The following is a 144179-nucleotide window of genomic DNA, read 5'->3' on the forward strand; positions in this document are numbered from 1 at the left end:
TAAAAATCGGAAACATTTTTATCTTTAAAATGGCCCCAAAATGACAAAAATCCAATGTAGGGGAGCAGAGATGTAAATATTTACAGATTAAAAGTAAAACTAGCGCTTAGGAGCAAATTAGTTAAGTTAAAGAAGGTCTCACTGGACAGAGGCAAAGTCCACAGTTCAGGCCAATCACAATATAACACTGTTATACTTACTTTCAGAAGTGTTTCTTGATTCAGGAAAGTGGTCCACAGCTCCAGCCAAGGGTTCAGAGGTTCTGGTTTGCCTCTTGGTGTCTGGGACTACAACTCTCACAATGCACCTCTTCAACTTATGGGGCTTTTTACAACAGTTGGTCCAAATTTCTCCAACTTCTGGATCTACTCCCAGCAGTCCTTTTTGGGTCCATGAAGTGTCCACAAACTTGACCCAAGGTTTCTGGCCTATTGCTATATGTAGGTACCGACCTGCCCTTACTAATAATCCATTTTGCAACATTTTTGGTGCGTAGTGGTGGGATCTAGTACTTGTGTTTGATATCATCATACAGTGTTTACGTGATGCAAAGAAAAAATCTGCCATATTGAGTTAGAGCAAAATTGTTTTTGATTTTTGGAATTTGGACTAATTATTTTTTAATTACTTCATTTTTGAGTTTTCTAAATTGTTCTGATTAATTTGTACCAAAGTTTTTGTTGCCCAAAACTAAGGATACCATGGAGTTTGATCGGGCTAGCCTACCCACATTCGCTGCAGCTGAGCTTAGGGTTACCTGCTGCTAACAATCTTAGGAAGGCGGAGATGGTTAGGTCCCTTGAAGCCTGGAAAATGCTGGTGGAAACAGAAAGCCGCAGAGATAGAAGGGCAGGCGGAAGTTGTCCTCTCCAACCTCAGGTAGGAGGATGATGATCACCTGTCCCTTACTTCAGAGATCAGGGCCCAGTCGCAAGCTAGTGGAAGTGGAGGGTCTGTAGCATCCACCCAAGAAGAAGCAGAACTGGTCTTCAGCGAGCGGGAACTTGAGGCCCAGTTATCCTACATAGCTTTAGAGGCAAAGAAGCTGGCCCTGGAGAAGAAGAAGTGGGCAAGAGGAGAACAGAGAATTGGTGACAGGGAAGTAGAGTTTGAGGTGTCAAGGGGTGGTCGGTTTTGCCCGAAACTACCTCAGGGAATTGTCCCTAACTACCAAGAGGAGGATGACTTTGACAAGTGACTGGCAGCCTTTGAGAGGTCTCTCAGAATGAGAAGGGTTAGGCATCAGTATTGGGGTTCACTTCTGTGGGAACTAATCCCAGTATGAGGGAGGGATTGGCTTCTGACCCTATAGGAGGATGAAACAGAGTCCTATCCCAATATGAAGAGATGTCTCATCCAGAAGTTGGGTCTCATCCCAGAGCAGTATAGGATGAGGTTTGGGGACACCCAGAAGGTAAATACCCAGTCTTGGGTTGACTTTGTAGACACCTCAGAGGGCTGGATTCAGAGTAACAAAGTAAATACTTATGAGGGGCTATACAATTTAATCATGAAGTAGCACATCTTGACTAATTCTATCTCAGAGAAGTTATGCCAGTATCTAGTGGACTCTAAGCTGTCTAGTCCCAGAGACCTGGGAGAGGCAGCTGATTAGTAGTTGAGGACCAGAGTAATTATCAAGGCCCGGAGGGGGAAGAGCGGGGGTTAGCTCCACAAAAAACTAAAGAGGGAGGTGGTAAACTCATCACAGAAACTCCCTCAGTACTCCAGAGATCTAAAAAGGGGGAGAGTAGATCCCACTCCTACTCTGACATGGAGAGGCAAAGAGACCCAGGGTTAAAAATATTCTTGGATAACAGGGCCTACTTTGACTGTCAGCAGACAAGACACTTCAGAGGTGATGCAGCCTGTCCCAAGAAGGTGGTTAGAACTAGGCTGTCCAGTGTAGTCATAGAGGAGGAGTCCTCAGATGATGAGGTCATCTTAGCATTGAGCTGGGAGGCCGGTCCAGGTGTTAAGCTGGTGAACCCTGAGGGTGGGAGTAGACACTTTCACCCCATTTAGGTTAATGGGATCCCTACCACTGCCCTGAGGGACACGTATGCTGGTGACACCATAGTGAGTGAAAGGCTAGTGACCCCAGACATGTATGTGCCATGAGAAACCAGAAGGGTAATGGTAACCCCAGGTGAGGTCACAATCAAACCTGTAGCCACATGTACCCTTGACTGGTATAGGGTGGTGGTCAGTGCTGACCTCCCCTTAGATTGTATCCTGGGCAATGACCTCCAGAGGTTAGTCTGATCCCAGATAGGGTGGTCACCCAGGGTGCCACCCTACCAAAGTTCCTGGGGAGCCAGCCCCTACGGATAGGAGACAGGGGTCCCCAAGAAAAGGGAAAATAAAGAGGAAGGGTAGGCCACTCTTAAAGAGAGGTCCAGTGTATCAAGGGCCTTCTGACACAGTAAGGAGGAAGCTTAGAGTTGGCATTGGTAAAGCTTCACCTGACCCCAACGAAGTCCTGAGTAGTCAGTTAGCTGTTCAGCTGCAGGGTGTCACCTCCACACTGACAAAAGGGAGAGTGGAGGAAGTGTCTCTGCTGCATGATGGCCTTCATGGCAACACTACACTTGGCATGGGAGGCAGATCCCGTAGCCAAAAGTAAAGTGGCCCCCCTGACCCTGTTGGACATGGTGGGGTTACTCAAGTGCTGGGTAACTTCTGTGGGTAAGCTAGGTGTTGCCCTGGCAAAGTTAGGGATAGAGGAGGTGGGTACCTCACTACCCAAACTAGTAGTGGGAGGAGAAAGACACCCCTAGATTGAGGTTTCAAGTTAGATGGAGGTGACTGTCTTGGGGTTCCCTGCACAAACTTAAGGGGCCAGAGCAGGTGTGGGAGGAGGGCTCCCGTGGCCTGGGACTCAGGGAGCCAATCAGCTAAGCCCCACCCCTGTGGGAAGGGAGGAGGGAGCTGCTGCTCTATTCAGAATCTTCTTGGATACAGACAGGCTGAATCCACACTTCCAAGCTAGCAGAGTCTACTTTCCAGGTAAGGGAGATATTGTAAAAAAACATTGAAATACTGCTTGTCGCGCACTCAGAAATTTGCCTTTTACAAGTCAAAAGAGGTGATGCAGACAATTCCTAAACACAATTTAAATCACAGAAACAGAGTAACAGTCTCCTAAACACACTCTAGTTAGCCACCGAGGTGTATGCAGCCTTTTGCCACAAACTATAAGGGAAATTTCAAACGCTCATGGCTAAAAAACAGCACTTTTAAAAGGCCAAGCTGCCCGAAACACAGAGAGTCTACAGTAAATAGGCAAGGGTAGCAGTAGAAAACACTTTTAAACAAATATTAGGATTTCCCAGAAAAGTCTGCGGCTCCTTACCTAGGTCTCCTAGAAATTCTTGATCACTGGGCTGTATTAAGGCACAGGGAAAAAGCTGGGCTCACAGAGGTGGCTGTCTTGGATTCTGTACCTTGAAACCTTATAAAAACTGCTTTATGTTGAAGATCTCTATAATTTCATTAAAGAGGGCACTATATGTCAGTGTTTTCATTTGCTTTATACTTTGTTCTTGTTTTGGATTTCTTCAAAGACTGACCTTATTTTAATCCTCTCGTAGAATATGACTATTTTGTTTTAGCTCCAAGTTTTACCGTTAAATACAAACACAAAACAGTGTGTTTCCTGTCTGCATTTATTTTTAAAAACAAAAAAATATGGAAAATTCCGCTTTTTAGTTGTGACTCTCTATGCTGTCTTTCATGATTACCAGGACAACAGCTGAGCAAAGAGAATGGGAAGTTTAAAAACAGGTTGAGAGTTCCCTAAATATAGGCATGTTAACATATGTTAGTATTATAATGCTGATATTTACCTGTGGATGTAGTGTTTTGCTATATTTTACCTCTTGTTTAGCAGCAAGGTAGGAGTGCATGTTTATCAGTTAAATGTGGAAATATACCATTTTATGACTCAATGTTCTCTCAAAACACAAAATAAATATGGATAAATACCAATATGATGGCCAAACATAAATATGTATAAATACAGATTGAAATGTTAAAAAATACCATAAAACCAGGTGCCTTTGACTATGGCCCTTTTTATGACCCTGGCGGTCTACTGACCAACTGGCCTCTGGTGAAGACTGCCACATTATTAGTGTGGCGGGTTGGCCTCTTCCAACCCGCCACATCCCTACTCATACCATCAGTGCGGTTGGACCCACCGGGCTGGAGATGACTATCTCCAACCTGGCGGTCCACAGAAGACTGCAGGCGGTATTTTGAGCTGGTTTTCCACCAGGGTTTCTGCGGAGGTAGCACTGCCACAAAACCCCTGGTGGAAAGGCTACTGGTGACAGGGAATTTCTTCCCTGTCACCGGCAGACAACTCCCCACCTTGCAAGCACAACATCCCCTAGCCCCCCTCCAGGTAAAGCTACAGCACCCTCTTACCCCTAACCCCCCACACCCTCCACACTCCCTCCCTGCATACATGCACACGTACACAGACACCCACACGCACCCCACATACATTCATTCACCAACACTGATATACACCCATTCACACACATGCATCCATACACACATTCACTTCAGCATTTATAATCGCATACACAAACGCACACACAAACACACACAAACATCCACTCATACACACATACACACACACAAACACACACAACACCCCCCTCCATCGGACGCCTGACTTACCCTGTCCGGCAAGGAGGTTTTCTGGCAGGGAACAGGCACTTCCACCACCGGCAGCGCCCCGCCATCAGGACACCACCAGGCCCTATTACAGCTCGTAATACGGCTGGTGGAGTTCTTCTGGCAGGGCGGGCCGGTGGTGGACCCACCCATGCGCCTCTGCCCACCAACTCGACTTCTGCTGGATTTCCACCCAAAATGTGGCAGAAATCCAGTAATACTTTTGATACGATGGGCGGAAGACCGCCAGCACTGGTCAAAATGAGGGATTATATGTTTTAGTAAAACCATTAAGTTTTAACAGGAAATTCTGTCTTGCACTGGTTTATGTTCCTAAGCCTTTGGATAAGTGTTATGTTTGCTCACAAGTTCTTTCCAAGAATCAGACAGTCCCTATCTTGTGCATCGCCCCTTCTAATTAGCTAATTAGAGCACCTACAAATTTATTGCAGACTTCACTTGTGTTAATTTTACCCTTAAAAATAGATATTGTGGTCCTTTTTAAATAGTATGTTAGCTGGGTTGTCTGTAGATGACATGTTAAAATCCCAGAATAATCAACTCTGCCACTTGCCCTTCTGAAATTTATAAAGTGAAAACCTTGGACTTTGGTGAGCGTGTCTGTCTTTGTGCACCAATTTTTTTTCCTTTTGCGCATTACATCAGTGCCAATTTTAATAATGTTAATGGCTGAATCACAAACATAGCATTTCTGCTCTGCATCACATATACATATCAAACAGAAGTGAAAGCACAGCTGAAAGGGCAAGACAGAGGAATATAATCACAACAAAAAATTGAACCAATGAAAGGTGATTTTTTATTTTTTGCTTTTGACCATCCAGTACTGATAAAAATAGCAAGGTGCTGTGATCAAATTATGCTAATAAGAAAGAGTTTTCATTAACAGGGAATAAACATTAACGTAATTGCATTTATTACATCAATATTCATTTAAGGTTTCGTTGAATAAGAATGAAAGGTGGTGCAAAGTGTGGTCGGGATCTGAGGGGCACCCTGCTGAATCTGAAGGGTAATCGGGAAATGGCTGTGGATCTGGATTGTCAAATGGAGTAATAAAACCTGGTACAGCAGGATGTTGTACCAGCTTAACAGGCCTTTGAACTGGAGGAGATCCAGGGATAACTATGGGGTGTGAGGGGCCAGGTTTGCTTGGAGAAGGAAAAACATCAGTGTCATTCTTCATATGGTAGTACTCCACTGACCCAACAGGTCCTCTGGGAGGTGCAGCAATCAGCTTTTGTCCTGTCTGTTCTGCCGATGAGCCTTCATCAGGTGTTTTGGCAGGGTGACTCTGAGCTTCACCAGCGGGAGATTGGTGTTCATGGTTTTCCTCATGCTTTTCCTTTGGGTATTCTTTGCTGCCTTCTGGGAGATTGACAATTTTTCCACTAGAATCATATCGGTGTCTATGAAATATTTGAACATTCCCATGATCTTTACCGTGATGCTCATGTTGTCTAAAACGTGGAAGACCAAGTTTCTGTAACAGTAAGAAACACAACAAATGGAAAAATTAGAGTTTTTTTTATATAGTGATAACTCCAGTTTTAGTATAATTATACCCATATGTCTGTCAGCATTACTTTTCACTTTGTTTCACTCTTCTATAAAATCCAAGCTCCAGGCTTATGGACAGACGCGGGGGGTTGTTGTGTTACACCACCCCATCTAAATGTATTTTCTGACAAATAGTTGAGTGAAGGGACTTTCAATCGGGTATGGTGAGCTGTCTGTTGGATTTCACCAGCAATTTTTACATACGCATAGACAAAACAATACATATCTTCTCTCGCCTTCTGTTTTGAAAGTGCTAAAAAATTGTGTTTATTTTACACACTATTTTGTTTTCTCTCATGCAGTACCCCTATCAATTCCTCACCCTTTCCACTGCCTCTCAGGCCCCAATCATGCACCCTGCTTGTTCTGTAATGTATTAAACATTATATGCCAGTATGATTGTTGAAAACTTGAAGCTCACACCCACCTCCCAGACTTACTGACCAAGCTATACCCCTACCTATGAACACTGCACAAACTAAATGAAAAATGCAAGCACTTTACCCAAATGACAAGTATGCCTGTCTTTCACTTTTAAAAGGTCAAGCGTTTTTTTTCCAGTTTAAATGTTGGTTTTAAGGGATAGATACCATTCTGTGTGTGAGATGAAAACTTTTTCAATGTGCTTTTCCGGCTTTTTGATAGAAATGAATTCTATGAATATTATTTGGTTTCATACTGAAATGCCACAACACTTGTTCTAACATGCTGCTTGGTCAAAAAGGTAATCAACCAAATAATTAAAGCCCATCAAACAATTGAATGGACTATAGCAAAAGAAGGAAGTGGTGACCTGCCCACCCTTTACTATTTCATAGAGGCAAGCCTTCATTCCTCACCTAAAATATTTTTTAAGTAGTGCATTAACTACCAAATAGCTTAATGGATTTCCATATGAATTCTGTTTTCAAAAACATTAAGTCGAACTGCTCTGAATTTTATTTATTTTCTGTGTGTCTTGCCTGTGGTTTAGACATGCCACTAGATTTTCTTTCATGCTGAAATTCATATTTTAAACGCCTTTATTAAGTAACCCAAATTTAGAACAGATACACTTAGAACAAATGTTTTTGACCTGTTGAAGAAATACTTATCCTATGACTGGAATAGTCAATGGGTAACGGAGTAAGGTAGCATTCAGAACATGGTCTTTGAAACCTGCATCTTTATTTGGTTAACCATATGTCTTTTTTCGCGGTCCATGTACACGCCATGAATTCAGTAACTAACACCCATCTAGAAGTTACAAAGGTTACATTTGCTGCAATAAGGATTAGAATCATACTTATTGACCCACTCATGTAAAGTTCTGTATGCATGTAGTGCCTAGAGTGTGCATTGATATCTCCATCTATTTGTCTGCCTTACACAAAACAGTGTTTGAACTGTAGAAGTTAGCAAAAAGGGACCATCCCTAGCCAGTTCATGAGCAATAGACAGTGGACCCACATCCCATGGGATGTGTCAGGAGTTGACCAATGTGACATGAGAGTTTCATGGCTATTCTGCCTGACCAAAACCCGACCAAGACCAACTTCATAAATAACGATCAACCAGACAGTTCCTGCCATAGAGGAACACAGAGAACCTGTGCTGACTCTGCCTTCGCTGAACTCAAACAGCTCACTCCAGTGCCACAGACAAGAATGATGAATCCGTTTGTTCAGAACTATCTTCAACAAGCTACTGTGGTCTTCCCAGTCCCAAAAAGGCAAGAAGCAGAGAGGTCCGCTGAAACAAACAGTGGCCAGGGGATGACTGCTCACACCTGTATTTGAATGTTCTGAGTGAGAGAAACATCAATGAATGAGAAACAATGACTCTTTATGGTATAAACTGATTTTGATGGGTCTTAGAAAGATAACTGCAGCCCAAACTCAAGAAATGTCTAGTCCAACATTACAGGCTGAGTTATGGGTCAGTCAACACAGGAAAGCTACTCGACTTCTCAATAGTGAGCCTGCACCTGTGGATTAATAGAAGGCTTTCTGTTGCCCTGTTAAATTAACCCATTAACCAATAAAGCTTTTAGTGTGCATCCAAGTTGTACAATTTCTTCTCTATGTATTCCATTAAATTTTGGTGTACTAAAGTACTTCTTTTTCTTCAATGAATGGCACTGACTTGACATTCACTTATTGTGCTTGTTGTTTAATTGCTGGTGTTCTGAGTCTCTAACCCATAATTTTCCAGTCCTGAGACACCTTGGATCAATTGCTCTCTCTACCCTGAGAGTCAAATGTGTAGAGGTGTACTTGGTGCTGTTATAAAACAAACATATGTGGCAAAAGGTCCAATTCTTGACATTTGAGACCCAGTAATCAGTGCTTGCCCTGTTGTACCACCCCAATTTGGTTCTGACAATGGTTCACAGGCAGACTCTATTCTAGGTAATAACATTTTCTTCATCCTAACAATTTTCTACTCTACACTGGGATGTGACAGCTCATTTATGGATGAGATGCTTATTCTTGCACACCATCTGTACGGCATCCCACAAAAATAACTATTATTATATTTTAACATATTGATGGCCACACCAATAGATTGCATTCCAGTTCTTTGTAGAATGCTCTGCTTTGAAGTAAAGCTACATATTAGGATTACAAATGTGATAATTGTTCATAAAGCAATGTTAGGACCAGACTATAATTACTTGAAAAATTGGTTGAACAGCTACAGTTCTATTTGCAGTGGTGTAAAAAAGGACCACGCAGCCCCTGAGATGCGGGGGGCCCCTGAGCTCCAGGGGACGCCCTCAACACAATACACTGTGCAAAGAGGCAGGCCCCTGACCAGGTCCAGAGGGAAGGGAGCCACCTCCAGGTAAGTTGCAGGTGGGCCCCCTCAAGTTTCTTTACACCACTGCCTATTTGGAATACACAATCTTTTGGTATATGTTGTGCAAATTTTCCTTAAGTGCAATACAGCATGTACTGATAAGAAATCTTTTTGTGTCATGAGTAAATTGTGCAGTCCTCTCAAAACATACTGCCAGACTTTTGACATATAGAAGGATTAATAGAATCTTTCCTGTTTGGATCTATCTTTGGCTGTGAAGTCATATGCTGAGCACTTTACCCTTTTGGACTGTTTTTAGCACTTTAGTCAATGTTGATAATGATGCTGAAGATGCCATCTGGTGACACATTTTCCTGATACTTCTTAGAGAATTTGCGAATGAGTTTCAACCAATTGGTGAACTGTCCTGCGCCCTAGGCAGATCACATTATACCTATTCGCTACAGTTAATTTTAAAGTCAAAGTAGCACTCAAAGTAGCACTCTTGAAAGAGAACTTCAGACATAGGTTGACTATTTAATACATCTTAGTCTTTACCATCTATCTTCTATGGTTTCTTAACCATCTGAAGGTTTATTCTTTTTGGGCAGACAACAAAATAAACATGAATGACTCCCAGATTACCTATAACTCTTCACACTTGAACTTGAACCCCACAAATAGTACTGGGTACAGGCTGAAGAACCTTTATCACGTTATAATTTTGACACCTGATGAAAATTCAGAACTGAACATAAAATTAAAACATTTAACAGCTGGTCCAGCAGAGAACTATCCATCGCTAAATAAGGTATGAAACAACATTGGCATATGGCATTTATCTTGCAATGATACTGATGGAAAACAATGTAAAATATATATGTAAGGATACTCAAGCAGAGCAAAGGGTCATAATATTCCCTTGGTTAAAGATACCACTGATGCACATAGATAATTTTCCCAACAACAAGGCTTAGGAGTGTCTTATGGTCCTAAAAGTTCTTGACCTGTTACAAAGACAAGGTAAACCCCCACTTGAAGGGACATTCTTTGGGATTGATTCTGTCTAGAGCCATGCAAAGTGTTTTTATCACTGATGTAATTTTTGATGTTGCAGATGTTATTAATGAACATGTCATGTGGGATACATTATGTGAGCTATGAGAAATGTGTGGTAAGGGCATGAGTTATATTTACTTTAGGGCACCAGGTATAGTTCTTTGAGACATTTATAAATGGTGAATTTCATTGCTGTTTAGTTTAAAATGGTAGTTTGTAACTGACATTTTCATCTAACTTTGATGTCACTTTAACCTTTGTTTTTTCAGTGAATTTCTAGAGTCTTATTTAATGAAAATTACATTCATTATATAAAAGGCAAGCATATGAGTTTTGTCAAGAAGCATTTCAATAATGTAATTAAAAAAAATAGAATATATCAGTCACTTTTCAAAACTCCTCAGACCTCAAAGTACAGCCATAAAGCCAACCAGAATGGGTCCCTGCATTCACATGTAGAATAGAAAAAGCTCCGGCTCTGGGAATTACATTTCCAGGGGTCATAATCTATAGACCCCAGGAATCATAGGGTTAATTTTTTAAGAAGTTGTGGGAAGTTGCAGAACTCTCAGCAGCCCACCCATAACAGTTAAAGACATGCTGGTGGTGCCTCTGCCCATATTAGGGACATATGTAAATTAGCCCACGAAGGGCATTATAGGGTGCTCTTGTTCAAAGCAGAGTATAACAAATGAGCGTCTCTGGCCACTCATTTATTGTTCTCCTCTTTTTTTAACATGTTTTTATTTTTTTGTTAGTGTTCTGCTCCCACCTGGGACACCCACAGCTTTATTCTTTTTTTTTGCAGGCTGGGAGGAAGAGCCCCAGGGCCCTGCACCCTGCCCACTCCCTGCTAGCGGCCCCACTCCATAGGCTTGTGCAGGAGATGGCAACACTACATTTCTTAAGTTCACCAAGGCACTCAGGTACACACCAGGGGCACCCCACAACATTTTTTAAGTTAGGGGCCACAGCGGGAGCCCCAGTGCCCCCACGGCCCCACCAGCTCCCTTCAAGAAGCCCCATTCTATGGGGCTGCACAAAAGGCATACATTATTTTTTTACAGTGGCATTCCCCCGTGCCCACCCAGGGCGACCCACAACATTTCCAATTTTGGAGGCTGTGGGGGAAGCTCATGGGCCCCCCAGCCCCACCTGCTCCCCTGCTAGCACTCATCCCTGTTGAAGGTGGAGCCAGCAATGCTCCCAACCGGCTGGGCTGCTTTTCTTTCTACTTCCACAGGTGGGAGCAATTTCCTCTGCCCGTGAGGGTTCAGGCAAGGAAAAATATTTGTGCTCCCACCCGGCGAGCACAAATGTTTTTCCTTGCCCGTGCTCTAACGGGCAAGGAAACAACGGTGTCTCAGGGAATTGGGTCCCTGTGACAGCATCAATGAGCCGGCCCCAGGGAGATGATGTTTCCAAGGCCATTCTATGGCTTGAGGAAGGGGGCCAGATGCTCTCATCCTAAATTTGATATATATCTCATGGGAATGGGGTCCTCAGGGCTTTAATGAGGCATGGGGAAGAGGCTGTGTGCCCCTCTGCTAAAATGTTTACACATCCCCAGGATTTGGGTGCATGGGGCCTCAATGAGACATGGGTGGGGGCTGCACACCACCCTTCACTTAACTTGGTTCTGGGCAGGGAGGTGTAGGCTTTGTTTTCTTTATAAATCAATTAACCCTGGAGGATGTGGTCCCCAGGGCCTAGAAAAGGTTTGGGAAGAGGAGCCACATCCACCCCAATTCAAAATATGTAGCACCCTCCCACTCCCCAGACTCTGGTCCAATAGTGTTTTTCCTGTAGATTCACAGATCCTCTGTGAATTTGTGATATTTGTTTTTAAAACATTATGGGACTGATTTATGAAAAGTTAGTGCTGCCTTTACTTCATTTTTTGAAGCAAGAACGGTGCAAACGTACAAAATGTTATATTTTGTAAGTTTGCACCATTTGTGCATCAAAAAATGAATATTATATTTTGTAAGTTTGCACCGTAGCACACATGTACCCCTAGGGCATGTGTGTGCTTAACATGTGCACAATTGTTTTGGGGGTGCATCAAAGGGGGTCTTAGGCGCTCAGCACCCTTCGTTTTGTAGGAAATCGGGAAATGCAAAACCATTGGCACCTATGGGCCTTCCCATAGGAACAAATGAAGTCGCGATCCCTATTAGTGATTCTATGGGAATCGCTATTTTGTTCCACAACATTTTGCATTCCCTAAATAGCAATTTCTTTAAATTCACTATTTATGGAATGCAAAATGTGATTTTGATACATCTGGCCCAAACTTCCTTCACCCAGCAATTCCCCATGTCGCCCAATAAAAATGCTACCTCTCTTGTTTGGGTAGGCATAGTGCCTCAAATCAACATTGATAGATCACATTTTTCCTCTCAAAGTTGACCCTTTCTGCAAAGTGGGTAAGGGTGGATTTTGGGCCCTAGCTCAGCCGATACCTAGAGAAACCTAGCAAACCTGTACACTCTCAAACACCTGGGGGTATCTAGGCTGGGTGCTCACCAGAATTCATTGCAAACCTCAAATTTTTACAAACAAAACACATGTTCTTCACATTTCTGTGATGGAAGGTTCTGGGATCTGTGGGGAGCCACAAATGTCCTTTCACCCAGCATTTCCCCAAGTCTCCTGATACAAATGGTACCTCACTTGTGTGGGTAGGCTTAGTGCCCGTGACAGGAAACAGCCCAAAAAACAACATGGGAACATCACATTTTTCCCACTCATAAGTGAACGCTTTTTTTTTGTTGCAAAGTGGGTAGCTGTGGATTTGGGGCACCAGCTCAGCTGACACCTATGGCAACTTGGTAAACCTGTACTTTTTTGTAAACTAGACACCATGTTTTCTTGTTTACCCAGAATCCATTGCAAACCGCAAACTTTGACTAACAAAAATATTTTCCTCACATCAGCACATGTGGGGTAATGCTGGGTGGAAGGATTCTTGTGGAATCCTGCAGTGTCCAGAACTTTCCATCACTGAAATGTAGAGACACTGCATGATTTCAGGCAAAGTTTCAGGTTTGCAGGGTATTGTGGATAAGAAACCTTCAGGGGATTCACACAAGGCACCCACTCTGGAATCCCCTGGTGGTCTACTTTTCAAAAATGTCTGTGGTTGGTAGGTTTCCATAGTGGGGGCCGAGCATAGCTGAAAATCCCACAGCTACCCCTATTGCAGATCTCCTCACGTAGCATTTTAAGGCCTTTTGTGTCAAGGTGTCTTGGCCCACCCACACAAGTGAGGTACCATTTGTATTGGGAGACTTGAGGAAATGTTGTGTAGTTAGACATGTGTAGCTCCCCACAGATTTCAGACGTTTTTCTCACAGAAAATATGTGGTTTTAGTCAACGTTTGAGGTTTGCAGGGCATTGTGGGCAGGAAAATTAAGTGGAACGCATGCAAAACACAGCACCCTGGACTCCTGTGGATGTCTAGTTTTCAGAAGTGTTTGGGTCTGGTAGGATGAATACCCTATCCCCCTGCCAGGAGTGATGGCAGATTTATTGGGCCCATGGTAGGGAGGAGCATGGGCCCAGGCCAAGGGAGAGCCTCTCTTCCAAAAAATATTAGGAGAATCTAGTCCCTAGTGTCTAGTGGGCTTTATGCCCTCCAGGTTCAGATTGGGGTAATTGCCCCTATCCACCCCAGTGCGCAGAAAGGCTGCCTGCATTGTTTTTGGGTTGGGGCATAGCCATAAAATGGTGGACAGACTCACCCCTATATATCTTTTTTTTTTTAATCCGTGGTATTTAGTGGGATTTCTGCCTTTCCCCCCTCCCCGCAGTGGGGCAGATCAGGGGTAATTTCCCCACTGGACCCCCACATGGAAGAAATAATGAGGCCCCATTTAGTGGGAGTGGGGGCTCGGCCATGCTTATGTTGAACAGCATCCACTTCTATTTTTACCAACAACACTTTCCCTGTGTCTAATGAGCTTTCTGCCCCTCTGGGGCAAATTAGAGGCCTTGGGTGGTGATAACACAGTCCTATGCCCAAGGCGACCCCTTAAAGCAAAATTGCAGTACCTTGTGTCTAGTTTGGATTCCTGCCCCCCAGGGGAAGCAAATTAGGGGTAATTGCCCACATCCTCCTCTGGGGGGTCAGAAAGACTGTTGAGCCTTTTTATGGAGTGCCGGGCAGTGCCATGTCTATGGTGGGTAGCCCCACCCCTGTATCTTTTTCCCTTGGTGTATAGTGGACTTTCTGTAGCCCATGGGGACAGATTGGGGGTAATAGTTCCTATCTGCCACCCAGCAATGCAGAAAGACTGTGTGTGCCATTTCTGGGGTGGGGTATGGCCACGCCCATGGTGGTCAGACTCCACCCCTATGTTTATTTTTAAAAAATATACCCCTGTGTAGGACCTGGAACAGGCTTCCATTGCCCTCAAGCTGCTTCTACCCTAGGAGAGGGCCAGCAGCCAGAAGACTGACAACCAGCAGATCCTGGTAGCTAGTCTCTGTGCCTGCCACCAGTAGACCTTCCTCAGGCTTCTTGCCACTCGCTGTTCTCCGAGCGCCCACCTTTTCCCACCACCCACTCTTCCCTTTTTCCAGCCCTGCTCTTTTCCCTCACTGCCCAGCTCCCACCTCCTTGGGTCCCCCTCCCCCATCCCTGAGGACTATTAAATGAAGGCTGCAGCACAGCTAAACCACTGGTGCACCGAAGGCAAGCCCGTCTGCTCCTGCCTGAGCCTGGACCGTGGCCAGCGCCAGGACCCCTGGGCCTCCCACCATCCACTGATACTCTGCTGATGAGCTCCTGGTCCTCAACACCGGAGGCCAAGACTCCTGCTGCTGCATTTCGCCCCCCATTCTGCAGAAGGACTATTCCCTGCCACCACTGCTGCTTCTCCTGCCTTCCAGGACCACCTACCCACAAAGGACCCAACACCACTGCTTCCCAGAACACCACCATCAACCCAGAACCGCTAAATTGCATCCTGCTCAAAGCCTGCTCCCTCAGCAAAAACGCCATGGAAATCTGGGGCACCACCCTCACCCCAGACGTCGCCTTCAACACCGAAACATGGTTCAACCCTGCCTCCAATGCAGACATCATCACCACCACCACCCCTGATGGATACAAGATGCTACACTGGGACGGTCCCAACAAGCATTACAGAGGAATCACCATAATATTCAAGGATACTATCCAATGCTCTGCCACGAATGACGACCCAACACCAGTCATGGAGCATCTTAACTTCCTACTACACATTGATGCCAAGACAACCATAAGAGGTACCCTCGCATATAGACCACCATGACCCCGGCCAGCATTCTCTGACTTCAACATCATTGTCCCCCTCGCCATCGACTCCCTCTACTGCATGCTACGCTGCAACCTCAACTTCCACATCAAGGGCCCCAATGACGCCAACTCTACATCCCTACTGGAGAACCGCAACAACATCAGACTCACCCAACTGGTCTCTAAACCCATTCACAGAGACGGACACACCCTCAACAAGATCTTCTCATCCAGCGACAGAATCAAATTCACCAACACCACAGAACTCTCCTGGAACATCCACACAATTAGCCATTTTACCATCTCCAAGACCCAGCACACCATCACCAAGCACAAAAGCGACCCACACCGCAACTTGAGAACCAATGTACGCAAGTTCTCAGCACCACACCACCCGACAAGTCAGCCAACTTCGACCATGTCATCCACAACTTCTCCCCCTGGATCAGCAAATATGCCAATAAAGTCACCCCTCTGAAACCGGCAAAAGCCAACAGAATGCCAAGACAAGCCAGCTGGTAAACCCCAGAGCTCAGAACTACCAAGTGCAACTGTCTTCTACTCGATAAGCGATGGCACATCTCCAAGGACCCCTCCGACAGAGCTGCACACAAAACAGCTCACATTGACTACCAACGTCACAAAAGAGGCTAAAACAAGGAGGCTTAAAGAGCAGCCATTATAGATCACATCAACACTGCAGCCAACCACACCAAGAAACTCTTCAAAATCATCATGGAATTCTCCAAACGACTGCCACAGAAAACACAATACACTCCTCCCAACAACTCTGCGGCTCGTTATCCGACTACTTCCACAGCATGATTGCCACAATCTACAACAACTTCATCCCTAAACCCACCTCGTTCAGCCTCGACAACCTCATGCAACCAGCAAACCCCGCCCAGCCATAAACACCTGGTCCCCACTGGATGTCCAGACCACCGCCACCATCATGTCCTCCATCCACTCCAGGGCACCCACTGGCCCCTGCCCCCACCATCTCTTCAACATCGGATCCAACATAATCAGCACTGAACTCACCAACCTCCTCAACTATTCCATTTTCACAGCATCCTTCCCAGATGGATGGAAGCATGCAGACATCAGATCCCTCTTAAAGAAGCTCTTAGCTGACCCCAGCAACCTCAAGAACTACCAGCTGATCTCCCTGCCCGCATACTCAGACAAAGTACTAGAGAAGGCCATCAACCGACAGCTCACTGACCACCTAAAACAAAACCACCTACTTGATGCATTATAATCAGGCTTCTGGGCCAACCATAGCACGGAGACTGCACTCATCGCTGCAGCAGATGAACTCAGACCCTGCCTCAACCAGCGCTTATTTCTCCTCAACCTGTCTGCAGCCTTCAACACCATTACCCAACATATCCTCATTGACAGACTCCACAATATCTGCATCCAACAACACGCCCTCAAGTGGATTGTCTCATTATTCTCAGGACGCACTTAGAGCATCCATCTACCTCCCTTTACCTCTGCTCCCAAGAACATCATATGCGGCGTGCCCCAAGGAGCATCACTCAACCCCATTCTGTTCAACATCTACATGATCTGCCTCGCGGACAGCGTCAGATCCTACAGACTCAACATCATCTCCTACGCCAACAGCACACAGCTTGTCCTCTCACTCACCAAAGACCCCTCTAACTCCAAAACCAACTTCCGTAATGCCATGACGACATAGCCAACTGGAAGAGAGACAGCTGCCTCAAGTTGGTCTCCGACAAAACCGAGGTACTGTTCTTTGGATGAATATCTCCACTTGGGACCACAGCTGACCAAACTGGAAGAACTCAGATCCACTCCCACACCGACTGACAATGCTTGCAACCCCGGCATAATCCTGGACAGCCAACTGACCATGAAACAACAAGGCAACGCAGTCGCCTCCTCTTGTTTTTACAACCTCTGCATGCTCCACAAGATATTCAGATTGATCCCTCGAAACACCAGAAAGATTGTCGCACAAGCTCTTGTCACCAGCCACCTCGACTATGGCAAAGCACTCTACACTGCTATGTCCTCCCAGCTCCTCAGAAGTCTCCAGACTGTACAGAACACGGCAGCCAGACCCATCCTGGATCTTCCCAAGCGAACCCACATCACTCCTCACCTCAGGAAACTCCACTGGCTCCCTGTCCCGAAAAGAGGCCAGTTCAAGACACTCACACACCCCTACAAAGCCATCCATAAACAAGGATTTTCCTACATCAACCACCGCTGAACTTCTATCTTCTCTCGAGACACCTGCACTCCAATTCATTCACCCTTGCACACGTCTTCCACATCCATCTCACCCGTAGCGGGGGCCGCGCATTCTCCTACATCACCGTCAAGGACTGGAATGACCTCCACTTACAAACGGCACCCTCCCTGGCAGACTTCAGAAAGCAACTCAAGACCTGGCTTTTCGACGCAGACACAGCAACCACAGTATCCAGATAACCCTAGGAGTAACTGGGTTGCCCTTTAAAAAGACTGCTTGATTGAGTGATAGGTGTCTGGGGGCAGAACGACTGTTATATGTATTTTTTAGGTGGGGTCATGTCCATATCCTGGTAGGCAGCCCGTCTCCTATATTTTTATACATATTTAAAAGTTCCCTGGTGTCTAGTGGGCTCCCTGCCCCATGGGTGGCAGATCATGTTAATTGCCCCCATGTACCCCCCAGGGGGGTAGAAAGACTTTTGCATTTTCATTGGGGAAGGGAAAAGGCCATGTCCTGGGGACAGCCCCACTCCTATATTTTTATATATACAAAAATATCCCTGGTGTCTAGTGGGCTTTCTGCTCCCCCGCTAGGGGCAGATCAGATACAATGGGCAGTAAGACTGTTATATGCAAATATGCTGGGGAGCACATACCCTTGCCTAAGGGGCTGCTTCCCTCATCCCTGGTGTTTAGTGGGTCCATCCCTGCTTGGGAATCACTCTCCTGTAGTGATCCCCAAGTAGGCGTCTACTGGGCAGAGGTATCATTGGAAAGGGGAGATTCTTCCATTTTCCAACGGTACCTCTCCCATAAGAATCAGTGCTCAGTGGTCTGAGATCTCCCCATCATCACTGAATCAGTGAAAGTGCAATAGCTCTTTCTACCAAAATGACAAAAGGCCAGCCTGTAGAACTAGAGATATGCGATTTCAAAGATTTAGATAACACAGCGCTACTCACAGTTATCTGATAGTGCTAGATGGGAGAAAGACACAAGTTCAAGCCAACTGCGATGGAGCACGGGCTGGATACAGGGACCGGGTTAGTCCCACTGAATAAGTTACCTTCTCAAAGTACGATGCGTAGGATCTAGTTGGTAGTGGAGGTGACTTTGAGGAGCAGGGACAGCATTGCTGATGATCATAACTGTTGCAGGTCTGGTACAACAGATCTGCTGTGCAGTTGCAGGGAAGCCTCTGGAGCTTTGTGTGTTCCTTTAGCCTTGGGGCCTTGGGGTGTTCCTATAGTTGAGAACAGAAGGTCAGCAGCTTGTACCCTGGAGTCACTCTGTAGGGGATGAAGATAGCAGGTCCAATCTTCCTTCTCAGAGAGTAGGGTAGGTCCCAAGCAGCAGAGAAGTCCTCTGGCAGGAGGGCAGTCCTTCTGTAGTATCCAAATGTCCAAGTGTGTACTGAAGAGCAGGTCTGAGGGACCTTTTTTTATAGCAGGTGTCCGATTTGAAGTGGAAGTTACTTCTGCAGTTTTCCCTTAACAAACAGTTCTGGAATTTCCTTCCTCCCTGCCTTGTCTTCAGGATATCTGGCATGACAAAATACGAAGCACATCTTCGCTCCTTCCATCCTAGCATGATAGCTCATCCTACCAACAGTCCTCCTTTGTGTCACTGGGAAGAATACACAAATGCCAACCGCCATACTAATCACAGTCATCTGACCCAAGACAGATGCTGCAGGCATCAAATGGTTAGGTAAAGGAAAGGCCAATTTTTTCAAAGCGTAATTTTCAGAATTGTAACTTAAAATCCGAGTTTACCATTAAAGAGGATTTTACATTTCAACTCTTCGTACACCAAACATGACATTTCGACCTGTTCCTAAAAAAAATGTATTGCCCATTAACATGCAATATTGTAACCCAATGCTATCCCAAGAAAAAGTAGGTCTCACAGTAATGAAAAACAAATGTAAACGTTTTTCACTATCAGGGCATATAAAACATAGCAGTCCAACTTTTTCAATGCAATGTACCCTACCCTATGGGCTTTTTAGGGCCTACTAGGGGTTACATCTATGTAATATAAAAGGAGTTTTAGGTTTGGCGTTCGACATGACCTTCTCTAACCCACTCCCAAACCTTTTGCCTTTATTCTTCATTTTTTTCTGAATTCATTTTTGTGGCCCTTAGGGCTCTTTTCACTTTACCACCGCTAATCAATGCTAAAGTGATTGTGCTCACTCCCTAAAACAGGTCAAATTAGCTTACACATGATTGGTATAATTAATTTACTTATATGATCCTAGTAAAGTGATATACGATATACCCAGGTCTTATAAATTAAAAGCTAACAGTGGTCCTACAGTACTGGATTTGCCACCAACTTAAGTAGCCCCTTAAAACATTTATCAGATCTGCCATTACAGCTTGAACGCAGTTTTAAACTACAAGTTAGAGTAAGCAAAATAAATAGCCTTAAACGCCCCTTTTATTACACAGGGCCCACCTCACCAAAAATAATATAAACAATTAGGCTGGTCCCCTGTGGATCTGGTCCCCGAGGCCAACATCAGCCTTAGGGAGGGGGGCCATGCAGCCCCTCTTCCCCAAAACAAAATTAATAGTTAGGCCTGGTCTCGGGGGATGGGGCCACGGGCCGAGATAAGCCCTGGGGCGGGGGGCACGCGGTCTCCCAACACCCCAAAAAAACATACTAATTAGGACAGGCCCTGAAGGATGGGGTCCCAGGGCTAAAATTGGCCCTGGGGAGGGGGGCCTCACAGCCGCCCTCTACCCTACAAAATTACTAATTAGGCCAGGCCCCAGGGGACAGGCTTTCCAGCGCCAATCTCAGCCTGGGGAGGGGCCACGCAGCCCATATCCCCAAAGAAAATGTAATAACTAGGCTGGGCCCTGGTGAGGGGGACAACACACACTCTCTTACCCAAAAAATAATAATTAGGCTGGGCCCCAGGGTATTGGGTACCCAGATCGATATGTGCCTGGGTAGGAGGGTCACGTAACCCTCTTCCCCACAAAAAAATAATTAGGCCGGGCCCTGGGGGATGGGATCCTCAGGGCCAAGGTCGACCTGGGGAGGGGGGGTAGCAGACCGGGGATAGTGGCCAACCTCTGCTGCTCATGGCCTTTGGCCATGCACAGCATGGGGTTAGGTGGTTATAGGGTTATGGGGTTAAGTGGTTATAGGGTTTGGGAGCAGGACCTGGCCACATGCTGGTGGTTTTAGAGGTTGGTCACCGGGACTGCCCTGTAGCCAGGCCCTTCAGCCAACTGCCACCGCGGATGACCAAAGGCCATGCACAGTGGAGATTGGATTAACGTATAGTAATGAAAATCACTGAAAAAACAAAGTTTACAGGGATGTTATAGTTAAGAAATAGATTTGAAAAAAAACAGAAATTCACTGAAAAAAACAAAGGTTACTGGGACACTAGAGAAATTCAGCAGCTCAGCTTACTATAACTTGCTCCCCGTATTGCACTGCTTGTGACCTCACATATAACATCACTTCCCCCGTATTGCACTGCTTATGACCTCACATATAAAATCACTCATGACATGGTCAGTGACATCACCGATAACATCAATGATGACATCTCAAATGACACCACTGAGACATCATCCAGTGCGTGTAAATGGTTGTATCGATGGGTGAGTGGGTGTGTGAGTGGGTCTATCGGTGTGTAAGTGGTTGAGTCATTTACTGTATGGGAGAGTGAGTGGATGTGTAAGTTTCTCTATGGGTGAGCAAGTGACTGTGAGTGGCTGTATTTGGTTTAGTGAGTGGCTGTATGGGTGAGTGGGTGTGTGAGTGCTTGTATGGGTGAGTGAATGGGTGTCACTGTATTGTGAGTGAATTGGTGAGTCAATGAATGTACGATAGAGTCAGTGGGTGTATCAGTGACTGTGTGTAAAAGTGAGTGGCTCTGTCGGTGACTGTATGCAAGAGTTAGTGGATGTGTGAGTGCTGTTTCAGTGAGTGAGTGAGTGTGTGAAGGGTATGCCCAGACGTGGGTCCCGTGCTTGCTATGCCACCAGAGTCAAGCTAGCCTGGCTGAAGGGGGGTGATACCCCAAAACCAGTCACAGGATGCTTGTTTCTAGTCCAGGGAGAGCCTGGCCTGACAGTTCGGGCTGGATTGTTACCATTGGGAACAGGGTCAAGACTGATTTGCATATGGCTGGGTCCAAACTGGAATGGCATGGCAAGCAAAAAAAAATGATGGATTAAACCCAGATCTGTGACGGGGTGAATGTTTATTTTGTTCTGCATTCCGTCCATTATCTGTTCTTTTTGGGTATGTGTGAGTGGCCGCATGGGTGAGTGAGTGGGTGTGTGAGTGCCTGTACAGGTAAGCGAGTGGGTGTGTGAGTGGTTGTAAGGCTATGTGAATGGTTGTGTAAGTGACTGTATTATTGAGTGAGTGTCTGTGTCTGTGACTGTACGGCTGAGTGTGCAGTGTGTGAGTGATTGTATGTGTGAGAGAGTGGGGGTGTGAGTAACTGTGGGTCTGTTAGTGGGTATGTGAGTGGTTGCATGGGTGTATGAGTGGCTGTATGGATCTGTGAGTGGCTGTGTGAGCCGATGTATGAGTTTGTGAATAGCTGAGTTAGTACTGTATAGATGGGTAAGTAGTTGTGTTAGTTCCTGTGTGAGTGAGTGAGTGGGAGCGTGCCAGTAGTTTTAAGGGTCTGTGAATGAGTGAGTAGCTGTGTGTGGATGTACAAGAGTTTGTACAGAGGTATGACTGGGTGTGTGAATGGTTCTGTGGATGATCTCATCAGTGATGTCATTTGAGATGTCATCAGTGATGCCACTGACCATGTCATGAGTAATGTAGTATGTGAGGTCATACGCAGTGCATTACAAGGGCGCAAGTCATAGTAAGCTGAAGTAACTGTAAGTGCTGAATTTCACTTGTTTTGTACATTGAAATGTGAGCCTAACTATAGTGTCCCTGTAACCTTTGTTTTTTTAATACTTCTCAATTATTTATTTTATTATTATTTTTTATATTCTTATCAATATATATATATATATATATATATATATATATAACACCAACGTTGCCAGACATCCGAGGCTGCTATTTCAGTAGCGGTCCAGGCGGTCTAGACCTAAAAGTGAGGAGATGAATGTGCATTTAGGTTAATTCAAGCTGCTGGACATGTGTATATATATATATATTTTTTGTCAGTCATTTTAATCACATTTCATTTATTTATTTTTGTGGGTTGTTTATAAAAAAAAATTCTGTTATAGATGTGACATTGTGGGTGGTGTTTTGACATGTGGCATGGAGTAAGAGGCACATATTTGTACACATGCATAGGAATTGTTGAATATCAATATAGGGCTGTCAAGGTATACTCGTATATTAAAGTGCATTTATGTGTTTAGGAATACAAGGTTATCCGATATATATCATATTTTACAGTCTTGGATTATCCTTTGATATTTATAGCATTTAAAATATTTGAATATTTAATATTTAATATGAAGGTTAGTCAAATGATTATAATTATTCAAAGGTCAATGAGAGAAACTAATGTAGATATTTTAGGAAAAGAATGTTAGCCAGTGAACATTATTTTTTTTAAAATATTGTTTAGGACCATTTTGGATATTAATAATATATAATACTTAATATTTAATATTTAATATTTATATTTAATATTGCATATTTAATTAATGCAAAAAAATGTCTTGCCCATTTGGGTTACTAATAATATTTAATATTTTATATTTTATATGCAACATGTAGGCTATTTGGAGGATTATATAGTAATTTAATTATTGTACAAAGAGATTAAATTATGTGGATAATTTTGTAATTGTAAGATCAATTTTGGTACAGCTTATGGGCCATTCTAGACATTCAAAGATGGTGCTGACATTTGCACACTATGTGGTAGCTGGGTGATCTGATAGTCCTTCTTTTATTTTTGTCCTTATGTGCATGTTGGGTGTGGTATATAGTTGGTTTGTGAGACACTCTCAATTGTTACGTGATCAAGGCTACGGCTGAAACGCGTTGTTCTGGGAGGAAGCATTGGTGAATAAAGTCTTTTGGACCTCCACTTGGTGTCCGGGAACTTTCTGCATGTAACAGGAGGATTGTTGGTAATATATATATATATATATATATATATATATATATATATATATGTAAATATTATAATATTAAAATAATTAAGAAGTATTAAAGAGTCAACACTGTGGCATCACATAGAGCAAATATTATAATAATAAAATAAATAATTAAGAAGTATTAAAGAGTCACCACTGTGGCATCACATAGAGCAAATCACCCTGATAATGTTCCACCTTGTTTATATGTAATATCTATCATATTGACTACAAACATATTGTCAATGCGAGTAAATTAATATGTCCATAAATACATTTACCTAGAAAATAAGTGGGTATTCAAAGCATGGATGAGATATATGTGAGGATTGATATAAAACACACTGAATCCGTACCTATAACTACTCTGATCAATAGACCACATAATCAAGTTCTGTAGTTTGAACCCTGGCAAAGAAATGTTTGCAACTTTAACAGTTAGCTAGGTAGGTCTTTTGAAGCGTTTCAGAAAGAAAGAGATTAGACACCTATCTTCTTGGTTTTACAACTATTAGGATTGATTTAGACAGCAAAGGAAGCCTATCTACTGTGTGTGAGAAAGTAGCCTCTTTCTAGCCTTGTTACCCCCACTTTTGGCCTGTTTGTGAGTATATGTCAGGGTGTTTTCACTGTCTCACTTGGATCCTGCTAGCTAGGGCCCAGTACTCATAGTGAAAACCCTATGTTGTCAGTATGTTTGTTATGTGTCACTGGGACCCTGCTAGCCAGGACCCCAGTGCTCATACGTTTGTGGCCTATATGTGTTCCCTGTGTGGTGCCTAACTGTCTCACTGAGGCTCTGCTAACCAGAACCTCAGTGGTTATGCTCTCTCTGCTTTCCAAATTTGTCACTATCAGGCTAGTGACTAAATTTACCAATTCACATTGGCATACTGGTACACCCATATAATTCCCTAGTATATGGTACTGAGGTACCCAGGGTATTGGGGATACAGGAGATCCCTATGGGCTGCAGCATTTCTTTTGCCACCCATAGGGAGCTCTGACAATTCTTACACAGGCCTGCCAGTGCAGCCTGAGTGAAATAACGTCCACGTTATTTCACAGCCATTTACCACTGCATTTAAGTAACTTATAAGTCACCTATATGTCTAACCTTCACCTGGTGAAGGTTGGGTGCAAAGTTAATTAGTGAGTGGGCACCCTGGCACTAGCCAAGGTGCCCCCACATCGTTCAGGGCAAATTCCCCGGACTTTGTCAAATCAAATCAAATCAAATCATTAACATTTATAAAGCGCTCTACTCACCCGTGCGGGTCTCAAGGCGCTAGGGGGGAAAGGGGGGGTTATCGCTGCTCGAACAGCCAAGTCTTTAGGAGTCTCCGGAAAGCGGAGTGGTCCTGGGTGGTCCTGAGGCTGGTGGGGAGGGAGTTCCAGGTCTTGGCCGCCAGGAAGGAGAAAGATCTCCCACCCGCCGTGGAGCGGCGGGTGCGAGGGACGGCAGCAAGTGCGAGGCCAGCGGAGCGGAGGGGGCGGGTGGGGACGTAGAAGCTGAGGCGTCTGTTGAGGTATTCCGGTCCCTTGTTGTGGAGGGCTTTGTGTGCGTGGGTGAGAAGACGGAAGGTGATCCTTTTGCTGACTGGGAGCCAATGCAGGTGTCTCAGGTGTGCGGAGATGTGGCTGTTGCGGGGTACGTCGAGGATGAGGCGGGCCGAGGCGTTTTGGATGCGTTGCAGGCGGTTTTGGAGTTTGGCTGTGGTCCCGGCGTAGAGGGTGTTGCCGTAGTCCAGGCGGCTCGTGACGAGGGCGTGGGTCACGTTTTTTCTGGTGTCGGCGGGGATCCAGCGGAAGATCTTACGGAGCATGCGGAGAGTGAGGAAGCAGGCGGAGGACACGGCGTTGACTTGCTTGGTCATGGTGAGAAGAGGGTCCAAGATGAAGCTGAGGTTGCGGGCGTGGTCTGCGGGGGTCGGTGCGGTGCCGAGGGCCGTGGGCCACCAGGAGTCGTCCCAGGCGGACGGGGTGTTGCCGAGGATGAGGACTTCTGTTTTTTCAGAGTTCAGCTTTAGGCGGCTGAGCCTCATCCAATCTGCGACGTCCTTCATACCCTCTTGTAGGTTGGTCTTGGCGCTGGCGGGGTCCTTGGTGAGGGAGAGTACAAGTTGGGTGTCGTCGGCGTAGGAGGTGATGATGATGTCGTGCTTGCGTACGATGTCGGCGAGGGGGCTCATGTAGACATTGAAGAGTGTCGGGCTGAGCGATGAGCCTTGAGGTACGCCGCAGATGATCTTGGTGGGTTCTGAGCGAAACGGAGGGAGGTAAACTCTTTGGGAGCGGTTAGCGAGGAAGGAGGCGATCCAGTCCTGTTTGTGAGTGCGGGGACACCATGACACGCGTGCACTGTACATAGGTCACTACCTATGTACAGCGTCACAATGGTAACTCCGAACATGGCCATGTAACATGTCTAAGATCATGGATTTGTCACCCCAATGCCATTCTGGCATTGGTGGGACAATTCCATGATCCCCCGGGTCTCTAGCATAGTACCCGGGTACTGCCAAACTGCCTTTCCGGGGTCTCCACTGCAGCTGCTGATGCTGCCAACCCCTCAGACAGGTTTCTGCCCTCCTGGGGTCCAGGCAGCCCTGGCCCAGGAAGGCAGAACAAAGAATTTCCCAAAAACCTCTACTGCGACCCTTGCAGCTAGCAAGGCTTGTTTGCGGTCTTTCTGCGTGGGAACACCTCTGCAAGCTTTATCGCGACGTGGGACATCCATCCGCCAAAGGAGAGGTTCCTAGTCCCCTTCTTTCTTGCAGAACTCCAAGGTTCTTCCAACTGGTGGCAGCTTCCTTGCACCCTCAGCTGGCATTTCCTGGGCTCCTGACCACTCTCAACACTGTCGCTACTATTGGACTTGGTTCTCTTGTCTTACAGGTACTCAGGTCCGGAAATCCATTGTTGTTGCATTGCTGGTGTTTGTTCCTCCTGCAGAATCCCCCTATCACGAATTCTGTGCTCTCTGGGGGTAGTAGGTGCACTTTACACCTACCTTTCAGGGTCTTGGGGTCGGCCATTTTTCTAACCCTCACTGTTTTTTACAGTCCCAGAGACCCTCTACAAGCTCGCATAGGTTTGGGGTCTATTCGTGGTTCGCATTCCACTTTTGGAGTATATGGTTTGTGTTGCCCCTATACCTATGTGCTCCTATTGCAATCTACTGTATTTTTACACTGTTTGCATTACTTTTCTTGCTATTACTTACCTAAGTTTGGTTTTTGTACATATATCTTGTGTATATATCTTATCCTCATACTGAGGGTACTCACTGAGATACTTTTGGCAGATTGTCATCAAAATAAAGTACCTTTATTTTTAGTACTTCTGTGTATTGTGTTTTCCTATGATATTGTGCATATGACACCAGTGGTATAGTAGGAGCTTTACATGTCTCCTAGTTCAGCCTAAGCTGCTTTGCCATAGCTACCTTCTATCAGCCTTAGCTGCTAGAAACACCTCTTCTACACTAATAAGGGATAACTGGACCTGGCACAAGGTGTAAGTACCACTGGTACCCACTACAAGCCAGGCCAGCCTCCAACATTGGTTGTGCAGCAGTGGGATAAGTACTTGTAACTACTTACCACTTTGTCATTGTGCTCTTTTCATAAGAGAATAATATACAAAACAAGTTCAGTGTATGTACACCTAACCAAAAAGTTTTGCTTTTCTCCTCTTACACTTTTTACTAAGTGCTGAAAAGAATTCTAAAACTTCTAAAAGTTTTTAAAAAGTTATAAAAAGTTTTTTTCTCTGTTCTTTAAAAAGTTCTGAAACTTTTTCTTCCTTCTCACTATTTATAAACCTTTTACTATCATGTCTGTAGAAGACTCTACTCTTAAAATGGTCAATACTACTTATGACAATTTAAATTACAAGAGCCTAAGGAGTCTCTGCTTAGATAGAGGTGTAGTGATAGGAAAGAACCCTACAAAAGAGTTTCTATTTAACATGCTTATTGTGAACGATGAGTCCCAACCAGGCACTTCAAATGAGAGGTTAATAGAAGGTTCCCATTCTGACTCAGGGGATCTCCTTGAGGGAAGTGGGGAGGGTTCTGAACCAGATCTGCCCCCTAGCAGGACACCTAGTAATGTTGGTAGTAATGGAGGTTCCCATCATAGTAGGGGAGTCTTTATTCCTGGAGGCCAAGTTGTTAGGGTTCAGTCAGTTAGGGAGAGACCCCCCTCTGTTGTTTCCAATGTATCTTCTGTGTCCAAGCATTCCTAACCCACCCACCCTGAAGACAACATGTTAGAAAGGGAACTCAAAAAGTTGAGAGTTCAAGAGACCAGACTGAAGCTTAAACAGCAACAGCATGCCTTAGATAGGGAATCCTTAGACCTGGAGAAGGAGAGACAGAGATTGGGGTTAGGACCCCATGGTGACAGCAACAGTATTCCTGATAGTAATCCTGTTAGAGAGCATGATTCCAGGAATCTGCACAAGATAATCCCCCTTTACAAGGAGGGGGATGACATCAACAAGTGGTTTGCTGCACTTGAGAGGGCCTGTATGGTACAGGGGGTCCCTCAAAGGCAGTGGGCTGCTATATTGTTGTTATTTTTCACTGGAAAGGGTAGGGATAGGCTCCTTACTGTTAGAGAAAGTGATAATAACAATTTTGCAGTTTTGAAGGATGCACTCTTGGATGGATTTGGCTTAACCACTGAACAATACAGGATTACGTTCAGAGACACCAGAAAAGAGTCCTCACAAGACTGGATAGACTTTGTTGACTGTTCAGTGAAGGCCTTGGAAGGGTGGTTACATGGCAGTAAAGTTTCTGACTATGAAAGCTTGTATAATCTTATTCTGAGAGAGCATATTCTGAATAACTGTGTGTCTGACTTGTTACACCAATATCTAGTGGACTAAGATCTGACCTCTAGCCAAGAATTGGGAAAGAAGGCAGACAAATGGGTCAGAACAAGAGTGAACAGAAAAGTTCATACAGGGGGTGACAAGGATGGCAAGAAGAAAGATGGTGAGAAATCTCAGGATAAACATGGGGATAATGGTAAAACCAAAGATCCTTCTTCAAATCCTAAACACTCTTCAGGGGGTGGGGATAAATCAAATTCTTCCTCTTCTTCACAACATACACACATTAAAAAGCCTTGGTGCTATGTGTGTAAAAATAAAGGCCATTGGCATGGGGATAAGTCCTGTCCAGGTAAACCCCCTGAGCCAACCACCACTAGTACATCAAACTCTAGTGCCCCTAGCAGTAGTGGTAATAGTGGTGGGACTGCTGGCAACAGTCAAAGTAAGGGTGTAGTTGGGTTCCCTTATGGGTCCATCATAGAAACTGGGGTAGTCAGTCCCAAGACAGTTTCTGTCACACCTAGTGGCATTGGCCTTGCCACACTGGCTGCTTGTCCCCTTACAATGGATAAGTACAGGCAGACAGTTTCAATAAATGGTGTTGAGGCCCAGGCCTACAGGGACACAGGTGCCAGTATCACTTTGGTGACTGAAAACATAGTACCTCCTGAACAACACATCATTGGACAACAGTACAAGATTATTGATGTCCATAACCCCACTAAGTTTCTTCCCTTAGCTATAGTTCAGCTTAGTTGGAGTGGAGTTACTGGCCCTAAGCAGGTGGGTGTGTCACCTAGCTTACCTGTAGACTGTCTCTTAGGTAATGACCTAGAGACCTCAGGTTGGGCTGAGGTAGAGTTTTATACCCATGCAGCCATGCTGGGTATCCCTGAGGAATTGCTTCCTCTCATTTCTACTGAAATGAAAAAGCAAAGGAGATGAACAGGCCTGAAAACTCAGGATCCTTCTCCAACAACAGAAAAAAGGGTTTCACAGTATCCCCTACCCACCCTGCCATTCAGGTACCATTCCTGTGGTAGGAGAAACCTCTCCTGGGGTGGCACCTGTACCAAGGGAACCATCAGCTGGCACAGCTGTACTCCCTGAGGTGGAAGTACCTCTCTGTGGGATAACTAATATTGGTGAGAAAAAGTCCACCATTGTAGTTAACATGGAGCATCCCTCCAACCCCCCCCCAGAGAACCTTTAGTGCATAAACACTGCACTTCCTCAAAACACTTAGGACAGCAGCCCTGCCCTAGTGTGGAGCTCATAGGACAGCATCCCTGCCCTGCTCCAACTCAAGAGAAACAGATATCCCTGTTCTCTCTTACAGCCACATGGACAAAGTGTTTGCCCATCTATGGCTTTACTGAGACAGCATCCCTGTCTGGCATTCTCATCACTAGAAACAGGTCCATTGGACAATTCCCATTGTTCTAAACTAAAACTTACTGATGGGAACTCTGAGAATATATCTTCACATTGTTGGCTAGCTAAAAAACTTCAAACAGGGTGGTTTACATCCCCACAGGGAAGTAACCATATAGTGGATGATAAAGGGAGTAATCAGTCTATTGCAGAGCTACTCTCCACTTATCATCACTTAGACAATAAAGACTCAACTGGCCAAGGTTAGCCTTAGTGTCCTTTGTTTGGGGGGGGGGGTTGTGTGAGAAAGTAGCCTCTTTCTAGCCTTGTTACCCCCACTTTAGGCCTGTTTGTGAGTATATGTCAGGGTGTTTTCACTGTCTCACTGGGATTCTGCTAGCCAGGGCCCAATACTCATAGTGAAAGCCCTATGTTGTCAGTATGTTTGTTATGTGTCCCTGGGACCCTGCTAACCAGGACCCCAGTGCTCATAAGTTTGTGGCCTATATGTGTTCCCTGTGTGGTGACTAACTGTCTCACTGAGGCTCTGCTAACCAGAACCTCAGTGGTTATGCTCTCTCTGCTTTCCAAATTTGTCACTAACAGGCTAGTGAAAAAATTTACCAATTCACATTGGCATACTGGTACACCCATATAATTCCCTAGTATATGGTACTGAGGTCCCCAGGGTATTGGGGTTCCAGGAGATCCCTATGGGCTGCAGCATTTCTTTTGTCACCCATAGGGAGCTCTGACAATTCTTACACAGGTCTGCCAGTGCAGCCTGAGTGAAATAATGTCCACGTTATTTCACAGCCATTTACCACTGCACTTAAGTAACTTATAAGTCACCTATATGTCTAACCTTCACCTGGTGAAGGTTGGGTGCAAAGTTACTTACTGTGTGGGCACCCTGGCACTAGCCAAGGTGCCCCCACATCGTTCAGGGCAAATTCCCCGGACTTTGTGAGTGCGGGTACACCATTACACGCGTGCACTGTACATAGGTCACTACCTATGTACAGCGTCACAATGGTAACTCCGAACATGGCCATGTAACATGTCTAAGATCATGGAATTGTCACCCCAATGCCATTCTGGCATTGGGGGGACAATTCCATGATCCCCCGGGTCTCTAGCATAGTACCCGGGTACTGCCAAACTGCCTTTCCGGGGTCTCCACTGCAGCTGCTGATGCTGCCAACCCCTCAGACAGGTTTCTGCCCTCCTGGGGTCCAGGCAGCCCTGGCCCAGGAAGGCAGAACAAAGATTTCCTCTGAGAGAGGGTGTAACACCATTTCCCTTTAGAAATAGGTGTGAAGGCTGGGGAGGAGTAGCCTCCCCCAGCCTCCGGAAATGCTTTGATGTGCACAGATGGTGCCCATCTCTGCATAAGCCAGTCTACACCGGTTCAGGGATTCCCCCAGCCCTGCTCTGGTGCGAAACTGGACAAAGGAAAGGGGAGTGACCACTCCCCTGACCTGCACCTCCCAGTGGAGGTGCCCAGAGCTCCTCCAGTGTGTCCCAGACCTCTGCCATCTTGGAAACTGAGGTGTCTGTGGCACACTGGACTGCTCTGAGTGGCCAGTGCCAACAGGTGACATCAGAGGCTCCTTCTGATAGGCTCTTACCTCTCTTGGTAAACAATCCTCCTTCATAGGTAGCCAAACCTCCTTTTCTGGCTATTTAGGGTCTCTGCTTTGGGGATCTCACCAGATAACGCATGCAAGAGCTCACCAGAGTTCCTCTGCATCTCCCATTTCACCTTCTGCCAAAGGATCGACTGCTGACTGCTCAGGACGCCTGCAAAACCGCAACAAAGTAGCAAGATGACTACTAGCAACCTTGTAACGCTTCATCCTGCCGGCTTTCTCGACTGTTTCCAGGTGGTGCATGCTCTGGGGGTAGCCTGCCTCCTCCCTGCACCAGGAGCTCTGAAGAAATCTCCCCTGGGTCGATGGAATCTTCCCCCTGCAACCGCAGGCACCAAAAGACTGCATCACTGGTCCTCTGGGTCCCCTCTCAGCACGACGAGCGTGGTCCCTGGAACTCAGCAACTCTGTCCAAGTGACTCCCACAGTCCATTGACTCTTCAGTCCAAGTTTGGTGGAGGTAAGTCCTTGCCTCCCCACGCTAGGCTGCATTGCTGGGTACCGCATGATTTGCAGCTGCTCCGGCTCCTCTGCACTCTTCCAGGATTTCCTTCGTGCACAGCCAAACCTGGGTCCCCGACACACTAACCTGCAGTGCACAACCTTCTGAGTTGTCCTCTGGTGTCGTGGGACTCCCTTTTGTGACTTCGCGTGGACTCCGGTTCACTCTTCTTCCAAGTGCCTGTTCAGGTACTTCTGTGGGTGCTGCCTGCTTCTGTGAGGGCTCCCTGACTTGCTAGGCGCCCCCTCTGTCTCCTCCTCCAAGTGACGACATCCTGGTCCCTCCTGGGCCACAGCAGCACCCAAAAACCTCTGCCGCGACCCTTGCAGCTAGCAAGGCTTTTTTTAAGTCTTTCTGCGTGGGAACACCTCTGCAAGCTTCATCGCGACGTGAGAACTCCATCCGCCAAAGGAGAAGTTCCGAGTCCCCTTCTTTCTTGCAGAACTCCAAGCTTCTTCCAACAGGTGGCAGCTTCCTTGCACCCTCAGCTGGCATTTCCTGGGCTCCTGCACACTCTCGACACTGTCGCGACTATTGGACTTGGTCCCCTTGTCTTACAGGTACTCAGGTCCAGAAATCCACTGTTGTTGCATTGCTGGTGTTTGTTCCTCCTGCTGAATCCCCATATCACGACTTCTGTGCTCTCTGGGGGTAGTAGGTGCACTTTACACCTACCTTTCAGGGTCTTGGGGTGGGCTATTTTTCTAACCCTCACTGTTTTCTTACAGTCCCAGCGACCCTCTACAAGCTTGCATAGGTTTGGGGTCCATTCGTGGTTCGCATTCCACTTTTGGAGTATATGGTTTGTGGTGCCCCTATACCTATGTGCTTCTATTGCAATCTATTGTAATTTTACACTGTTTGCATTACTTTTCTTGCTATTACTTACCTAAGTTTGGTTTGTGTACATAGATCTTGTGTATATATCTTATCCTCATACTGAGGGTACTCACTGAGATACTTTTGGCATATTGTCATAAAAATAAAGTACCTTTATTTTTAGTACTTCTGTGTATTGTGTTTTCTTATGATATTGTGCATATGACACCAGTGGTATAGTAGGAGCTTTACATGTCTTCTAGTTCAGCCTAAGCAGCTTTGCCATAGCCACCTTCTATCAGCCTTAGCTGCTAGAAACACCTCTTCTACACTAATAACGGTAACTGGACCTGGCACACGGTGTAAGTACCTCTGGTACCCACAACAAGCCAGGCCAGCCTCCTACACTGTGAAATTGAAGCTGCTTTGGGTTGAGTCATGCACCAATACTACTAGTTTAATATACAAATGGAATAACAGATAATGGTCATGATGTCCTTCCATTTTATTCCTTTCTTTGTTTTACTGATGGCTGGTGGAATAGAATCAAAGCCCTGATAAATCCAACTAGTCATATCCCTTCATTCTTCCATTCTCTAAATCCCAAATCAGAAACTCAAACCATTTTATTTTCCCTTATCTGGAAATACACTTTGGCCCAGAGGCAGAAATAAAGTGACTTTAAGATACTCCACCATTTTTTCTTAAGCATTTCTGTTACTCTTTTCACCATCCAGGCCAGGTTTAGAGACCTATAGATGACATCTTCCTTCTTGCTCACACATGAGTGATAGGACAATATGTGTTGTTCTCCAGTTTGTTTGTAATCCCTTAAAAAACATTACATCCATCCCATTTATCCTCAGTGTTGGAACTGGCCCTTTTTGCAGGGTCATCCTTAAACTTTTTGCCTCCTTTCTCCTATTTTTCCTGACCTGTTTTGTTGGCTTTTGAACTCTGAGCACTTTACCACTGCTAACCAGTGCTAATGTGCATATGCTCTATGTGTAAATTGTACTGTTAATTGGTTTATCCATGATCGACATATTGCACAAATACTTTACACATTGCCCTCTAATTTAAGCCTGACTGCTCAGTGCCTAGCGACCAGAGGGTGGGCACAGGATAATTTGGATTGTGTGTGATTTACCCTGACTAGAGTGAGGGTCCTTGCTTTAACAGGATTAACCTGACTGCCAACCGAAGACCCCATTTCTAGCACTCAGTATTGTACATTAAATTCTGTCTTGCAAAATAACATCAAGCACCTTTAGGTTTCCACATTTCAATGTAGTCCCACATCACTCGAACACTGTGGTCCTAATTACGGCCCTGGCGGTCTTAAGACCGCCAGGGTTGCAGTGGGGGTCGGACATCCGCCAATATAGGGCATTCTGGCCTCCACATTACGACCGTGGAGGATGCGCTATGGTCGGACCGCCGGCACTGCCACGTTTCCACCGGCTGATGGCCTGTTGGTGCAGGCGGTCTCAATCCACCAGGGCAGCACTGCAAGAAGCGCTGTCCTGGGGATTACGACTCTTCTCTCCACCAGCGTTTCCATGGCGTTTGAACCGCCATGTAAATGCTGGCAGATATGCAGGGGGCCCCAAGGGGGCCCCTGCACTGCTCATGCACTTGGCATGGGCAGTGCAGGGACCCCCATGACCAGCCCTGTCTCACTTTTCACTGTCTGCTTTGCAGACAGTGAAAAGCGCGTTGGGTGCTGGTGCTTCCTACGCACCGTAACATTGCCGCCGACTCAATTATGTGGCAGCGTCAATGTTGTGGGCTGTTTCCCACTGGGCGAGTGGGTGGTAACTCAGTTTCTGCCCGCTGACCCAGCGGGAAACCCTTAATGGGGCAGCGGGAAGGGGACCCACTGGCAGTAACCCGACTGCAGGAGTTTGCAGGGCTGGTGCCCTTTTCCTCCCGCCAAACTCATAACGAGGGGCTGAAAACCAAGCATGGTGTGAATAGATACCATCATTTGTTTTATATCAGTCATGCATTACCATCACTTGATATGAATATGTCTGAGACAATTTGCTATACATATATATGTATGCAGAGCAGAGAGTACCTTGGGTTCATAGATGTCACAGGAAACAGATACGCCATCCTCCCCAAGTCTGCTTATTTGTCTTCCTTTGCAGTATCCAACGTGCTGTTCAGGCAAGAAAACACATTATTGTTCTTAGTTGTTAATATAGCCAATCGATGTAATTTTGAAAAATTAATATTTTCTTTCTACAGTGATTTTCATAATTGTAGATCTCTGGATGAGCCATTTATGCCAACAGGGTTCAAGTTTCTGATTTCATTTTCAGAACAAACCATTGCAATCAGTGTTCCCATTCTAAGGCAGGTGACCTTGCATAGGCATCGACATCTGGAGTAGAATTAGGTTTTCCAAAATCTTTAAAAAATCTCTAAGTTTCCTTTAGAATTTGAGGCAGTCAAAGTGTCTCTGAAAGTAATTATATGCATAAATGTACATGTGTACATTACATATATTTACACTTTGTAAACGTGCATTCGTGCATGCTATGTTTTTTGGGATGTTCACGCTCCCTACTTAAAGAGTTATTCTTGCCCTTGACAGGAGCAAATCTCTATTTGTACCCTGGGTGAAAATGTGCCACCATGCAAACGTTTCTAAATAGCAACACATGAACAGGGTTGTGGGTGTTCTCACGTTGGAGCATCAGTTCCCTGAGCTGGTAGCACATCCCCATACCATTTTATATGGTGGTACTAGCACAATCTGCCTCAGTAAATCAATGTATGAGTGCACATTCACATTGTATGAATTGTAAGCATGAATTTAAAGCATGCTATTTTTGCACATAAGTTGAACTTAGTTCAGAACTGGTCTTGTCAGACTTAACATGTGAGTGAAAATGTATAAAATATATTGTCCTGTAATAAAATGCTGTCAGATGAGATCAAGGGGCCTGGTGCATCAAATAGCTTTACCCATTCTGTATCATAGTCCTTTATGGCCTAAGGGTCTTGTATTATTTGTAATCTCTTCTGAAAAGTAATCCTTAAGCAGCTGAAAAAGCTATGACTTGGCATCTTTCATTTAGTAACCCACTTTACTGTGTTTAACAGTTTTTATTGAAATATCTCAGATAGCATTTAGACTAATGCAGGGTTGTAAGTATCCAACCACGATATTGGTGAGAAGGAGCATTTTCCTCTAATGACTCCTCACATCCTAAACATTGATGTCTGTGTGACTTCAAACATCACAGACTGCTTCTGTCAACCAGTACCTAGCCCAGGGGTCTTCAATCTTTTTTGTTCAGAGAGCTACGTCTGGCCACAGAAAAACACACTGAGCTACCACCTAATATATGGCTGTTAGCCAAGGGTACCCAGAGACCAAGCAAGATAAAAACCGTCCCTACTGTGTCACATTCCTGCTCAAGTGAGCACACAGCATTAATGCTACTTGAACTATATAGCAAATGTTAATTTGAAAGACCCTCAAGGAACATTTTTGTCCTTTATTTATTAATTGCATTGAGAGGTGAGAGTTAATTTAGTGCTGTGTTTTCATAGTCATGCCGTGCATAAGAGGACACTGCTCTCACGTTGTAAGTTAGGGCACGAAGAGCCACTAGCAAAATTGCATTTTTGCGAGGCCTAAACAGACTTTATATCTGTGGCTGGGACACTATACAACAGCCAGACAAGAATGACACACAAATTAATGTATGAAAAGATTGCTTTAGGAGGCGAGTCACTCTTTAAACCCAGGAAGAAAGAAAAGGGGAAAGAGAAATATAACAATAAAGAATGCAAGAAAAGGGGGAGAGGAATAAATGATAAGGAAGAATAGGTAAAAATAAAAGGAAATGGTAGGGAAAAAGAAGGAGAGGAAAAGAAGCAAGAGAGAAGAAATGGAGGAAAGTGTAAAGAAAGGAAGAGGAAGAGTAATCCAGGAAGAGCCAGAAAGACGAAGAAACATACAAAAGATAAGAACCAAGAGGGTAAGAGAAGCATACAAAAAGAGAAAATGAGAGAAAAAAGACACAAGAGAAGGTAGAATAAAACGAAAGAGTGAGAATAGAAAAGAAAAAGAAGGCAAACTAAACCAAGGAGAAAAGGAAATGAAGAAGATAAGGATGTAAAGAATGAAACACAGGAAGAAGTGAAAGGAGAGAGAGTAAAACGAGGTTGAAAAAGAAGACTGAAACAAGGAAAAACATGTCAGGAAGAAAATCAAGCAAAGGAAACAGAAAATGAGAGCATGTAGAGTACAAGACGAGAAGCAAATACAGGTAGAAAACAGTAGACCGAAAAAAAAGTGAAAAAGACAAACAGGAATGGAGAGTAAGGTGTGAAAGAAAGGTATGAGAGAAGTAAAAAAAGGAAAGTAACAAAGAAAGGAAAGAGAGAAAAGGGAGAGGAGTAAAAGAAAGAAACAAAGTTGCGAAGAAAGAAAATGAAAGAAACGAGACAGAAATGATACAAGTAACGAATGTTTCAGACGTGTGTAGGCTACATGGTCTTATATTTTCAGCCCCCTGGGCCCCACAGAAAGTGATGCACTGGGTTTTTAAAGAGCTGCCTTGGCATTTCGATAGCTGCAAATTGTCAAACCATCGGACAGGTACTTATCATGCACAAGCTACGCAGAAGTACACTGAGAGCTACTGGTAGCTTGCAATCAACCTATTCGAGACCCCTGACCTAGTAACTTTAATATTCCTGGTTATTCAAACCTTGAAAGCCCCAGTCCTTCAAACTGCAGAGGGGCAAAAGATCTGTAGGCTGATCACTCCACACTGTCTCCTACCAGCACATATTGAGGTTGATTCACAAAGGTAAACTTACACTTTAGTTTTTGATTTTTTTTTGCTATTCACCAATATATTTGATGAGTAGTATCTTTATGACTGCACTGGTGGTGGAGACTCCACCCATAAAAAGATATGACAATCTTATCTTTTGTGCAGAGATTTCAGAGAGTCATAAAGACACTACTCGTAAAATTCCTTTGGGAATACTAAGAAATTGTACACTTACAAAAAGGTGTGAATTTACTTTTGTGAAACATGTCAACTGTTAGCAATAGACTGGAGAACGAGGAAATATGAAGGCAATGCAATAAATGTTACTATACATTAAGCTAGAGGGACTTGATTTTGCTTGCATAGCTATGCTGCTACAATCCATCTCTCTACATACCCACAAAAGAATTATGCTTTATTATTCCTGCTAATCAACGTAATAATTTACTGTGGGATAGGGCACCATTTCATCACCACAAGTACAATAGTATTCAATAGTATATGAACTGTAACAAAATACAGGATAAATATTACAAGCAGTGACAGAGAACTATAATGGGTAATAAACCTGATTACAAATGGTCAACACATTACATAGGTACTTAGAGACAGGTAAGAATTAACATGAAGAAAAAGCAGTTTGGGAGAAAAGAAAATCGGAAACAGTGAGAACATAAAAGACAGAACAAAATGAAAGAAACTGAACATCGGATAGCATGATCTGAATAATATTTTACAATTGATGGAAATAAGTGATACATCAAAATTAAAAAAGAAATCTATATAATGTTGGATTCTTCAAGAAAAAAAGAAAGGTAATAGAAATGTACATACAGATATATATATATATATATATATATATAAATATATATATTTCATTGAAAAAACTAAGGTTACGGATCTTTGCATTCAAACCAAAATTAAACTACACAAAAACTAGAAATTGGAAAGTTATAGTTATAAAAATAAATGTCTAACTTATTCACCACCACAGAGTGGCTACTACTGCTCTGTATTATATATTCACTGAAAACAAAGGTTTAAGTAATGTGAATTTGTCAGTGACAACATTGTTTTGAACCAAAAAACACAGAAATTCGCCAATAATAGCTAACTATAACTTGCGCCCGCCATGCACTGCTCATGACGTCACATATCACATCACTCAATGCATGTTCTATTAAATCATTTATGACATCACTGATGACATCCCAAATGACATCACAACTTTTTGAAACTGGTGAATTTCTGTCTTTTTAAAGTTCAAAACATTAATGTTTTCACTAACAAATTCACCTATCAAGCTTCTTTAACCTTATTTTTTCAGTGAGTTTCTAAGGCTTTCTTTTTTTCTAAAAACAAAAAATAGATCTTTTTATCACACCTAACTATAACTTTACTTTCCCCTTTGTTTTTTTCTGTGAATTTCTAGGGTTTTTCGAGGTACATTAATACTAAATTGCCATAGGTAAATGCAACACCCGCTGCGCTTGGCCTTTGGCCAGGCCCTGGAGCCAACATCCTCCTTGAGCCTTTTTAGGCCCACACCCCAGAGCCAATTCTAAGAAACAAAATAGGGACCAAACAGACCCCCTCCCCAAGCCGTTATCAGCCCTGGAGATCCTATTCCCTGTGTCAATTATTTAAATAAAGATGAGGGAGGCCACATACTCCTCACCTCCTAGGCCCAATTCTAAAATTTAAGGGAAGGGGGGGGCGCACAGCCTCCCGAGCTGCTATCGGTGCCATGGAACCCATTTTCTGTGGCCACTTTTTCATCCAGCGGGAGTTGGCATTGTTCCTGCTGGCAGGGAGCAGCTCCTAATGCTGTGCCCTCTGGGTGGGAACAGTCTATTGATGTCTCCCTGCCAAATTTATTGCAGGCAGGGAAACAAATCAGAAGTCCGCTTTTAGTGGGCGGGAGCATTTGTGAAGCTCCTGCCAGCTGAGAGCGATCTTGGTGTTTGCTCCAGCTTGCGGGAATTTTGAAAATGCTCTGCAAAGAAAGAGCAAAGACAGGTTTCAATGCCCGTGCTGCTGCAGGCAGAGAAACTGATATATCCCCGGAATGGATTATATAACATGGAGCCGGCCCTGCGGGTTGGGGTCCCTGGGGCCATTAACAGCTTGAGGAGGGGGCTCCTTTCCTCCCTTCAAGAAATTGGCCCACAGGAGCTGGCTCCCTTGGGCTTTCAAACTCAGGGAGGAGGATATGCTACCTCCTCCTCAGTTTCTAAAATTTTGACCCTATCCCCCCGACCCAGCACAATTTGCAGGGAGGCTGCTATTTGGCCCTGGGGACCCCACTCCCCAGGTCCTGCACTGTGAAAAGTGGGTTCCCTGGTGACCACACAAGTCGCCCGCCATACTCTTGTTGGAGGGCTGCATGGATGGTCATAAGAGCTCCATAGGGAGCCATCATTGTTCCCACCTGCAGGAAGCAGCTCCTAATGCTGCTCCCTCTAAATGGGAGCAATCTTTTGATCTGTTTCCCTGCTCACTTCTGTGCATAGTTTGTGATCCGGCCCGAGGGATAGGGTCCCAGAGGTCATCAATGGCTCGAGGAGGGAGCCTTCCCCTCCCCATTTTCTTAAATTTAGGCCACCAGGGTGGACAGGGAACTAAGTCCCTGAGTTTTGTAATGGCTGATAGCAACATTTTTCTCATGTTGCTGGCAGCCAATTATAGTGCTTTCTGTCACAGGAGTCTGACTACCACAGAAGTGAGTTGGCCGAAGGGAAATAAAGCTTCCTGGGCCAATCAGAATGCTCTGTTTCTAAATTGCCGCACCAAGGAGAGTCTCTCGGGACTCGTGCAAGCCCTCCTGTCTAGATGTCCACATATACAATTACTTTTGGCTCTTAATTTCTCAAAGTCTACTGAAAAGATTTAGACTAAATCACATAAAACACAATTTGCTGACCAATATCTAGTTTCCTGTCGAATTTGGTATAATTCTGTTCAGCTGTTTTTGCTGTAGCCTTGTGTAAAGGAGTCTCTGGAAAATTCACAGGGATTTAGCGTTTTGGGACTCCCCTTTTTTTTCAGCCCCTGCATGATGCATCACCCCAATCTTTCCAGTAGCTGAGGCGGTAGACCTTTCTTTGTGGAAAGTTTTGTGAAGATTTGTCAGACGAGGACAAAGTTATTAGCAAAGTAAAAACAAAATGCTCCTTCTTTTGAAAAGCAGACCTAATATATCTGCTTAGTATCGACTGCCACCAGTTTTACATATATATATATATATATATATATATAGATATAGATATAGATATAGATATATATGGTCAATGAAAAAAACAAAGGTTACAGGGACATTTTACTTAGGTTCTGATTTTAGCCATGCAAAACCTTAGAAATTCAGCAGTTATAGTTATTTCAAGTAACTATAACTCGCGCCCTGAGGTCACTATAACTCGCACCCTGGCATGTAGAATTTATTCTTCATTAATTTGACTGCCAAAGCTTTGTTTATATTTATATAACGTTATCGAAGTTGTCATGAGTGCTGTTATATCTGGAGCAGGGCATGGCGAGGGCGCAAGTTATAGTTACCTTAGGGAAATTACTCTAACTCTTACTGCTGAATTTCTAAGGATTTGTACGAGTACATTCAGAACCTAACTATAACGTCCCTATAACTTTAGTTTTTTTAGGTGAATTTCTGTGTTTTGTTTTAAAGTATTTCCTAGCTATAACGTCCCTGTCATTTTTGTTTTTTTCAGTGAATTTCTATTTTTTTAAACGTAAAGTGATTTTAATTACTGTATGTTAATCCAAACACCACCACATATGGAAACGTGGCCGGTCAAACTCCTATAAGTACCCAATCCCGTGTAGCACACTGCCTTTGGCCGGGCCCTGAGGCCAGCCCCCATAACCCCCTAACCACGTTCAGTGCACTGCCTTTGGCCTTGCACATCGGGGTTGGCTGCAGGGCCTGTCTCTCTGGGTGTGAGAATAGGTGCGAAAGGGTGTCTCTGGGTGTAAGAGTGAGTGTGAGAGGGTCTATGTGGGTGTGAGAGTGTCTGTCTGGGTGTGAGAGTAGGTGTGAGATGGAGTTTCTGGGTGTGAGAGTGGGTGTGAGGGTGTCCCTGTGAGTGGGTGCGTGAATGTCTGAGTGGGTTTGTGAGTGGGTGCATGAGTGTCTAAATGGGTCAGTGAGTGAGTGTGTGAATCTCTAAGTATATGTGCAAGTGAGTGTCTGAATGAGTGTCTGAGTGCATCTGTGAGTGGCTGCGTGAGTGACTGTGTGGGTCTGTAAGTAATTGTGGCAGTGCCTTGGTCACAAAGGAACCTCACCTTCCATTTTATATATAGTTTTGCATAAAATATCTACCCAAGTGGAGTTCTTTCTGATTCCTTGGGTGAATGTCCAAAGTGCTTTCTACAGTACAGGTGCATTGTGGACCATGAGGGAAGAACTTCAGTGGCGTTGTGTGTATTTGGCAATGTGATTGTGACCCATGCATCTTTCTCCAAATGTCTGTGATAACATGAATCCTCCTATAGAGCATCTTATGAGACTACAAAGAGGTAAATCTCCACCAAACCAGGGTCCTTCCAAATAGCTATATGACATAAGTGCTTCTTTGTTTTCTGGGATTTCCTAATATAGTTTTTGTGTTTTGGGAGGGATGACCCCCTTCCCCAGTCGATTTTGGCCTTGGGACCCGGCCTTAAAGCATATTTTAAATTATTGGGGTGGAGGGCTCCACGGCCTCCTCCCCTGGCTGTTTTCAACCCCAAGGACTTCATCCCCTGGGGCCCGGCCTAAAAATATATTATTTGTGGGAGGGAAGAAGGCAGCACAGGCCCTGGCCATGTCACCTTGTAGTGTGGGGGACTGCCGTGGGAGTCTGAATACCCCTGCAGTCCCAGACAGCTTCCCACCTCCTGCAGGAGCCAGCATTGCTGTCACTGACAGCAAGGTGCTATACATGCAGCTCCCTGTCTGTGAGAGCAATTGTTTCTCCTTACCTGCCCGCATTAGTGCAAGGAGTAAAAGAGATGAAACCTCTGCTTCCAGTGGGCAAGAGCTCTTTGACAGCTCTCACTCGCTGGAAGCAGAGTATTTGCTCTGACTTGGCAGGAGCTGTCAAATCTCTCGCCAAGTCAGAGCAAACAGCCATATCCCAGGGTAGGCACCCAGGGACATAGCAAGAGCCAGTCCTAGGGGGTGGTAGTATATTAGCCACAGGGAGGAGGAAGCCCCCTGGGCTGCAGGGGGGCTCTGTGGCCCCCTTAATTGTAATCAATTGCCCTGAGGGAGTGGCAGTCCCAGGGGCTGCAGAGAGACCTTGCGGGCCCCCCACAAACATTTTACATTTACCCCCGGGGAGGTGCCGGTCCCTGGGGCTGTGAGGGAGGCCTTCCACATTTTAAATAAAGATTTTGCCCCAGGGAGGTGATGGTCCCCAGGGATAATAGAAGTCCTAGGAGAGAGGCCCCATGTGCCTGCCTCCTTTTTAAATCTTTCAATGCCCTTTGGACCTGGCCCACCCAAGGACCAAATGAAAGAAAAGAGTGGGAGACCGCCCTTTTTTTTAATCTCAGAAAAATGTGCAGATCTGTGGATTTTTCTGAGATTTAAATAAAACAATGCTTTTCAGTCCTGGCGGGGTCTGTGAGGGACCACTAGACCAAGGCTAGGGCCTCCTCCACATCCCTAGATATCTATAGTTTTTTAAAACCTCTAATACCTCAAAAACTGCTGAATGGATTTATACAAAATAAAAAAACACGTACTTCCTGGACCAAGAGCTAGCTTTCTGCCAAATTAGGTGTAATTCTTTTCAGCGGTTTGGGATACAGTTGTGTTCAAAATCTCTATGGGAAAATGCAAAGGGAAAATGTGTTTGGGACCTCCCTTTTTCTCTGCCCCCGCTTGATGGATCACCCCGAAACTTTCAAGACAGCAGCTGAACCCACTGAAGTATAAGTTTCTGAAGTTTTGTCAAGTGGCGTCAAAGTTATTGGCAAAACAAAAAACGCTCTTCCTATGGAAATTAGGTTCTAAAGACCACCAGTAGGCTAAATACATATGTATATCTATATATATATATATATATATATATATATATATATATATATATATATATATATAGATATGTAAATAGATATATATGTATATATGTATATATATAATAATAATAATATATAAATAGATATATACATATATATATATATACATATATATATATATATGAATAGGTACACACATACACTTATATGTATATGTGTATATATATATATATATATATATGGACCTGGTACTTTTTACAGGGTCATTCTGCAAACATTTTGCCTTTTGCTCCTCTGCTAATCAGTGCTAAAGTGCATGTGCTCTCCCTTGTAAATTTGGTATAATTGGCTTATACCTAATTGGCATATTTAATTTACCTGTAAGTCCCTTGTACAGTGGTATCTCTATACCCAGGGCCTGTAAATTAAATGCTGCTAGCGGGTCTGCAGCGCTGCTTGCACCACCCACTGAAGTAGCCTATCAAAACTGTCACAGGCCTGCTAGCGCAGGACCTGCGTGTGAAGTTTGATGCCACAGGGACGTAGCACCTAAATTTACTTGCCAGGCCCAGAAATCCCCTTTTACTACATGTAAAATACCCCTAAGGTAGGCCCTAGCTAGCTCTATGGGCAGGGTGCTATGTATGTAGAAGGCAGGACATGTGCCTAGTAGCGTGGTCTGTCCTTGTAGTGACAAACAGCCTATTTGGTTTCTCACTGCTGTGAGTGCTGCCTTCTCATAGGATTGCATTGGAAATGCCCTGCCTTATGTCTAGGGGGTATTGTCTGATTTATGAGGGGTAGCGTAGGCATGTTTGGTATGGTTGTAATGGTAGTGAGAAATGCTGTTTACTGGTGTAGGTGGATTTTTATTACTATTACAGAAATGGCACTTCTAGAAAGCGGGCATTTCTCTGTGCTAATGACTCTAGTGTTTTGCAGCTTGACTCCAATCCACATCTGGGCAGAGTGACAGTTGGGCTTTGTGCATAATTGTCAGACAGTCTGAACACATGGAGGGTGGAGGTGTCACAGATGTGTATCTGCATGCTGATTAGTCTTCCTGGGCTGAAATTTGCATGCATTTGTAAAGGCTACACCTTGGCCTCAAACAAAAGGGTCATTTACCCCCAACTGATATTTGGAGCCTGTGCTGAAGGAGAGAGGGGACACTCCTGGAACCAGTTGTAACTGGTTGAAACACCCTCTCCTCCTCATTGTAAATGCTTTGCAGAACTGAGTATAGGTAAAAGTCCCCACGATCTAGACAAGAAACATACTTGGAATGGGAAACAGAATGCTGCTGGAAGGACTCACAAGGAACCGCCTTGAACTGCTGCTGCTGTGCTGACCTGTGACCTGCTGAATAACTAAGAGGAACTGCCACTGACCGCAAACCGTTGTGCTGGCCTGTTGTTGAGACTTGCAGCCCTGTGCTCCCCCTCTTCTGTCTCCAGGGGCTGGGTGCTGTGGCCCCTGCCCCCTGCCCCCTGTATCTAGTTAATTTGCCATTAAGGAAGTGCTTTGGTCAGGTGCTTATAGAGGCACCCCGAAGAGTGCTGCATCTGAGGAGCGGGAGCCTCCCTTTTTGGCCCTAGCGCCTTGAGAAATGCTTTTATTTGCTCCCTCAGCGCTCGTAAGTGCACTCCTGCGGGCGTTCCTGACATTGGGATTCACCACCGTGACCCGGGTGCTCCAATAACGTCAAGCGTGTTGATGGCATGCTCTTGAAAGTGCCTCCGGGGCACCACAACAATGGAGATTGGAGCTGGCGTGCTCCTGTTAGTGCCCCCAGGGATCCGGTTAGCTCAGAGGTGCCCCCGGGGCACACACCAGCTCCTACTGGGGCCCAATCTCTGCTGCGACCCGGAGAGAGAGGAGCGGCCCACCCGAGGTTCCCCCAGCCCTCTCCAGGAGGAGTATGGCTGGCAGGGAGAGGTGTTGTCCTCTCCCCGTCTATCCAGCAGCCACCTCGAGGATGCAGGCGGCTGCCTGCAGGACCACAGGGCTCGGGCAGAGAGGGAGTTCCTTTCCCCCAGCCTCTGCCCTAGGGGCACGGATGCCCCAGTCTCATTAGCCTCACTTCAGGCCCCCCTCTCAGGGGGGTCAGAAGCGACCCGTGGGAGGGGCCCCCATAATTGTCAGTGCCCATTTAGGCACGGGCCCCAGGAGGGGCCCGACACTAAACATGAGGGGGTGCCTGCCACCCCCTCCCCCCAGGATCAACACACAGCCTCCATATGGCGCAGGGAGCCCCAGTGTCCACATCGCAGCACTAGAGTTGCCTTGGCAGCCAAAAAACAGGTACTCTCCCAGAACACATGACTGCCCATGTTCCTAATATGGACAAGATGGATTAATTATGTTAGCCTGTGTCGTTTTGTGCCATCTACAAACTGATGTGCCTTTTAGGGGCCGGACATGCTGTTATGTGTTGATTACTTGCCATATAGTTTTATGATATTCCTGATTTAGGCATTTATTATACTTTTATGACAAGTGCATTTCTTTCTTCATGTGATTCCTGACTACTGCTTATGCTGCAGAATCCTGAGTACTTATGTGTTCTATTACGACTACTGCTTATTCTTGCAGAGTATTAGTAACCTGTGTAACGTTCTGACAACTGCTAGGATAGCAGGATATTACTGACATGCTGAGTTTTGTCTAATAATTATGTTGTGTACAATATAGTTTGTTTTGATATAACTTGGTGTTGTGTTTCCTTTGTGGTGGGGATAGTGCATCACATGTGTTGTGTGTGTTGTGGAAACGCTTCACACATTGCCTCTGGGATAGGCCTGACTGCTCATGCCAAGCTACCAAGGGGATGAGCAGGGGTTATCTTGGACGTGTAACTCCCTTGCCCTGACTAGAGTGGGTGGGTACTTCATGGCTTAGGTGCATACACTAGCCAACCAGAAAACCCCATTTCTAACATATATATATATTTATATATATATATATATATATATATATATATATATATATATATATATATATATATACTGTCTTCTTGCCAAATAAATCTGAATAAATTATCACTGCGGAGTGCCATGGCTTCTTTGATAGCTGTAAGGAGTATACAGCAAACTTCAAAAAGCTATTCAATGCAAGTAATGAGGTATTCCAAAGAAAAAAGGTTTATTCCGCAGAACACAACAGAAGTGTTTTGCCAAAAGCCTTGATCACATGACCAGAACAATGTGCTCAATTGCTCATTCACCATAAACAGTTCATGGACATAGGAGAGGGACAACACATCTCTCCCCACAATATAAGAAAACTGACACCTTGAGACTGTGGCAGACGAACATACAAGAAATGTAACAGATGGCCAGAGTGCTGTAACAGAAGCTAAGACAGCCTTAAAAAATATTGTTACAATGTAGGAGACAGAGAATAAATCAATAATATCTGAATAACAAAGCAAAAAACAAAAGGAGGAAAATATTTAAAAACAATATTATCATTGTGACTAATAAAAGGTGAAATAACATAACGATGACAGTCAATTTGCCTGACAGAGCATAAAAGGAGATTGAATACTACAGGGGCAAAACCTGTTTAGCATGGGTACGCTACAGGCTTTATAACTGCACAAGTAAAGAGTACATTTCGTAATATCTGCACAGTGCCCCAAGAATGCCTGATGTCAAAACAGTAAAGAAGCCAGAGTGGGCTGTGCACATTAAGTTCAACCAGTGGAAACTTTCAAACAAATATAGCATGTCAATGATATAAATTGAGTAAAAAAACACATTGGCACACAAGTGGGCTGTACAGTTTCAAATATCATCATATAATGGTCATCCAGAGAAAAACATGCCTGGCATAAAATACAATAACATAAACAAATGATACCCAAATGGGCTCATGTTAGGCTGCCAAAATTCTCGAACAGATATCCAAGAACAGAAGTAAAGATGGCAAGTGGAACTCCCTCCCAAGGGGGGATAACAATCAAAAAACTACATTATCCAGATACCTCCTACTAGAGATAGTAACTGTCAGTTCCACCTCCAGTCCCTTTAGTATGTGAGACGGCACAAAGACAAACCACCTAACCTAAGTGCAAAGACCCATATAAAAACATCTCACATTTTAGATGTTCTAAAAAAAAAATGAAAAGAAGAAAAAGTACAAAATCTTGTCTGCAGAGTTTTATCTAGGGTCCACATAGGGAAGAGAAAAGTGTAGGGCGATCAAGCCCAGATGTGCACTGCTGCACCTCAACTCAATATTTTTTTCCTTTTCTCCTAAAACATGAAGAGAAAAGGAAAAAATATAAGAAACCATGGTTACAAACACTATAGTTGTCCGCTATATAAACTAGAAGTGGACATTCTGAGCAGACAGAATGTGACTGAAAACACAGCAGAAAAACAAACAGATGCGAACAAAGGGGAACTATGGCTCATGTAAGTGAATGCCAAGCTCTTCTTCAGTGTTCCACCCATTGGGGATTTTCGCCCCAAGGTCAATAATCCACCTGGATTCTTTCTGCCCTAACTTAAGTTCTCTGTTCCCTTAACAGATAGAGAAATATATTCAATGGCAAAACTATGAAAGAAGATTTCTGACCTGGAAATGTTCAGATGCAAAATGCCTCTCCATAGGATAGTGTTGATCCCCTTTATCTATAGCCCACATTTACATCAATATATGCTTCTAAGCAGGATGAATGGTGCTACCTATGTACCGCTTCTTACAGGGGAATTTCAAGGCATAGATGGTATACTGTGTATTGCTAGTTAGAAACTGCCTAATCTCTCTTACCCCTCTGCCAAACAGTTCAGTACGAGATCTTCTACTTGGGCTGTTTTGGAAAGCCCTGCAATTTTTGCAAAGACGAAAGCCACTAAGTTCCTGTTCTTTAGAGGCCAGGGTGGTAATTTCACACTTGACTTGGAAGTCCCTCAGGGTTTTCCATCTTTTAAAAGCAAAATTATGTTTTTCTTGAATCAGGGGGCCTAATGTGGGATCTGCAGTCAAACGATTTTAGTGGTAATGTCTATGTTGGAAACTTTCTTGGTGGCATTGCTATGGGTCAGATATATCAAAAAAGCCTTTTGAGAATCGGAATTTTAAGAAATCGCTATTTCTGATTCGCAAAATGCTATGTATCATATTTGCGATTCGGTAATAGCGATTACTTAAAATTTGCAAATGCTATTACTGAATCGCAAATAGCGATACAGCCCCCATTCTCACCTATGGGCCTGTAGGCCCATATTTGCAATTTTTTTGCATTTCCCACATAGTGAATTCCTAACTGGAATTCGCAAATTTGGAAATGCAAAACCCCAGGGTGCAGGGGGCCTAAAGCTCTCTCTGCTGCACCCCAAAACATTTTTTTGGACATGTAAGGCACACACATGCCAAAGGGGCATGTGTGCGTTACATGTCAATTTTAAAAATGCATTTTTAATGCATTTTTAAAATTTGCACATGTTTTCCACCAAGTTTTACTTGGTTGTAATTGCGATTCCTTAATGCCAAATTCGCATTAAGGAATTGCTTGATACATGTGGTTTAGAAATCGCAAATAAGGATTCCTTATTTGCGATTTCAATTTGCGATTCTCCAAACGGGCTCGCAAATTTAAGAAATCGCTGTTCTAGCGATTCTTTAAATTTGCGTTGTGAATGCCTTTCATAAATACTGAAAGGCATTTTCGCATTTGCAAACAGGCATTCTCACCGTTTGTGAATGCAAAAAGGCTTGATACATCTGGCCCTATATGCTGTAATCAGTCTAGGGGTGGGATTGTTTTCTTCAGTGGTTCTAGGAGGTTCTTTGGATAGAAAGATATCCCTAGTAATTGCCCTGACACTTTTTTGGCTTTATGCAGAACCCAGCCCAGCCTGGGTAGCCACCTTTCATTAAACGTCTCACATATAACTTCTTATTTTGTAAATAGGAGGAGGGATCACTGTATTTACATTTGGCTCGCATAGGTTCCCCATAGGGAATGTTCCATTTCATGGTGTGTGGGTGGCTATTTAAAGCATGCAAGATGGTGTTCCTTGCCGTGGATTTCCAGTGTGAGGAAGTATTGAAAATCTCCCTTTTAATTATTTCTACAGTGATGTCCAGGAACACAATTTTCTATTTGTATATATTCAAGGTAAAATCTAAGTTCTAGTTGCTTTTTTTCAGTTTGGAGACAAAATCCCTTGTGGATTTCTCTGTGGCTTGCAATACGATGAATATGTCATCTATATAACACAGCCACTTAATGACTGAGCCCATGTCTTTGGTGGTGTTATCTGCCATGGCCACCTGCTCATCCACCAGAGTAAATTTGTGAAGCTGGGCGTGAAACAGGTACCCATCACAGTTCCTGTCTTCTGTCTAAACAATTATCCATTGAAGAGAATCATGTTATTTTCTAAACATAGGTATGTAATTTCCAAACGCATGTTAGTGTGGGACAAGAGGTGAAAGGAACATGCCTGGAGGAAGTGTCTACAAGCTTCAATACTCTTGCCAAGATTATTACTGGTATACAAAGAACAGACATCCAGGGTTATCAGTAAATAGTCATTATCCCATTCAATGTCCTCCACTTTTCTCAGGAAATCCTTGGTGTCCTTAAGATAAGACGTCAGAGCTGTAATAAAATCCCTCACAAAATCATCCATATATTTGGACTTGTTCTCTAGTAGGCCTGGGCGGAGTTGACAGAGTTTCACTCCGCGGAATTCCGCAGAGTTGATAAAAAACTCAGTGGAATTCCACAGAGGCAGAGTTCCATGTGCCGTGGAGTGCACCCTCACCCGAATGCCCTCAATTGTGGAAGTGCTAAGCAGGGTCAGGCCATGTTAGCCAGGCTTGAACCTGCTTAGCACTTCTGAAATCTCACGCATTGAGGAGAGGGCCGTAGGTAGTGAAAGCTGTCGCTTCGGGCCTCTTGTGCGCCGGCCTGACCTGTGTGCACAAGAGGCCTAGGCAGGCCAGTGCACAAGAGGCTTGAAACAACAGCTTTCTCTCCCCACTGCCCTGGCCTAAATTCAGGCACATACAAAAAATAAAAAAAACAAGGACTCACCTGGGTCCTCGTTGCCAGTGACCTGATGCTCTGTCTCCCTCTGCTCTCTGCTCCCGGGCCCAGCCCAGGCTGCTGGTGGAGGGAGGCTTAGAGGATCTGGTATGGAGCTGGTACCAGCAGCAGCTCCATGCTGCCTTGCCAATGTCAGGCTGAGAGGGCACACTGCAGCCCAGTTATGGGCTGCGTGAGTGCAGACAGTCTGAGCTTGTGCTGTGCAGACAATAACTGGGCTGTAGCGCGCACACTGCGAGCTCCGCTCTGCTGGAGGGTATAGTGGAGTTTTTCTGCCAAAAACTCCGTTAGCTCCACCAGCGGAGTAGAGCTGGCTGACCACCCTTATTCTGTAGTAGGCTAACACTAGAGGAAACAATTGGCCTGCCTGGGGGGTTGGAGTGATTTGTATGAGTTTTAAGCAAAAGATAGAAAACTGGGAGGACAAGACAACTCAACGTCAGGTAAAAACATTCTCTCAATTCCAGAATCACCCTGTCCTTCCATGCCTCAAGTTGTCCCCAAATAGCTAAAGAGGTATCTTTACAGCATAGCCTATTTATCCCACAATAACCTGATATGTCGCCTAGCTGTCTATAGGCTTCCTTTGTGTACATTTCTATATCCATGACAACTATGTTGCCCCCCTTGACTGTGGGAGTATAACAATGCCCATGTTATTTGCTAAATCTTGTACTGCCTGCGTTTCACTGACTGATACATTCTAATTTTGAGTACTCTTTTTAGACCTGAGGGACAATAAATCTTTTGTAGCACAGGCATTAAACACATCAACGTCATCAAGGGTGAGCTGGGAGAGGAAATATGATTTGGGATGGAAACTGCTAGGGGCTGCACTGTCATAAACAATGCCCTGTTGCTCTAGGGAAAATGGAAATCAATATCATTCACCTTCAATTCCTGTAAGGTGAGCAGAATATCCACATCACCAACAGTAAGGCTGTTGAATTCAAAGGTTTACATTTAGAAATGGACCCCATCAATTTGTCAAATTTTAAGGTATGACATTGCTTCAGTTTGTGTATCAGTTGGAATCAATCAATCCGGGTTTCAACAAAATTAAACCTGGAAGTGGGATAAAATTATAGGACTTGGCTAAAAACTATCTATTCAACATTAGATAGTTCCCTCTTGAAGAAATTGATAACCGTTTGGTTCACTTTGTCATCATCCATTATTGCTCTTCTCCCTGGCCCTTTCTGCCTCTTTCCATAAGGGCTTGTGCAGTTGGAATATTTTCCAAGTCTCTGCTTCCTTTGCTTTGCTCTCTGTTTCCTTGCACGTTTCTGCCTCACCCCCTTGCTCCTCTCCCACTGCCTCTGCCTTAGTTATTCTGCTGGTTTCCCATTCTCCCCCTTCTCAGGAGGAGATATTCTTAATAAAAAGGCATCAGCATTGATGTAGGGGCTCCATATTTGCTGCTTCCTGCATATGCATCAAAAAGATCAGTGGCACGTCGATCAGAGTCCTGCAAGTGCAGGAGCGATGCACACTTGTAATGCGGAAGAACATATTTGTAAAATCTAGGGCACTACAGTGTGTTTTTTTTTCATTTTTTATCTTATTTATTGTTTTCGTAATTTATTTTTCATACTGTGGTACTCCTTTGTACATTTTTTAAACCATATCAAAATTGATAAATATTTTTCCCTGCCTATTTACACTTTAATAAAGTGGTAATAGACAGGGGAAAATATCAAACCTAATATGCAACTACAGAAAGGACAAAATGCAGAACAGAAGCATCATGTACCTAAAAAAACAACTGTTTTTAACTTTTGTAAGAACAGTCATTAGCCAATCACATAATGACTTGTTACCGCAATGTACCATGGTACTTCTGCAAAATACTGTGAAGTTTCACAAAAATACAGTGGCCAAGATATCAATACATTAAAATTCCTTGCAATTTAAAAAAATACTTACCTGTAGTAACCAAAGGAGCATCTGCATACCGTAATATCTAATCCTGCCAAGTTTCATTTAAATCCGTTTAGCCATTTTCTCACTATGAGAGATCCAGAAGCCTATGGAAAATGCATTGATGGAACCCACTTGACAAATTATAATAAAACTGTGCATTATCTGCCAATGTAGCATGATAATAAAGGCCTGCAAAGTGTCATGGAGATTCGTCAAACGGGCACAAAGTTATTAATGACAAAAAATCCTAGGAATTTCTACCTCTGGTAACCAAACTATAACTACAGTATATGGTCCTGCTAGACTAAGGTTGTCTATATTAATTACTGTATTTATTTCAAGGGCACATTTAGATAAATAACCTTTCAAAGGAAGTCACATTCTCTCTCATTTAATGAACATTCGTAAAAAATTGTTATAGCTATCTAGTCTGTGATAAAGTCAAATTGGAAGTTTTGTCTTACAAAGCAATAGCAATCACATGTCAGTAAGCTTACTCAACAAGGAGTCATAACCAGAACACCCTATAGCCAACCAATGAATCATTTATTCCTAGAAAAAGGAACTGACACACCATATATTAAAAGAATCTTATCCAAATATCTTTTCTAAATAGATTGACTTTAGAGTATTTAAAAAATATATGTAGATAGATACACCTTTATGACTCACAAGTTATTATGTTTCATTTTAAGTTGTATGATGGAACCATGCATTCCGTTGTAATGCATGCCATTACATCGCTTCCATTACAACGTGAATGCCATTACCATGTATAACCTTTACCAAGCATGTTTCTATAATGATTATGCCTTTACCATGCATGCCTTTACAATGAATTTCATTGTAAAAGCATGAATGGTAAAGGCATATGCATGGTAAAGGTTTCACCATTAAATATAAGTATTTACAGTATTTACAGGTGAGGATAAACACTATGGTGGTCATTCCGACCTAGGCGGGCGGCGGTTGCCGCCCGCCCGTCGGAATCCGCCTGAATACCGCCCCGCGGTCAATAGACCGCGAGGGGTATTCTGACTTTCCCGCTGGGCCGGCGGGCGATCTGATTCAGATCGCCCGCCGGCCCAGCGGGAAAGCGCCTTCCACAAGGAAGCCGGCTCGGAATCGAGCCGGCGGAGTGGAAGGCGTGCAACGGGTGCAGCAGCACCCGTCGCGCTTTTCAGTGTCTGCATCGCAGACACTGAAAAGCCTAGTTGGGCCCTGTTAGGGGGCCCCGCGACCCCCCCTACCGCCATCCTGTTCATGGCGGCTTTCCCGCCATGAACAGGATGGCGGTAGGGGGGGTCAGAATCCCCTCGGCGGCGCAGCGAGCTGCGCCGCCTTGGAGGATTCTAAGGGTCAGTGGAAAACCGGCGGGAGACCGCCGGTTTTCCCGTTCTGACCGCGGCCAAAGCGCCGCGGTCAGAATGACCAAGGGAGCACCGCCGGCCTGTCGGCGGTGCTCCCGCCCCCGTTGGCCCTGGCGGTAGAGAACCGCCAGGGTCAGAATGAGGGCCTATATATATATATATATATATATATATATATATATATATATCCACAGACACAAATACACAAAGGTTTTATATTTTCCTGTAAAATATTTACATTTACATTGTAAACACATACAGGGTAAAGGCATATTCTCTGTAAAAACTGTACAGGTAGGTACAAACACTATTTTTTGTATCATATATATATATATATATATATATATATATATATTTATAATAATAATAGAGCCTTTTGTTTTCCCATTATATTCAACGGCTTCTACACATACGCTCCAGGGCGTGTGAGTAATTAGTCCCCTGGGGCGAGAGTAAAGCACCACTAGCAGTTATGTGAGAATTTCATTTCATATATTTCTATATGCCCACTAGGGTGGTACAGTGATTTGATTAGATGTTTAGATTTTTCATCCATTGACAAGATGTGGCATTTTTATTGAGAGGTCTGTAGGTTATTTTCACATACAAAAACATATATAAGCTGCGGGATCACAATTTTCAATTTTTTATGAACAATCCTTTTTCCATGTCAAAAATTGTGACTGGTTAAGGTAAATTAAGATTTTCAAGTGGAATAATAATATGCAAATATAGCAAAAGTAACATATACAACTTGTAATTTTGACGTGAATAGGGTTGTTTCTACATGAAATCATTGTTTCCGATAATTGGGCTTGAGAATGTGATGAATTTACTATACTTCACAATAACCGCTACATTAGCCTCCATTTAAGCACTAGTTAAGTAATTTGTCTGTTATTTGTGTTTGTTTTTCCTACATGAATATGCAGTTTTCACTTTCCCCTTTACCGTGAACAAGGCTACGGCTGAAATGCATTGGTGTGGGAGCCTGTAATCCTGGGATTTCGCATGAAATAGCATTTTTGCAGTACCACAGAGTCCGGATTCTTCTGTACGCTAAGAAGTTAGTGTTCATATGTATGGGGTTACCGGAACGCGATCCGGACCGCCCAGTCACAGCCTCCATACTACGGACAATATGTTGGATAGATTTATATGTGTACACCAGGTTGTACTCCAAAGGAGAAAGCATGTGATGTTGCAAAATTGGAGTGTTTATTGTAGTAAATTCAGCCCCTGCGATGCGTTTCAGCACAACAGCCTTCTTCATGCACGTGAACAAGGCTGTTGTGCAGAAACGCGTCGCAAGGGCTGGATTTACTGGATTTACTGCAGTAAACACTCTAACTTTTACAACATCGAGTGCGGGTGCTTTCTCCTTTAGAGTACAAGCTGGTGTATACATTATTGGGAGCCCCTGATACCACTCGCTACTTCCGTATGATTTGCTTGGTAATGGCGGCATGCTTTGAGTGCATGTATATATATATATATATGCCTTTTTCTTTTTTATATATTTACACACATAAATACAGAAGAATGTGTGTGTGTGTGTGTGTGTGTGTGTGTATATATAAATATATATATATATATATATATATATATATATATATAGTAAATACACACACACATATATATAGATATAAATATCCTTGAAACACCACAACTCCTCAACACATACCCACCATAAACTCTAAGATTACCCTTGCCACCCTCAACGCATACCCACTGTAAACCCTCAAATGACCCTTGCCACCCAAAAAAACATACCCGCCCTAAACCATAAAATGACCCTTGACACCCAAAAACCCTTACCAACCCTAAACCCTAAGATTACCCATGCCACCCAAAAACCGAAACCCACCTTAAACCCTAAAATTAGCTTTACCACCCAAATACCCATACCCACCCTAAATCCTAAAATTACCCTTGCCACACACAAAGCAATACCCACCTTAAGCCTAAAGTTACTTTTTCCACCCATAAACCAATAACCACCCTAAACCGTAAAATTACCCTTGCCACCGGAAAACCCATACCCACCCTAAAACCTAGAATAACCCTTGCCACCTAAAATCTCAAGACCATCCTAAACTCTAAAGCAACCCTTACCACTCAAAAACCCAAACCCACCCTATAAATGCCGACCCGAAACCCTTTTAAAAAACATTTCCCTAGTACATATATATGTATATATATATATATATATATATATATATATACATATATATATATATGATATTTATATATACACACATATATAAATGATACCCATATCAAATACTATATACTCACCTAATACGTGCATTTAATTTAAAACGCATGTGCCTTTACCTTTTATGTCTTTACAACAACATTCATTGTAAAGGCATGCATGGTTAACACATATGCATTGTAAATTCCTATGTGGTAAAGGTTATGCATGGTAATAGCATCTGCATTTTAACGGGTGCAATAGAATTGCAATGCTTGGTAACAGTCTCGCTGAAATTGGTGTTTCCATTCATTTTATGAATAAACACTGCAGCATAGTATTCAGTCCATGAAAGTCTATACAGGGACGTAAATCCATCGTCTTTTTAGACACGAAGAAGAAGGGGAGCCCCAACGGGGGACGAAGACGGTGCAATAAGACCACCCTGTATATTTTCTTGCAGGTATTCCTTGAGTATTTTCTTTTCAGGTTCTGTAAGAGAGTACATTCTACCAAAGGGGACAACACACCATGTTCCTGGGGAATGGTACAGTTGTATTCTCCAAATGGAGGTAGTACTGGTTTCGTGGGTTTTTGGAGCACGTCTATATAATCCAGATAATGACTAGGTACCTCTTCGATAGAGTTTATGGAACAACCTACCTCTGGAACCGTTGATAACATTTTCTTTGGTGACCAATTAGTTCCTGAGGCATAACAATGGTCTTGACAAAATTGGGAAGAAAGAGAAATAGTTCTGGTTTCCCAATTGATATAAGGATTATGCTGTGAAAACCAGGGTATTCCTAGGATTATTGGATGATTAGGCGAGGAGATCAGATCAAAAGAAACATGTTCCTGATGTTTTCCGAAGCATAGACTTAAGGTAGGAGTAGTGTTGGTGACAGAATCGGAAGCTTATAGAGATCCATCAACCATTTGAACTTGCTATGGAACGTCCTTGGATATTCAAGTAACTGTTTGTTCCAAAGCCCATGTCTCATCCAGATAGATACCACTGACTCCACAGTCTAATAATGCCAACGCCCCTTCTTCCGGACCATCCGGTAACAGCAGTGTAATAGGTAAAAGAAACAGGGCAGTTGCATCTTCTTTGGATAAACAAATAGAAGGTATCTCAGAGAATCCCGTCCCCTCCCCTCTAATAGAGGATGGGAATTGGCGTTTTCCGGAGACTTCACAGGGCTGACTGGGCAGGTACGAAGCAAATGGCCAGTGGCTCCACAATAGAGACTATGGGGGTCATTCCAACCCTGGCGGTCGGTGTTAAAGCGGCGGCCAACCTGCCAACAGGCAGGCGGTAAAAAAAATGGGATTCTGACCCTGGCGGGAACCGCCAACACAGCCCGCCACTTTAAGACTCCGACCGCCACGGCGGAACAGACAAACAACGCGGCGGTCACCGCCAACAGGCAGGCGGCAGACAATGTACCGCCCACACTATCAAAACTCACCAATCCGCCACCTTTTCCGGGGCGGGAGCCCCGCCGATAAAAACACGGCGGAAACAGACTACGAACGGGAAAACGCTCACCTCTACACACTCCACGAGGATGGAGGACAGCATGGAACCCGAATCAAACATCCTACCAGCTATTGTCTACCTGCTCATCTACCACGAGTACGAACGCCGGCACAGACGACAACGGTGAGTACTGCACCTACGACACAGGGGAGGGGGGAGGAGGAAAGCTTACGGGCACACACATACGCCATACACCCACCCCCCCACCCCAAATACCTACACACCAATGCAGAGCAACAAGTCAGAGTGACACCCCCCAAACCCACCGGGATAATGCAAAGACACAAATAAAATGATCTTTAAAATATATGTATAATATACCTCCATCGAAGTTATGGGAAATATGCAATATGAAAGATACAAAATAAGGAATGAACATAGTAAAAAATATATACATAGGCAATAAGTCCTGCCCATTCTGTCCAAGTTCCATAGTCCGTGGGCCAATGTGCACAAACACAGGGGCAAAGCCCACACAGGAGACCAGATACCATTGGAGAGAACACTGCTGGGGCATCAGATGATAAAACTACAGGCACCTCAGGGGGAAGGGAACGGGGGGCACCTCAGCCACATGAGTCCACGACGCCAGATCCACGAGGGGCCTCCATGCCCACTGTGCCATCCAGGGGAGTGCAAAGCCACAGTCTCACAAGTCTCTACAGTGGGTGGATTGCCCACTGTGCCATCCTGGGGAGTGCAAAGCCACAGTCTCACAAGTCTCTACAGTGGGTGGATTGCCCACTGTGCCATCCTGGGGAGTGCAAAGCCACAGTCTCACAAGTCTCTACAGTGGGTGGATTGCCCACTATACCATCCTGGGAAGTGCAAAGCCACAGTCCATCAGATGGATTACCGACTCCACTGTTAATGGAGGAGGCATGGTGCCCAGAGTGCTTCGTGAAGCCCTGCTCGACAGAGAACCAGCACTGTCAATGGGCCATCGGTGCTTGAGACGGCGGTGGCCAGCGGAGCGGTGCTTGACAGGAAGGGCCCAGCGGAGCGGTGCTTGACAGGAAGGGCCCAGCGGAGCGGTGCTTGACAGGAAGGGCCCAGCGGAGCGGTGCTTGAGATGAAGGGCCCAGCGGAGCAGTGCTTGAGACGGCGGTGGCCAGCGGAGCGGTGCTTGACAGGAATGGCCCAACGGAGCAGTGCTTGAGACGGCGGTGGCCAGCGGAGCTGTGCTTGACAGGAAGGGCCCAGCAGAGCGGTGCTTGACAGGAAGGGCCCAGCGGAGCGGTGCTTGAGATGAAGGGCCCAGCGGAGCGGTGCTTGAGATGGCGGTGGCCAGCGGAGCGGTGCTTGACAGGAAGGACCCAGCGGTGCTTGAGATGAAGGGCCCAGCGGAGCGGTGCTTGACAGGAAGGGCCCAGCGGAGCGGTGCTTGAGATGAAGGGCCCAGCGGAGCGGTGCTTGACAGGAAGGGCCCAGCGGAGCGGTGCTTGAAATGAAGGGCCCAGCGGAGCGGTGCTTGACAGGAAGGGCCCAGCGGAGCGGTGCTTGAGATGAAGGGCCCAGCGGAGCGGTGCTTGAGACGGCGGTGGCCAGCAGAGCGGTGCTTGACAGGAAGGGCCCAGCGGAGCGGTGCTTGACAGGAAGGGCCCAGCGGAGCGGTGCTTGAGATGAAGGGCCCAGCGGAGCGGTGCTTGAGACGGCGGTGGCCAGAGGAGCGGTACTTGACAGGAAGGGCCCAGCGGAGCGGTGCTTGAGATGAAGGGCCCAGCGGAGTGGTGCTTGAGACGGCGGTGGCCAGCGGAGCGGTGCTTGACAGGAAGGGCCCAGCGGAGCGGTGCTTGACAGGAAGGGCCCAGCGGAGCGGTGCTTGAGATGAAGGGCCCAGCGGAGCGGTGCTTGAGACGGCGGTGGCCAGCGGAGCGGTGCTTGACAGGAAGGGCCCAGCGGAGCGGTGCTTGAGATGAAGGGCCCAGCGGAGCGGTGCTTGGGATGAAGGGCCCAGCGGAGCGGTGCTTGTCACGGCGGGCCCCTGTTCAGCGGTTCTTGTCACGGCAGGCCCCTAGCAGAGTATCATTAGCATGTTATTCAGGAAAGCAAAGATTCAGTCATTTGTCTATTTGTACCCAATATGGATGAACTCCTTAACTAACCTCTAATTAGCATCAGCATGTTGGGCTTCATGCAAAACAATTTAGCAACACAAATTTGGAAAACATCTAACTATGGCCTCTATCAAAAGAGCAGTTGGTACCTAGAAAGAAAAGGCAAACAGACAATTACAATTCATTATCATATAGTTACCATCCGTAATGGGTCAGCATACAGAGTCAGTCTTTGTCCTCAGGACATCAGTCGATTCGCCATCGGCCAGGGCAGAACAGCAAGGTAGGGCAAAAACTCTTCCCTCTCATTAAGAGGAGAAGTAAGTATTGGGCAAGATAAGAACGATGAGAATGGTTTAAAGTATCAGAACAGCAAAGTCTTAAGGCAGAATGTCAGGGTAACAGCAAGAGTGTCCCTATAATGGCCGATTTCTCCTTGTGTCACAGTGTTATATTCATCTTGTCTAACAAGCCTCTAATTTCCAATTGGGCAATATTTGGTGCATCGTTATCTCTGTCCAATGATCCATCACACACCTTACTAGAATTTTCCACCTAAAACAGTTCTCACGTAGTTTATTGGCCCCTGTGATTGACGTCCTCAACTGGTAGAATGTCAGGTAAGAAAAGTTACTTGTCGCTCCAGTCAGTAGTTCTATTGTCCTCTCCCAGTACAGGCGACCTTGCACCTGTTGCGAATTACACTGTTGCATTCGGCAAGAATGTCAGTCGTGTCTCATGAGAAAGAATTTACTACGGTTACACACATCTCTAGCTTCTGGAAAAGTACAGCTTCATGTCCTTCAGGAAGACAGTACATCGCACGTTAGAAAAACACATTTAATATGAGACCAGGCAGCTAGGCCTAGACCCTTGCTAACTAAGGCCTAGTGATTAATATAGCAAAATCTTAACATATAGCTCATAATGCTAATGCAAGTCATACATTAGTACATTTTTAATTAATTATTAGTCAATTTCATTAATCATCGTATACCTTGGTGGCCACTCCCCATGGGCACATTTCAAACGCGTACATTAGTAGCACATTAATACATTTTCTATGCAACTTCATTATGCATTATTTTGCAAGCATTTCATGTTAATATTAATTATAAAAGTCACACTCCAACAAAGGCATAGACTTCTGTGTTTTGGAGTTAAATGTGCAGCAATATTTCATCTCCATAACAATACATTTGTTTTCAAAGTACCAATCAAAATCATAAGCAACATTATCTGCCACCTCTGATAAGCAGTAAACTATGACATTGCAGGATGCCTCGCTGATGCCATTATGATAAAAACTCGCCAGAAAACAGCAGTTTGACAGAGCATGTCACTCACTGCCTCCAAATAGTTAAACTCATAAACTAGCTTTTTCTAGATAGTGAACACAATAATACAGCCGAAGTGCTGCCATACTGTTAAAAAGCAATATAAGGTGAGTTGCTTGCAAACAAGGCCCTGTCCTTCCCATGCACAATTAAAAACGTGCACTCCAAGGCAGACCTAAGAAAGAAAAGGTCATAGCATGGGTCCCAAGCGGTTCCTATATGTATGTTTATATATTTTTTCAAAAACAACGATACATTCAACATGCACACCAGGCCACGCATCAGAACAGTCTTTGTCACACACTGCAGGCAGCAAACTGACTGTCAAAGCAGACTAGAATGAACTGAAAAAATAGAAAGCACCAGAGACATACTGACTGCCATAATGATGGATACATGAAGGCGCAAGCAACAAACCAATTTGTCTTTCAACAACTATAATAAATTAATGGTGACATTTCTGCACTACTAGCAAAGAGGCACTAAAGTCAATCAACCGTGGCAATAGGTATTAATTATAGTAAATAACCTCAAAATTACCAAAGGACAAATATGACGATATGACGATAAAACACTAACCTCAATTTCTGGGCAGGATGGACAAAATCTGTAAATCTTTGAAACGCAGATCACAAAAAATTCAAATGTGACAAAAACCTTGTTTTAACTACAGGTATCACAACACTTGATGAAAAAAATAAAGATGTCCTGTACACCCCCATAAGCAAAGTTACATTTTAACTGAGAGAGGGCATTTACACTTTGGCAATCAAATGTCTGAGATGGAAAGTGAGTATGGCTGGGGAAGGGAGCTACTTCAAGCAAGAGCGCAGTGCTATGGATCCTGAAGCAGGACGTGGGCATGCCCAGCTCCATCCATAAGTCACATTCCTGTGGGGGAAGGAAGGGGCAAGGCGCCTGCTGAGCCCAGGCAGGGCCTGGAGAGATTACGCCAAGAACTTGCATGCAGCAAAACAGCCACAACCCGACCAAGACACCACCACGTCAAAATAGAAAGGTCATGGCATGGGTTAGATTTCCTAACTCAGAGGTAGGAGCTTCAAAAGCATTCTTTTTGCAGTTTTATATAGCAAGAGCTCGATCTGAAACTATAGGAGCACTTTACATGAACACCAGTCACATTACATAAGCATACATTCTATAATGTATTTGCTGTACAGAACCTTCTTCAACTGAGTTAAAGGGATCGTGAAGGGGAGATTAACAGCAATAAGGACGATGCAGCCACATGTATAACTAGTTGGAATTTTGGGTGGCAGTGAGGGTACCCTTGATGTTACTCTAAACCTACGATCCACGCAAAGATCTCATTCGAGCTACTAGGTACGGTGGAAAGAACTATGTTCAAAGGACCTTCAGTGGAACATAGAAGAACACTGGTTTCCTTACAAATAAGTGTGCACATTTGAGAGGGCAGTTTTTACATAACCCTGCCCACAATGATTAACTACGCTCTGTAGACAGAGCTCAAAGTATAGACACTATCCTGGCAGAAGATCAGGAATATGTATGCACAGCATCCCAGAAAATGATTTAAATAAGTCCACTCTTTTCAAAATATGAGCAACTCTGCATGCACTGAGAGTGAAAGGGAATGTGCAATCCCGTTGTGCTTCTGCTTGAACAAGCACTTGAAAAGATAAGACGAGTGGGGGTGAGAGAAGCATATAAAGCAGGGAAAGTAATTAAACAAAATCATAAGCACAGCGCAAACGTATAAATATCAAATAGAATGTAGGTATGAGGTGGTGGAGAGACTGCGCCGCACAGGGAGATTAACAGATAGCGACAGGCGCTGACACGAACAGGAAACAGCGATGGGCAGGTGGTAGTGGGGGGATGGTGCCGCACGAGGATATGAACTGAATTGCGACAAGTGAAACATGAACAGGAAACGCAGCAAGGGGCTGGAGGTGGAAGGGGGACAGAACTGCAAGCTGAGTCGGACCGCACTGCAGGCTGAGTCAAAAGAAACGAGCAGGAAAGAAACAATAAAATAGTCACTCCAAGAAACAGATTAAGATGCAAAGCTCAAAGATACAGAAGTTGGTCACTGCTCCCTGGGTGTAAACGAAAGTCAAAAAGGAGGGACAAAGAGGAAGGATTGCCCATTAGCAAGTATTTTTAAAGGATGCTCACATAGACAAATGACAAGCAATTGGTGGAGCTGAATCCCACAAAGCATACACAAAAGACTCAAACTAAAAAGGGAGCACATATTGTGATTTAATAAAATGTATTATATCATTTGTATGGATTAGCTATCATTTACAAGGATTGCATTTGGAATTCTGCACTTACAGCTTGTTTATCCTCCAGGAAGTGACAGTCAGTAGTATGAGTTTCTGAATTAGAGCAGTTTGTTTCCTTTATAACAAATTCCACAAAATATGATGGCTCAGCCCCTGACTGAAAGAGACGAAATACATTTGTCAATTATATCCAAATGATAGTACACATTTAATGTAATAGCTGAAATGGTCAATTTTATTAATGTACATTGCAAACAAGTTTTGAAATTGCACTTATACATTTCTCATTAGTGATGAAGCATATATCCCTTATTTTGCTGCACAATGACGATACCTATCAAACACCTGAAATGGGATTAGCCAGTAGGGCTGCAGCTATGAAAGGCAAGTTTTCATTGTGATTATAGTACCACAACTAAGTTGCCTATAACTACATCACACATCCTCTAATGTGTCTCCAAATATGCCATGCCAGAAGGATATTTCAGGGAGGTAAGAACCAACAACCTAGTGTTAGAATAAGAGTTAGTAAAACCTCCTTTCTACAATACCCAGAAATTGCAAAACGGATGTGTTAAGTGGTTAAGTAATAACCAGGCTTGATGTTGTTTTGTGCTTAGACAATCAAGCGTACCAACTTTGTAATAACCAGTTATCGTTAGACCTACATAAAAAGAAAGCCATTATAACTTTCATTCTCAATGTGGCCTTCGTAGCAGAAACAGCAATTTCAGCCTTCCCCTTCTAACAATGTATACATGTTAGTAATTGGGTTGTTGGTTTCTGTGGGGTGTTAACCCTGCTCAAGCAACAGCCACAACCCCTTTCAGGGTGACCCACTAAAGTCACTTAATTATTTTATGCTTAATCTTCTGATAGCTTGGCACAAAGCAGCCAGGCTGAACTTAGAGGCAATGTGTAAAGTAGTTATGCAACACACAAACAGCAAAAAGTGAAAAAACAAGACAAGAAAAATCCCACACCAATTTAGACAAAACAGAGTAAATTTTCATAAACTGTTTGACACCAAAACAACAAAAATCAAATCAGTAGAACTGAAGTTATGAATTTCTAAAGTTTAAGGTAAAAACTTGTGACTAAAATATCAAAGTGGTAACTGCGGACATCTAGTCGTGTGAGACTGGATCAAAGTTGAAAAATATGGCCGACTTCAGTAAAAAACAGATAAGATACAAAAGTAGATTGGGCCTGGTCCGGTTGGTGCTCACTTTCGAACTTGGAAGAGACTCCAGCAAAAAGTGTCTGAGAAGGTAGAAGTTCAGCGGGGCAACCTTTTAACTACAATACACCCTGCCCTTTGTGCTAACTAGAGCCTACCCTTTGGGTGGCTTATATATTAATAAAAAGAGAGTTTGAGGCTTTGCAAGGGGTTTATTTTGCAAAGGTGGATTAGCAGTTTAACACTACATCTAGGCTGCAATAGCAGACCCGGACAATTTTTAAGGGGCTACCTACGAGGGTGTAACAATAAGTGCTGCAGGCACACTAGTAGCATTTAATTTACAGGCAGTAGGTTTCTGGTATACCACTTTATTAGGGACTTATAGGTGAATGAACTTTGGTAATCTGTTGTAAGCCAATTAGCCCCTGCTTTAGGGAGTGAACATAAGCTCTTTGCCACTGGTTAGCAGTGATAAACTGTACAGAGTCCTAATGCCAGCAAAAGCCACTTCAGAATAATAGGAAGGTGAAACCAAAAGGTTTGGGGGAGGATCACTCCAAGCCTGACAGGTCCAACACTTGCCCCCTGCTGCTGAAAGGGGGAAACTACCCAACCTCCTGGCAGTTTTCATCACTAAGGTGGAAAAAACTGGAAAGACCTTTAGCACTGGCATGGTCTGATCCCGAACGGTGTTCCACCATGAAATCCATGCCCTATAGGGAGATGGACCACCTCAACAGTTTTGGATTCTCATTCTTCAGTGCCAAGATGACTGCAAAGGATTCCCTTTCAACAACACTCCACTTCTATTCCCTGGGAAGTAGCCTCCTAGAGATGAAAGCTATACGTTGGACTAGGCTCTCCTCATTTAACTGTGATAAAAATGCCCCTATGCCATGCCTTGAGGGATGAGTTTGCACGATGAATTCCTGCTAAAAGACAGGAGCATTGAGTAAAGGGGCTGCACACATAGCCTGTTTACGGGTGGTAAAGCCTTTCTGACTGTCCTCTGTCCAGAACACCGCTTTTGGCTGCTTCATGGAAGTCAGCTCAGTTAAGGGAGCAACAATGGTGCCATATTCCTTAACAAACCTCCAGTAGTACCCAGTGATGGCTAAGTGCCTCCTCAGTTCTGTCTTGGTTTTGGATGGCTCCGCCAAGATGGTCACTATTTTGGTCTGTAGGCCTCTCCCATGAGGCTATCCCAAGTACACCACAGAACCCTGCCCTATCTGGCACTTTGTAGCCTTGATAGACAGGTCTGCCTGTTGCAGGGCCTGAAGCACTGCTGGTGGTAAAATAGGTGGTCCTCCCAGTTGCTACTGCAGACAGCTATGCCATTCAAATATACAACATTGATGCCTCCATCCCAGCTAAGACCTGGTTAACCAACCTCTGGAAGGCGGCAGGAGTATTCTTCATGTCAAAGGACATCACTTTAAATTGACACTGGCCCTCAGAGGTAGAGAATGCTGTCCACTCTTTGCCCTCCTTAGTTACACCAATCGGCCAGTTCCCTGAAGTAAGATCAAAAGTACTCAGGAATTTGGCAGTCCCTTACTTGTCAATGAGCTCATCAGCTCTGGGGATGTGGTGAGCATCAGTCTTGGTGACTTAGTTGAGCCCCCTTTAGGCCTCACAGAACCTGAATTCTGGTGCCGTGGCCGGAGGGGAGCTTTGGGTGCTGGCACCACTGGGTTGAACCAGGGGCTACTGGAGTGCTCAATCACTCCTAATTCCAAGATCTTGGAGACTTCCTCCTTAACGATGACATTCACTTTATCCGAAAGCCTCGATATTTTCTCGTTCACAGGCAAGCTATCCCCAGTATCAATATCATTGATGCACAAGTGTGTAATTCCAGGGGTAAGGGAAAACAGTGATGCAAATTGTCCCACCAATTGGTGGTTAGGATTGGAGAGAGGTTGATACATTCCATGGACCCATCTTTCCTCTTAGATGATATGAGATCAGGAAGGAGTTCACTCCCCTATTCCTCTCCATCATCTGTCACCAGCATGGTGACCTCAGACCTCTCGTAGTGTGGGGTTTGAAGCAATTGTGATGGAGGACCCTTAAGGAGTGTCTAGCAGCCTTAAGGTCCACCATGTAAGTGGCCTTCCCACTTCCTCTCAATCACCTCATAGGGCCCCATCCAACAGTCTTGGAGGATCCTGCCCTCCACAGGCTCCATAAGCCACACCCTCTGACTGGTTTGGAACTCTACCAGAGTGAACTTGAAGATATAATAGAGTTTCATGACTTACTGGATAGCTTCCAAGTTCTCTGAAGCCTTCTTTCAGACCTTGGTCATCTTGCTTGTGAGTGGTAGCATGTAGCTAACCACATCCTGGGGTGGAGTATGCTCCCACCCACCTTCGACTGAGAGATCCCCTAATATTGTGTCCATACAGATGTTTGAATGGGATATACCCAACTCCCTTCTTTCATATCTCCCTGTAGGCAAAGAGCAGTCATGGTAAGCGGATGTCCAATTTCCTCCTCATGGGCTCAGGCCAATATTCGTGCGTTTTAGCGACTTGTTAAAATCTTTAGAGAACGTGTAGATTACTCCACACTCTTCTCACGTGGACGTCATGTAGGCAGTCATGCAGTTGGTGCCCCTGCCACACACCATTTCCTTGAGGAACCTTTCCGGCATGAAAATTGCAGTCTCCCAGTAGATGAGGTGATCTTCAGAGGTTCTCCCAGCTGCCTGGGTTTCAACTTGCCATATCACACCCTCTAGGGTTAGGCACTCCAACAGTGTCTTATAGACACCATTTCTCTGTCCCCTAGGGATACTAAGGTAACCTCAGCTCCCACCTACAATAACTGTGGGTATCTTCTCCTCAAGCACTACACTGGCAAACTCAGGGGTATGGCCACCACTGGTGGGGCTCTTGACATCACCCTTGGTAGTATGCCAACACTGGAAACACTCATAGCACTTAGGGAAAAACTTACCAGTATACTTATCTACTAATTCTTTTCTCTGGTCTGATTGGAGTTGGGTCATTGTCACCTGTCACTTAGTTTGGGGTCCTTGAGAGAATTCCTTCCTAGTTTTCTATGGGCGCACCCCTACGTTGGCCAATGTAGCACTTGGGGAGGAGATGGCCCCAGTTATTGTGGGGGTGACAGCTGAAGTTACCCTAGTAACCTCTGCTGACAGTGAGATGGTGCCCATAGTCCACCATCAATTGGAAGAGGCTGTGGCTGACGAGGGCCCCACAAGACTGGATGTCCCTTTTGCAAAGGACTGCTCAACAGTACTTGCTGCTGCGGAGAAGAAACTAGCGGGAGCTGCCCCCAAAGTCAAATTGAATGCGATTTATTTTGGACAGAAAGGCAATCAGGTTGCTCCCGGTCTCTTGTCGGTTCTCAGTGCAGTTTGTAGTTAAAAATGTTCTCAAATGTTGGATTTTGCCCAGGGTCCAGGACTGAGAAGGCACCACATGGAGGGTAGAGACTTATTCAAGGAGGGTTCCAGGTGCAGGTTTAAGATGGTTGGGGCCTTTTCAGTCCCAGATGTTTTGATCAGGAGGCCAGACAACTAGCCCTTGATGTCACTCTTGTTGTCCTTGGCTCGAGACGTGGAACAGTGATCAAGCAGCAGGGAAGGCCTTTGATGGTACAAGGCAGCTTCAGGCAGCAGAGCGGTCCTGCCAGGTGCAGCAAAACAGTCTTTTGAAGTACCCAGCAGCACACAGTCCTCTGAGAGTCGTTCTGAAGGTCCAGAAAGTGAACTCAAGAGTTGGTCTGAGGGTCCTAGTTTTATACCTAGTACCTACTACCTTCTTTGAAGTAGAAAACATTTCTAGAGCAGTAGTTCCTAACCTGAGGTCCTGGGGCAGACAACTTGGGAACCAAGAAGCCTTCTCAGGGGGCCTGCTGCTGCTTAGAAAATGAAATAACAAAACAGATAACTAGAGTGTATATAAATGAAGAAAAACTTGCAAAATTAAATTTAACATGATGTGTAAGGGTGGAGAATTTTAAAATTGGGGACTAGAAATTAATTTAGCATCCTCAGATTGATTTGTGGGAGCTCTGTAAATGCAAGCAACTCCAGTATGGATGATGAGTGGCATCAATTGAAATTAGAAAAGCTCCAACCTTCCCATTAAAACTTAGATATTTATTTGTTTGTTAATTAAAGAAAATATTTAATTTGTGTATTTGATAAATGCTTGTTTCAGTTTTTTTAGTGTTGTTTGACTGTTTCAGTCATTGAAAATGCTTAGCCTGGGTCCCTGCATTCCAATAATGACTCAGTTGGGGGTTCTTGGATTCCAATAATGATTCAGTGGGGTTCCTCAAGTTCCAGTAATGATTTTGAGGTGGTCACAGAAGTCAAAAGGGTAAGAACCACTGCCCTTGAGAATTCCCTTTGAAGTGCTTAGAGTTTCCTGCCTTTCCTACCCTGGTTCCAGACGACTGCCTGAACAATGAAGTAGTGAGAAATCCTTTGCGTGAAGGCAAGGCAAAGCCTATTGATTTGCCAGTGGGGCTGTGCCTAGCTCCTTCCCCCATTCTGCCAGTGATTACCCATTCTGGCACACCTAATCCCTCTACTGTGTGGCTGTCCGGGAGGAATAATTAAAGTCCAACTGCCAAGTACACCAGGTCATGTGACCCAAGAATTGGCCGCAGGCACAAAATAACTAGGGCAGGAAAAGGCAAACTTTCTAAAAGTAGCATTTTCAAAACTGCATCTTAAAATCTGACTTTATCATTAAAGAGGATTTTAAAATACAATTTCTTAGACACATATTATGAAATCTTCCCCTGTTCCCACTCAAATGTTAGCACTTACTAAATGTAATGAGGCACCCCAAAGGTATCCTTGGAGCGAGGTAGCTGTCACTGTAGTAAAAATTACAATTTAGGGGTTTTCTATACAAGGACATGTAAAACTTGTCTAAGGAGACACTCTTGGGTCCACTTGACCAGTGGCCAGGGAAATGGGCAATATTTTCCTGTTCCACAGAGTTTTCAATACAGGGATACTGGTAACTTGGAGTGGAGAAAAGTCAGCCCTTTATGAGTCGTACTATGAAATGAGGAATTACAAGGAAAATTGATAATTCTAAATTTGATTCCTAAGTAATTCCTCACATTGGACTACCCTTCACCTAGGGATTTTGGCCACTAAGCTCTGAACAAACATTAACCTTCCCAAACTGTCCCTACAGTTCCAATGGGGCTGGTACTGCTCTCACCAGCCCCAAAGGAATTAAGTGGTCTCCCACAATGATGGCCTACATGGTTCCAATATTACTGCCTCATGAGAGGACAACTTATACAATAATGTAATTGGGAAATTCAAAGCCTTTCCTATCAATGCTCAGTCAGCTATAAAAAAAAAACTGAATCCTTACGTACAATCTCCTTCTAGTACAGAGTACTGAATTGCTATTTATCTCCACCCAAACTACAGAAGTCAAGGATTGTTGGGCTCATGAAAACAAATTTCATATTTACATTTGGCATCTGCCATCCCCAATTACTTCCCCTATGTTTCCCAGGAAGCTGTTTCTGTGTTTATGGGCCACCTCATACATTTGCTTGAACCACATCACTCTTTTTTTTAACCACTTGATAGTCCTAGGTGATTTTAATATATGGATTGACAATCCATCTCAGGCTCATGTGTGCATATTTATGGCTAACAACAGACTTTAATTTATTACAGAATATCAAGTCCACATTGCACCATGGGGAGTCACAATATTGATACTTTAATACAACTGTATTGACTGTATTGACACCACAATATAGACTACACTATATTGTCAAGGTAAGTAGAAGTGAAGATGCAATAGCAGATTTATACTTACTTACATGTACTTGACAATATATTGTTAGCTGATATTGTGAAGTAGATATTTGTGTAGGTTGGTATTTTTGTGTTTGATGTAGTGACATTAGACACATTTCATTTTGCAGAATATACTCATAGCCTTGTTATTAGCAAAGACCCTTCGGCTTCATGTGGTTCACAACATCTTCTTACTATGTCGTATCCCATGGATTTTCCTTGTAATATTCTTGACCAGATGCTTATTGCAGTTGGGCCTCCCTGTAAGTTTGGTAGCTATTCTTTGAAGTATACACTATTAGGAAAATGTGGACCACTCTTGTGAGCCATCTTTCACCGAATTAGGAAAATGTGCAAATGAGCCATTGCACTGTCTTCTTTCTCTAAATAATTAGAATGACAAACCTGCTTCCATAATACCTGTTGAATTAAAACCATACCATACGCAGGTTTACTGCCACACTATAAAGAAGAGGCAAAATTACAATGGATGGCAGTAGGATGAAAGCACAGTATTTTACTGGATTTATCTGCAGCATTTGACACCATCCAGTGCTCCTTTAACTAAGGCAGAGGGCCTTTAGATACTGGTATAGCTCTTGGAAGAGTCCTACCTAGCTAGCACTACTTATACACAGTTGACTCCAAGTGTCAAGGCTAAGGATGTTTCCATTCTATTTGTTAGACCACCATTCTAAGTTTGGAGATTACTGTCTAGCAATTTCTGAAAAATGAGCTCCACAAAGTCCGTAATTCTGTTCAGCAAGAAAAAATCACCTCTTTGCAGGACCAATGTGTGGGAACAATGAGTGGTCAATGCCACAACTACATCGAGGACAGGTGTGAAAAACTGTGCTTTTCTGTTGATCACCGTTCCTTAACACCTTAAATGGGAGTAGTGTTGTAAAAGTGTTTAATCTAACTGAGGCAATTATAATATTTTAATACAAATTGTTCTTTCTTTTCCCCAGAATAGTGGCTGCAAAATGCAGGTGCTTCCTCAGAGATGATTTATGATTAATCAATTTAGCTGTGAATGCTTGACTAGGATATACACAGATTTAAGCACATTCAGATCAGAGATGAAATATGACAACTTTACACAAATTCTTGTGCAACCTCATTGGCCTCCTGTGGTTTAAGTCCCTCCTCTTTTTGCAACACGAGAACTGCTGGAGGTCACTTTATTCAAATATATAACTTTTTGCAACTTGAAGTCCTCCTCTCAACTCTTCACTGACATCCCTTCCTGTAATCTGGAGAGGTCTGTGGTGGCGCTTTTTGTATTTAAGCTGCCAGAGCTGGGAACAATCTACATTTGTTCTTGATAGGCGAGAAAGTGCACCCATTTGTCTGTAGGGTTTTGAAAAGTTTTTGTGACAACCATTTACTCGCCCCTCTGGAGTTGTTATGGTTCTCATGTTTGCCAGTCTCCATCCTAAAATACAGTGAGACTATCACAGGTGGCCCTGTAGGCGGCTGGCCTGGTTTGTGGTGGGTACCAAAGGTACTTAACCTTATGCCAGGTCCAGTTATCCCTAATTAGTGAAAAGTAGTCTAGAAGCCAGGCTGTCTCCAGGTAGCTGTAGGCAGAGCAGCAAAGGCTGAACTAAGAGACATGCAAAGCTCTTGCAACCACTGTAATCACACAGTACTCACACACATGAAAGACAATACTCAGTGTTACAAAAATAAAGGTACTTTATTTTAGTGACACAATGCCAAAAAATACTTTGGAGACTATACACCCTTAGGAGGTAGGTAAATTACACAATATATACACTAGTAACCAAAAAGAGGTAAGTACACAGTAGGAAAACAGTGCAAATAGTGAAAATCACCCTAGGTTGCAATGGGCGTAGGGGGGACACAAACCATATACTAAAATAGTGGAATGCGAAAGTTGGTTTCCCACCTAGGCAAGTGTAGTGTTTAGAGGGGTGTTGGGAGTGTAAGAAAACACCAAAGGTAAGTAATGTACCCCATCCCAGAGCCCAGGAAAGCAGGACTAAAACACAACAAGTTTCCTAAAACACACTAGAATTTGTGATAGAAGATAATGCAAGAACCAGAAGAGACTGCAAGACACAAACAAGTGATTCCTGGACCTGAAGACCTGTGGAAGAAGGGGACCAAGTCCAAGAGCACTGAAGAGTCCAGAGAGAACAGGAGCCCCTGCTAACCCGATAATGGTGCAAAAGAAGAACCACTGGTGAGATGACAAAGTCAGTATTGCACCAAAGAAAACAGATGCGGGTTCCTGGTTGGTGCAGATATCCCACACCAGATGGATGAATGCAGTCTGGTTTGCGTTGCTGGATTCTGCCAACAAACCTTGGCACACGCAAAGCTCGCGGGTAGTGGAAAATGGTGCTGCCTGAGACCAGGTGGGACCTGGTGGCCTCTACCCAGGAGGGGGAGACAGAAGGGGCTCTTGGCAACTCAGAGAGCCCTCAGAAGACCAGGCAGTGTGCACAGGAGTCCCACAGCACTGGGACAAAGAAGGTGCAAATGGAGTCCCACGCAGCACGACACAAAGGATTCCCACACCACCCAGGAAGCTGTGCGTCGCAGGATGGCCTGCTGGGGGCCTAAGCTGTGCTGTGCATGAAGAAGTTCTTGGAAGGTTGCACACAAGCCTTGGCAACTGCAAGTCATGCGGTACACGGGGGTAATGCCTTGCGTGGGGAGGCAAGCCCTTACCTTCACCAAAGATGGACAGCTGGACATTGGGACTGCCAGAGTCGCTCTAGTCCACCACCCGTGTTGTTGGATCCATGCGTGTCGTCTGGAGAGGGGACCCAAACCATGGTCGTCGCTGCAGAGAGGTGCCTGCTGAAGCAGGGAAGTGACTCCGTCACTCCACTGTAGATTCCTTTGGGTCTTCTGGTGCAGGCTGAAGACAGGCAGTCCTCGGAGGATGCACGACCTGGAAACTGTTGCAGTTGCTGGCAGGAGCTGAACATACAATGTTGCAGAAGTCGTCTTTGCTTCTTTGTTGCAGTTTTGTAGAGTTCCTGGAGCAGTCAGCAGTTGACCCATCGGTAGAAGATGAAGTAAAGGATGCAGAGGATTCCTGCTGGAGTCTTGCAATCTGAATCTGAAGAAACACCCAAAGGAGAGACCCTGAGATGGGGATTGTTCACCTAACCAGATAAGCATTTATCAGGAGTGGTCTCTGACGTCACCGGCTGGCACTGGCCACTCAGATGCTCCCAGAGTGCCCCACCAATTTGGAATCCAAGATGGCAAATCCAGGGACACTCTGGAGGAGCTCTGGACACCATCCCTGAGGTGGTGATGGACAGGGGAGTGGTCCAGACTGGGGGTCCCTGAACCGGTTTAGACTGGATTATGCAAGGAGGGGACCATCTGTGCACTTCAAAGCATTTCCAGAGGCCCTGGAGGACACCCCTCCCATGCCTGTAACACCTATTTCCAAAGGGGTGTAACACCCCTCTCCTAAAGGAAATGCATTGTCTGCCTTCCTTGGATTGAACTACTCAAGCCCCAGGAGGGCAGAAGCCTGTCTGTGAGGTTGCAGCAGCTGGGGCTGCAGTGAAAACCTCAAAAGGCTAGTATGGCAGTACTGGGGGTCCACTGTTGAGCCCCCAGAGTGCATTGAATTGTGCAACCAATACTGGAATCAGTATTGGGGTACACTTCCCAGTTGACAGATACCTTACATGGCCATATTCGGAGTTACCATTGTGAAGCTGGACATAGGTATGGACCTATGTCCAGTGCACACTTAAAATGGCGTCCCCGCACTTACGAAGTCCAGGAAAATGGGCCTGGACAATGTGGGGGCACCTCTGCTAGTGCAGGGGTGCCCTCACACCCAGGTATTTTGCACCCATCTTTCAGGGTCTGAAGGCCTGACATATGGGCGACTTATAGGTGATATGATGCAGTGAAAATGGCTGTGAAAAAGCGCATGCACTATTTCACACAGGCTGCAATGGCAGCGCTGTAGAAGCCTTTGTATTGGCTCCTTGTGGGTGCCAAAAGAAATGATGCAGCCCAAAGGGATCCCCTGGAACCCCAAAGCCCTGGGTACCTCGGTACCATATAATAGGGGCTTGTAATGGGGGGCCAGTATGCCAATTTGGAGTGAAATACTGGGTTACCAATATGTAAGGACAAATTTGGAACCAGAGCGAGCATAAGCACTGGGGTACTGGTTAGCAGGATCCCAGTGACACAGTAAAGCATACTGACGAAAACAGTGAAACATACTGACAAGTAGGCCACAATTCTTAAGCCCTGGGGTCCTGACTAGCAGGGTCCCAGTGACACAGTCAAAACACACTGACAAACAGGCCAAAAATGGCGGTACCCATGCTAGAAAGAGGCTACTTTCATATTGCCCTTATGAAAACTACATAATAATATAAATTAAGACATACTATTAATATATCATGTAACATAAAACAGGATAACAGTTCTGAAGCATTTATCAGTTTTTGAGGTCTAGTGAGAAAACATTTTGTAGTTACCTCCATGTTTGAACCTTCTGCCATATAAACCTTGTAGTATTGGGTGTTATTACTTTCTTTGTTGTATTTTGCAACCATGGTATCAGCTAGTGGTTCGTAGAAAGAAGGATCTTTGCACAAAGTGCATTGGTCTCCATGCGTTGAGGAATTTAAAGGTCGAGGAACTGTGAACGAGAAAAAAACGATTATTTTTTTCTGAGCCGCAGTTCACATGCTACATTATGCCAGCTTGTATAGTTGGATTTACGCTACATGCATTTCTCATGTATGGATCATGGAATAGTGACAAAAATATAAAGATATAGCTGTCACCTGAGTTAGATTTCAGTTCACATGTTAAATTCCTAAACATTATCGCCTATATTTATACTTTTTTGAGCCACAATTGCGTAATTTTTGTGATGCAAAAGAGGTGCAAACTTACAAAATAAATTTTTTATTTTTTAAGCATGTGCCGATTTTGCTTCAAAAAACGATGCAAATGCGGCGTAAAAAAAAAGGTATAAATATAGGTCTATATTTACTGTGTACTGATATGTCAGGCCTTTTTTTAAGCTACTCGAAATGGTATTCTTGGTCTATCACATACATATAGAGGACATCTTAAAATGGAAACAACACTGTACCTGCGTTAAGGAAGCAGTTATAACTGTACAGTTTGACTCTCCTCAAAGGCAAATTCAGATAGAGGATAGCTTTACACTGTCCATAAATCTGGAAATAAAAGTTTAACCAGTTAGACATAGAACACAAATATTTTCTTTTAATTTTGAACAGCTTTACTTTTTTACTGTTTTTGGTATGTACTGCAATAAAAAAGTAACCTTTTTTTACATCATTTTTGGACACCAGTCTTTAGAGACCTGGGTCTAACGACCCAAATTTACCAAGGCTTTAGCTGCATTGTATTTTTAAATGCTGTAAATGTTGCTTATTTCTTTTTAATTTGTAATACAGTTTGGAAGATTTTGAAGTAATACTGCATTTATTGCTTGGATGAAGAGTTTTAATATAATCAACTTGTTGACTTGATCCCAGCTAGCTTGTGTTTCCTTTTTGACCTTCAGCAGAGCTAAAGGAAGGGTGTGCCTCTGATGCATGTGTATGCTTATGTGATGGACATCTCAAGTCAGTGAAGTGCTCATTGCATTCTTTCCTACTGTAGGACATGCTGCCAGGTACATAGTTAAAACCTATTATGTTGCCTAGCTCAGACATATTTTTATGCTGAGAGATACTTTTATATGTTACCCACTAGGTCATGATTTGGTGCAATACCCCAAACTCAGGAAGCAGAAGCTTCAGTCAGTGTGTAATGAATATGATTGCTCAGAAGCCCTGGTGCATTATTTGGTGTCGGTATAATGTGGTGCAAGGCTTTACAAACTGGTGCAATTGCAATGCGTCAAAAGAAATGGCGCATCAGTGGTGCAGGGGGCTTGTAAATAACCCCCTTAATATTCAAACATGTCAAAGAAATACCAAACTGTGGACTCTATTAGTATTTCAAATACGTCTTATGTGAAGCGTACATTCTGCCTATATCTTGCTCTTGGTGTACTTACCATGGAATTGGAGAGTGTAAGAATACAGTCCTTCCAGCTTTTTCGACTTACAAGATGGCAGCTTGTTTCAAACACATCAAGTGTGAAATAATAGATATTTCCAGCATCCTAAAAAACAGGAGCAAGAGCTGATTTATAAGCCGGGATAAACGTTTCGAATCAAATTAACCACCCAGTACAGTTCTTGAAGCTCATTACATTAAAACTGCTTTTCCACCTATACCAGTCCCTTTCATCTCCGTGCGATAAATCTTGGGCTAATGACCGCCAGTGGTAATTACTTTTCCACATGTATTAGCAGGATATAGGTCCAAGAAGGTAATAGGTGTTTCAATTAGAGGATCACACAGTTATGATTGATGTATTCCACACACACGTTTTTTGTATGATGATTACTAAAGAGTCTTTTGTTGGTGGTAATCATAACAAAATTGCCATGGAATAAGAATTTGAAAAGTAGTTGTTTGCATTTGTTTATTTAGAGCTCAAAATATCTTCATCAAAAAGAAGGCATAGGAGCATGCCTCTCGGCCCAGGTATGGCCGTCTAGCAAGCGTTGTTGACTCCAGAAGCATTGAAGGACAGATAGGACGCCAGTCCAGGGTGTACGTGGCAACAACCATTAAACGTTTCAAAAATCATGTAAGCTATGAAAGTTGACACTCAAATAGCAGGTAAAAATGACACACTGGGCCGATTTAAGAAGGCATTTTGGAGAATGAAGTAGTACCCCTGTAGTAGTCTTTTGTGTGCTCTTACATGCATGTATGAATTACACAAAAAGAAAGGATAAAATGGGAATATTCAGTTAATACTCACAGACAAATTTTACACACAGAAAGGACTCTGGCCATATTCAGTTTTGTTTAGATTAATGTCGCACAGATTCACAAAGGTATCTATGAATACGTAAAAGTATGCTCCTGAGGAACCACTTTGCAAATACCTTAGTGAATTGTCCCTGAAGGAAATTTGGACTTTCTAAGATTGAAATAATTTAAAGCAGTGCTGAGGATTGAACGGTTCTGTCCTCAGCCACGGTGGGCATGTGCTGAGGGTAAAACCATTCCGTCCTAACACCCATCCATGGTGCTGGTGGTCCCCCTGTGGGTTGCCCATCTCCACCTGCCCACCAGGGATGGCAGCAGAAGTGCTTTGGCTGCCACTGCCAAAATGAGTTTTTGCAAAGCACACATTCTTCCAGAAGGGTACCTTGGCACTGAATAACAGATGTTTATTGTTATCCAGTTCAATGGTACACATTTCATTGACCTCAGAAGGATTAAAGGCTGAGTGGACCCACCAGGATTTGAACATGTGACCCTGAGGTCAAACACAGGCCCCTACAGTGGATGCATTAGTTCACTAAGCCACCAGAGTCTACCTCTACCTCCCCCCCTCAGTCAGCGATCTAATGACGCCGATGCACCCAAGGCCTGCCAATGTCAACACATGCAGCCGCTCCCACTGGAAACCATTTTTACTTCCACCTCATTGGAGAGAAACATGGTAAGTGTTATTCTGGAGTTCTGACGGAACATTTTTTTTTTCAAAACAGACACAAGGGAAAGGAAGGAGTTGCTTCATGCGGTGCCTGTTTTTAACTGATTCCTGCTCTGCAATCACAGGTTAGCACCCGATCGTGGAGTAGGAATCAATCCACTAGGCCACCAGGACTTTTTTTGTGTTTTGAGGGGAGCGACCCCTTAGGCAAGGGTTACTTCCTGGGGGCAATGTTTATTTGTGTTGAGGCACCCACTAGGGGTAAATCAGCCATTTCTTCAGCTGATCAGCCCTCCGAGTGGGTTGAAACCCACAAGGCCACCAAGGATCTTTTATTTAGGCTAAATAAGGGACCCTTAGACATGGATCGCCCCCTGGGGGCAGTGTTTCACCTCCCTCCATCGCCCATTTTTAGCCTACATGCCCCTCTGAGGGGTTAGAACCCACTAGGCCACCATGGATTTCTTTTATAAATTTATGGGGAGCGACCCACAAGACACAGGGGTCTTTCTTTCTAATCCAGGGAAAGTTTCTGTGTGTACTGGCGTTTGGCTAACAGTGTGTGTATTGGCTTTGGGGTGATGATGGGCAATGGGCAGTGTTTTATCATATTAACTGTTTTATTTCTTGTCATCATTTGCATTTGTGATTGTAATGTTTTATTTCTCCATTTTATTCTAGTGCAAAACTTTTGATATCCTTTGCTGCAACTCCTACTAGCGGTATCGGCACTGTAGATCTGCCAGTTGTGTAGTTGCATATGTTTGGTAAGAAAACATTTTTTGCACTGTTTTCGTTAAATGAGTATCATTTCCCTGTGTAAATGTGTTTATTGTGAATGATAAAATAATAGCAGCATATTTAGCTTCTGTTTTATTGTGTGTGAAATTCTCCTTGGATTTGTGCATGATGTGTGTTGGGTTGTCTTATGCGTAATGTTCTTTTGGTTTTCCTTTCTAGTGGGATATCGGTGGTGCTTGCTGTGTGCAGAGTAGGTGCTGGTGAGTCTAGCTCTCTCTGCTAAGTGAGTGGTATTGTTTTTGAGTATATAGGTCTTTTTTTTAAAAGTCACACTTTGTTTATTTTTGTTTATTACTGATTGTACACAGTGTTGGTTATTGTTGACATATTTGTCAAGTTACTTTCATTAGTAAGGATTAAGGCTAGCCCCAAGATTTTGGAAATACTTAGCTTTCCTTTACACCTATTTTCCCTCTCCATAGCTTACCAAATGAATTGCTGTATACCCAGTAGACAGTGAAAAGCCATTGCAAGGTGCAGCTCAGTTATTGCCTCTGGGTACCTTGGGTTCTTGGTAAACATACAAGCCCTATAAATCCCAGCAACAAAAAGGGTCCAGCAGGCAAAACAGTATGTTGCTTTCCAAAATCTGCCATAGTTAGAAAAAGTTACAGATAAAAACATAGACACAAGTGGCTGATTTTTTCAACTCATTGTCAATATTATTGAATTTCAACTATTACTTTCTGTAGGAAAACCTTGAAGAATCTACATAAAGGACCCCTTGCTCAATTTAGAATAGTATCTACTTTTCAGAAATGTATAGCTTTCCAGGGCCCACCAATGGTTTAACACCCATTTCTACCACTAACTGGAAGGAGGTTGAAAATATAGAAAAAATTGGCCATGTCCCGGTAAAATCCCAAAACTGGGTTGAAAAATGCAGTTTTCTGATTGAAGTCTGTTTCTGAAAGCTGGGATGCTGGTGAGTTTAGCAGCACAAACCGTTTGTTGATGCTATTTACAGGGAATAACAAGATACTTTCTTCTGCAGCACTTTTTTCCCCATTTTCCACAGAACCCCTGAAATGTAGCTGTATTTCGGCAATATCTCAGTCCCCTCCAGGGTAATCTACAAACCATGGAAACCTGTAGAATTCCAAGGATGTTGGAAAAAAGGACACAAATTTGGCATGGACATCTTATGTGGACAAAACGTTATGGGGGCCTAAGCGGTAACTACCCCAAATAGCCAAAGAAAGGCTTAGCACAGGGTTGGAAAAGGCCTTGCAGCAAAGGGATTAACCTGTGGTCCAGGGACCCTTGGGAGACAGCAAATCATACTCAGGAGGTCTGTGACTCTTTAGCAAATGAAACAGCATTAACTGAGTAATAAAATGTATATAAATAAAGAAGCAAGATGTATAAAACGATCTGTAAGTGTGAGGGAATTTGAAATTGGAGGCTACAAATCAAGTATTCTCAAATTGAGTTGTGGGAGCAGTGTAAGTCCATCGAACAGATTACACTATGGGTGATTAGTGGCCTTGATTAACTTTAGAAAAGCTCCCACATTCTCATATAACAATTAAACTTTTGATTTTTTTTTTATCTTTGTTAATTTAATGAACTATTTTAGCATTTGTGGTTTCTTTGATAAGTGCTTACTTCTGTATTTTTTGTGAATTATTTTGTTGTTCAAGTCATCACTGATTCCTAGGCCAGGGTTGTCGGCTTCCAGTAATGACTCAGTGTGGGGGTCCCCAAGTTCCAGTAATGATTCAGTGAGGTGGGGTTTCCTGGGTTCCAGTAATCATTAACTGGGGTTCCACAGAAGTCAAAATGTTAAGAATCACTGATTTAATGTATTCTGCTATATCCCATCCTGTAAGACAAGAATACCTCGATGTACATGGGAAAAACCAAAGGAGAAAGGTAGCAGCACTGGTGGATAACCCTTTCTACATAGGATCCCTCTGAAATGTCAAATTGATAAAAGGGTGCCAATGGACACTCATAGAGGCACATTAAACACCTGATAAATAGGTGAGGCAAGAATTAGTAAGACTAAACCCACAAATAGACACATTTGACCTTGCTGAATGCATTTTCCTCATCCAGTATTTGGAAGGAGATCTCCAGTGCCCGGTCTAAAAGAGATACGTGATAAGCGAGTTCCTTCATAGATGGGCAAGAATAACCTCACATTGCACCTTGGAGTGGGCAATACAAACTCCAAATAGATGTAGCAACTTGTATTAATGAAAATACACTGTTCAACACAAGTTATGCAAATACCTTAACATCACAGTTTAACAGTGACCTTAGTTCAAAGGACAGACAAAGACATTTGCATGGATTTTACCCTAGAAAGCTAACAATGATTGCTTTACCAATCAGTTGTCATTTTACTGAGATCACACCCCTAAGTAAGGGTATCCAAAAACAGAGTAAACAAACTTGGAAAATATATAAAGTAAGTCACTTGTAATCTAGCCTTCCCTGTTTACTTGTCTCCTAGAATGTGATACTTAATTATTTAGGTCATTTTAAAAACCTATTCAAACATGGTGGTAGAGGGCCCATCACAATTTCTCAGTGCATGCTCCCTTGTATAAACATGTACCCTTGTTGGGCAATTCCAGCCTCGTATTGGTGGCAAGGTGCTTAACTGAATGGTGTTGCGCACTGCGGAAATCCACACCCTACACTACATGCTTGCCTAAGGCACCTTATAGACTTTTGCAGCGCCCCAAGATGAGTATGGCCTCCCACTTCACCAATCATGGCATTATCTCCAGTTGCAAAACTGCCTCACCCGCCATCTGGACCCAGCGCCCTGGTTCCTCCAGCCTTCCCTATTGGTCTTCTATCTGCAGCATGAGGCAGCTTTTGAGGGGGATGTCTGGCTTCTGCAGCCTCCTGACGTCACCTATATTCCACACCCCTGAGGGACTATCTGCATATTAAGTGCCAGACTCACCTACAAGTGGAATACGAGTCAGAGGAAATGTCATAACTGCTGGGGATGCTGGACTACATCGCCAGAGAAGCATCGCTGAAATTCTGTCTTTTGACGAAACTGCGAGTGGGGTAGCTGCATACCCATCCTAACTGTTGGCTATGCAACAGTGATCTCTGTGACCTGGTCCACATCTTCTGTGATTGTCCCACTGTTTGACGCTTCTGGGTGGCGGTTGGGCCACGTTGAGTACAACTCTACCGGTCTCTGTGTCCTTGGCCCGAAGAGTGATCTTGCTCCATGATCTCACTGATTCTCCTGCCCTGTCGCGGCATGAAGGCCGACTGCTCCATTTGGCTTTTGCAACAGCAAAGAACTTTAGCACTGGCACTCCCCCCAAACCTCCACACATGAACGATGTATCAGACAGCCTAGTGTGAACATGTAATTTATAATCTACAGGACAAGACAGACACCTTCCTCTTCGTCTCAGACCCCTATCTGTAAGACGACGGGCAGTAGGCAGCTGACACAGACTGCTGGATGTCTGCACTTGTGGGGCAAACATGGCTCCCCAGAACTAATCCCATCCGCCTCCTTATTTCCTCATCTTTTTCATCATCCATTCCTGCACCCCCTGGCCCATTCTCTCTCCATTCCTCTCTTTCCTATTTGTTACCTCCCCTCACCCCAAACCATGAGCCTCTGGGCCTTTCCCTCCCCCACCCACCTTCTGACCTATCCTTCCCTCTACCCTCAGCTAATCTGCCCACCATTTGCTGCTACGAGCCATTGTGTGACCCCTAGGCTGTATCCCAGTTATGTTCATATTCAGCCTACATGTGTATTGCAATTGGGGTGCTGCAGTAGTTTTGCACTGTAAGATGTACTCTGTTTTCTATTTTGCCTTCCTTTTCAAGGAAATACAGAACTATGAAATACAAAAAATGATTCAAGCTATCGGTTTTTGATGTTTTCATTGATAGATTTTTTTTCTTTTTCATCAGACATCTTCTTCCAACCTCCTACAGTTAATGATGGGGTAAATAGGAAACAATGTCTCCTTCTAATTTATTTATACAGAAACATAACAAGCATGGGGCCTAGCAGTGTATCTGATTTGACAAGATTACCCCCATAATTTGTTCAAAATGAAATAATGTCCCCCTCAGTAGTTTTTCCTTCATGTTGTGTATTATTTGACAACAGATATTCATAGTGGTTCAAATAAAGGGTCTCATTACGGGTATGGCAGAGGGGATTAATCCTTCACAAAAGACAGAGTAATCTCCTTCATCAAACTCATAATGAGGCCCAAAGTGCTTTGAAGATTGATGGCCCACGGCAGAAGTTCTTTATCTAACAGTGGGTGTTTTTTTGTCAGAATATGAAATTTGTACAAGACTCTAGCAAATCTGACTCTTCTGTATTGTCACACCAGATTTTTCACCTTCTACTGACTGTGTTTTTGCTGTTTAGTTTAACTCTGTGAACCTTACTAATTCTAAACAGGAGTAAAGGGTCTGTTCTCCCCCTTTAATATGTTGGTAAATTTGCATACCATGATGGACATATTTAGTTTGTCTATATGGCCCAAGTATGGTGAAAGAAATACACACAGGGTGTACAAGTTAAATACAGTCCTGGGAACTGCAACACTTACGATACCATCCATAGGGTTGGCCTCTAAAACAAAGTTACAGGCCTACCATGTGTGGCCTGACTAAAGCAGCCTAAAAATGTGCTGCCGAACCTGACAACATAATAGTGATGAACAGTCAAGAAGCCCTGCTTTTTAATAGGTAACCCCAAGAACACCTTGTCATGCACAAGGTAGGGTGTCTCATATTTACAAGTTGAACATATGTGAAATTACAATTGACATGTTCCTCCAGTGACCATACCCCAAAACTATTTTCAGTGGCATAGCTGTGGCTGGATCCTAGAAAATGTCAATACAGTCTATAAGCTTTAATCTGTACGTTTTGACAAGAAAAAGGTGAAAGAAGTCATTCAAATACTATTTTTCATGTTTATTAAAAAGTCAAAATCATTGGTGAAGGTATATTATGAATAAATATTTAGGGAAAAGTATTTTGTTTAGAAAGTTGCCTTTTCCCTGCCTGAAACTCCAGGAAACTGAACATCGTGAGCCCACCAGCAGCTGCCTAACAATTGCTTGACCTTAATGAGATGGGTAAAATGCTTCCATAGGAGAAAAATGGCTGATGCATGATGTCAGGATGAAAAGGATGTAGTGAGGGCAACTGATTCCTATGAGCACACGAAGGAGAGTTGGCTGGACCATGGAATTTCATTGTCTTGCAAGGGACATATGAAAAGTTTGCTCATTTATAGTTTAGTGTAAGGAAGCCCTGAAGAATGGAAATCCTTTGTCCCCAGGGCTCCCACAAACTAGGCTGGAGCTGAACCCAGTGGGGGGTATGCCACCCCAAGAAACGGTTTGGAGTTGGCACAGGGAAGAGCACTGGTCATTTAACTGGCTAAAACTCCGGGTCTTCACAAGATATCTGCACAAAGGAGGAAGGGTTCTTCATCTTGGATTTTAGGACTGTGGGATTGGGAGCTTGATCCTGTAACCTTTTCCTCAGTGGTTAAGGAGTGCCCGTTACATCCACTCACTGGCTAGTGCAAACTACAAACTGCAAAAGTAGCACTTCAAAGAACCCTCCTCAGAACACTTTCTGGGCCTGACAAAGATCCCAAGATGATTAGACCTGCAGTTTGTGACCTTAGAAGAGCCATAAAAGGACTGGACCTACTCCCTTTTGTACCCAGGACAACGAAGTGAACTCCAAGGGTTAGTTGGCTGACTTCCTGTGTGGCTAAATTGACACAACATGGACTGTCTGTGTAATTAGCACTATGTATTCAACATATTACCTCTCACTAGCTAGTTATTATAAGTATTTGAATTGTTTTTTATTCTTATGACAAGTGTTGGACCTGGCCCTTTCTGCAGGGTCATCCACTTTGCCTTCTTCCTTCTATTTTTTGCTAAATTTGTTTTTCAGGACTCTGTGCCCTTTACCAGTGCTGTAGGACTGCTAACCAGTGCTAAAGTGTTGTGCTCGCTCCTTAAAACATGGTAGAATTGGCTTACACTTAATAGGCCTCTTTAATTTCCTTACACGTTCCTAGTAAAGTGATACTACATGTGCCCAGGGCCTGTAAATGAAATGTTACTTGAAGGTCTGCAGCACGGATTGTGACACCCACCTAGGTCTCTGGCCTTCTAATACAGAGCCTGAGTGTACAGTTTTATACTGCCATTTTGACTTGGCAAAATAAACCATTTGCCAGGCCCACCCCTTCCCTTTTAAAACTTACAAGTCACCCCTAGTGTAGGCCCTGGACAGCCCAGATGGCAGGGTGTCATATATTTAAAAAGTTGGACAGGTACTTTTAAGTTTCACATGTCCTGGTAGTGAAAAACTCATACATTTGTTTTCCACTACTGCAAGGCTTATCTCTTCCATACGATAACAGTGAAGTTGCCTTATTACATTATTAGTGTAATTTCCAATGGGAAGAGATAACCAGTTCATGTTTGGTGTGTATAGAATCACAATGTAAAATTCTAACTTATGGTGAAGTTGGATTTCAAATAGCAATTCTGAAAATGCCACCTTTAGAAAGTTAATCTTTTCTTGTTTTAGCCATTGGCTGCCTGCAGCCTCTCTCTCTGGGTCACATGACTGGGTGCAGCTGACAGCTGGGCTTTGTGTATTCATCCTATGCAGCCACTCACAATGGGGAGCTTAGTTGTGGCTGGATGGGCAATCACTGGTAGGATGGGAGAAAGGAGCTGGTAACAACCATACTTACACTTGAAAAGGCTATTTCCTGCCTTCACTCAAAGGACTGCATACCCCTGTAGCTAGTCTGGAGCAAGGGACAGGAAGGCAGGACCTCTATGCACTTCAAAGGCACAACTGTGCATAAATGAAGGACATCAGACCAAGCTCTTCAGTATATTTCTAGACCTGTGGCTACAATGCCAGAAACACAGTCAGCTGTGCTGCTACAAGAACTGGCACTCTGAGCCTCAGGGGCTTAAACGGCACATTAACCAGCTCCTGGTCCGAGCTGCAGCGAGTTCCTGACCCGCAAGTGGTGTCTCTCAGGTCCTAAATCCGTTGTGTGGCTCACAGGCTTTTGAAATCAAACTTTTTGGCTTGTCACGAACAGCACCATTCGCACCGGAACCATGACGTTCGCATCAAAAATCAGCACAAGCCACTGCCAACCCGTCTCTTTGCACAACAAGTATCAATTGCCCACAGAGGACCATTGTTGGAAATGGCTTTCTCTACAGGGTCCAAACTTTTAGCCTTCCTCCTCCTACTTTTTGCTAGATTTTTGCTTGCTGGCCTTAGGACTCTATGCACTTTACTAATGCTAAACAGTGCTAAAGTGCTTGTGTTCTCTCCCTAAAACATGATTTGATTGGCATATACCTGATTGGCAAATTCAATTTACATGTAAGTCCCTTGTAGATTTGTATACCATATACCAAGGGTCTGTAAATTAAATGCTACCAGTGGGAATGTAGCACTAATTGTGCCACCCATTTAAGTAGCACCTTAAAGCTTGTCCCATGCCTGCCATTGCAGCCTAAAGGTAGTTTCCTAAAGCCATGTCGACTTGGCATGCAAATACCCTTTGCCAAGCCTTAAACTCCCCCTTTATTGCATATATCACCCCTAAGGTAGGCCCTAGGTATCCCATAGGGCAGGGTGCTATTTAATGAAAAGGTCGGACATGTACTTTTTGGCTTTACATTCCCTAGTAGTGAAAATCTCCCAAATTAATTTTTCACTACTGTGAGGCCTACCATTATCATAGGAAAACTTGGGGATTCCTTAATATATTTGATAATCTGTAATTCCTAAACCAGAGAAGGTAGCTATGTCATTTTTGCTACCTATGAACTTGAAATAATAAACCCTCTTTATCGGTAAAGTCAAATTTATCATTGCAAGTTTGAAAATGCAACTTTTAGAAAGTTGGCATTTTCCTGCCCTTAGCCCTCTGTGCCTGCAGTCTGCCTTAGGTCACATGACTGGGTGCAACTGGTGGTTAGGACTTTGTGGATTTCTCTCAGGCAGTCACACAATAGTGGGATTAGCAGCGCCTGAAATGGCTTTTAACTGACTTGAGGGGTGGAGGTGGAGCTAAGCACAGCCCACTTGCACTGAATATGCTGTTCTCTGCCACCACACAATAGGCTTAACAGCCCTGTATTGTCAGTTCAGACAGCTAGGAGCCAGGGCAGGAGAGGCAGGAACCTCCTGCAACTTCAAATATCTTTTCTGGAAACTTCTTCCACCTTTTAGGAGCAGGGCACCAGGGTATAAAAATAGGGTAATCAGACCTAGTTTTCAGTTCACTACTGGACCTGTGGAAGGACTCTCACAGGACTGCTTGCTGCTGTGACCTTCTTTGCACTCTGCCATACTGCTGCTGTACTGGAAGGACTGCTTTGATGCCTGGAGTCTGCCTTGAACCCTCAGAGGTCAGCCCTTCTGTGGAACCATGTATCTTCACTTCCACCCAGGACTTCCAGAAGTGACTCCAAGGGCTAGATTTGCTGGTCTCATGTTCAGAGCCACAGAGCCATAACAGGCTTCCAAAATCTTGAACTCGCACCTGGACCCAGCCTGAGTGAGTCTTGAAACCCCAAAAGGTCTCCCTCCAATTCTAGTCCCTTGGTTGTGGTGCTAAATGTGTCCAGGCGTCCATTTTCCAAAACTGAGGATTTGCTATTTTGAACTGAGAGAGTGTAGTTTGAACATTATCTATTCTAGATGTGAAATGCTTATATTTAACAATGCTGCATTAATAATATTATTCATTGAAACATATTTTAAACATGGAAGAATTATTGTACGCACATACTAATGCCATTTACAAGAAATAATTGTTTGCATTATGAATTAATCGAATATATTAAACGTACAAAGATCATTTCATTGGAATCCGTAAGTCTTAAGTTAGCATGAGCTGAAAAACTAGCTGTGCAACTCTCATATTAAAGCATATTTTTCTGTTTCTCCAGTGTGCTGACTTGCTAAAGGCCATGACCCAGCATTTGTTCTTTTCTACGTTTTTGATACATTAATGGTTTTTCCCATTCGCATGCTAGCTGCTTTGGTATAGAGTTATACACTTTGCAACAGAATATGGACACTTTCAAGGACGTTCAACCATTGAAAAGAGAACTTTTGACCCGAAGAGTGTGCCAAAGAATGAAGTAACCCCGGATGTGCCACCTACGAAAAACGTCAATTATTGAAGACCAATCAAAGTGTTATGATTTATCACCAGATGACAAATGCATTACGTAATGTATAATTTGATAGGTTACAGATAATGGGGAAAGTGACTGTCCAATAGAATTTTGGGGGAAGGTATTGTAAAAAGTGGATAAAAACCCATGACACAGGGGGTTCGAGAGACCTAGGTAGGGAATGATATCGATTGCATCCAGAAACTCTGTCACTCTGTTTGGTGACTTGAGACTTAATAAAACCATCCTCGCCCTTTGTTGCCCCATCTCACTTTCCTCCTTATGAGGGAAGTGTCCACTGCCCTTAGACTAGACAGACTGACAGTGATTCGACTGATGTCCTGAAGACGAAGTCTGAACATGTATGCTGACCTATTCGGAGGAGGGTAAATATACCTGATGCTATTGAAATTCGTTTCTTTGCTTTTTCTTTCTATGTACCAACTGCTGTATTTTTGATTAGTGGCTTTAGTTAGATGTTTTCTAAATTGATGTTCTAAATTGTTTTTGCATGAAGTCCAACATGCCAATGCTAATTAGTGGATAGGCTAGGACTCACCTTGACTGACGTGACGAATGCAACTGACATGGTGAAATGCTGAACTGCGTCGTATATGCTGTTTAACACATTTGATTTGTGGCTTAATGTTTGTCATCTTCACATTGTCTAAATCCGATTATAATTGCCATATCGTGACTATGCTCTTTTGCTTCTTGGTTTTGAGATTAATACATCTACTATTAGATTGTAATCAATAGGGAATACAATTCACAAAACTTCAATAAGGTGTGGTTATTCGTGACTGAAAGGTCATGGTTGTGCCAACAGTTTTAATAAATGTCTAAACTGAAGTATATTGTGGTGATATATGTTGATGACATTTTGCTTGACATATTGATCAGTTATCTCGTCTTACGGTGTCTCACCACTGGGTCCAAAGATTCATCGGCCTAAAACGAGTCCTAATGTGTATAAAATTAACATAGAAGGACGCGTTATCAGTTCTGGTAGCAGAGCGACGGTTTGGCCCTTGGGGGCCCTAAGACGGAGATTCATTGTTTAATTTGTTTTTCTGTGATAATGCAATTTGGAGGTATGATGGATTGCTAAGCTCGCCATGGCTTTCCTGGGATCTCGGAGCCTGCCTAAATGAAGTTGGGAATGTTCTCGGCGCCATAGTATGAGTGGTTAGGGTCTTTGCGCTTGCCTAAAGCTTATGCGCCCTGCAGGTGGTTGTGGAAATTTGTGTGTATTTAGGTCAAAGTAAGTGTTGTTTAGCAGGAGTAGGCGTACTCCACAGCATGAGAGTAGGTAAGTCGGCGTAGTTCATGTGAATGTAGCGCTTGATGCTCAAAAGTATCCACGTGGTTGGTTATTGTGTACGGACCTGTTGAGGTCTAAGACTCCGGAGTATGAAGATAAATGTGGTTTATGTTGTAATCTGTGCGGTTTAGTAGGTCAATCGGGTGTGGTTGACAAGTCGAGTTTGAGTCATAAGGCATGAATGAAAACTTCGATGGAGATTTGACAAATTCTAAAGTGCACTAGAAGGAGTCATTGACAAGTCGAGAGTAGAATTTGCGGGCCGAATTCTGCTTGCGTATGCGGGAGCTGATAAGGAGAGAGTAGCGGCCGAGGCTTCAAGTGAAATCTCCGTAAAGTTCTGAAGTGAATGTGTTACCCTTCCTATAGTAAACCGACAGATTTGTGTTGTCATTTTAGATGCTCGCAATAAATTGCATTAGTTTGTGAGAGTTGTAAGGGTCAGTAAGGAGCGGACAAGCCGCAAGACTTTGTCAGCTGCTGTGTGTGTGAGTGTGACGTCAGTGGTGCTGCGCTGAGATAGGTCAGATGTCGAGAGGGGTCGCGCACGGATTGGCTGCCGTCCGTGAGAGGCAAATAGGTTGAGAAAGGGCGGGTGAAGAGTGTCCTGGGGACTAAGCCATTTCTGATTAAATACAGATCAAGAGAATTACAAAAATGAATTTTGTCAAGGCATTCAAGAGAGCTCTAAAGGGAGATGTATATATTGTAGCAACTGATGGGGAACCTACACCACCTGAGGGTACTCCAGCTTATACGGTTATGGAAGAAAAAGGTGTCGCGCCTTGTTTATGGATGAAACAGTGGCGCAAATTAACAGAGAAAGAAGGGTGTTTAGCGTTTCCAGAACATGGGACTTCAATCCAAAGGTACTTGAAAATCTGAGGTGGATGTTAAGTACACAACAGCCACCTCCAAGACCGGCACAATATGAGGCTTTAGCGATTTGGGACTTAATGGCTCTTAAACACAGACAAGAAAGGTTTCAGAGAAGGCTGAAAAGGGCAGAAAAATCTTATGCAGAAGCTAGGTGGGACAACGAGAGAAAAATGTGGAGAAGGGGAATTGTAGATGGGTTGAAGTTATTCCCGGCAATAACTCAGGGAGAAGAAACACAGGGAAAGAAAGCCTCCTGTAAAACTGATAAAGACTCAGGCAAATCTAAAGAAAATAAAAGATCCTGGGAAGAAGACGATGATTCAGACGATGAGGAATTTATGGATAGGTTATTACATGATCGCCCACCACTGTATGCGGTGAGCGACAGCGTTCCAAGCACTAGCTTGGATCCTGGGAACCAGACACAAGAAAAGGGAGCTACTGATACGGCACAGACTAGCGATACAGCTTTGATACAGAATAGTGTCAGTGTACCCACTGCATCCGATATGCCGATACAGTTGCAACCGCCACCACAGATAAAGAGAATCTACCCTGATGTTCCAGTGCTTGAGACTACCACGAATGTGATAGTGCCGCCAGACCCGATATATACAAAGTCAAAATTAATACAGATTGAATCAACCCCGAAATTAATGTCCCAACCCCCACAGTTGATACCAGGGTATAATCCTGTAGCGGGACCACCACTAGTACCTGTTCCGGGGACATTGGAACAGACTTATGGTGTTACTGCTCCAAGGAGTCTAGGTCCAGGTCAGACACCTGCCGCTATATCGCTACCTATTACTGTTGGTCCCCCAGTGCCATTATATGCACAAGGTAAAGCAGGGGTGTGTGATCAGGGAGTGATGACACAGGAAGCGGTAAGAGGAGGGCCTATGGGAACTCCACAGATAATGGCTTCTGGAGAGCAAGTGAATGAGCCACTGAGACCCCTAATGGACCTTAGTCCAGTGGGGGCACCTCTCGAAGCAATGCATCAAGCAGGATTAGGAGTTTTAACTCCCCAGACTATGAGCACAAATACCTTGCATTCTCCAATGATACATGCAGGGAACATTTCACTGCAGGGATTTACAGTACAACAGTTAAACGAATGGCTAGAGAAAACCTATACTTCACAAAAGACTACAGTGGCCACCACAGTTGAACCTGAGAAAGAGAAACAAGATGAATACTTGAACTTTGTACGACTAGGGGCAGAAGCTGCTGAGTTAGTAGAAGGGACAATGGGAGTAAATAGATTGGAGTCATACACAGAAGCAGAATTAAGATACCTGTGTCCCAAAACTACTAAGGAGGTAGGCAAAGTACATCAGAGATTGGCAAACCTAGCAGACAAATACAATATCGACATCGGAAACACTAAACATTTGAAAAGGAGTTACAGATTAGATTTTGATTCAAAAGATTTCGAACACATGAGATCTGCAGGCATGAAGGCACATTTGAGAGAATTGTTGCAGAGTGCACAAATTTGGGGTGCCTTGGAGAAATGGGAAGGCAGATGGGCAAAGAAAAGAGATAAGGGGAAGAGTGATAGTCCAGGGTCCAATCAAGCTAGGACCTCACCTAATCTGGATTCAGTGAAAATACTGCCTATGAGAGAGACGGCTGGTGGTGTTTTAGTACATGTGCCATGGACTAGAGGAGACATTCTATCTTTTACAAATGATTATCCTAGGCTAAGAGAGAAGCCGATCGAGTGGTATCAACAAACGGATAGGTTTGTGAAGCTTGCAAAGTGTCTCTGGGAAGATTTGAATACCTTGTTTGAGATCATTGTTCCGCCAGATTTGTGACTTGAGTGCAAAAGAGGGGTAGATTGGCCGACAAAGGTGCCGGCAAGAGATAAGGTGACCGGAGCACCTTCAGAAGAGGTGATGAAATATTATCATAAAGTGATTGAATTTCTGAAGCAAAAGGTGTCGCCGAAGGTGACTGATTGGCAGAAAATCGACCGGACCTCTCAAGAGGTTAAAGAGTCAATACATGCTTATTATGAGAGATTGTTGAAAGCGTTCAAGCATTACAGTGGTACTGAGACAATTGAACCGAAGGACATGAATCACCTTGTGTTCAGATTAGTTGAAGGGCTGAGACCGGAAGTTAGCCAGATGATTAAGAATCATTTGATTTGTTGGCAAGCAAAGCCGATTGATGAGGTGCTGCAGTATGCAAAATACTGTAGTGACGAAATCGAGTTGAAGCAGAAAAAGTTGAAAGAAAAAGTGATGGTGATGCAGATAAGGGCTGCACAGGCTGGAATACAGGGAAATGGAGTTCAGCAAATGATACAACAGCAACCACAAATGAATGGTGTGTTTCAGGCTCAGCCGAGAGGCAGAGGTCGAGGGTTTGTGAACCGCGGTTCGGACATGAATAATGTTGTTATTCAAAATGACGGTCAACGAGTGAAAAATATGTCACCATGCCATGCATGCGGGGGTGTGGGGCATTGGAAACGGGAGTGTCCAAATGTGGTGCAGGATGGTGCAATTCAGCAGAGCACTAATGTTGGTACATTACAAGATCCACGAGGTCCAAAGATGAGACATCAAAATCCGAATTTTCAGAATAATTTGGTACAAATGCAAGGGGTACAGCCCATGCCGCAAATGCAAATGCCACGTTTTCAGTCAATACCAATGCAACCAGTGCAGCAGCAGATTCCCATGGTGCCTAGACAGCAAATGCAATTACCAATGGCTCCGATGGGACAGCAACAGGTGATGCTTCCTCAGCAGGTCACAGGTCAGGTAACAAGTCAAAATAACACTGTACAACAGTTCCCTTTGCGAGGTGAAAATGGCATGAATGAGGATTGGTCAGATGACAGCTCAGACAGTGAAGAGTGCAGGCTTGCAGCATCCCTAGAGGTAGATCAGAGAGGCCCATACGTAGAGGGAAAAGTGATGGGCTATAGGGTTTCGTTTTTGGTTGACACAAGAGCAACACGCTCTACAGTTCGAAGTGCAGAAGTCCCATGATTACCTCTTTTAGGGCGAACCATACGAGTGGTTGGAGTGGCAAATCAGTATCTGACTAACCCAATTACTGATCCAGTGCAAGTTGAAATTGGCAACTTCCAAGGGCTGCATAGATTTGTTGTATGCGATTCAAGTCCAGTATCCTTACTAGGAAGGGACTTACTGTGTAAGACAAAATGTTCGATTACCTGTTCTAATGATGGAATTGAGGTGGAGACAAACAGTGACGATGAAGGAGATGAGAGTCATTTCATAGAGGAAGAAACAGGGACAAATGAAGATTACCATTGATTACTCTGTTTCCAATGCATCCCTTGATTGACTTACCTGTTGAATTACAAGGGACAGTGACAGAGAAAGTGTGGGATTTGACTGGGAAGGAAGTCGGATTAATAAAAGGGGTAGAACCAGTTAAAGTCCAGATCAAACCAAATGCAGTGTTCCCACAAGTGTCACAGTATCACATGACCCAAGATGTCCTCATTGAGGTGTCACAAATAATTGCAGATTTTATTAGACAGGGAGTCTTGAAAGAAGTCTTGAGCAGTCCATGTAACTCACCCATCATGGGTTTAAAGAAGCCCTGTGGGAAAGTTCGAATTGTGCAAGACTTACGAAAAATAAATGAAATTGTGATAAAATGCTGCCCTGTGGTACCTAACCCAGCGGTAATAATGTTCCAGGTCCCCTGTGATGCTGAATGGTTTACTGTAATCGACCTATCACAAGCCTTCTTTTCGATACCTCTCCATGAAGATAGGCAATTTTTGTTCAGTTTTAAATTCCTGGATAAGGTGTACAGTTAGTGCAGAATTCCACAAGGATTCTCAGAGTCACCATCCATTTTCAATCAGATATTGAAGAAGGATTTGGAACCCCTTGTACTGCCTTTTAGTTCAACTCTTGTGCAGTACATAGATGATTTGTTAATTGCATCCAAAACCAGAGACAGTTGTAAATACGATACCATTGCCTTATTGAATCATCTGGGAATGAATGGGCAAAAGGTGTCGCCCAGAAAATTACAGTATTGTCAGAAAGAAGTGAAATACTTGGGACATTTGATTGAGAAAGGGTCCAGAAGAATATCAAAGGAAAGAATAACAGCAGTTTTGCAAATGAATCCTCCAATGACAAAAAGAGATGTCAGGATGTTTTTGGGAATGGTGGGCTACTGTCGCCAGTGGATACCCAACTTCTCAATCATCTCAAAGCCATTGATAAAATTGACAGGAAAAGAAGTCAAAGATGAGCCATACACAATAACTTTGTCAAAAGAGGAGCTTGAGTCATTCGTAGAATTAAAAGAATGCATGTGCAGGGCACCAGCATTGGGAATGCCAGACTACGAAAAGCCTTTTCTGTTGTTTTGTCATGAACGTGATGCTTGTTCTTTGTCTGTCTTAACACAGGTCCACGGAGATGCAAATCGCCCTGTAGCATATTTTTCAGCTACTTTGGACCCTGTCGCAGCAGCCTTACCGGGTTGTTTGCGGGCAGTTGCAGCAGTTGGTCAGAGCCTTTTACAATGCGAAGGCATAGTCATGGTATACCCACTGACAGTAATGGTTCCACATTCAGTTGAAATTCTCCTGACACGAACTAAGACTCAACACATGACAAATGCACGTCTAACCAGATATGAAACAGTCATATTGGGGTCGCCAAATGTCACCCTTAAAAGATGCACTGTGCTGAACCCGGCAACCTTGCTTTGCTTCCTAATGAAAACACTGAAATCAAAGACGGGGAAGAATTTGAACATGATTGTCTTGAGGTGACAGAGTTATGCACCAAACCTCGCCCAGATATTCAGGACACTCAATTGAAAGAAAATGACTGCATTATGTTCGTTGATGGGTCCTGTCTTAGAGACTCTGCAGGAATACTAAGAGCCGGTTACGCAGTATGTACCATAACTGGCATTGTTGAAGCCTCCTGGCTCGAGAGAGTGTTCTCGGCACAAGTGGCAGAATTAATTGCTCTCACTAAGGCATGCCACGCAGCTGTAAATTTGAAAGTCACTATCTATACTGACAGCAGATACGGATTTGGAATTGTGCATGACTTTGGCCAACTTTGGTCGCAGAGGGGTTTTATGACTACCTCTGGTTCCCCAGTGAAAAATGGTGAACAAATAAGAGATTTGTTGCATGCAATTCAGTTACCTCAAGAAATTGCCGTGGTGAAGTGCAGTGCTCACATTAGGTCACAAGATTTTGTGTCTATGGGAAACGGATATGCAGATCAAGTTGCAAGATTTTGTGCATTGAACTGTATATCGTTTAAAGAACAATGGGAATTGTTACCACAATCCGAGAACGACACACAGTTGAATATGGCATTACGAGTAGTTGACACCTTAGATGAACTGAAAACATTACAAGGTCGTGCGAGCAAAGAGGAGAAACGCTCTTGGCAGAGAATGCAATGTGTACAAAGAGCTGATGACTTATGGGTTTCAGAAGAGGGAAAATTGGTCCTGCCAAATAGCCTTTTGTCACAATTTGCTCGGCTATACCATGGACAGGCACATCTAGGAAGGGATGCCATGATCAGGTCCTTTAAAATTGATTGGTTCAATCCAAAATTTAGACATGCCGCAGAAATCACTTGTCACAGATGCGTCATCTGTCAACAGATGAACGCTGGAAAAGGAACTGTGGTAACTTTGAGCCACATTGGGAGAGCTGGAGGTCCATTCAACAAAATGCAAATGGATTTTATCGAAATGCCTGTCTGTGGAGGATTGAAGTACGTGTTGGTGATTGTGTGTGTTTTCAGTCATTGGATTGAGGCATATCCCACACGTAGGAATGACAGTCTTACAGTTGCAAAACTACTACTTAGGGAGCTGATACCAAGGTACGGGTTCCCGGTTTCTATAGAATCAGATAGGGGAAGACACTTTGACAATGAGGTGATTAAACTTCTGTGTGCCGCACTCAACATTGAACAAAAGCTGCATTGTAGCTATCGCCCTGAAGCATCAGGACTAGTTGAGCAGATGAATGGTACTCTGAAATCAAGAATGGCAAAAATGTGTGCAGCGACAAACATGAAGTGGCCAGATGCCTTACCTCTAGTACTGATGTCTATGAGAAATACCCCAGACAAGAGAACGGGACTATCCCCCCATGAAATCCTCATGGGCAGAGCAATGAGATTACCAGCAGTACCTGCAAATGCACTAGTGAATATTACAGATGATATGGTGTTGGATTACTGCAAAGGTTTGGCTTACGTGATTCGCTCTTTTTCTCACCAGGTAGAAGCTAACGCGTTGCCACCAATTGGCGATCCAGGCCACTCTCTGCAAGCTGGAGATTGGGTGGTTGTCAAGAAGCACATGAGAAAGTCGTGTCTAGAGCCACGCTGGAAAGGGCCATATCAAGTAATTTTGATGACCACCACTGCTGTGAAATGTGCCGGGGTTCCCAACTGGATACATGCCAGTCACACAAAAAGGGTAACGTGTCCTGTTGAAGAGGAACTTGAAGCTTCCGGTACAGCAACTTCAGGAAGAGAAGTCTCAGGGTCAGAGGTCAGTCAAGAAGGAACTGAGACTGCTGAAGAGCCCACTGAGAACAGCTTTGTCCCTCAAGCTATCAATGAGTTCGAGAGAGGTGACAGAGTGCCTATCTCAGAAGAGGCATCAGGAGAACTAAGTCAAGGAGAGGTTCTCCCAGAAGTAGACGAATACGGGTTAGAATCTGAACCCAACACTGAACCAGAAGAAGAAAGAGAAGAAGAAACTGTAGATACAAATCAAAACGTGTCAGAATCTCCCGAACCAGTTGCAGGTCCGTCAAGAGAAAACACCATATCACAAGAGGAGGGTGCTGTCCAACGTCCTGAAGGAAAGCGTAGAGAAAAGACACATAGGGGGTCATTCTGACCCTGGCGGTCGGTGTTAATGCGGCGGCCAACCCGCCAACAGGCTGGCGGTCGATAAAATGGAATTCTGACCCTGGCGGGAACAGCCAACACAGCCCGCCACTTTAACACTCCGACCGCCACGGCGGGACAAACAAACAGCGCGGCGGTCACCGCCAACAGGCAGGCGGCAGACAATGTACCGCCCACCCCATCACAACTCACCAATCCGCCACCTTTTCCGGGGCGGGAGCCCCGCCGATAAAAACACGGCGGAAACAGACTACGAACGGGAAAACGCTCACCTCTATACACTCCACGAGGAATCAGGACAGCATGGAACCCGAATTAAACATCCTACCAGCTACTGTCTTCCTGCTCCTCTACCAGGAGCACGAACGCCGGCGCAGACGACAACGATGAGTACTGCACCTATGACACAGCGGAGGGGGGAGGAGGAAAGGTTACGGACACACACGTACGCGATACACCCACCCCCCCACACCCCCACCCAAATACCTACACACCAATGCAGAGTAACAAGTCAGAGTGACACCCCCCAAACCCCACGGAAGAATGCAAAGACAAAATAAAATGATCATTAAAATTGAAGTATATTATAGCAAATTTTAAGTAATGTGAAATATGAAATATATTAATAAAAAAAATAACATCAGTAACAATATATACATGGGGCAAATGTCTGGCACAGTTTGGCAACCTTCTATTGTTCGTGGGCCAATGTGCATTAACACATGGGCAAAGCCCACACACAAGACCGATTCCATTGGAGAGAACACTGCTGGGGCATCAGATAAAAAAACTACAGGCACCTCAGGGGGAAGGGAAGGGGGGGCACCTCAGCCACATGAGTCCACGACGCCAGATCCACGAGGGGCCTCCATGCCCACTGTACCATCCTGGGGAGTGCAAAGCCACAGTCTCACAAGTCTCACAAGTGGGTGGATTGCCCACTGTACCATCCTGGGGAGTGCAAAGCCACAGTCTCACAAGTCTCTACACTGGGTGGATTGCCCACTGTACCATCCTGGGGAGTGCCAAGCCACAGTCTCACACGTCTCTACACTGGGTGGATTGCCCACTGTACCATCCTGGGGAGTGCAAAGCCACAGTCCATCAGGTGGATTACAGACTCCACTGGTCATGGAGGAGGCATGGTCGCCAGAGTGCCTCGTGAAGCCCTGCCTGACACAGATCCATGCCTGCCAATGGGCCAGCGGTGCTTGAGAGGAAGGGCCCAGCAGAGCAGTTCAGAGACGGCGGTGCCCAGCGGAGCGGTGCTTGACAGGAAGGGCCCAGCGGAGCGGTGCTTGAGAGGAAGGGCCCAGCGGAGCGGTGCTTGACTGGAAGGGCCCAGCAGAGCAGTTCAGAGACGGCGGTGCCCAGCTGAGCGGTGCTTGACAGGAAGGGCCCAGCAGAGCGGTGCTTGAGAGGAAGGGCCCAGCCGAGCGGTGCTTGAGAGGAAGGGCCCAGCAGAGCAGTTCAGAGACGGCGGTGCCCAGCGGAGCGGTGCTTGACAGGAAGGGCCCAGCGGAGCGGTGCTTGAGAGGAAGGGCCCAGCCGAGCGGTGCTTGAGAGGAAGGGCCCAGCGGAGCGGTGCTTGAGAGGAAGGGCCCAGCCGAGTGGTGCTTGAGAGGAAGGGCCCAGCGGAGCGGTGCTTGAGATGAAGGGCCCAGCCGAGCGGTGCTTGAGAGGAAGGGGCCAGCAGAGCAGTTCAGAGACGGCGGTGTCCAGCGGAGTGGTGCTTGACAGGAAGGGCCCAGCGGAGCGGTGCTTGACAGGAAGGGCCCAGCGGAGCGGTGCTTGAGATGAAAGGCGGAGCGGTGCTTGAGATGAAGGGCCCAGCCGAGCGGTGCTTGTCTTTGCGGGGCCCTGTTCAGCGGTGCTTCTCACGGCGGGCCCTGTTCAGCGGTGCTACTCACAGCGGGCCCTGTTCAGCGGTGCTTGTCTTGGCGGGGCCCTGTTCAGCGGTGCTTCTCACAGCGGCCCCTGTTCAGCGGTGCTTGTCTTGGCGGGGCCCTGTTCAGCGGTGCTACTCACGGCGGGCCCTGTTCAGCAGTGCTTCTCACGGCGGGCCCTGTTCAGCGGTGCTTGTCTTGGCGGGGCCCTGTTCAGCGGTGCTTGTCTTGGCGGGGCCCTGTTCAGGGGTGCTTCTCACGGCGGGCCCTGTTCAGCGGTGTTTGTCTTGGCGGGGCCCTGTTCAGCGGTGCTACTCACGGCGGGCCCTGTTCAGCGGTGCTTGTCTTGGCGGGGCCCTGTTCAGCGGTGCTACTCACGGCGGGCCCTGTTCAGCGGTGCTACTCACGGCGGGCCCTGTTCAGCGGTGCTACTCACGGCGGGCCCTGTTCAGCGGTGCTTCTCACAGCGGCCCCTGTTCAGCGGTGCTTGTCTTGTGTTTCTAGGGAACCAGACCTGGCCAATACTTCCCGCTCAGTCGCCATCCGACCTTCCGCTTGCGGGGCCCTCCTGTGATGGAGTCCTGGGCCCGTGGGTGTCCTCCGTCACACCCGGAATGGGGTTGGTGGGGCCCTCCTGGGCAGCTCGCCTGCTGCCTGACTTCTCCGCCCTGCTGCCCTTGCCCTCCTTCGCAGATTCTCTGGGGCCCTTGCCTCCCTTTGTGGATGTGCCAGGTGACGGGGCAAGACTACTGTCCTTGGGGGCAGCCGTCTCAGGCCTGTCGCGCCGGCCCTTCCCTTTTTTGGTCCTCTTCCCAGGGGGTGGGCTGGCTGTCCCCTTGCTGCTGGCCGATGTTCCTGCCCTAGGAGCTGGTGGACTCCAATAACCCTGCACTATGGTCCTAGTAGATGCAGGGCTGGTGGTGGCTGAGGTGATTTTTGGACTCTTACGAGATGGAGGGGGTGGGTCAGTTGTTGGAAAGAGGTCAAGGTTGGAAAGGAAAATTAATTTGGAAAGACAGGGACGGGTAGGTGTAGTGGGTATGGGTGTGGAGGAAGAGGATGTGGTTGTAGGAGAGTCAAGTGTGGTGTCTTTGGGTGCAGGTGCTTGTGACGGAGGCTGTTGTGAGGTGGATGGCTGTTGGGTGGGTGGCTGCCTGCGTTTGTGTGGTTTGGAAGAGGGGGTGACAGACACACTGGGAGAGGACACAGGGGACGTGTAAATGGCAGTAGGGGTGGTGACTGCACGTGTGCGGACTGGTCTGGAGGGTGTGCTGGTGATGGACGTACTGGCTGATGGTGGTGTGCATGCAGGTGTGAGTGGAGACGTCACAGGGAGGGAGGAGGGAGACGAGGAGGTGGGGGACACAGAGGAGGTAGTGGCTGTTGGCATGTCTGCATCTGGATGTTGCTTGGGTGACTGCTTGTGTGATCTGTGGTGCTTATGTCTGGATGAGCTGCCCTTGGGTGTTGAGGTGTGTGCAGGCTGGTCTGTAGGTGTGGATGGGATAGGCAGAGGAACAGGGGAGTGGGACTGGGTGGAGGGAGTTGGAAGAGGGAGGCTGGCGACAGGGACAATGGCTGCCGTCAGTGCTGAGGCCAGAGCGTTGAACGATCGCTGATGGGCAGCCTGACCCAAATGAAGGCCCTCCAGGTATGCATTGCTCCGATGCACCTCCCTTTCTACACCCTGGATGGCATTCAAAAGGGTAGACTGCCCAACAATGATGGTCCTCAGGAGGTCAATGACCTCCTCACTGAGGGCAGCAGGGGTAAATGGGGCAGGGCCTGAGGTGCCTGGGGCGAAGGAGATGGCCGGCTTCCTGGCCGAGCGGGCACGGGCCGAACGCTGAGGGGCTGCTGGGAGGGCGGAGCTGGTGCGCTGGGTGGCGGCTGTACCTGTTGTAGCGGTGGGCACGGATGTTGCCGCCACCGCAAGGGAGCTCCCTTCCGAGGATGTGTCGGTGTCGCTGACGTCTCCACGGGTCCCCGTTGTGGAGCCCCCCTCGCCCTCCGTCTCACTGGTCAACTCGGAGTCGGTTGCATGGCCCTCCGGGGCCATGTGAGAGGCAGCTCCCTCGTGCGCCGATGCCACTTCTCCTCTGCCTGATGATGCTAATGCACACATGAACAGGAAGACAAAGAAAATGGGGGGGGAGAAAAAAGACATGTTGAGTGCATACATTGGCGACACCGTTGGCGGAGAGGACAGACACAGAAGCCCACTGCACTACGCTGCGCACTTGGGGTACACTACTCAATCACTGGGACATGGCCTACAAGCCTATGGACGACAACTGCCCACATAGATGACACAGGGCCATGACTAGCTGTACTAGGCACCCTACAGAGTGGGGGGCGGGGGCACAGGGCCATGCCTCACGGAGGGGCCTAGCCTACAGAAATCGCCCTGGCCTAGGGATACCCACAGCCCTCCTCCCCCATCCAGGCACCTCCACTGCGCGCAAAGATAGCCGAATGTGCTGGTACTCACCCCCTTGTGTCTGCTGTGATGTCCTCACGCGCCCATCCAAATCGGGGTAGGCCACCGCCAGGATCCGGGACATCAGCGGGGTCAAGGTACGACTGGCACCCCTCCTACGTTGGGAGGCCATCCCCAGCAGAGCCTCGGCGGTCTTTCTGCTCCATCGGCGGATGTCCTCCCACCCCTTGCGCAGTGGGTGCCCCGTCTGTTGTGGACCCCCAGGGCCCGGACGTCCTTGGCGATGGCACGCCAAATCTCGATCTTCTGATGGGCGCTGACCTATGTGACATGTACAGGATGGGAAAAGAAACATCATCACTTTTCTGCATGGTCGATGTGAGTGGCCCCCCTCCCCAACCTTGCCATGTGGCACATGCTCTCATCTGTCGTGCGATGCATTCCTCATTCGCTCCCCTCCCCTCCATTGTTCATTCACCCCACTCATCCCAGGCATTGCCCACTAAGCATGGTCCCAGTGTACTCACCTGTTGGTCTGGAGGACCGTAGAGTAGCGCATACTGGGGGAGGACCCCGTCCACGAGCTTCTCCAACTCTTCTGAAGTGAAGGCGGGAGCCCTTTCCCCAGTCGCAGCAGCCATTGTCACTTCCAGACCGAGGTCACAGCAGCACTTGCAGTATAGGTCCTCTCCTGTGGATGATCAGGTCTCGAGTGATTAAGCAGATAGAAAATGGCGTACCGCGACCGCCGGCGCACATCGTCATTGGCTCCTGAAACCCATAGGGTTCAATGTTAACCAATGCAGCTTTGCGCCGCGGTCTTCGACCGCCTACCGCCACGGTGTGCCACGGCAGCGCAATGAGCTCACATCACATTGTCACACTTCACAGGTCAGGCAGCCGCCATTTCAAAGGCCCACATGGCTTAATTTCTACTGCGTCACACAGGCCTAGGCCTTGCATTGCCACTCATACATGCCATTCAATGCATAGAGAATCGTGGACAGTGCAAGCTGTGTGAACGTACCTGTGGGTTGCTTGACTCTGTGCTCCATGTTCTTCTTCCTAGGCACCGTCCACAGGGACTTGGGAGGAGACGGAGGGCTGTTCCCGTGTACAGACCGCTGGTGGACCTGTCGACAATGGAAGAACGACATGTCATACTCACCTACAGACTTGACCGTGCCACTATACAGGAACTGTGTGCCCAGCTGGAGCCAGACCTGATGTCACCCATCCGCCAACCCACAGGGATTCCCCCTCTAGTGCAGGTCCTGTCAGTACTCTATTTTTTGGCTAGTGGATCATTCCAAACAACAGTGGCCATTTCATCTGGGATGTCTCAGCCTATGTTTTCTAAGGTATTGTCCAGAGTGTTGTCTGCCCTGATGAAATACATGCGGAGCTACATCATTTTCCCTGAGGTGGGGGATTTGCCTACAGTGAAGGGTGATTTCTATGCCCTTGGACATATTCCCAACATCATTGGTGCCATTGATGGGACCCATGTGGCTTTGGTCCCCCCCAGAGACAGTGAACAGGTGTACAGGAACAGAAAAAGTTACCATTCGATGAATGTCCAGGTGGTCTGTTTGGCTGACCAGTACATCTCCCATGTCAATGCCAAGTTCCCAGGGTCAGTGCATGACGCGTACGTCATGCGAAATAGCAGCATCCCTTATGTGATGGAACAGCTACAGAGACACCGTGTGTGGCTAATTGGTGACTCTGGTTACCCCAACCTGCCGTGGCTATTGACCCCAGTGAGGAATCCCAGGACAAGGGCAGAGGAACGGTACAATGATGCCCATGGGCGTACTAGGAGGGTGATCGAGCGGACCTTCGGCCTCCTGAAGGCCAGGTTTAGGTGCCTGCATATGACAGGTGGATCCCTAATGTACTCACCAAAGAAGGTGTGCCATATCATCGTGGCCTGCTGTATGCTTCACAACCTGGCTTTGCGACGCCAGGTGCCTTTCCTGCAGGAGGACGGTCCAGATGTTGGTGTTGTGGCAGCTGTGGAGCCTGCGGAGAGTGCAGAGGAGGAAGACGAAGAGGATGACACAGACAACAGGGACACAGTGATACAGCAGTATTTTCAGTAACACACAGGTAAGAATCAACACCGGCATTTTAAAATTACTTTAAGACTACTGGCTCTCTACTGTCTGACCTTTCCCTCCAATGTATGGTAACTGAGTTGTGACTTTCCCTTCCAATTTCAGAGATGTGGGCCCCACGGCGTGACCTCTGCTTTGTTTCCCCATGGACTACAGCTGTGTGACAGTGGTATGTTGTCATCACAATGTAACTGGACAATTTTGAACGGTTTTGTCAGATACATTTGTTTAAAAAACAGGCAGATTCCTGATGAATTTTGTGCAATAAGTGTGTTTATTAAAGTGCACATTTTGGGGAATTGTTCTAATACGGTGATGGGTGATGGTGGAGGACTGTCCATGGCAGAGTCCAGACTCTCAGTCGCACAGGTGCATTGTCCATATGCCTGTGGAAGGTGGAGCAGGGGCAGTTTAAGGTTGGACAGGGTGAACAAGTGGGACAGTGGGATGACATCCAGGGGTATCCTTGCATGGCGGGGGTCTTGACATCCTACTCTGTCTTCTTACGTGATCTCAGGCCCTTCTTGCGGGGTGGTTCTTGTTCTGCAGGGGGTGGGGTTCGGGTGGCCCGTTGCTGTTGTGTAGGGGCCTCCTGTCCACTAGCGCCGGCGGAGGTGGTCGGCTGTTCTTCCTCCATGCTAGTGACAGGGGCCCTTTGGGGTGCCACATGGTCCCGCAATGTGGTGACAATCAGGTTGAGTGCCACGACGATTGTACCCATTGCGGAACTGATGTTGCGGAGTTCTTCCCGGAACCCCATGTACTGTTCCTCCTGCAGGGCCTGGATCTCCTGAAACCTGGCCAGGACCGTCGCCATCGTCTCTTGGGAGTGGTGGTACGCTCCCATGATGGAGGTGAGGGCCTCGTGGAGAGTGGGTTCCCTGGGCCTGTCCTCCCTCTGTCACACAGCAGCCCTCCCAGTTCCCCTTTGTTCCTGGGCCTCTGTCCCCTGGACCGTGTGCCCACGACCACTGCCCCCAGGTCCCTGTTGTTGTTGTTGTGGTGGGTTAAACTGGGTGCCCTGTAGTGGTAGACACACCGCTGCTTGACCTGTCCTAGAAACAGAGGCATGGGCCCGCTGGGTGGGTGCTGTGCTGGTGTTCCCAGAGGGGTGTAGGTCTGCTGTGGCCTGTGGCTGTCTGAGGGGAACCGACTGTCCAGAGGTCCCCGATGGTCCGGGCTGGTCATCTGGTTCCAGGTCGACAGAGCTGCTGTCATCACTGGGGGCCTGTTCTGGGGGTGGGATGGACATTTCTGGACCCTCCTGGGCGGTGTGTTGGCGTTCGGGTCCTGCAGGGGTATAAGAGTATGGTTATTGCTTCTGTGTGTGCCATAGCGTGCAATGTGTGGGTGCCCTTGTCCCCCAGTGCTGGCATTCCCTTGGGGGAGGTGTTGTGAGGGTGGTTTGTGGGGGGGATGGGTATGTGCAGTGGTCATGCTTAGGTGATGGGTGTCCATGGTTTGTGGTGGCATGCAGGGCTTGGTGTTGGGATTGGTGGGTTGTGCTGGTGAGACATTATCAAGGAGGATGTGTGATGGGGGGTTGGGGGTGAGGGTGAGGGTGTGGGTAGGCATGCTGGTGGGTGGAGGGGATGAAGTAGTTGAGATTAGACTTACCAGAGTCCATTCCTCCGCCTACTCCTGCGACGCCCTCAGGATGCAGGATGTTCAAGACTTGTTCCTCCCATGCTGTGAATTCTGGGGGTTGTGGTGGGGGTCCGCCGCCAGTCTTCTGTACCGCGATGTTGTGGCGCGACACCATCGACCGCACCTTCCCCCGTAGGTCGTTCCACCGCTTTCGGATATCCTCCCGATTTCTGGGATGCTGTCCCACAGCGTTGACCCTGTCGACTATCCTTTGCCATAGCTCCATCTTCCTGGCAATGGTGGTGTGCTGCACCTGTGTCCCGAAGAGCTGGGGCTCTACCCGCAGCATTTCCTCCACCATGACCCTGAGTTCTGCATCCGAGAACCTGGGGTGTCTTTGGGGTGCCATGGGGTGGTGTGGATGTCGTGTGGGGTGGTGTTTGTGGTGATGAGTGTGGTGGTGTGTGGTGTTTTGTGCGTGGATGTAGTGTGGGTGATGATGTTGAGTTCCTCTGTGTGTTGGGGTTTTCGTTCGCTGTGCTCTCTCTCTGTCTCTCGCCTTATCTCCGAATTTCTAGTAGTGGGGGTTTGTGGGTGATGTGGGTGTGTGTTTTATAGTTGTTTGGATGTGTGGGAGTGGTGCATGTATGTGTATCAGGTATGTGTATTTCAAATTGTCCAATGTGGCTGTGTTTTGGAGCTGGGTGTGTATTTTGACCGCGGCGGGGTGTACCGCCAATGGAATACCGCGGTTGAATGACCGCCGAGTGGATTCGTGGGTCGTAATGGCATGGGCGTATTTCTGTTGGCGTGACGGTGGAGGTTTGGTCACCGCCAGTTTTTCGCTGGCCGTTGGTGTGGTGGCCTTCTGTGGAGGTCGGGTTTTTGGCGGTTTGGTAGTTGCGGGTCAGAATGACCGTGGCGGTTTACCGTGACCGCGGCGGTGTTATGGCGGTCTTCTGACCGGCGGTAAGCGCCTTTTACTGCCGAGGTCAGAATGACCCCCATAGAGGCGATAATTGGCCAGACAAATCGCATCTTAAAATAAAAGAGGTATCAAACGACACCATAATAGAAGAAAGTGATACCACACAAGCTGATGATCTGAGTGAAGGAGAACAACAAGGAGAACGATGAGTAAAGAGGAAAAGAATTGCGAACAGAAGATATACAGGTCCTGAATTGGCGTATGCTACAACATCTGAATGGCAACAAGAATTCCTAGCATTCTGTTTTGATCGAGAAGTATCAGGCCAGTATTACGGTACCTGAACAAAACTCAAGGAAGACTTGGCTAAGTTTGAAAATCTTTTGTAAACTAACGAAAGAGACTCTAGAAACTTACTGAGACTGACATTACAACCGGATTTGACTTAAAAAGAAACCTGATTGTGACAAGCTGCTAACCTGAATTGACGAAAAGGGTCCTGGAGTGAGTGAAGACGCTGAAATTGTACAAAGAGAAAAAAAAGAAAAGAAAAAAAAAGAGAAGTTTTCCTCAAAGTTGATTGTTGATCTGCTATTCTGATTCTATACAAACATGGCTTATAGTAGCAAAGGAAGTAAAGTGTGTGGTTGGTTAGGTCTTATAATGGGTGTTGTGTGTGCAATAATGGTTGTAGGAGTGATTGTGGGAATTCCATGGAGAGAGAAAGAAACGATTAACGCAACTTCAAAACCTGAGACTACTACTAAACTAACACCTTGGGAGAAATTTGAGCAGGATGCAAGACATATGCATGAGGGAACTAATGCAAAAGGGGAGCTTTCTACAAATGTCTTCTATCGCTTATTGAACGAATATGTGGAAACAATGGATGCGAAAGACTGTTATGTATGTACTAAAATTCCTTCATCTGTGCAGGAGGGAGTTACTTATCATAGCCTTCCACTTACTTATGGAATTAGTTGCAGCTTGCTACTAACAAGATTCTATAATCAAGAGCATGTGCAATACTTTTATTCGAATTTAGATGTTGTGTTTTCCTTTGTGCCTGTGATTGAATTTTTGAATAAGTTAGCTAAAGAGCATGATATAAAGATAATTAGAGGATTCTTTGAGCCAACACTTACATGTGGAACTGCTTATGCATATCGCAACAATTTGACTTGCTTATTGTCACCTGTAGAAAAGAGCTTTTTAGATCACACAGACGATAGACGCAAAGTATTAAAAGAAAGGTTAGAAAAAGGATTAGAAAAACACACCTATGCAAATGATTATGCTTATACTGCAATCAAAACATAAGGTAAATTAGCTATAGATGCATTACACGTAGGTAGGCTTTGTGAATATAGACCAAAATCTGATCAAGACAATTTGTTTGTAGGTACGAGTAAGTGTAGGCACGTGTTTTTGTTTCAGAGTAAATGGACCTTTATGTTAAATGGACAAGATCCAGCGATTCCTGGAATCTATTATATTTGTGGACTAAATGCTTATTACCGTCTCCCTAAGGGATGGTATGGGACATGTTATTTGGGGATAGTGTTTCCAAAGATATACCAGATTGATGACTTAAAACAAATACCTAAAACGACTGAATTACAACATTCTAGACAAAAACGAGAATCAGTGGCGGCTGTCATTGGTGATATATTTGGAGCTATAATCCCGTCAGTAGGGGTTATCTTGAATTCTATGAAAATACAAAAGTTGTCTACTATTGTGGATAACATGCTGACAAACTTTACAGGAGCCATACTCCTGATGGATACTGAACTTGCTGCAGAAAGAGCTATGACTCTTCAAAATCGGCTTGCTTTAGACATTCTTTTAGCAAAGAGTGGAGGGGTCTGCAAAATGCTTAATGAGCGTCATTGTTGCTCATTTATTCCAGATAACAGTAAGAAAATTAGAAGCATGCTTACTAACCTTACTAGAGATAGTACAGATTTGAAAGATTTGAAAGAACTTGGTGTTTGGGAGAAATTTGGCAAGGGAATTGCCCGAGTGGGAAGCTGGTTTACCAACATTTGGAATGGGGTACTTGCAAAAATTATGATGGGTCTATTAATTGTTATGATTTGTCTATTAGGATTATGGGGAATATGTAAAATAAATGACAAAGTAAAAAGAAAATGGACCAAAAGAACCAGGAGAAATGAAGAAAGTGAAAGAGAGAAAATGTTCAATGAAATATGGGAAAGTTCTCATAAAGGGCAAGATGTTGAAATGCGTATCATGCGCAAGGTGAAAACTAGATCAAAGAAAGTTTGTGATGACGAGCGTCATCAGAGGAGGGACTGAGAGAGTGTAGTTTGAACATTATCTTTTCTAGATGTGAAATGCTGACATTTAACAATGCTGCATTAATAATATTATTCATTGAAACATATTTTAAACATGGAAGAATTATTGTACGCACATACTAATGCCATTTACAAGAAATAATTGTTTGCATTATGAATTAATCGAATATATTAAACGTACAAAGATCATTTTATTAGAATCCGTAAGTCTTAAGTTAGCGTGAGCTGAAGAACTAGCTGTGCAACTCTCATATTAAAGCATATTTTTCTGTTTCTCCAGTGTGCTGACTTGCTAAAGGCCATGACCCAGCATTTGTTCTTTTCTACGTTTTTGATACATTAATGGTTTTTCCCATTCGCATGCTAGCTGCTTTGGTATAGAGTTATACACTTTGCAACAGAATATGGACACTTTCAAGGACGTTCAACCATGGAAAAGAGAACTTTTGACCCGAAGAGTGTGCCAAAGAATGAAGTAACCCCGGATGTGCCACCTACGAAAAACGTCAATTATTGAAGACCAATCAAAGTGTTATGATTTATCACAAGATGACAAATGCATTACTTAATGTATAATTTGATAGGTTACAGATAATGGGGAAAGTGACTGTCCAATAGAATTTTGGGGGAAGGTATTGTAAAAAGTGGATAAAAACCCATGACACAGGGGGTTCGAGAGACCTAGGTAGGGAATGATATTGATTGCATCCAGAAACTCTGTCACTCTGTTTGGTGACTTGAGACTTAATAAAACCATCCTCGCCCTTAGTTGCCCCATCTCAGTTTCCTCCTTATGAGGGAAGTGTCCACTGCCCTTAGACTAGACAGACTGACAGTGATTCGACTGATGTCCTGAAGACGAAGTCTGAACCTGTATGCTGACCTATTCGGAGGAGGGTAAATATACCTGATGCTATTGAAATTTGTTTCTTTGCTTTTTCTTTCTAGGTACCAACTGCTGTATTTTTGATTAGTGGCCTTAGTTAGATGTTTTCTAAATTGATGTTCTAAATTGTTTTTGCATGAAGTCCAACATGCCAATGCTAATTAGTGGATAGGCTAGGACTCACCTTGACTGATGTGACAAATGCAACTGACATGGTGAAATGCTGAACTGCGTCGTATATGCTGTTTAACGCATTTGATTTGTGGCTTAATGTTTGTCATCTTCACATTGTCTAAATCCGATTATAATTGCCATTTCGTGACTATGCTCTTTTGCTTCTTGGTTTTGAGATGAATACATCTACTATTAGATTGTAATCAATAGGGAATAAAATTCAAAAACTTCAATAAGGTGTGGTTATTCATGACTGAAAGGTCATGGTTGCGCCGACAGTTTTAATAAATGTCTAAACTGAAATATATTGTGGTGATATATGTTGATGACATTATTGACATTTTGCTTGACATATTGATCAGTTATCTCGTCTTACGGTGTCTCACCACTGGGTCCAAAGAGTTATCGGCCTAAAACGAGTCCTAATGTGTATAAAATTAACATAGAAGGACGCGTTATCAGTTCCATACTAAAAATGTATAACTCCGGTTCTACTAATTGAATTTTGACGTTTTTTGGTGTCAAATAATTCATTGAAATTATCTCTCTGTTTCTAAATTGGTTTGGGATTTTTATTCTGTTGTGTTTTCACTGTATTGCTGTTTATGTGCTGCATAAATACTTAACACATTGCCTCTAAGTTTAGCCTGACTGCTTTTTGTGCCAAGCTACCCAGGGTTAAGCACAGGTTAAATTAGTGACTTTTTGTGGTTCACCCTGCAAGGGACTGTGGCTGTTTGTTGGCCAGGACTCCTACGCCAGTCAACTAACCACCCAATTTCCCACAACCGCGAACTCAAAGCTCCAGCTCGCCCATCTGCGACACCTGGTCTGCTCACCGCGCCATGCCCGTCATCGTCTGGGACATTCTCCTTGCTACCTGATACCCTCTCCAATGTGAACAGTTCTTTTGACACAAAACTGGAGAAAGTAATATGTCAGTGAGGCTCATCTGGGACTGTATATGACTCATGCTGCATTGTGGTCAGCCTGAACTTTTGACTTTGACCCAGTCCAGCTCAACCAGATAGCTGTGGTTGGGGTTTTATGCTTTTTGGCACTATTTTACACTTTATTCTTCAGAAAATCATATCTACGAGTCTCATGACTGGATTGTTTCGTTTTGGTCTTGTTTTATTCATTACATTTAGCTCTATTTTGCACACTTGATGTGGGATCCTTTTTGTGTGATGATTTCACTGTATTACTGTTTGAAGTGTTGTACAAATACTTTACATATTACCACAGGGCTGAGGAAAGGTTAATTAGGGGTTTGTTTGTGCCTTACCCTGACAAGGATGGTGGTTGCTGCTTGACCAGGGCTCACACCCCAGACAACTAGTACCCCAATATCCCACAGCATGTTTGGTGGTATTTTATCACTTGACTTTAATTTGAAGACAACTGCACCTTTACCTTGTTGGGTGCGGTTTTCTGCCTCTTTTATTGTTCTTGGAAATCTAATAAAATTGTTTTAGTACAAAACTGAATAAATAACTGCACATATGTGAAAGGACTGTATTAGTTAAAACTGAGCTTGGTAATGATGGATATTGATGAAAGATTTAATGGTCCGAACAATCGAAATGTGAAGGAAATTTTGCTTTGGAAACAGATATTTCTACCTCCCCAACTAAATGCATTGCGGAAAAGAACTTAATAAATGAACTTATAAAAACACATATGCCTGAGACAAGACACAAACCATAAACGGCGCCCTTTAGCCTCTCCCACTTAAAAGCGACAAGAGAAACTGATCTACTATCTGTGAAAGACGATTAATAAACTTGATAGCACCGCGTGTAAGATGGCTGAGAGCGCTAAATGCTTGCTTCTGTAGAAGGCTAGTTCGAATCCTGGCAAGACCACATTGGCTGTGTGAGATCGTAAAACGTGCGGAATGTTAAAATATTAATTCATTTTTTTTGTAGTAAGTGTGCTGCAGAGAATACGCCCCTCCGCGTTTTCTCAGACTTTCATCTTCCAGGAGACGATAATAAAGGGATCGAAAAGGTAATAATTTTCTTACCACGGGTTGGCGGTGCGCATCAGCTACACGATAAAGGGCGAAAACGTAGCCTTCATCTCGGTCTTTATTAATCTCTTCCATGGCCAGACCTGCTTGAAATACTGTAGCGTTGCAGGCTTCGGGTATCAGAGGCGTGGGGGGAATGGGGGGCACAGAGCCGAGGGCACCGCTCAGGAAGAGCAGTGAGAGACATAGGAAAGGGGCAAACTGCTTCATGTTCGAAGCCTGAAGGAGGGTTTTTTCCACTCTGAGCTGCAGAACCAACTACTACGAGAACTAAACGTTGATGGGAATAAATGTAAATGTTGCTCATGTTGACATGGTTTTAAGCAACCATATTTATCAGAGATCAACACAGCCTTGACGTTAACCCGAGCTGAACCAGCACAGTCTGGGTAAATGATTGATTGGTGATATTTAGCCAAAGTCAAAACTCATGAGCAACAGGTCACTTTCATGCAAAGGGTTAGCCTCTGATATAAGGTACCAAAAAGTTCTAAGTCTCGGGCCCTGCCTCATTTTTTGTCTTTTAAAGCATTTCATGTACCTATGTCAATTAAAACTATAAATTCAGGTATGTATTTATTAAAATGGTTGATGAAACACACATTTGATATTTGTTCGTTATTTTTAGGGTTCCAAAAAATCTTTGCTTTTAAAATTCAAAAGAAAACATACAATAGAAAAGTAGATGTTGCGGGCAAAATGTTTGTCTAATCAGCAAAGCTCCTGCAAAATCCAAAAGTGATTTGAGATCACATAGGAAGCTGGTGGTTAGGGAACTCAGGCATGCATTTCTCAAAAGCGTTGTATATCAGAATATCTTACACATAAATATCGTGTTTTTCAAAACCTATGTCCTAGATATTGTTTACGAAAAAATTGTCTTACTACCTTTATATTTTTTCAATTAACTTCAGAAAGGCGAAATTTTGCAGGAGCTATTTAGGACACAATATTTACATCAGACAATATTCTCACCACAGTATTCAGGTACATACTCACAATAGCCTATGGATGACTATGGATCTATGATTCAGCCTTCTCTGAAATATGGCCTGAATTTCTGAGCAACTGGCTTTAAGGGTGTGTCACGCTAAGCCAGGGTTCTGCAAAGTCGGTCCTGGAGAGCCGGGCCCATGCCAGATTTTTAGCATATCCACATTTAGAAAAATGTAGATTTCTGGAACATCTTTTTTCGAAATGTGGATATGCTAAAAACTTGGCATGGACCCGACTCTCCAGGACCAACTTTGCAGAACCCTGCGCTAAGCCAAAAAGTGGCTGAAGGTGTAGTGCATGAGAGAAGGTACCTGCCGCAGACCCTGATAAAAAGGCAGTTAAGAAGGTTGAGGGTAGGATGACAGTCTTGCAGAGTCCCAACCCCTATCTTGACCTGGATTTAATTAATCAATTACTTGAAGCCATCTACTGCTAAACCTGGTGATAAGGCAGCTACGTGAGATCTCGCGTAGTCAACGCTTTTTTTTTAACAGAATACCAGCTCCCAGCTTGCACCCTACCTAATGAGTCCGCACTCTTGGAGAAATCTTGGGACTGATCCAGTCAAATAAATGTAGAGTGCCCTAAAGAGGTGATGGCTGACGGTCACTGAGGAGTTGCCACAGAGAAGATGAATACTTGGACCCAGATTTACTTACACTTCACACTGTGTTTATATCACATAAGTGTCGCAAGCCCAGCACAAAGAGTTGGAGTACGATTTACCACCCAACACAAACGAGGATTTTTGTGGGAATGTTCCCCAAAGTAATGCAAAAGTTCTGGTGTGTGTTACGTTGTGCTACTTTGCATCAAGAAGGCATTCATGGGTGGTACAGGGGTGTTCACATGCAACCACACAGAATTAATTTGCAGTGGAGTAATGGCCAGATGTAGCAAGCCGTTTGCATGTCGCAAACTGCGAAAATCGCAGTTTGCGCCATGCAAACGGCCTCACGCGATGCCCATTCACAAATTGCGAGTCGGTACAGACTCGCAATTTGTGAATGCGACTCGCAAAGAGGAAAGGGTGTTCCCTTCCTATTTGCGACTCGCATCGCAATTCAGAATTGCTTTGTGACCACGAATGCGGTCGCAAAGCAACTCGCAGTTACCACCAGTGTCACACTGGTGGTAACTCATTCACAAAAGGGAAGGGGTCCCCATGGGACCCCTTCCCCTTAGTGAATGTCGAAAAAATATTTTTTCAGAGCAGGTAGTGGTCCTATGGACCACTGCCTACTCTGAAAAAAACGAAACAAAATGGTTTCGGTATTTTTTTCATTTTGCAACTCGTTTTCCTTTAAGGAAAACGGGCTGCAAAATGAAAAAAAAAAACTGCTTTATTTAAAAAGCAGTCACAGACATGGAGGTCTACTGACTTCAGCAGGCCACCATCCCTGTGAGTGCAGGGACTCGCTATGGGGTCGCAAAATGCAACCCACCTCATGAATATTGATGAGGTGGGTCTTTGCGACCCCATAGCGAGTCGCAGACGGTGTCTGAGACATCGTTCTGTATCCGAGATTGCGACTCGGAAATTGCGAGCCGGACAGACTCGCAATTTCCGAGTCGCAATCTCGGACTTTCCTACATGTGGCCCTTACTCTCTAAGGAAGAGTGGCCCTTTAAGGAAAAAAAGAAAAGCATTGACAGTGGGGGTCTACATTGCTTCTAAGCCCCCTTTGCGTAAAATAAAGATTAAGGAATTGGTTATCAGCAAAGTAAAGTGGTAAAATGTGTGATGGTGAAATATGGGTATTGCTCCCATATAGCTTTAAAGGTTAAGAGATTTTTTGAGACTAAAACAACATGCAATTCAGCAGTGTGGCAAACTATACACTCTAAAATATTAAGGTTATCATTATGAGTGACCCTGTAATGTGAAGGATTTTCTCAACCTCCAGAGTCACTGAAGTTGGAGCTCCAGTAACTCCTAGCAGCATTTCTAACGCCTGCACAGAGCAGGCGTTAAAAGGAGGCATACCTTTATTTTTAATGGGCCTCTACGTACTTTGCAGGATTAGCGGCAACATTTTTGGTGCTAATCCTGCAAAGTACAACAATAACGTCAAAAATTATGATGCTATTGTCCCTACCCTGCACCATGGTGTGCAGTATGTTAAATACGGCGCACACATGATGGAGTTAGGGGGGTCGCAAAGGGCTGCAAGAAAAGTGGCGCTTCATGAAATGAAGCACCAATTTTCCTAAATCTGGGCCCAAGTATTATGGCGGGCCTGCTGAGTGGTTCTCTAACCCCAGTAGTGTAGGTAGGCGTGGGGATGGCAGAGGCCTTCATGGGACGCGTATGTCCATGACAGTGTTTGCGGTTGACAGCATAAGAACAGAGGTCTACACTGTGTTCCTTCTGTCCCATCAGTGCATGTTGAAAGGAGGGAGGTTGGCAGAGACCTGAACACGTTGTGGGACCAGGAGCCTACTCCTATACCATCTGTCAGCACTTGGAGGCGTTGACAAGTTATCCAGTCACTTGCTATCACAGATTGTTCACTCAGACTTCACCGGCCGTCTGTTACTCTCAGCTGACATCTAGGCCTGATCATGAGAGTGAATTGGATTTACCATGCAATTGCCCTTTGATTCAATACATTTTGTGCTGTTTGTGCATTTGAGAATTGCTATCTAGAGTTTTTTATCTCAAATTAGTCTTACATTTCTTCTATCAAACTACAGCTAAACATGTGCAATATCAAAGCAATCGCCAGTGCGCCTAAGGTACTTGAACATAGTCCTTCTACTATGTTATAAGGATCTGGATGAAGACACTGCTGGCTTACCAGATTAGTTCTCATAGCACAGACATAGGACTGCAAAAGGGAACGATTTCATGCATTTGACTTTTCCTTTTCCAGAGGAACGTGCGACCAGAATCATGTATTTGTTATCACAAAAAACTCTTGCGCTTATGAGTCCACCCTCCGCATCTAAGACCTCTGGCTTCCACCACAGCAGTCCCGTGTAAATGATGTCTGTGGTAGTGTTTCAATAACTCGAGGTGTGATGAGAGTTAAACACATACTTTAGCCCAGGTGCCTGGATCAGGGCTTGGACCTCGTGCTCTGCTCTACGTAGTTGAAACTTGTCTACAATTTGCACATTTTGATCCATTATCTTACTGATTCTGAAACACTGTCTGAGTCATGTCAGTGCTCGTCTTTGGCATGTCCTGACATTACCTTTACCATAACAATCCATGGACATGTGGGATGCCCACTATAACAACTTTAGTCGTGTGCTACCAGTGTGTCACTACCAGAAAAAACATTCATAACACCACTCTTGGTTATTGGTATTCCTCTTGGTGCATGTTTCGTGTTAGTGAGGGGGGATCTCTGAAGGTATTTCTAATTGTAGCACACCCACTTCGGTTTCATCTTGGAGGATGCTTTGCCATTTGCAGGAGATGCTAACGTGTTCGTCTTGTGCAGCAAATATTGGCAAATTTCCAAATGACTACTAGGGACTGGCTATATAGGTATTGTTCTCCACCAATATCACTAGCATGGCTATATGTTTATATTCAGAAGTATCTTTCGAACAGGTAAATTTGTCAATTTATCAATTGTGGTCAAGTGTGTGCAAAGCACCAATCAGCATCATACTCACTGACACATCTCAGCTCTGTGAACAAAACGGACACAGACATGCAATTCACTCTCTGAAACAGCTGAACGTGAAAATGAAAACCTACTGCTGACAGGGCTAAGGCTAACACTCTAGTCTCAAATTAAACAACATTATGATGTTCTGTCCCTGAATTTGCCAAATTACAACGCTGCAGATGGACCTCCAAAGTGACTCCTTGAAGATTCTAGATTAGGGACTTCAAAGAGCTTGTACAAAGTGTCTTCTAGTGATACCCTTTGCTTACTCTACACTGAAAGGACTCAATGCTCAAAGCGAGGCTGGTGGCCACTTTTAGTATAGTTTTTGACACTCAACCAAGAAAAGTGTGCATTAAAGGCTAGCTGAGCCTGAACAGGACACGTCTGGTCTAGGATATACTCTTCAGACCATGGAACAGCATTTGGACAACCTTTGCTTGTACGAACGCTTTAAGCCCAAGGTGGACTCAATGTGAATTACCCATGACTAGCACTTTTTTAAGGAAAGGACTTACCTTACTTTGTTAAGGAAAGGAAACTTAATTGACGCTGCGGCCTGTCACATTTCTACTGCAGACAAAATAAGTCTCACACAGGTAATCATACCCTTTGTTTAGGCCGGATACCAAGGGCTCAGGGCTCACGATCAAGATAGTCTACACTAAACGTGAAATCATTTTAGCATAGTGTCTTCTCAGAATTGACCAAAATGGTAGTCTTAAATCTCTTCACATCCCATTCCCTCAAAGAATGAAATTATATTTTGTGTATCGTCTCCGGTTTTCCCTTGAAAATATAGGTTTGACAAAATCGATTTCCCATTTAACTTGGTTACCCTATCTCGGGCCAAATAAGCTCTTCTTTTTGGGGTAATTTATCTTGTAGGAACTGCTAAGATTATTTCCAACAATATGTTGGCATTTTTATCACAGAAGTTTTTTTCTAGGTTACTCATAAGTCAAAACATTTGAGCTTTAGGCAGTGTGCATATAATCAAGATATTTCATTTTCATGGGATCCTTTGTCAGAAGATTAGATTTGAATTAGACATCATTCCCTTTTAATGCTTCACAGGATCTCCTCATTTCCTGCGCTTTCACTTTGTGATGATGTGAGCGCCCGCCCTATTTTCATTAGATTGACAAAACCAAGAAGAATCATGATTGACTCACTGGCTGTTAATATCTACACTCAGGGTAAGACATTCCAATGACATTCTTCTACACTTGGTATTTTCATTATGGCCTGCTTCTGTTTTCAGAATGATTGTTATCCTGTCTGATGGATGACAATTTTCATGATCCAGTCTCTGCACAGTTTGTCAGTGAGAGCCTTTTAGGTATATCTTCAAAGGTTAGATTTTTTAGATTTGTCTATTGGCGTGCATAAAAGCAGTCCCACCAGGCATCTGCAAAGGCAGCAATTCTGCAAATGGAATCGCAGTGCCCAGGTGACCCTGACCAATTCCCACTGACACGCCTCTGAAGAACTCTTTACTGAAAACCACAACTCTACAAGTCCCCTTGAGAGATTTAGGTACAACAGTGCCGCAGTGCCGCAGTCTTTTTACTGTTTCGTATGCCCTGTGAGTACGCGGGTTATGACGGTCTCTCTCTCAGTTCTTAGGTGTCCCTCTTTCAAAAATGTATAAGCCGTTAGTAGCTTCCACTTTCTTGGAACACCAAGTTGTAATCTATCTGCAGTAAGACAGCAAGGTGAGGTGAACACTTGCCATTCACATTTACTGTAGTCTGGAGGTCGCAAGTTTGTGCAAATCCAGATAACCATAAGTAATAAAAAAAAACATAGGGGTTCATTATGACCCCGGCGGTCTTCGGTAATATGGAGGAAAGTACTGCCAACAGGCTGGCGGTACTTTCCTCCATTCTATGACATTGGTGGTTTGGCTGAAGCCAAACCGCCAATGTACAACACGGACCGACATCAATCTCCAGCCCGGCGGCCGTCACTGTACCACCTGCGGGATTATGACCCCGCCTACTGCCATGGTATTCGGGGCTTCCTTACCTCCACAAAAACCATGGCTGTAGGCACTGTCAGTGACAGGGAATCCCTGATAGGGGTCTTCCCCACCACCTGCCCCCTCCACAGGTTGCCCTCCACCCCCCTTATTCTCCAGACCCACCCTTCATACACGCCCCTCCCTTCACACACACACACACACGCATACACACACCAATTCCCACATTCATCCACGCATGCATACATCCATTCACACACACATCAGCACACACTTACATACATACACGCAGACACGCATTCACACAACTCAACATACAGGCACTCACACCCCTAAACATGACTTTATTTTCAAGAAAGAACAAAAGTTTTAAGGTTGATTAAGAGAGTGTACAGAAATGCTTGAAGCTTTGACATTTATTGTGCATCTGTACCCTGCCTTCTTGATTCATTATAAAATCTGATAAGTCATCAGCACACAAAAAGACTGTTGTGAGATGAACAACCTTCATATGTGTGTGACATCGCTAATTACATGTGAGTTGCTTGTTATGATAACGATCCTCATTTTGCAGGAACTCTTTTAGTATTGTCTAGAATTGATATAAGTGCTTCCGCAAAAAAACAACAGAAAAAGCAGGTTTTCACTTGACTGTATAAATCAGTGTACGTTTATAACTTTTTGGAAAGAGTTTCTGTTGTATGTTTGAGTGCTATAAGTTTTCAGTGTGAACAACTATACCAAGAGTGATTACTCTAAGTAGTTTGAGACAGAGAGCAGATCCAGGCAATGATGGTGCATTCCTGTAAGCCCAATTGAGTAGAGAGGAAGTGCGAGGAACATGTTGAGTGAAAGGTGATTAGCTGAGATAATAGACTGTGTGCAAAAATACTGTACAAGAGTGGCCCCAACACATCACTCATCCCTATCCTATTCCTTATAGCTCTGGACACTGAACAACTAATGCTGACAGCGATTACCTGCACCCCAAAGCATTGGGAGCTGGCTGGACCAGGCAGCAGAGACAATATCTTTCTTCCCTCTCTCTCATCCAAACCCCCACCCTTTTGGGGACACTTGCCGGACTCCTGTATTACGGTGGTAGTGCCAAGAGGTGTTCCGGAAGGACTGCGGAACAGTCATCGCCCCTGCAGACAACCTGCCTTTGTGAGTGAGTGGTCAAGCTCTTACACAGTCATCCTGCGCCTACCTTGATCAAAGTCAGAGCCTTGATAAAATTGATAAAACCAAACTAAATAATATTCTTGTGAAGTCTGGACCCATTTTGGATAATAACATAGACATAGTGACCACCTCATTTTTTAACTGGATTGATTTACCAGTTTTTTAGCTACCCCCTCTAAAGATGATTAAACACTCACGAAAGAAAGCTCTCGATCCTGTGGCATTCACAAGATCTATTATTAAAACGAAAATGTAGACATCAGGAACAAAAATCGAGAAACAACTATTGCCCTGAGGAAAGGAACAAATACAAACAACTTCTCCGCAAATCTAAAGCCCTGATTATAGCAGAAAATGTAACATCTAACACCTGCAGCAGTTCAATTATCAAAACAAGATTATAACCTCAGGGCATTTCACTTTAACCTAGAAGAGGGCATTGGTGCTTCCCCTACTCAACTCCCCTTCCTTTGACCCCCTAGGTGTAACAATTATAAGCCCATCTTCAACCTTCCTCTGTTGGCCAAGATTCTTGAGAAAACATTGAACATGGATCTCATGGCTTTCCTTGACAAACACCACATCCTTGATAGCACCCAGTACGTTTTCAGTCTTAATCACTGTACTGAATAAGCACCAGTGGCCACTGCAAAAGAAATCAGGTCTTTGGTCAATTAGGGTGGTAACGCGGCTTTGATTATTCTGGACTTATCAACCTCATTTGATACTGTCAACCACTCAGTGTTAATCAACCGGCTAGAACCCATAGGTATCAGAGATTCCTCCCTCTCCCTTTTAAGTTCTTTTCTGGTGGATAGAGCACAAGTGGTATCTCTGCACAATTTTACATCTGAGCCTTTTTCCCACCCATGTGGGGTCCCTCAGGGGTCATCTTTAAGCCCCACTCTCTTCAGTGTCTAGGTGATCCATTGGCGAACCTGATTCAATCATTTGGAATCTTTGTGATCTCCTATGCCGACGACATGCAGATTGTAGTCTCAGTCTCCTATGATGTCCTATCAGTTACCAAAAAGTTTAACAACTGAATTGGAAGCAAGGTATGTCCATTCATGTGAGGAGTACCTCCAACAGGTTACTTTTGCTCTCTTTGATCTCCGCACTACTGGCCCTTCATAGCACTGCCATTTAGACCAGATTCCTAAGTGTCTTCTGGGATTATATGTGGTACTCTCACTTCAGGCAAACTCAGTCATTACTCGAGTTACTGCAGCACTAGGCCCTTCACCAGGGTCTGAATCTGGCACAGTCAACACTACAGGATGGGACCCTCTTGCTCCTCCTTCAACTATTAACTCATTCAGACCACCCCACCTCCGGCTGAACATGTGCTGTCATAGACTCTTGTTGATCCCCAACAGCTTGACTACCATGATCCTTTTGTCTCCCTGTAACCACTGGCACCTCAAGGAGAGGTACTGTTACATCATCAAGGGGACAAGGGACTCTGCAAGTATGCAAGGCATGCACCCAGTTGGGGAGATCTCCACACTTCACAGCTGTTGCAGTGACCAAGATGATTTGGTAGGGTCCTCTCCACCAAGCCTCAAAGCACGTTTTGTGCATGTGCTTCTTCACCATAACCCAGTCACTGGGACTGAGGTCATGATAGTGCTTCTGTTGAGGTGGGGCTGTAGCCTCTCCAACCTGAGGAGCCACATAACGCACCATATCAGCCAGTCCTTTGCAGTAATCAAGAACCATGTCGTCTATAATGTTCACAAGTACTTTTGCAGCACAGCTGGCAATCTCATGGGGTCTGCCCATAATTATCTCATGTGGAGATAATCCTGTCCTTCCTATAGGGAGTACTGCGAAGACTCATCAACACAAGGGACAACGTATCAGGCTTTTCAAAGTTGAAACACACACTTTAGCCACTCTGAATTTTAGCGTCCCGTTGACTTTATCCACAGTTCCTGAAGCATCAGGTCAATAACTACAGTGCAGCCTCTGCTCCACTTGCAATGGTGCACACAATAGTCTCAGCACCTCATTGTTAAAGTGGGTCCCTCGATTTGACTCCATAGATGGCAAGAACCCAAATCTGGGTATGAGCTCTCTCAACAATTTAGCTTCTTTGAGACTGTCATTTCTCCTGGTCAGGTAGGCTTCATCCCAACGTGAAAAAATGCACACATTCACTAAGAAATATTTCAGTGCTCTGCACACTGGCATTTCAGTGAAGTTCAATTGCATCCTGTTAAAGGGACCTTCTGATCTCACAATGTGACTGTGTTACTGCAATTAATTTACCTATATTCATCTGCTGACACACAACAAGCCTGTGACATAACACTTCAGCCAACACTGTGAACCTAGGATTAAACCATGTCTGCTGAAACAGATGCACCACGGCATTGCTACCTACGTGAGCAGGTCCATGAGAATCTCTAGCCATTGGGGGTAACAAACTGTCTGGCAATACAGGTCTTCCATCTCCTAAAACCCAAATGTCATCCTCGTCTCTCTTTACACAACCTGCTCTCACCCAGCTTTGCTGTTCTGCTTATTTATTTATTTATTTATTGATTTTATATAGCGCACAGCTACCCGAAGGTTTCCCGGCGCTAAAGACAATGCAAGACAAAGGCAGGCTCAGGCGAGCAACTTAGGCAATTACTGGTTAAAGAGCCATGTCTTAAGCTCTTTGCGAAATCTAATGAACACCCTTTCATGACGCAAGTAAGAGGGAAGAGAATTCCAGAGAGAGGGAGCTAGGAAAGCAAAAGAGCGTCCCCCCATTTTGGCACGTCTGAATTTGGGCACCTGGAATTTTAGTTGATTAGAGGATCGAAGTAAACGAGAGGGCCGGTATTGTTGGACCAGGATATTAAGGTAGCTAGGAGCTAGGCCCGTATTAATTTTATGCATGTAGCATAGGGCTTTAAATTTGATACGATTCTCAATTCTTAGCCAATGAAGTTCACGAAGTGCACCAGAAGTAAGAGTGATTCTGGGAAGTTGGCAAAGAAGCCTGGCCGCCGAGTTCTGAACAACTTGCAGTTTATGTAGCGCTTCTTTATTCGCACCCAAATAGAGCACGTTTCCGTAATCCAGTCTAGAAATAACTAGCGCTTGGATCACAGTTCTCTGGGCAGCCATAGGAAGCATCCAGAGAATTTTGCGAAGCCACTTCAAGATAGCGAAACAGGTAGAAGCTACTTTGGTCACCGATCATCAATTATGATGCCTAGGTTACGTGCAGAGAGGGAAGGCATAGGGGGGGGCACCCAACTCAGAGGGCCAATGTTGGGGGCCCCAAAGAGATTTTTTATTTCCAAAAATGAGGAGTTCTGTCTTACCTCCATTAAGTTTGAGTTTATTAAAATGCATCCAATTGGCTATCTTAGATAGTCCCATTTGCAAAGAGGGAGGGTTAGCGGTTTCTTTAGAAGAGAGTGAAAAAATAAGTTGAGTGTCATCGGCATAAGAAAAAATAGTTAAACCAGCTTGTTCTGCTATGCTCGCCAAAGGACTGACATATATATTAAAGAGTAGTGGACTGAGAATGGAGCCCTGGGGAACTCCATAAGGGGATGCATGAGTCAAAGAGGAAGCTATATGAGAGAAAACCTGAAAAGTCCTATTAGATAAAAAACTGGATAACCACAGAAGGGCTTTGCCGCCAATGCCCTTAGTATTAAGAGTTTTTAGGAGAGATGAGAGAGATACAGTGTCAAAAGCTGCGCTTAAATCCAATAGGATAAGAGCTACAGTTTCTCCTTTGTCAATTTGTTGGCGGATATTTTCAGTCACACCCAGTAAGGTCGCCTCAGTTGAGTAGCCAACACGAAAACCAGATTGGGAAGGGTGGAGGATGTTATTGGTTTCTACAAACTGGGATAATTGAAAATTAACATGTTTTTCCAAAATTTTGGAAAAAACAGGCAAAAGAGAAATTGGGCGAAAGTTAGAGAAAATTTCAGGATCAGAGTTAGTTTTCTTAAGTAAAGGAAGAACCATTGCATGCTTCCATGATGCCGGCACATAAGCTTCGGTAAATGACAAGTTAAGAAACTGCATAATGAAGAGAAGTATGGAGGGGTCAAGCTTTTGAAGTACCGAGATGGGGATAGGATCTTGCGGGGAACCAGTTTTAATGCTTGTGAGAATATTAGAGAAACAGGCAGTATCCATAGGGAGCCATTCATTGAGTAAGTTAGAATGATTGACTTGGGTTGTTTCTTGAATGATAGGAAAAGGTAAAGAGTGAGTAGATTGGGATTTAGTGATAATACTGGCATGATTAGAGTCATTGTGGAATTCAGCATACATTTTGTCAATTTTATCCACAAAGAAGGTCGCCAAATCATTACATTTCTTGGAGTCAAAGTCAGGGGGCTTAGATAGGCGAGAGCCACCAGAGAGTTCCTGAACTACTTCAAACAGCACTTTGGGGCAATTCTGGGATTGTAGAATAATCTCGGTGGCGTGTTTGGCGCGCGCGATCTTACATAATCGGTGATAATTAAGAAGGGCTAGTTTGTAAGTAGCTTTTCTGTCTGGGTCATAGTTTTTTCGCCATTTCCTTTCCAAGTTCTTGCATTTAGATTTTTCTATTTTAAGGGTTTCTGAAAACCAAGGGCTTCTGCAGCCTTTTAACTTCCTCCCATGTATCGGCTGCCGTTACCAAAAGGTTTTAATTGGTCTCATCTGATCCCCTGTTTTAATATTCACCATTGAAAGTAGAAGCATTTAAGGCACAATATCTGGCGACCTCACCAGCATACCTGTTTCCTACAGTTACATGCTCATCCCCTTTGAGTGTGCAGAGCATTTCACAACTGTGATCGAGCAAGTAGCTGTACTGCGTTTAAGAAGTTATGCACACTTTCCCCATTCCTATCTGGGAACCCCGAAGAGGTCATAAATTCCTGTTGTGACCATAACTGTCCAAAGTCATGGACGACACCAAAGCCATACTGACTATGAGTGAAAATTATCACTGTCAGCTAGTCTAAAACACAACATGCTATAGTAAGAGCAATCAATTCAGCCACTTGTGCAGAAAGCACTCCATGAAGCTAGGAGACTTTGACTAAACCTGAGACCGTACAGGCTACATCAGCAACTCCCAGCCTTCCTTCATGTATGGTGTCCATTTTGTAGTGTTTTCACTGTATTACTGTGTGTTTTGGTACAAATACTTTACACATTGCCTTTGAGATAGGCCTGACCGCTTGTACCAGGCTACCAAGGGGGTGAGCAGGGGTTATCTTAAGTGAGTCTCTCCTTTGTCCTGACCTGAGTGAGGGTCCCTGCTTGGACAGAGTGCAAACTGAGTGCCAACCAGAGACCCCATTTCTAACAGTCCTTGACTATCAGTTGTGGCTAATATCACTCCAGCGCTGCAAGAAAGGCCACGGACATTACCTCAGATTTTCTCTCATTGATGTTAGAGGGATGGCCCAGCCTTCTCCGGCCCACACCCCATCCCACATTGTGGAGATGTGTCCAGTGCTATATAGCGCTCACAGGTGTTACAAGTGGCAGCAGCCGAGGATGGGAGGGCTGCCTCCAGGCGCCAAGATCAAGCTGGGACATTGGTCCCCCTTCACAGCATCACAGAGATGTGTCCAGTGCTATATAGCGCTTACAGGTGTTACAAGTGGCAGCAGCTGAGGAAGGAAGTGCCGCCTCCAGGGGCCAAGAGCAAGCTGGAAAATTGAGTCCCCCTTCACTTGAGTCCCCCTTCACAGTGCTGTTGAGATGTGTCTAGCGCAACAGAACTCTCACAGGTGTTATAAGTGCAGGAGCTGTGGAGGGGAGGGTCACCTCCAGGGGTGAACACTAAGCTGGTAAATGGAGTCCCCATTCATTTATTTGCTCCCTGACTGAGGAAGGTGCAACAACTGGTGACGGTTAGGGGATATGTGTCCCAAAGACACACAACTGCTCTCCCTGAGAGTTCGCCAAGGGCAGCAAACTGCTGGTGCGTGCCACCTGTGCCCTATAATCAATGCAAAGTGGTTTGCGGTCGGCACACGTGGAGTTAAAGTCCTACTCCAGCCAAGACACAGCCATCGAAAAAGTGAAAGGCGCTGCAGAGGAGCACACTCAAAAAGCCTGCCAAAAACCTGTTGGTGAGGCTGAAAGAAGAGATACTGCACTGCACCATAACATAGAGCCATCATCAAAACGAAGCAAACTCTAAAGGCAGCGATGACCAAATAACAAAAACAGAAATGTACTTACTGATGCAGGCAATTGAAGCACCACATAACCTCAAACTGGACGTGAAGACCCAGGCTTAGGTGCGAGGCCGATGAGTGCAGCAGTTGCAACTGGCATCCTGTGCAGCGAATGCTGGCTGAACAGCATAGGCTCTCAATGGTGGCAGAAGAGAGCACAAAGTACAACACAGCTACATTCCTGAGGCCACTACCTTTGTTTGAGACTGCAAAGAAACAAAACGTTGGTGTCAGATGGACTCAATGGATCAAAACATTCAATGACTTCATAGATGTGCTAGGGGAGAAGATAATAAAAAAATCAGTAAGTATTTGAACATCTTTGCTGGTGATTGAGTAAAAAAAGTGCTAAAGAAGGTCTCACAAGCTGATTCAACATCATACCAAAAGGAAAAAAAAGTTGGATGCCACATTTAATCTGATGCCAAATGTCGATTATGAGAGTTACTTACCAAACCAAGCACAACAACATGCTGGTGAAACAATGGTTGAATTTGTTGAGAGAATTGAGACACTCTCAAACACTGTAAGTTCTGTGACTTAATGATGAGGAAGCCACACGCCTCAGAGTCATTGATGGCTGCCTTTCAGATTTCTTCAGAAGACTCATGTTTAGAGAGTTACTCAGTTGCTAGAAAATGGTAGTGCATGGAAGGCCAGAAGAATGAGCAGATCGACAAGTTGCTTATATGGAAGGAGTAGCAGCACGTAATGAATCAGCACTGATCATGAAAAGCAAGCAAAAGCAGAAAAATACATGCACACAAGTTGACATCTCAGAAGAAGAAAAAGGTATGCTTCCGATGTGGGTTTGCATTTCCCCATGAAGGTAAATGTATAGCCATAGGATAGAAATGGAAGGGCTGCTGAAAAAAACCCACTTCATAACGGTCTGCAAAGCAAAAGAGAAACCAAATGTGTCGCAGTGAGAGGAGAAAATGGATGCCAGAAGTTTCCAGAAGCATTCTCTCCCCACCACAAGGCCAAAAAGCGACACCAGTTACAACAAGTAGAAACCAAGAACAGCTGATCATTGTCAAGTTCATCATACAAAGGCTTTTCAACGTCATTGTCAAGTGCTAGCGAAGAAGACAGATCTGCATGGATGATATCAACTAAGGAACGACATTCACATGTAGGATTAGCTGCTTGCAAGAAAGATCAAAAGTCAAAAAAGAATCACCAAACAAGAGACAAATTTCATTTGGACACAGTCCTAAATTTACATTAAAGATGAATGGTCATCCCATAACCTTCATTACAGACAGTGGTGTGTTGATTAACATCATGCTAGCAGAAAAGTTCGACAGCCTTTCTCCTGTGCCACACCTTACTCCATCAAACATGAAGGTATACTTGTGGGCTGCTTCTAAACCATTAGAGTCAAGGATCATTTACAACATCCTTTCAACATAAAACGATGTCAGTGCAAGCACCAATTCATGTTCTGCAGGGAACTTCATCTAGTGCATGCTTACTTAGCTTGTGACATGGCACTGATATCCCTCAACTACAAAAGTCATGCTCAGGCTGAAATTGTGAGTCAGTTACCGTCGTTGTTTCATGATTTAGTAAGACTAAAAAGATGAAAGTGCAACTTCATGTCAATGAGGACATTCACCCTGTTGCCCAACTGCACCTCAGAATCGCTTTTCATTTACAAACAGCTGTTGAGAAAGAACTAGAAACACTGTTGAAGCATTACATCATTGAATGCTCCAATGGTCATACGCGGAGGGTTTCACCTATAGTTGTGGTACCAAAAAAGTACAGTGGAAGTACAGTGAGCATTTGTGTTGATACACGCCAGGTCAATAAAGGGATGGAGAAAGACATCCTGGTCCCCACATAGTGGACATGATCATGCAGCTTAACTGACCCAAATCTTCTCCCGTCTTGACCTGAACAAAGGATACTTTCAACTTGAGCTGCAAGAGAACTGTAGGTACATTACTACTTTTTCGATTCACATTGGTTTGCTCAGATACAGAATTACTGGGTGTGATCACAAAGGTAAACTTAGACAAAATGTCTAAATTTAGACCAAAAGCATAAGTTTAGACCTAAAGTCTAACTTTATTCAAAGCAAAGTTAGACTTTTGGTCTAACTTTACACCTTTGGTCTAACCTTGGACCAAAAGTGTAAACTTAGACCAAAAGTCTAACTTTACTATGAGCAATTTGAGCAGACTGCGATAGTATGTTGAAGAATAAAGATGTCCATTATAGAGTTCCGTGGGTAGCCTATAAATTTGCAGGCTCCCAGGTGCGGGAAGACGCTACAATAAATATGCAGCATTGTCATCCTAAATGTCTCACAATATCAGGGAAAGATAGGAAATTTATCCCTAAATATTATATTAAGGATATACCTATGTATAGGGGCTTTCAGCCAGCCCTCTTCTTCTATTGGTCTATTGTTGTGTCATTCACATTTGTCTTCCACCCACCACAGAATACAGTATGGGGCAGTCAGTCCACCCACTTTAGTCACTGACTAATTTAACTGTGAGTGACGTCATTTGGTCTTTTCACAATGAACATATCCACACACAAAGCAGGTCCCTTCAGTGCCAGGGCATACGTTCTGCTTCTTTTTCAAAATACATATGTATTCATCAGGAAAAATAAAATTTCATGATTCTCCTCACATCCAGTAAAACCACTTCACCAGGAGAAGCACCTGAAATGCTCTTTCTTGAAGTGTGGAATGACGTTATACCATATCTACCTCAATGGCCCCTCTCTTCTATAGTTCGTATTACTTAAGCAAATTAAATGGTTATTGAGCAACGTGAAAATGCCACAAAGCACCTTACATTTCTTTTACGGCATTCTTTTTCTCTTAAAATGCAGCCACTGAAGTAGCACCATATACTGGGAATCCTGCTAGCACCAGCACCTGAAGCTCTCTTTCTGCCCTGAGGAACACGGCCCATTGAGACATAAGGCCTTATCTTCCTCACAGGCTCTTCTCTCAGCAATAATGAGAATCATTAAGTGAAGAGCAATCCTGCCTTCCAGTCGTTTGTTTCTGCACAGAAACAGAACTTCAATATTTCTTCCTCTCTCCACCATCTGTGTATTGATGTCTTCCCAGTCATTTTGCTGCTGCGAAGGCTTCACTGAGGTCACTGCTTCAGCTGCAGCATGAGAGGCCAACAGGTTTCTGCGAAGGCTGTGACACATAGGGCCATATGTACAAACACATTTTCCCATAGACACAGAATGGGTAAAACTGCTTGCTACATCTGGCCCATAGTCACAATCTCTAAATCTGAAGTCCAATTAATCTTTTCTTTCTGTGTTCCTAGGGTGAGGAGACTCAAATTAAATATTTGAATCCAATTTCAGTACAACCACTAGGTCACACATTCAATCTTGGAGACCAATTTAAAGTTTCAAAATAGATTCAAAGTCAAGCTTACGTAAATGAGTCTCTAAATCATAGTGTAGATATACAAAATCACTAAAAGAGAATTAAAATTTCACACAATATTAAATCAGACTAGCATATGCAAAACCAATACTTCAAGCATGACAATACAGAAAATCAAGGACAGAGTTTGATGTTTAAAATCTAAAATCAAATTCTCCTGCCTAACCATTGAATCTAGATTCCTAACTATTCTAACGTTAATGTGGATTTAAAGGAAAGGTCAGCAAAACGGAACATCTGTAGAAGATTCTGTCAAGAGAGGTGTGTGTAGCATAAAGTCGCTAAGTCTTTATGAATAAGAGGTCTTTACCTCAGAGAAGTCCGCTCTCACAGATGGAAAAAGGTGTCTGTGCTTTTCTCCGACTACACCAAACTTAAATCTTGGTTCTTCCAAAAATGACATCTCTGGCAAACTCTTTCACTGAAAAACAACTTCTGAATAGAATGTTAATTGATAATAGTAGTCCCCTTGGACTCTTCTTTGTGGCCTTGGTGCACCCTTGCCCTCAGGAATTTCAAAGTGATAACTGCCAATACAGGATACTCCTTCCATCTTTGTGCCGCTTTATCAGGCTTTTTTTATCTCTCTCACACAATATGCTCCTTATTAACTCCAGCACCTGAAGCTTAAAAAAACATGCAAAAGCAGACTTCACATTCAAGATTAGAAATTCGAAGAACTCAGGCCTTCACTCTGGCCAATTAAAATAGACAAAATTATGCCTCAGTTTAAATGATTTTCCACATGTTTTCTCATAAACACCAGGAATATAAAATGCTTACGAAATAGCATTTATAAATTGCTACAACATAAACATACTTGCAATACAATTATTAAAAGTGGTTTACACAAAGATATATTCATTGTGCACTTCACTTGTATACATTTCAGTGCTTCATGTTACATAGAAGTTACTTCACACGTCTACTTAAGAAAATAAGCACTCTCTTATTTCACGTTTATGAAACAGAGGCACACCGAGTTATGCTCTCTCAACCCTCCCGCTGATATCTTTTGAAGTCATCACAAACCCATTCCATTCTCAAATGAGGCTCTATAAAACCCAGTTGTTTTTAACAAGTTGCGTCTGGAGTCCTCCAAACATTTCATAGCATCATAATATTTATACTAGCTATCTTCCAGCTCAACACCTGCTCTCTTTCTAACTTTCTGAATCCTTTGCCTATGGAAAGTTTTATATCCAACTGACAAAACTATTTCCACTATTGCCATGATCAACAATAGTTTAAACACAAGATCTACAGCTCCACTTCCCAAATTCCCAAACCATCTACCTATAGCAGAAAATCCATCACCAATTGCTCCTTATGCACCAGTTTCTTCCAACTCCTTCAAATTCGTTGTCAACCATGGAATATTCCGGATATACATCTGAAAATCTTTACTGCTATTCGTAATAAAAGAACAACATTGTTGGACTTTCAACATTCTACAGACCTGCCCTCTTTTGCGTGCAACAAATCTAGAACAAGTCTACATTGTAAAACCATTTATCTTATCGCTACCATCTCTGTTTATATCAACAACAATGAATTTGCTGTGCCAGTAGCTAGCTTATCCACAATCATAGACAACCTTCTAATCTTCAGAACATTTAGGGTCACTCCTACTGATGGAATCAATGTGTCAAAGACATCTCCCACTATACCTGCAGTACTAGCTCCTCATCGAGTTCTAGTTTTAGTCTTCCACACAGGATCTTCAAGATGCTACACATGATAGATCTTTGCAAATACTATTGCTAAATAACACGTACCATACCATCCTTTCTGTAACTTAAAATATGCATACCGTCCACAAATTAAATACACTCCAGGAATCACAAGATCTGTCCATCCAAAAAGGACTTACCTTTTCCTCTAACATCAAAAGATGCTCACAATCACTCATCCGTATGAATAATGGATCTATGTGGCACTGATCAATGTGTATACACAATTTCCCGTGTTGTTGCCTGTCTAATTTGAAAGCTGGTAAATTCCCTTGCACTTGATATTCTATCTCTTCTTTCTTCCATTTGTGTTGGGCCCTTAAATCTGTCTCTGTTTTTGATCTAGCGTATAATTCCCTCCTTTGACCTGCCACTAAATTCAGGAGTTTCTTTCACTGAACATGTAAGATTGTGTCTGTGTGCATATGCAGTGTCTAAAGGTTTCGATGATATGAAGTATTTTCCTGCAATTGCGGTGCCCTTAAAGTAAGGACTCTTGTTTGAATGCTTAAACAAAGGAACCTTTGGCAACACTATATCATAATTTGAAACATAATATTGAAAACGACCCTCATTGTAGAATATTACAATAATATTACAATATTAATTAATTGCAAGCTACAAGAAATACCCTAGGTTAACAGAATATGATGATATGTGATACCCTGTGATACAGAAGCAGGTAACTCTGTACAGACATAACAGTCCCTAGTTTCCATTGTTTTCCATATTTGTATAAATGTTTAATGCATACAATGGCTGAATAATCTCCTCTAGACTTATCTAAGTGTAATGCTTTTTCATTTAACATATAAAGGTTACTGCCCCTAGGACTAAGAGTTTGTGAGGAAACACCAATACGGACAGCAAAAGAAGTTCTCAGTTAATTTATCATCAACAAGTAAATCCTTGTGAGACTTCCCTAGATCTACTTCATGTTCTTCAAAATAGCAACCCTCTTTCTTCTTTACTGTGGCTTGGGGAAATCTTCCAAATTCTCTATTCCAATCATTGCAAATGTCTCCAATATTCACACAAGCAAGTTCATTCATGGATGTGAAAATTCAAGATGCATCTCGAATACAATGTTCAATTCAAGGCGGTCCAGCTGAGCCAGTATGTTGATTCTAATATTCCCAGAACCCTTTGTCTTCATCATTTGCAAAGAAGGTTCACTCCGGTGAAGAATACCTAGACTAGGCACTATTGTTTTCCTTGACCTTCTCACTGCCTCCCCTTCGTTTTCTCCTTTGCTCAAATCAAAGTTTTCAGTTTCTTTTGGGATCATTGGTGGTGCATGTTCTTTCGGCAACCTCACTTTGTCCCTCTTTCCCTTCTGGGTCAACGGTCTCCAGTTTCCACTCACATTCGTCCAGCACTAGTTCCTTCTTCAGGGTCTGATTCTGAGTCTGACTCATTCACCGCGGGGCAAGGCTCGATTTTCACTGTTTCAGTTTCAGTTGCAACTTGTTCTAGATCCTCTTCAGCTTGTCCAAATGTTTGGTCCCCGACAGCTTGGCTGACCTGCTCCTCTCATCTCTCTTGCACCACCAGTACTTCTGGAACAGGTGCTTTTGTATCAAGGGGACATTCAACTTTGCGAGTGTGGGTAGCGTGGATTCAATTGGGGACAACTTCACACTTCCCAGCAGTTGTCATAACCTAGGCCACCTGGTAAGGCCCATGCCAACAGGGTTCTAGACATGTATTTCTGAAGTGTTTCTTCACCAAGACTCAATTGCTGGGATAAAGGTCATGGCATTATTCTTGAAGTGATGGGGCTACGGCTGCTCTGACCTGGTGAGACGCAGAACACACTACATCAGCTAGTCCTTTGCAATAGTCTAAGACCATAGCATCGGTAATGTTAACAAGTGCACTAGCAGGTTTCGCAGGCAGTCTCATCACCCTCCCCGTTAGAATCTCATGGGGGGACAGTCCACAGTCCATTCTTTCGATCAGGTACACTCTGAAGACTCATTCACACAAGAGGCAAGGCATCAGGCCATTTTAGCAATTTCAAAGCACATACTTTTGCCAATCTGGATTTCAGAGTGTCATTCACTTGCTCCACAAGACCGGAAGCCTCAGGTCTATAACTGAAAAGCAATCTTGGCTCCATCTGCAATGCTGAGCACAACAGTTTTAGAACCTCATTATTGAAATGGGTTCCTTGAGCTGATTCCAAAGAGGTTGGAAAACCAAACCTTGGTATTAGCTCTCTTAATAACATTTTAGCTACAGTCAGATATAATTTTATCTAGTTGGATAAGCTTCAACCCAATGAGAAAAGATACACACCATGCCCAAAACATATCTCAATCCACTGTACACAAGCATCTCACGGAAATCCATCTGTATCCTACTAAAAGGTATCTCCTGACTTTGCTATGTAATTCAATGTACAGCAGTTCTCTTCCAAACATTATTCTGTTGACACACAATGCACCTGTGTCACAACGCCTCAGCCATCAACCTGAATCTGGGTTTGAACCAAGTCTGTCTGAATAACCTCACTATTGTATGCCTACCAGTTTGAGCTGGCCCAAGGAAATACCTAGCCATAGAAGGTAATAGAGTATTTGGCAGCACTGGTCTTCCATCCATTGAAACTCACATGTCATCATCTCTTATGACACAGCCTGCTCTGATGAAACTCTGCTGTGCTTCCTTAGAAACTTCCTCCTGAAGCCTTTTTACTTCATTCCAAGTATCCACTGTTGTCAGCAAGAGTTTAAAGTTAGTCTCATCCATTTTCTTGACTGTGAATTCACCATTAAATGTACAAACATTGTGGGCACAGTACTTGGCAGCTTCATTGGCATCCCTATTGCCCAAAGTTAGAGGATCATCTCCAGAGCGATGTGCAGGGCACTTGACCTCTGCAACTTGTTCAGGCAATTGTAATGCGCCGAGAAGGTTTCTAACTTGTTTGCTGTTCTGGATCGGAGATCCAGAGGAAGTCATGAATCCTCTCTGAGACCACAGTTGTTTGAAGTTGTGAACAACACCAAAGCCACATTGACTATTGGTAAATATTGTAACTTTCAGTTGCTCGGAAACACAACATGCTCTAGTAAAAGCAATCAACTCAGCTACTTGGGCAGAAAATATTCCTTGAAGCCAGGAAGCTTCAACAACTCCAGAAAGGGTACAAATAGCTTAGGCTGCCCTCACACTTCCTTCATTGTCTCTCAAGCATGAGCCATCAACATAGAGGGCAAAATCAGATTTAGGTAGTGGTTCATCTCGTACATCGGGTCTCGGCTTGGTGAGCAGTTCAGAAACTACAAAACGATTGTGGTCGCTTTCACAATCAGCCTCTGTAAAGACTTGGGCCCACGATTGGCACCAGAGTAGCAGGATTCAAAATCCTGCAATGTTTGATTGTTGCATTCTCTGCAGCCAAAATCACTTGCTCATATTTAGTAAGTTGACTGCTAGTCAAATATTGGGTTCTGTTCAACAAAAGCCGAACAGAGTGGGGCATGTAGATAGTCAAAGGGTGAATCATAACAATATTTTCACAACTCTCAATATTAGTGCTGACTGCTGCTACTGATTTAATACAGCCAGGCAATGCAGAAGCAACAGGATCTAATGTGGCAGAAAAATATGCATTTTCATGCATTTAAATTAGCACTGAAAAAGCACAGCCCTCCATCTCACTGCAGAAAACACTAATGATTTGCCATGATCAGGCATCCCTAGAGCCGGGGAACAAAAGAGACATTCTCTCAGCTCCAGAAATGTGACAAGGCAATCATTTTCCCATGGTACGGGATCAAACACATCCTTGTGTGTCAGCCTCTGTATGGGCTTGGTCACCAGGGAAAAGTTAGGTATCCTTTGTCGACAGTAACCCACAATTCCCCGAAACATCCTGACTTCTGTCTGCGTAGTTGGCAGACTCATTTTTAGTACGGCTAAAATCTTCTCTTGTGACACCTTTCTCACTCCTTTTTCAATATTGAGTCCAAGATATTTGACTTCTTTTTGGCAATATTGTAACTTCCCTGGGGATACTTTATGTCCATTCGTAGCCAGGTGGTTCACTAATGCAATGGTGTCATGTTTACAAGCTTTTTTGAGTATTCAATGCAACCATTAGGTCGTCAAGTAGTGGATCAGGACTGAATTGCAAGGCATGACCAAAGACTCCATATATTTCTTTAAAATTTGATTAAAAATAGACGGAAATTCAGTATTCCCTTGTGGAACTCGGCACCATGGTAAAACCATGGTACCGAGACGAAATACAAAAAAGGAACTGACTGTCCTCATGCAACGGTATCACCACTCAGCTTCACATGGAATCTGGACCCGTATTACAGTTCAATTCGGTACCACAGGACAACAAGGAACAACAATATTTTTTTTTTTCCTAAGATCCTGCCAATTCTGTATTTGCTACTCAGTTTCTAAAGACTCATATTGAAAGAGTTACAAGGACTTCCTATTATCTCCTTCAGAATTCCCTGCTGTATCCTGGAATTGATTACAAGAGTTATTCCAGCCATCATATCAGGGGTCAAATTGTACTGTGGTGCTCTCAGGAATTCAGCATTAGGTCTAACAGTGATTTGAACAGGTTCTACACCTTTTATCAGTCTGATGTCCTTTCCTGTAAAATCCCACCCTTTACATTTGACAGTTTCCCCCAAATCTGGGGGCAAATCATCAACCGTTAGCAATGTCAATAGCATACAACGTGATTCATTTTTCACCACCTTAAAGACAGCATCCTCATCCTTGCAAGTTCACCATGCCCCATCACCCCCAATCTAATTGTCTAGTTGAGAGATTCAACAAGACCTTGAAGGGCATGATTGCAGGCCTCCCTGAAGCCATGAGGCATAAGTGGGACGTCCTCTTGCCATGCCATCTCTTTGCCTACAGGAAGGTGCCACTGAAATGAGTGGGGTTCAGCCCCTTTGAACTCCCCTATAACTACCTTGTCGGGGGACCTCTAAGCATTGTCAAGGAGGGGTGGGAGATAGCTCCCAGGAATCCCTCCCAGGATGTGGTCAGCTACATGTTAGCCCACCACAACCAGATGCACCGCTTCTGGAAAAACACTAATTTACTTTGAGGCCAATCAAGAGGTAATGAAACACTGGTATGACCAGAAGGCTACTCTTGTGGAGTTTCAACCTGGCAACAAAGTATGGGTCATGGAGGCAGTGGAGCCCAGAGTTCTCCAGGACTTCTGGACCGGCCCATACGAAATCAAGGAGCATAAGGGGAGGCCACTTACCTAATGGACCTCCACCCCCTAGAAACCCCTAAGGGTGCTCCATGTAAACAGACTCAAGCCTCACTTTGACAGGTCCAAAGTGAGCATGCTCCTTATGACACATAAGGGTGTGGAGGAGGAGAGTGAACCTCTCCTTGACCTCCTCTCAGCACAGGAAAGTGATGGGTCAGTGGAGGGTGTCAACCTCTCTGACTCCCTGACCTTTAGAGCAGCAGAGTATGCTACCAGTTGCTGGGACAGTTTGCCTCACTGTTCTCCCTCACCCCCGGACTCACACATCTGTGTGTCAATGACATTAACACAGGAGACAGTCCCCTTGCAAAGAACAAAGGGCCATATCTATAACACCCCTGTGCCACCAGAGCATCACTTTCAGTGACGCCCTAGTGGCACTTTCACTACACTTTTTGTGGCTTAAAGCCTCCTTGGAAATATGGGGCCCTCCGATGCAGTTTTCTGCATCAGAGGGGCGTGCAATCGGTGTTGCTGTGGGTTTTCCACTGCAACACCCATTGCTTTTGACGCTGCCTCATATTTACAAGAAGGCGCAAATCTGAGGCAGCGCCAAAAACTAACACCACCCCAGGGGTGGCATTAGCATGGCACAACAAGGAAGAATACTTTTATTCTTCCTTGTTTATTGCTCTTTCCATGTGTGCTGCAGAATTGTGCCACCCACATGAGTAGTCCTGTAAACATGTCTCAGCCAGGCCACTGCAGTGTCTGTGTGTGCAGTCCTGCACTGTCAATTTGACCTGGCAAGGGCCCAAGCCTTCCCTTTTACTACATGTAAGTCACCCCTAACGTAGGCCCAAGGCAGCCCATGGGTATGCTGCAGTGTATTTAAAAGGTAGGACATGCACTCTTGTGTTTCACATGTCCTGATAGTGAAATACTGCCAAATGTGGTTTTCACTATGGCAAGGCCTATATCTCCCATAGGTTAATATGGGGACTGTCTTTGAATATCTTTTAAGTGTAGTTTCCCTTTGGGAGCAGATAGTGATTTGGAGTTTGGATTCTCTGAACTCACAATTTAAAAATACATCTTTTGGTAAAGTTGTTTTTTAGATTGTCAGTTTGAAAATGCAACTTTTAGAAAGTGTGCATTTTTATGATTAACCATTCTGGGGCCTCTGCCTGCCTATGGAATCCATGTCTGGGTAAGACTGACAGTTGGGCTGTTTGTGAATTCCCTTTAACAAGTGACACAAAGGGAGCTGAGGTGTGGCCTGCATATCCTGATGAGTCTCCTGGGCTAGAGTGGGGAGGGAGGAGCTGACACCTGCACCTGAAAGGGCTGTGCCTGTCCTCACACAATGCAGTCTCCAACCCCGTAGTGTGTTTCTGGTACCAGGCCTGGGCAAGGCATGATCTTGTGAACAACAGAGGCTCTCCATTGAAGTTTGCCTACTTCTAAGGCAGAAATTAGTATAAGTGGTGGACCCAAAACCCCAATTCTTTTTAATGCTTTTAGATCAAGAGGAGCCTCTGCCAAGAAGAAGAGCTGGAGGAGGAGTATTACCCCTTTGCTGTGTGTGTTTTGCTGGGTTGGACTGCAATTGCTGTTTCTGCCTTAAAGAGGACAAAGACTGGACTTTGATGTGTATCCTGCTTGTGAAGATTCTCCAAAGCCTTGGACTGAGCTTGCCCCCTGCTCTGAAGTCTCAGGGCCATCATGGACTTCAACTGCCAGCACATAGGCTCTCTTGCTGAGACCCCCTACCCTGCCAAGTGGTGCCACATCCAGACCCTGAAAGGAGAAGCTGGTGAACCAAGGGTGAAAATCCATGCACCAGAACCGAGAGGCAGAAAAATCATTGCTGTGCCGCTGAAATCGACACATCACCAGCTCAGCGCGGATTCAACACTGCTGTGCATCCGGATTTTCCACGCATTGTCCCTGGGCATAAAAACGTAAACATCATCTCACAGACCAGAGGCTGTTGATCAGGAGACCGACACATCGCTTACCCAGCGGAAAAAGAATCAACGCATGGCCTCACTTGCAAGTATGGAATCGATGCAGCGCTTGCTTTTCCGATGCAGGCTCACCCGTGAGGCTTTAATTTATATGTATACTAGGTACTTAGGCTAAAACATCTTATCCATTGATTTCAATGGATTAAGACTGTTTCTACTTTAAAAAGTCATATCTTTGTTTGTGTACGTTGGATTTTTGTCATTTTGTTCTTGTTTGATTTAGATAAATATTGGCTATTTTTCTTAACTGTTGAGGAGTATTTTTGTGGTGTTTTCATTGTTTTGCTGTGTGTGTTGGTACAAACGCTTTACACATTGACTTTGAGGTATGCCTGACTGCTTGTGCCAAGCTACCAAGGGGGTGAGCAGGAGTTATCTGAGCTATGTTTCTCCCTTACTATAGTGAGGGTCCCTACTTGGTCAGGGTGCAAACTGACCTTTAACTAGAGACCCCATTTCAAACATGGTGGCAGTGGTGGGATAGGAATTTCATTTGTACTTGACATACAGTGATTGGTGTACACTACTATTTTATTGCAGACCATTACACAACCACATACTGTTTTTTTCTATTGGGTTTCTTTTGCTTTTCTTTTTGACCTTTTTGGGATCTCTCTGCCTTTGAGACTTTGCACCTTTATTGAACCTTGTCCACAAAGATGTCTCAGTCTGGGGAGCCATCAGACGTTGCTGCAACAGTAGCGTTTGAGCTGGAGAAATTGGAGGATTACACAGTGGCCCAGCTCAAGCATTTCTGTAAGGAGTTCCAATGCCCAATCAAAAGTTCCACTAAGAAGGATGAGCTGCAAAAGGCACCGGGGGACTAGTTGGCAGCAAAGAGGCTGAGGGGCACACAGTGGAAGAGAATATGGCAGTGGATGACGATGTGCAGAGCATGCATGGTGATTTGGTGGATAACCTGGACCTGCCTGGAGGGAGGCCCTCAAGGGCAGGCAGCAGTGTTTCTTCTAAAGGTCTGACCCCAGATCAACTGAGGGACAGACAGACAGAGAGGCAGCAACATTTGGAGCTTGAGAAGCTTCCTCTGGGACTGGCCAAACTGAACAGAGAGACAGAAACAAAGAAAATGGCTCTGGCCATGGAGGAGAGAAAAATGTTGTTGGCTCATGACCTGAGTTTAAAGGAGCTGGATCTGAAGGGCAAGTCCGGCACAGATGGTGGCAGCAATACCCCGGCGCAACCTGAGAAAAGAGTGCACAGTCCCAAAGACCTGGAAAAGATTATAAAAGGGAAGATGACATACACTTGTGGTTTAAATGATATGAGTCAGCTCTTCACACGAACCTGGTCCCTGAGTGACACTGGGGGTCGGGTCTGTGGAAGCACTTTGAGGCATAGGGGAGGGACACTCTGACAGCCCTATGTGATCCTCAGGGACTCACTGAGTCTTCCGTGAAGGATGCCCTACTTACTAGATTTGGTCTCACTCCACAACAGTACAAAGCAAGATTCAGGTTTTACAAAAAGGGGGATACTCAAACATGGTTAGAATGTGTTGATTTTTTTTGGCAGAGCACTGTATGGATGGATGAAGGGTAGTAGGGTAACAGATTATGAAGGGCTGTACAATTTGATTGTGTGCTAGCACTTGCATAGTCTTTGTTTTCCAGAGCTGGGCCAGCACCTGATTAACAGCAAGCTGACTGACCCCAGGAAGCTTGCCCAAGAGGCGGACCAGTGGGAGAGCACCAGGGTCCAAAAGAGGTATGGGGGAGACTTTGCCAAGGGTAATCAGGGTGCCCATCAGAAGAAGTGGGGGGTAAGGGTAAACATAGGAAGCTCCCTGAAAGGCCCCAACCTAGTTACCAGGGTAAAGATTCCTAGCCGGCAGGTGAGAGGAAGCCATGGATCTCTACAGGGAAGCCTGCAGAGAGGGGTCCCCGTAAGTGCGATGCCTGTGATCATGAGGATCACATGAAGGGTGTTCCCAAGTGTCCCAAACGGGCACACACTGGTGCGCAGTCACAGGTTTTGGCCAGTGTAGCGCTTGGGGAGGAGTTGGTCCGAGGAGAAGGGTGGGAGCCATCTGAGATGACCCGTATCTTACTAGGGGACAGTGAGATGGTCCAGAGGACCCTCCTGTCTGAAAACACTAAGAAATACAGGCAGTGGGTGACCATCATTGGACAGAGGGTGAAGGCTCTGAGAAACACTGGATCCTGTGTGACTACTGGCAGGTGTCACCTGGTGTTTGAAGAGCACGTGGTCCCTAATGTGCTTCTCCATGTAGTTGACATAGACAACTGAGAGTGCCTGGGTAAGGTGGCACAGGTTCCCTTTGAATGGGGGGGGGTTCAGGGTCCATGAGGATAGCTGTGAGTCCAACCATGGCTTTTGCTTGTCTGCTAGGTAACATCCTGGAGGATTCAACTTGCAGTGAGGTCTAACACCGGTCACACTTGGAGATGCTGGGTCTGCCTGGGTGGGCATGCGTGGCCACACAGTCGACAGCAGGCCGTGAGGGTGATCAGGTGGCCCTGGAACCTGAAAGAGTGGCCCAGGTGCCTGCCAGGAAGAGGAAGGGCAAGGGGCACGGGAAATCCACCCCAGACGTTCCCATGGTCCGGGAGGAGGTTGAACCCAGGGGGAGGCCCCAGATCCTACAGGGGAACAAGTGGTTGAACTACGGGAGGTGCCTGAGCTGACCCATTGGCAGCAGGAAGGGGGGTTCCACCAGAGAGTTCTGCAAGGCACAGAAGTCATGTTCTACTCATGAGGGTCTTGGACGGCAGGCAGCAGACAAAGCATCTGGCAAGGAGAAGGGATCACACTGGATTTACTGGGAGGATGGCCTCCTGTATAGTGAGCCTAAGGTTGCTGAGCCTGGGGTAGCACATGTGCAGGTGGGACCTGAGCGCTTCAGAACCTTCCTACTGGGGCTGGCTCATGATGTGCCTTTGGCAGGACATTTGGGGTAGAACAAAACTTTTGAGAGGATTGTCACCCTCTTTTACTGGCTCCATATGCGCAGGCACTCTGACACCTATTGTAGGTCTTACCAGACTTGCCAGGCAAGTGACAAGAGTGGGAGGAGATGCAAGACTCCTCTCCAACATTCCCTGTTGTCAGCACTCCTTTTAAGTGAGTGGGAATTGGCATTTTGGGGCCTCTGGACCCAAAGACAGCCATGAACAACAGGTTTATCCTGATCTTGGTGGACCATGCCACACAGCACCCGGAGGCCATTCGTCTGAGGTGAGTGACAGCCCCCATGATGGGCTGGGCATAGATGGGGATTTTTACCCGCATGGGATTCCCCAAGGAGATGGTATCTGACTGGCGTACCAACTTCGTATCTACCTATATAAAGTCTCTGTGGAAGGAGTGTGTGGTAACCTACAAGTTCACTACTCCTTACCACCCCTAAGGAAATGGGTTGGTTGAAAGGTTCAACCGCACCCTGAAAGGCATGATTATGTGTCTATCAGAACCCATGAGGGGTAAGAGGGACGTCCTCTTTCCATGCCTTCTGTTTGCATGCAGAAAGGACTTGGTTTTAGCAACTTTGAGCTGCTGTATGGGCACCCTGTGAGAGGACCTCTGAGTCTGGTGAAGGAGTGCTGGGAGAAAGCTCCCAATAGCCAACCCTAGGATGTATTTAGCTATGTGCTGGCCTTTAGGAACCAGACTGCCCGCTTCAGAACCTCGCTCAGGCGAACCTAGACGCCAAGCAGAAGGACATGAAATGGTGGTATGTCCAGAATGTCACTCTGGTTGAGTTTCAGCCTGGCCATAAAGTGTGGGTCATGGCCTCAGTGGAGCCTCATGATCTCCAGGACAAGTGGACTGGACCTTTTGAGGTGGTAGAGCTCAAGAGTTATATCACATATCTGGTAAACTTCCAGACTCCCAGGACTCCTTTGAGGTTCCTACATGTAAACCTTTTTGAACCGCATTTTGAGAGGTCTGAACTGACCATACTCTTAGCAACAGATGATGGGATGGAGGAGGAAAGCGACCCTCTTCCTGACATCCTGTCTGCCCAAGACAAAGAAGGGTCTGTGGAGGGTGTGAACCTCTCCCCAACACTGACCCTGGAACAGCAGAGGGACTATCACCAGTTGCTGGGGCAGTTTGCCTCCCTCTTTTCCTTGCCCCCATGGGTCACTCATTTGTGTACACATGATGTGGACACTGGGGATAGTCCACCTATGAAGCATAAGAGCTACAGGGTGACTAACAAGGCTAGAGCCAGTATCAAAGGTGAGGTTTCCAAGACGCTAGCATTAGGGGTGATAGAGTTCTCCAGCAGTCCTTGGTCCAGCCAAGTGGGCTTGGTTCCAAAGGCTGCTACACCTGGTATCACTCCTGAACTTAGGTTCTGTGTGGACTATTGCATACTCAACGCCATCACTATGACTGACGTGCACCCTATTCGGCGAGCTGATGAGCTCATAGATCGGTTAGGAGCTGCCAAGTTCCTCAGCATGTTTGACTCAACGTCTGGGTATTGGCAGATTGCCTTGACTGATGGAGCCAGGGAGAGGACAGCATTTTCAATATCAGAGGAGCATTACCCGTTCAGGGTCATGCCATTTCACCTTTCAGAGGTTGACCAACTAGGTTTTGGCTGGGCTGGAGGATTTCAGCGCTGACTACTTGGAAGACATTGCAGTGTTCAGCTCCAACTGGGAGGATCACATGCATCACCTCTGCAAATTGTTGGAGGCCCTGCAAAAGGCAGGCCACACTATTAAGGCTTGTTAGTGCCAAATAGGGCAGTGCTCTGTGGTTTACCTGGGACACCAGGTGGGGAGTGGCCAGATGACCCTCCCTACAACCTAAAATTGATGCCATCTTGGCTTGGGAACGCCAGAAGACCCAGGCAGAGGTGAGAGCCTTCTTAGGTCTCACCGGTTACTACAGGAGGTTTGTCAGGGGGTATGGCACCATTGTTGCCCACTGACATATCTGGCTTCCGGAAAGCAGCCCAACAAAGAGATCTGTACTGATGCTTGCCAAACTGCTTTTGATGCCCTGAAGGCACAGCACCCGACTTCTCAAAAGGAATTAGTTGTACAGACTCATGCGTCAGAGCATGGTGTGGGGGTAGTTCTAACACAGCTAAACAAAGGGGGCCTAGAACAGCCTGTAGCCTTCTATAGCAGGAGGTTACTCACCAGTGAACAGAAGTGGAGAGCAATTGGGAAAGAAGCTTTTGCTGTGGTTTGGGCACTGAAGAAGCTAAGACCCTACTTGTTTGGGACTCACGTCTGGGTTCAGGCAGATCACAGGCTCCCCAGATGGTTAATGCAAATGAGGGGTAAGAACCCAAAACTGTTGAGGTGGTCCATCTCCTTACAGGGTATGGACTTCATGGAGGAACACCGTCCTCGTACCACACATACCAATGCTGATGGTCTGCCCAGATTTTTCTGCCTTAGTGATAAGTACTCCCATGAGGTTGGGTAGTTCTCCCCACTTTCAGCTGGTGGGGACACGTTAGACCGGGCATCCTTGGTGTGGTTTCTTGCATCTGCTTCCTGTATTTTTGACCGTGTGCTGGACTTTGTTTTTGCTGGTTTTAGGTACTCTGGGCACTTTACCACTGCTGACCAGTGCTAAAGTGAAAGTGCTCCCTGTATAAACAGTGATCATGGTTAGGTATCCCTTATTGGCATATTTGATTTACTAGTACATCCCTATTAAGGTGCACTAGAGGTGCCCAGGGCCTGTAAATAAAATGCTATTAGTGGACCTGCAGCACTGATTGTGCCACCCACATGAGTAGCCATGTCAACATGTCTCAGACCTGCACTGCAGTGTCTGTGTGTGCAGTTTTGCACTGCTAATTCAACCTGGCAAGTGTATTCACTTACCAGGACCACACCTTCCCCTTTACTACATGTAAACCACCCCCAAGGCAGCCCCATAGGCAGGGTGCAGTGTATTTAAAATGTAGGACGTGCACTGTTGTGTTTTACATGTCCCGATAGTGAAATACTGCCAAATTCGGTTTTCACTATGGCAAGGCCTATCTCTCCTATAAGTTAACCTGGGGACTGTCTTTAAATACCTATTAAGTGCCATTTCTCATTGGGAGCAGATAGAGATATGGGGGGTCATTATGACCCCGGCGGTCGGAGATAATGTGGCGGTAGTACCGCCAACAGGCTTGGGG

General features: G+C 44.7%; 1 protein-coding gene across 1 annotated transcript; it reads right to left on the reverse strand.

Moving 5' to 3' along the window:
- Window positions 1-5488: 5488 nt before the first annotated feature.
- LOC138266565 (fetuin-B-like) lies at window positions 5489-111928 on the reverse strand. The gene is made up of 7 exons (XM_069215410.1): window positions 111618-111928; window positions 76599-76706; window positions 75660-75747; window positions 75034-75197; window positions 63577-63684; window positions 35013-35096; window positions 5489-6190 (listed from the first exon to the last, which is right to left on the reverse strand). The coding sequence occupies exons 1-7, from the start codon at window positions 111831-111833 to the stop codon at window positions 5630-5632; spliced, it is 1329 nt and encodes a 442-aa protein (XP_069071511.1). The 5' UTR covers window positions 111834-111928; the 3' UTR covers window positions 5489-5629.
- Window positions 111929-144179: the final 32251 nt, after the last annotated feature.

This window comes from Pleurodeles waltl, chromosome 11 (assembly GCF_031143425.1).
Source record: "Pleurodeles waltl isolate 20211129_DDA chromosome 11, aPleWal1.hap1.20221129, whole genome shotgun sequence".
Lineage (NCBI taxonomy): Eukaryota > Metazoa > Chordata > Amphibia > Caudata > Salamandridae > Pleurodeles > Pleurodeles waltl.

What these genes read in the sequence shown, in the direction of transcription:
- LOC138266565 (XM_069215410.1), bottom strand. Translation starts at nt 111,833, where the DNA reads ATGAAGCAGTTTGCCCCTTTCCTATGTCTCTCACTGCTCTTCCTGAGC. An exon ending in TAACTGCTTCCTTAACGCAG is followed by an intron (nt 75,198 to 75,659) that starts GTACAGTGTTGT and finishes TCTCGTTCACAG; the next exon opens with TTCCTCGACCTTTAAATTCC. An exon ending in TCCTGGAGGATAAACAAGCT is followed by an intron (nt 35,097 to 63,576) that starts GTAAGTGCAGAA and finishes TTGCCTGAACAG; the next exon opens with CACGTTGGATACTGCAAAGG.